The sequence below is a fragment of the Catharus ustulatus genome, chromosome 3 (assembly GCF_009819885.2).
Source record: "Catharus ustulatus isolate bCatUst1 chromosome 3, bCatUst1.pri.v2, whole genome shotgun sequence".
Lineage (NCBI taxonomy): Eukaryota > Metazoa > Chordata > Aves > Passeriformes > Turdidae > Catharus > Catharus ustulatus.
The window spans coordinates 109,976,745-110,120,923 of NC_046223.1; the positions used below are offsets into that span (position 1 = coordinate 109,976,745).

The 144,179-nt window shown below is 39.4% G+C and overlaps 1 protein-coding gene across 1 annotated transcript; it reads right to left on the bottom strand.

Moving 5' to 3' along the window:
• Positions 1-7,126: 7,126 nt before the first annotated feature.
• On the bottom strand, positions 7,127-118,259 carry LOC116994460 (lipid droplet-associated hydrolase). The gene is made up of 7 exons (XM_033056173.1): positions 118,159-118,259; positions 105,398-105,556; positions 86,830-86,964; positions 71,061-71,230; positions 46,604-46,844; positions 22,623-22,705; positions 7,127-10,258 (listed from the first exon to the last, which is right to left on the bottom strand). Exons 2-7 carry the CDS (start codon positions 105,549-105,551, stop codon positions 10,067-10,069), a joined length of 975 nt encoding a protein of 324 aa, XP_032912064.1. The 5' UTR covers positions 105,552-105,556; positions 118,159-118,259; the 3' UTR covers positions 7,127-10,066.
• Positions 118,260-144,179: the final 25,920 nt, after the last annotated feature.

Genomic DNA, 144,179 nt, shown 5'->3' on the forward strand with positions numbered 1-144,179 from the left:
CAGGGATGTGTCTGTAGAGGGCAAGGAGCAGTGAATCCTGCCCTTGGAGAGAGGTTGGTGGGGCACTGGCTGCAGAATGGTGGTAGCCCAGCCCAGCCCCCATCCCTGGAGCTGCTCCTCTGCAGAACATCATCCTCTAAATGCCAAAGGAAAGGCCCAGAAAAAATGTATTTCTGATCAGTTGCCTCTTGCCTGAGCTGATTTTTGGGAACATGTAAACTTTATAAATATGAGACTAAAGGTTGAACATGGACAAATATTAATTCAGCAGTCTCAGAGTGATTTTAATGGATAATTATAGGTTCTCAGTCTGCAGTATTTATACAACCTTTCCAGTTAAAAAAAAAACCCCAAAAACAAACAACAAACCCAAACAGTTTCCATGCAGTGTGTATTCTCCTGGAGGATTTGTTTGACCTTGAGCACCATTTTTATCTGCAGGATATAATTACTAGTGAAACTAGAAATATTGAACATTTGAAAAGGACTGTGTGTCCATGCTTAACTGGCTCCCTCCTCTCTGACAGGGAATGTAATTGCACAGGAGTAGGCAAACTTGCAGAGTGGTCTCATTTGACTTGGAAGCGCTGGGGCTGGGACTTGGGGAAGCCTGCCCAGCTGGGACAGGGACTAACTGGTGTGTGTGCCTTGTCTGGGGGTTCTTTAAGCTTGTGCTCAAGCCACTGCCTTCAGGAGCAGTCAGAAGCAAAATTACTTTATGCCCTGTTTAACCCTGGTCACCAGGGGTGCTTCTGGCCTAGAAATACTTCTCAAGAATCACAGATTTTGTTTTTTTTTAAAAAGGAATGATTGCTTTTTAATTCTTCTTCATCCTGGCACAGCTACACTGATCCCAGTGGCCTGACTTCTGATCAGCACTGGCAGATGGAGCCACGTCCTCTTTGCCTGTTGGCTGATGGTTGGCGTACCCATGAGGAAAAGGCTGCAAAGGCACAGTTCTGATAAAAAGGAAGCCCCTTGAGCCTTCTGCTCAACTTTGAGTGCCAGCTACTCCTGTGTGTCTTTGCACCCCTGGGTTTTAACCCTTGGCTGCACAGCTCTTGCTGCAGTGATTTTTCCATCACACTCCCCTTGCAAAACAAACAGCTCCTTTTACAGTTTTAAACCCTTATCCCACATGCACAAAAGTGGTATTTAGGGAGAGTCACCTGTGGTGGCCCCCAGGAGCAGCAAACACACACACACACCCCTCTCTGGCAGGGGAGAGACAAGAGAGGCTGGGCCATCACTCAGGACCCCCTGGGAATGCAGGTCCCAAGGGCTACAGCTGGGCCAATGGAGCAGAGCACCTTGGATACTGAGGGGATGCCATGGCTTTGCTCATCAGCCTTAACAGAAGTTGTGCCTTGAGTTTCTGCTTGTGGTGATTGTATTAACAGCAGCGTTTATAGTTACATCAGAACCCATGAGAGCCATACTAACCTGGCAGATACATCATAAACACCAGCCCAGCTCACCAGTGCTGGACTGAAACCGCTGGGAAATGCCGTGGTTTCCTGCTGAGCATGGAGGGAGTCTGAAATCCAAGTGCCTTCTCTTTTGTCTGTGCCAGGGAGAAAAATCCTCTGTGGGGCAATGCAATGAGAGCCTGGGTAGTGCACAGAGGCTGTCACCTGAAATGGGGCTGTGTGGCACTGTGCTTGGCAGATGATCAGAACAAAGGGCTGTCTCATGGACCCTGGCTGGGCAGTTCCCTCAGATCACTTGCTGTGTCCTCTGTCCTGGGTGCACCTAGAGTTGTGGGGTGAGTTTTTCTTTCTTCACATCATGCTCTGGGTAGGTGAGTGGATGGGAAAAGCAGTGTGGGAAAAAGCAAGGTCTTTGAGAGCAGTGTGACTCTGTTTTTTTAAGTCTTCGTGACCAGCAGATCATGTGTGTCCCACTGGCCTCAGAGCAGCTCCCTTGGCGTCAGGATCCCTTTATGTGGGCTCAGAATGGAGATACAGGGTGGCAGGAGCAGAGTGTAGCTGTGTCCCCACTGTGGGAGTGTGTCCTCCATGAAAACACAATGAGGAAAGGAGTTGGGAGTACCAGTTCCTGGTGGTCAGGAACCTGTGACTTTTTGTGGGAGGGGGAGAGTTTTTCTGTCTTTCCTATCTTTGAATTAATGGCTGGTAAAAGAGCGAGATTTCCACCAGGCTGGTGTGTGTGACACCTTCAATTTTGTCATAAGCAGGTTTATATCTTCCAAGACAAAACCAGCTGCATTCAGTCCTTCTAAGCTCTTTGTTCCTACTACAATGTGTTGTGAAGTACATGGAGGCGCAAAGATGTCTCTGGAAATCACTTCTGTCCTATCAGCCAATGATCTGGGTCTTCAGAAAATGACAAAAATTTGGAATTCATGCTGGTGTAACCCACTGACCATGGAACCCACTCTGTATCTTAAAGGATGATTTTTGCATCTTCACACCTCAAGAAACAAATAGCCCTGTGTCTGCTTTTCCCTGGCTGCAGTGCTCAGACAACCCCTGAATTTTCCATGTTGGAGAGGAGCAGGAGTAGGTGGGAGGGGAGGGAGCACTGGCAGGCTGATGGATGCACCATGTTTGACTCTTGCTCAATGGATGCACTAGGGTAGGAAGCTTTGGCAGCAGAGCATTTGCATGGAACCAGTATTGAGAAATCTTAAACCAAAGCCTGATCCATTCCCATTCATTGCATGGATGAAACCAGAACACACGTTTTCAATGGTTTTTCAGCAGGTTTTGCTCTCCATTTTTCTGTCATCACCACTTAATATTTCAGTGGTACGTTTTGTGGGCTCATTTTTCTGCTTTGATACTTGTGCTCATGCTTTGGGTTTTCAGGATGGGGAATGCAGAGACTTGCTGTGGTGTTTGGTGGGGGAAGGAGGGGAAGGCTGAGAGCAACAAGAGGACGTGGTGCAGTCTGTGCCTTTGGGAAGGGGACAAAGAGGGGACAGTCTGGCAGGGGTGACCCCAGTGTGAGGAGGGGACCTGCTGGGTCACACACTCAGGTGCCTTTCTGAGGGAAGGTGGGAGTGTTTGGGTCTCCCCTCTCCTTCTCTTTGTCACAACCTGTGTTGGTGCCACCACCAGAGGAATGAGACCCAGAGGCTGGGCCAAGCCTGGCCTCCCTGGGAGCTGTGGCGTTGGCGTTGACCCCAGTTTTTGGGGAGATGGTGGTGTTCCCTGTGGTGTTTCATTCATTTCCTCCATCCTGCTGTGGTGAAGAGAGGGGGAAGAAGAGTAGGGAATAAACAGGAGGCAAAGTTTAGGGCTGCTTTGCTCCCAAGCTGGTCATCCCGGGGAGCTGAGCCAGGACTGCTGAGCACCAAGGGGCTCTTAGGCGCTCAGCCAGCAGCAGCAGCAGTGTGAAACAGCATCCACAGGCCAGGAAAAGGGATGGTCACACAGGAAGGGGCCAGGCTTTGGTCCTTGAAGGTGCCAGAGTTTAGTGGGTATGTAGGAAGGGATCAGCTGGGATGGGGCATTTAGTAGGAGCAGCTCATCCTCTCCTTGCCCAGGGAGGGGGTGATCATCCTGCTTACATTGATCCCACCTGCTGTGAGTGATTAACCTTTTAGAGAAAGCTCTGAGTGCCTGAGGTGCTTCTGCAGTGCCTTTGCCAATGGAGCTCACAGCCTGAGGAGCAGACAGGGGCTGTGCCCACCTGGAGTCACCAGCTGTGTGTTGCTGTGCAGCTCCCACTGGAAAAGCTGGTGGAGATGCTGCCCCAAGGAAATGGGCACTTGTCTGTGCAGCACAGACCTGCCCTGTTCCTGGTGCTCCCTGTCTCAGCTGAAGCAGGGAGCAATGCTGATCCAGTTTGCTCAGTCCCTTTGTGTCCCACCACTGTGTGCTCTGTTTCTAGAGTCAAGTCAACACTTTCTGGAGTTCCTTTGACAAACCGAGCCTCTCTGCTGGTCAGTCGTGGTTTTATTTATATGTTCTTTTCTTTGATTAGAAAGGAAAATATCAAAAAATGAAAAAGTTTCCAATAGCTGTATTTCTAGTAGTTATGATTTTTGAAGCAATACTCATATCCCTGTGTGTGCCTCTGAACTATCCATGTATTTGTTCAGCTTTTTCAGGTCTGGGTGTGTGAAATCTCTCTAAAGAAGATAGCTCTGTACGTGATGGTGTAAATGCATTGTTTGTATGTATCTAAAGTTTAAATAGATTGTACATATGGGATTGTAAATGAACTGTAAACAGCAATCTATATTTTCTTGAATATATTATATAGCAGTATATATTTGTTAAATAAATATTCTTGTATACTCTTCAATAACCTTTTTAATATTTTGTACAGATAAGTTTATTAAATATTTTATTGATAAATAGACCTCTGCAAGACTTTCTTTTGATGACTTGTGCCTGTGTCCTAAAACTAGAGGAGCCTTTGTAAACCACCTTTATTGCCTGGGCTACTGAAGGTCTTAAACCAAAAATGAAATACCCATTCATTTTAAACTGCCTTCCAGGGCAGCCATAGGTATTTTCCAATAAATAAAGTCACAGAACAGTGAGTGTTTGTGATGGATTTATCATCAAAATGCATGTCCTTTTTCTTCCCTGTCTTTCTAAGTAGTGTTCACCTGCCAGGGTGAGAAGCTACCCAGCTCCTGCCAGCCAAACAGGATTCCTTTCACTGATTCCATCAGGACAAGAGAAGGCTCCATGGAGAGCTCATTGTGGACTTCAGTGCTTAAAGGGGGGCTTATAAAAAAAGAGGGAGAGCAACTTTTTACACAGGCAGATAGTGATAGGACAAGGGGGAATGGTTTTAAACTAAGAGAGGAGTGATCTAGATTGGATATTAGGAAGAAATTCCGTTCAGTCAGGGTGGTGCGGCACTGTAACAGGCTGTCCACAGCAGCTGTGGATGCCCATCCCTGGAAGTGTTCAAGGGCAGACTGGACTCAGTGAGGTGCTTTAGCAGAGCTCCTGCAATGGACATCACCCAAGTGCCTTGGAGACAGAGTGAAGGTAATAAGGATTATGACTCTCTCCTACAGCCCTAAGCACACAGTACTGTGAGCAGGCAGTGTGGAGTAAAGCACATTTGGAGGCATGGAGGAAGTCCTCAGGCATCAGGTATGTGCTTTAGACATAACAAACTCAGCTTTCAAGACCCAGAAGAAAGGTGGAGAACTGAACTGGAGTGAGGCATGGTCATTTCTATTCCCAGTGCACACTGAGCCCCAGACCAGGCAGGACTCACCTTTTGGTTGGCATCCTGCATCCCCACAGGTGGGGATCCTTTGGTAAAGGTTCTCTGGGGAGGGAGGCAGGAAAGGATTTCACCCCTTGCCCCCTGGCCCACTCTGTGAGCAGTTTTATAGGAATGTGCAGAACATTGAAGGGTGAGAGCAAATGATTATTCATAGGCATTGCACCAGTGTCTTCTGAAACCAGTGGGAGTGCCATTGTGTTCAATGGACGTGGGTTTTTACTCCACAGTACTGCAGACTGCTCATGTGATTGACAACATAAATAGTTAATTTATAACTGAAGAGAAATCAAAGGCACAGCAAGGACAGAGGATATGTTCAGTGTCACATGTGAATACAACAGAAGAAAATGTAAAACACTGGTAAAACAGGACATGATCTGAATTGGGGCTGGACCACTCTGATGCTTAAAATGCCGTGGGTTTACTTTGAGGGTGAAAGTACAAGTTCTTTCCTATAAGCACCAATGAGTTGCAGTACTCCCTACACGATGAGAGCATGGTAGCACTTCAAACCATTTATGTTCTGTCAATGGTCTTCCTGTGTCCTACAAGTTAGACTGGAACAGCTGAATACTTATCAAATTTTAAGGGTGTCTGTTAGGGAAGAGGAGTAGATGAGTCTTGGCGTTGGGAAAGCCTGTTTTCCCTAATTCTAAGTTATCTCATCTCATGGATTGCTCTCAATAGATGAAGCACAGTATTTCAGAGTCTTGGGGCTTTGTTGAAGATGTTCACAAAGGGGGAGAGTGGGACCCCCTCCCCCCCATTTCCTCCTTCAGTGTGAATTGCTTCAAACAGGAGGGGAAGGATCTTTGAGTGTCTGACCCTGCAGTCAGGTGCAGTCAGATGTTTTAAAACCACCCTGTATTTTATTTGCTGCAGACTGCTTTCTGCAACCCAGCTATTCTCCTGCAAGCACATTGCTGCAATAGGCAAACCCGAGGCCACTGACTATCAGCTCAAGCACTCTGGAAGAGTTTTTAATTAAATCCCTCCCTGCCTGTCCCATCTGAGCACGAATGTTAGGCTGTTCCATAACTTCTGCGTGATGCTACTGAGAGCAACGATCGCTCCTGGCAGCTGCTTGTGCTGTTACTGCTGGATCTGCTGCCTGTGCTCAACCCCCATCAGCTGCTCCAGAAATATATGCTGTTTTAATAGTTCCTGGTCACTCACAAACGCTCTCTGCATTCTTATTTTGTAAATGTGCCAGGAAAGAGAACATTTGCCTGCAAGTGAAGAGCCTCAGCAACTTATTGTGGTTGGGAGTCTGAGCATGACCTGTGACACAGAGTTAAAACAAGTCTCTTGGGTCTAGTGAGTTTATCCAAACCCAGTAATAGTTTGAGTGACTTTAAAATGATAACATTGAACATCTTGTTTAAAGTCTTTGCTGGCAATTAGCTAGACCGAAGAAAGGGATGGGGGGTGGATGCACATGTAAACCCATTTTCTGTAAAATAAATACATAAATGACCTCAGCTGCAGAGAAGAGATTATCTGCTGTGGCTCATGTATGCAATCTGTCTCCATGAGTCAAGAATCTGGTGTTTAGCTTGGAGTCCAACTCCAAATTCTTCACCATAAACACTGGGCAAGCACTCATCCAGCTTCCTGAAGGGACAAACCTCACTGATCCACACACTCTATAGCTCATTCAGAGCAGCAAACATGGAGCTGGAGGCAGCAAGGGGAAAGAGATTGATTATTTTGGAGGGGCTCTGGATAAAAATGCTTAAGCGAGTCAGGTGCCTACCACCCACGGATTTTCTGTGCACTTGGCAGATGTCTGCATCGCATGTGAAATTTGGGGTTTGGCAAGTATTTTTGTAGATTTTGTATGCATGAAGTAATAAAGGAGCTGAACTAAGGACTAAACAAGTTACCAAAACAAAGAATCAAATTACATTTTACCATAAATTTCTTTATTTTTGTTATTGGAGTTGTGTACTTTTAATAAAAGGTATCGATCTAGCAAAACACTTGCACATGAATCAAAGTCACTGCACTAGCAGGGTTACTTGTGTGGTGAGAATCAAGCACAGATGTGAATGACAGTGAGTAGGTGCTACAGCTTACAGTCAATATATTTGTGATAGGTTTTCCAAGAATTCTTAAATAGTCTAAAATAGGCAAAACCACACTGTGTTTTCATGGCAAATTGGCACATTTGGACCACAAGCACTTTTGACACTCTGCCTGGGGTGACAGTGAACACCACGGGCTTCTGAGGAGCTGGATTCTCACTGTGTGGGATCTGCTCCTCCTAGGAAATACAGCTGTGGAATCTAGGCCCGTGTGTTTTAGCAATGAATAGAGTAGCAAATTTTCAGATCTTAGCCTTACAGTAACAGCTTCTAGGAGAAAGGTAACAATTGAATCAATATGGTTTTGATAGTACTAGAGAAAATTCTTTTAAGAAAATTGTAAGGCATTCTTCTGCAGTAGATCTGGCCATCCTGACCAGACCTAATCTCAGTTTAGGTCTTAATGCAATTAGGATTTAGTATAATGGATTAACTTTTGTATAAAAGGCATACACAAGTCAAGTACAAGTATTGCTAAATTAATTCCTCATACAAAGTATACGCATAATGCACTGTAAACAACTTCATCTTGTAGGTGCTTCAGTTTCCAGGTTGTAGTAGCTGCTTGTCATCTTTGGTTAATGCAGGATTCCATCTGGTCTCAGGAGATCCAGTACAACAGCTGAACTCCCACAAAGTCTTTGTCCATTCCCTGACTCCACAAACTTCGAGGAACAAATGTTTTGTCCAACCAGATCAATGTGCAAACCAAAACATCCAAGTGAACTGTAGTTTTTATGCTGCTGACATACAAACAGGTGCACAGGTACATATATGTGTACATTAATGAATCTCCACGTACGTGCACGTCCTCCCTGGCTCTGCCCCAGGGAGCACCGCAGCCAACAGATGCAGGGAGCATCTGCCACAAGGCCATCCAACTGGGCTGATGCCAACATCTGGGGGCTATCACAGACACACACAACTATGGATTTCTACAGTGAGCACAAGGAATGTTTTGATCATGACTGAATATGGACCTGTAAAAAGATGGAAAGTCCCGTGACTCTCCAATGAGCAGAATCAGTTGCATGGGCACAGTCCCCTCACTGTGAACGTGTCTGGTTCCTCCCCATGCTGCTGAAGCTGTGTTCCCAACATTCCTGCCCCACTCATCAGTACCATTTCATTACGTGGCAGTGTAATTGGAAAATCCACTGGCTAGTCTCAAAAGCTAAACCAGTTTCTGATACAGAGAAGGTCACTTAAATCCAGTCTGCAGGTTTGAAAACTAGTCCAGAATATCCAGGAACTGAACTCTATTACAAGTTGCTCTAAATATTAGTGAAAGGTTCAAGGGGGGTTTAGAGAGCAGTGGAAGGGGTGTGTATAATCATGTAAGAAAACCAAGCAATTAATTGATCTTTCTGCATCCCAGAGAACACTCTCCAATATCATTCTCACACGTATCAAAACTGGTAATAAATCATGTAAGTTAGATACTCAATGCATCATCTAAATTCATCTGTTTGCAAGGGCAGGACCTCCCCTGACTATACTCTGTAGTGTTTTGCTTATTTATAAATGTCTTTATGAACTCCACAGGGAGACTATTTCACAGGTTCATGGCTAGAAAGCTTTTCCTGATTACACTTGGCTCCATTCCACTTACTTGCAATATTTTCATTTCTAGCTATTCCCTCTAACTTCTTTTGTTATCACAACTGGTGGGATGCTTTTTTCTATTTTTTTTTTCCATCTGTAAAGGAAAGGGTTCACCAAATGTGAGGAACAGGAACATGTCAGCACCATGCAAGGGTCTGGTTCTCAACAGTAACGTTCATGCCATGTCACGGTGCAGCCGTGGCACAGTAACAGATGTTTTCTGATGGTGAACTTACCTAATTTGTGGCTTGGCAGAAAATTTCATACTTCAGTCCTTAGAGCAAAGAACTGAAATTTAGACATGCATCAAAAGTGGTTTAATTCTTTAGAGCTGCTGAGCAAGCACTGTTTTCATGGACTTCATTAGGAGGGCTAGGCCACCTAGAAGTTGTTACACATGGATTCTGCAATCCATTTTAACTTTTAAATACTGGCATTTTTGACCAGTGTTCTTTCCCTTCTCTACAGTTGATTGAAAAATGAAACACTTGGCCACGTTCCAGGTAAGAGATCCTTATGTATTCCCTTGCTGAGCAGCCACAGATACCTTACAGCATTTCTAATACCCTGTGGAGCCCTGGCAGTGCCCCAAACCCCTGGTGAGACTTGGAGAAACTGCACACCTGATCTAAACATCTTCCCTGAACTCATCCCAAACTCAGCCTGACCACCAAGCCCCTCTGACCCAGAGGAGACAAGGTCAGGGCTGTGCAGGGCCTTGGGCTGCTCTGGCTGCCCTGCACCTGGCTAACAGGGATGGGTGAGACACGAGGAGAGGGCCAGGCCTTTCACAGCGTGCCAGGATCCACTGCCAGGATCCAACCACATCCCAACACTTCTCCAGCAGAGAGTGGGGTGGTAGTAGCTCAGGTACAGTTGTATCAGAGTGCCAGCAGACAATAAATATTCCACCCTTGCCAAGTCTTCCCGAGTCCTGAAGACTCAGGATGAAACTACATAAGCACTGAGTCAATAAAACTATACTTTGGACCAGCCAGACTCTCTTTAACTTTCTCTAAAACATCTCAATAGAAAACAAGCCATAATCTATAGTAAACAGAAAAAAAAAATAAGACAGATTCTCTCACAATAAAAATTTACACGTTCACAAAATAATTACATCGTTTTCTTGTTGGTGAGTGAATTAGTGTTTATAATTTGGTCAGATCATCCTGTAGCCAGTCTGTGATCATGGCAGCCATCTCCTTGCTGGCGTCGAGCACGAAGGCGTGGCGCAGCCCCTTCTCACACAGCCGAATGTCCCCGTCTGGAAAATCCATTTTGATCTCATCGTAGTAGTGCTGGGGGCACCAGCGGTCTCCAGTTCCATAGTAAAAAATCAGCTAGAAAGAACAGCATATCAAATAATCAGTGTGGAAAGTTACTGGTGGAGCAACCAATACAAACATTTGGAATTAAGTAAGGTATGTGGGGAATAGCAGATTGGTATTTCTTATTTGTTTCCAGGTCTGCAGGTGCGATGAAGACAATTAAATGCTCTGCACCTCAGTTTCTGCACCTGCAAAACTGTAGAACACAATATAGGCTTAACTCTGAAAACAGAAATCTGCTGTGAAAGCCTGGCTGACTTAGTAAATTTCTTATTATGGCTAAAAACATCGAGTTGTCCATGGAGCCCAGCCCCAGGCACATTTTCACTTACATCACTTAGCTCAAACTCCCATCCAGCCTGACCTTAAACGTTTTCAGGGATGGGGCATCCACCACCTCTCTGGGCAGTGCCAGTGTCTCACCACCCCCATTGTAAAAACACTTCCCCCTTATGGCTAGTCTGAAGTGATCCTCTTTCAGTTTAAAACTACTGTCCCTTGTCCTATTGCAACAGGCCTTGATAAAAATTTTGTCTCGTTTCTCTCACAGGCGCCCTTTAGGTACTGGAAGGTGCTCTGAAGTATCCCTGGAGCCTTCCCTTCTCCAGGTTGAACTGTCCCAACTCTCCATCTTATCCTTGTGAAGTGCTGCCTGTGTGGACTGCAGGCACTTCCCAGAGACCAACAAACAACTTTGTTTTGGGTTGTAACATGGAGCTGAAATTCTGCAAAAGTCCATTTTGTTTTGATCTTGTCCAAATACCCTCGGCTGATGACATACATGAAACAGGTGGTGCCTGCTCTAGAGCCCACCTAAACACTGAAGTAGTAAATTCCAAGAAAATACCATATTCAGGGAAGTGTCTTTTCTCTCGGTTAGAAATAGTGAATGTCATGTTTCCCCAAGTCATTTTCATAATTTGTCCCCATTTTCATCTCGACTTTGCATGCTATAGCTATGCTTTTCAATTTCTATAAAGTATATGAGGGGAAAGTATTTTTCTGGGAGAGAGTAAAAGCCTATGGATTTCAGACTGTACAAGAACAAGATTAATGAGGAGCACTCTTCATACTAAAATGTTTGAATGCAGGTACCAGAAGGATGCTGACTGCTCAACACATCACACACACAGCTTGGCCCAATTCCATCATTTGCATTTGTTTCATATTTCATTTCTGTACTTCAGTGAATAATTGAGCAATGCTAACATAAATTAGGGGACAAGAAGTTTTCCTTTCATCACAAGTATCTTCAATTCCATCATTTTTGTAGCCATGTGGAATATAAATAAATGGACCCACTGGGGTAGAGGTGGGCTAAGAGCCCAGTCTGCATTTCACAAACTATTGCACGTTTTTGTCTAACTCACTTTTGTCTTGTTGAAGTTTCCCCAAATCTTGTACATGATTGACTATTGGCTGTATCCAAAATACAATATCTCAGTTGCACAGACACCAATCCCAGTTATATTTATATTTATATTTATGTGCAAAACATAGAACATAAACCATCCCATGTTAACAAACATTATTGGTTTCCTTTGTCACTCATTACTTGCTGAAAACAAGGTGTGTTGTTCGCTTCTAGCCTTCAATTCATCAGTCACAAGATATCACACTAGCAAAAGTTCTTCAGAAAAGCCAATGTAAAATGTCCAGATGCATTCAGGACTTTTGGAAGCAATGAACAAATTATGTTTAACCCTGGCTCCATTACCAACAGATACAGAAATAAAGTTTACAAAACTGAGGGGGGGAAAGCAATGGAGCAGCTCCAGTTTAATGGAGTAGTCCTTGAAATGGTTAGATTTTTCAAAAGGCAAGTCACAGAGACTCATCACATGATCATCTAGAAAAAGATGAAAAGCCATTTACACTTAGAAAGGTGGATAAAATACTTGGCTTAGTCTGCATGGACTGTGAAATGGGCTGTTCTCCAGGTAGGGTTGTAAACTTGAGAACTCACAGATTTGAAAATGCCTAAATAGAAGATTTATGTGCATTCTTAGCTTACCCCTGGTATATTTGCATTACAGTTTAATCTTTCACTGCATGATCCAAAGGATCCTTGACTCAATGCACTGACAGGATGACATTCAGCTGATGAGCTGCTATTTGAGAGTACTTTTCATTTTAAATTCTGTGTGCGGTCTGAGGATTTATTTACTACATATTTCATGGTTTACAGACAGGATTTATTTTCTTTATGCTTTGCATTCCTCTGGCATGCACTACTACGGGATTCACATACTCACATTTATTAATTTAGTTTTGAAACACCTTAGTGGCAATTTCTATCTTCATTTTGCAGGTGGGGAGCACAGAAATTAATGTCAAACTACATTTATTAATTTGAAAGCAGTGTAGAGTGAAACACCTCGAGCTGGTTTTCCAGCGTGTGCAGCATTACACAGTATTGACTATACTCAAAGGACAGCACTCCTGGACTGCACTTGCAGGTGTTCTGAAACACTGTTTATCTGTCTGTAATACACATTTCAAGGTCTTACATCAGATATTCAGAAAAATGAGAACAAACTTTGACTATCTATGAAAAATATTGATGATTTCACGAGGAGCCCATTCTCTTTAAAGTTTAGATACCTTTACCATGAACTTATTCACTTTTATTTCAATAGGTATTTTACCCCTTCTGCCACAGATGAGGTAGGACTTCTGCATGCTGCTGCCTCCTTCATTATACAGCTCTTTTGATTAACAAAAGAAGAAAACGGAAAAGGGATGTTTTGATGAAAGATCAGTGCTGAATACTTACACAAAAGGTGTCTGAATTGAGGCCAGTGCTCCTCAACTGTGAAATGTTTGGTAATGCAACTGGTTTTAGCAGAACTTGTGTGTACAGTCTGGTGGGCTTTGAGGAGGTAAACCAAACCCCAGGTATTTCACAAGTAGCACCTACAAGCACTGCCAACAGTGTCAACACCTCTGAATTTGCTGCTTTAGGCCTCTGCTCCTTAAGGTCATGGTGCAATTAAAAGAAGCAGCACTGTCAGCTTCTGGCCAGAGGAATATGGGACACCTTCCTGCTGGTGTCACACTGGAGGGGTCCAGCACAGAAATTAATGATTTAGTTTGAAAATCTATGGTGTGTTTTTGAAGCAAATCTCCAGTTTGTCCATATTTATCATACTTTGGTTACCATACTTTGGACCACAGGGAGTTCTTGCAACTGAAACTAAAGCAGAGTCTCTTCAGGATCACACTTAAAAAGCTCCAGTCACCAATGGACCAGATTGGTCCATGGGACCAGACAACTGTTGGCCAAAGTGATAACCCTCTCAGGTACCTCCACTGGGAACATCAGGTCCTCACCACTTACTATCCATCTCTGCAAATTCCCTTCTATTGTTCTGCTTTGGTTCTTAAGGTAAACACAGTAAATAGCATCTGCTAAGAACAGGAACAATAGTATTTTGGAAATTTAGATTGCAATCCAAGCAGAAGAGGACAGAACTTTTACCAGCTACTGGTCTTGTTTTCCAGTCATGTGTCCACTCTTTAAAGGTATGACTTCTTTTATCTTGTCCCTTTCTGGTCTCAAGACTGCCCTACATCCCCTTTGGTTCTTTATTTCAGTTCTATTCTCCTTATCTCATTATTTAAAATTCCTACTACTTCTGTTTCTTGTTCTAGTCCCACATTCTTGCCCTCAAAAGTCCAAATGTTAGTCTCCTGGGTCATCCATCTTGTCTTGAGTCTCAATTCCAGCTCTGCTCCCAGAGCTGTTCCTCAAGCATCTCTGAGAGTATCAGCGGTTCCTGTGAGCAGGGCTGGCTTCAGTTCAGCATAAAAACATCCACACACAGGTCACTGTATTGTGGTGTTTACCTGTGTACCAGGCATCCCCATTTCCACCACACATTCAGAAAGATGGCCTTGCTTGGGTAGCTCCAATCCAGCATCTCATATAGCACCACAAGCCTTCCTCTGGCCAAACAAACAGAGCCTTTGGTTCTTCCTGACTCTTCCTCCTCCTCTCTGTCTGCTGCTCCCTCACTAGTTCTTTACCAGCTCAGCACCTGTCTCCTCTACACTGGAATGAGAAGCCACCTTCTCCAAGCTAGGAACTGCTACCATGAGAAAACAATGCACTTCCCCTCAGCTTTATTTCTGTAGACATTGTAAAGTCCTTCTGATTGAAATAAAACCAGTCAAGGTAGGACAGACACCTGTGTCGTATGTGCAACTAAATAAGGTTTGGCTCTGTTATAACCAACTAAGAACAGTTTTTAAACAGAAGATTTGGGGATGCTGAAGTCGTTTTGCCTGCTTATTTCATGTGCAGGTGTCGGTGTGTGCGTTGTGTCCATGTGCCCATGCCTGCACATCCAAAATTTCAACAGAAGTGCTTTTTTAATTGCAGAAATGTTTTCAAAATGCTTCTTTATTACTGGATTATGAGAAAGAGCAAGACTGCAATCAAGGTGTAAATTTTCCAGATGTTGGTACAGGGCCTAGGAAACCTGACAGCTACTTGACTGCTATTTGTGAAACTGAGGATCTCCTTTTGAGTAACAAAATGTACCTGCTCTTTGCTTGTGTCACACACAGACATGATATATACAGACTTTAAAATGTCACCCTCTTTCCTAATACATAAGCAGTATAATTTTAGATATATTTAAAGAAAATTTTCCAGAATCCATCTTCCCATCTTAATTTTAACATCAGGAGGTTTGCTATTGCAGCAGGCAGGCAGGAATAATTAACAAACCATGTGTAACCAGAGGCACATGGGATCTCCATTAATGTAGGGAACACTGGCATGCACTGTATGGCCTGCATGGATCTGTAAAATGCATATTTTCCTGTGGATGGTGGATGGCTGTAAAGACATCCTGAGTCAGCACAACCACTGCACCAGCAATGGAAAGCTGCTGCCAATCCAAGCATTCAGAAATAATGAGTCAGGCCCCCAAAATAATTAGCCTAGCTTAAAGATAAACAGATTTGCAAAACAATAAATAGGAAGTTCTTTCTGCTTTTGCTCTGGGCTTAAACTTTCCAATATTTGCATTTTTTTAAACTTTTCTGCCACGAGGGTGAGAGTATTATCTTTTATTCTTTTGCAATATTGAATGGTGAAACTTCCAGGTATTCCTGACTCAGAAGGGAAATGGCAGCTACCACTGGACAAGACAAAGACTTTATGATTCCTGATGCAATATCCTGCTTGCTCTTAGTGACTAAAACGTGTCCTCCTTCGGGATCTGCTGTTGAGGGCACAGTGAAGGGACATGGGCTGTCTTTGCCAGCCATTTCAATGCTGCATTTGAAATAGTTATGCAATTTCTAAACTTCAAGTAGCTTTAAAGTAACAGCAGTATTCTTAGATGATGATTTACCATTAAATGGCTCAGAAGCATTTTCAGCCTTAGCTTCTGTAAAATAAAACACAAGTGCAAATAGGGTTCTGTCAGCCTTGTACCCTGTAATATGGTGTGTGTACTCTGACACTGCACAATGATGGCAGCTGCTAAGTAAACATCAGCACAATCTGAGATTTGTATCAACAGGATGTTTACATTTTAAAGAGTTTCTAAGAAAATAATAAAGATTTCCTGCAGTTGACTCCATTGGCACTTGTTATAGTATGTATGACAGTTCACAGAAGTAATTACAGAGAGATTTCTTTTCTGCTGCTTCTGCAACTGTCATAGACCATCACTGAAAAACAAATAAAAAAGGTTAAAATATATTAATTGATTTTTTTTTCTATCTCTCAGGAATTTGGTGCATGTTACAATAACTTTAGGATCTTACTACATAGGCAGGCACCACTCCAGCTGATGGCCAAGAGTGAAGGACTGATCTCTGTGGATATAAAGGACTGGCACACATGCAATAGCAGGACTGCACCAGTGTCCTTGCTGAAATCCTTGTCTCTGATACATTCACATTTTATCAGAATTACTCCCCCACGCCTTCACTGGCTGCCCCAGCAGCTTCTCTCTGGGTGGCATCTCTTGACAGTAACCAGCCAGCAGTTTTATTTGCTTCTGGATGAAAATTAGTTTAAAAGGCATTATCCCAGAATTAATTTTAGTTTCAACCAAGGTTTATAGAAAATTACTTAGCTTCTTTGGAATTATGAAAGTGTCTCCACCTTATCCTGCCAAAAGAATAGGATAAATGACACGGGAACAGACTGTTTTGGGACATACTTTAAAAAAATTTGCTTCAGTTATACTCTGGCTTCTAGGAATTCAAAGAGCTGGCATTGCCCTAGGAAGCCCTAAATGCTTTGGGATATGGTTCTCTGAGATACCATCTCATTCCCTCATGATCCTGCCATGGTTGAGACCAGACAGTTTGATGGTAAGGTCCTGGGAACTTGCTTCTCAGCTTGTTTTACCAGAACTGGGTTTTCTCAGCTTTCCAAGGGCAGTGTGAAACCAAATGTTCTCAGCTGGACAGTTCTGAGAAGAGGCAGCTGACAATCTGGGGTCCAGGATGCTCTTTTTAAATGCCACCCCATAGGACTTGTACCAAAGGTGTAATGGGTGCTTCAAGTGCTTGTGAGGAGTTTATCTAACATAATGGTGGCCAGTGTTGTAAAACCAGCATAAATAAAACCAGCTTCTCTGTCTGAAAAGAGGTGGAGAAACATTTTACTATCAGAAGAATTAGGATACAATGGGCCTGATGTAGTGGCTACTTTGCCTGTAACTCCAGATGTGTGAGTGCTCTCTCTCCCCAGCGTCAGGTACGGTGATGTACACAGTTTTCATGCCTTTATCAGTGTCGAGACTTGGTAAACTGAGAAAAGGAAAAGGGCTTCTCTTTAACTCTGGTGCAGTTTATTATCAATGCTGCTCTGCACAAAGACCCATGAGATCCAGAGAGGCCACTTTTATTTCCACTTTCTCACAGATAATGATGGGTCAAACTCAATGCCAAGTAAAACTGTGCTTTTAAAAAGGATGCAGAGGATATATCAACAAATCAGGGTGATTAACTTATTTATATTATCTATGTTACTTTTAAAGACTTAAAAGCATTTTGAGGGTACATTTTTAGATGTGTCAGGAACATGAATATTTCAGAAGTCAAGTCTGTGTAAATACCAAAATAAAAACAAACAGACCTGAAACCACTATTTAAGCAATACTACTGCTGGGACAGAGCCTTCCAACTGTATTTACTGCAAACAGTTTTCCTCTCTGAGTATCAGCCTGACACTATCCACATTCAGTGGGACTTTATGTAAGGTAAATCAGTCAAATCTCTCTTGTAACAGCAGGATAAGCATCTGGCTGTAAAAGGCAACGTTTCCCAGTGGTATACACAGTAGGAGGTAAGAAATAAAGGGGTAGTAAGGGGTCAGTGGTAACTTTTAAATTTCCTCAGAAGGCTGGGGAAATATTGGTCTCTTTGCTCATTGTGTGCAGCACACACCTTACACCCACCCCAAGAATTTTGGAAATTCTTGTCATCACTTCTTTACTAGAATACCACACAGCAAAAATGATGGTAACAGGCGCTCAGTTACAGAGTGAATGAAATATCACAGGTAAGTATATTGTGGTACATGGACTTTTTAAAATGCTCACTGGGATCCTTTTCCACCAAGGAGAGAAGCTGCTGATCCCTGATTAGGCATTCTGGGCACTTCAAAGAGAAGGTGGTTCTTGTGGTTAAATGACACAGGCACCAAAATCCCCAAGCACATGTGCAACTTCCCTGGCTTCAACTCTGCACCTCCAGGGAGCACAGGCCAAAAAGGATGTGAGACCAGCCAAAAAAAGAGGTGTTCTTGGCTAGAGAGAACACTTTGCACCTATTTAAAAAGAGTGTTTGGAAGGTTTTTCACAAATGTAGGCAAGCACCTCACTCAGGCTGTGGGCAGGCGAAGTATTTGTAGCATTCTTTTAAGCACGTATCTTCAGATCATGCTCCTGTCACTGGGAATAATTACTAACCCCGTGGATGTCTACAGAGACTCAAATGAAAACACTGGGCAACATCAAAACAGCTGCTTCAGGGAATCAAAATAACTCTTGGTTGCTTAGTTGTAAAAAATTTCTCCAGCAAGGACAATTTTGCAAAAGAAAAGTCTAGCACTTCTCTGTGGAAAGGAAATGCTTCACTCTTCAGCCTTTTTTCTAAATCTCTGCATGTCACTGTTTAGGTGATGCTGTAGGAGAACACATTATCTATGATATCATTGGTGTGATATAAACTTGCACTGCTTTAAATTCTAAATACACCATTGGAATAAGCACAAAGTAGTAAACATAGACTTCATTAATTCATTAATTGTATTTCTTCCCTACTTAACCATCTATACATGGGTGGTTTAAGCCACCTACAATACAAACTTCTACAGTTTGAATGAAAACAGGTTAATGCATTGATAAGTCTCCAGTTTATACCTTTCTTCTCAGACAACAGGTTGTTGCTTTTTTCATCTTTATATCTCTACTTCAGATGTTTCCTGTCCTTTTCCTTAGGCAATCAATGCAACTGCTACACCAGCCCACTGGCAAAAAACTCAAGGAATGTATGAATGTATTTGGTTTAACAGTTGGAGGAGATGGTTTATGATCTTTAAAAATTACGAACCACTACAAAAGTTCACTGATTCAAGAATTCCTGAAGCCTGTGGAAGCTCTTCAATGGATTTAAAAGGGCTTTGGAACATTTCAAAATAGGACTACTGCGTATTGCACATGGACTAATGAACCAGATACCTCTCAATAAATACAAAATCTGAGGAGTGATTATTTTAAGACAATTTCCTCCATAAGCAACCCAGTTTTACCCTTTCATGTAATTATCTTCTTGATTTATATAAGGTTATATTTATTATAACAGGTTTATAATGCTTAGGAAAAAAGTCAATAAGGCTAAGTCTTAAAAGAGAGCAATGAACAGGGCATGATGCAAACTTAAAAAGCTGAGTGCTGTAGAGAATCTCTATAAGGAAATATCATTGTCCATTACAGGCATGCCACTGAATGCCCAACATATCCATTTTCCTGTGTCTTTTAACTTTTTCTAAAATGCTGTTTGTAAAAGCTCCATGATGGTCAGTGCTGATCCACCTTTTAAGAACATGGAATTACACCCACTTCCTTTTGTGCAGGAATTACAATAAACTTCCTCTAGTTCAGTAGTATCTTTGCCTCCAGCTTCTGTTAGGAAAGGGAGTTGGTGTTATTACAGTGAAAGAACGTAGGTAGCTCAGCAGCTTTAGACATGATCAGCTAATAATTAACCTCCAGAGCTGAGGAAATCTTTTATCAGTATCCCTTACCTTATTTGTTTGGATTTTCTGTTTTATCACAACCCCCCATGTCACTGCAACATGAAGCTCAAATTCCTGGACATCCATGTACTGCTTGATCTCCACAAACAGTTTTACACAATATTTCAAAGGCTCTATCATGTATTACTTCGTTAGAAGACAGGTCTCCATCCTCCTCATACAGTTCCACTGCTATTTCATGTGCACAACTGCTGACTTTAAAAGAGTTTAAGTGAAAAACCTCACTTAATTATCCAAACAATATTCCAGCTTCCATTCTTTCAACATAAATCCAAGCAATTAACTTTGTTAGACTAAGAATCTGCAGTCTGGTGATAAAATTTCTCCTAGCTAGTATTAATTATAGTTAAACCTGGACATGGAAAGATTGGAATAATTTTTTGTCTCTTCTTTCAGATCAAAGAATGCAAATAAGATCCAGAAATAACTTTTCTATTCCACAGCAGCTGGCAAAGTCAGGTGTTAAGATTGGCTTTTACCATATGATCACAGCGACTACTAAACAGTATAAATTTTTTGAAGTAACAGCTTGCCAGTTCTATAGCAACTTGGACTATAGTTCCTGTTTTTATAAACTTCCAACCTTTATAAGTTAAGCCCATTTTTATTGTCAATACTCTTCAAATTTAACATAATGCCAACTGAAAATTTTTCCCTTAATTCTTACATTCCCAGAAGTTACTAGAAGATTGAAAAAAGAGAAGCATTTAGCTTCACTTTTAGACCTGTTTTTTCTTCAGTTTGCTAATGCTTATAAGCTTGGTTTAGTTTTTTGTTTTCTTGAGTGTGTTTGCCACAAATGTATGAGGACATAGAAGAATCAATAAAAGAAAGTTAACACAGGTTTAAAACAGCTCCTGCCTGCCAAGGCCATGCTTAGATTGACAGAGTCAACAAAAGCACAGATTGAGCAGACTAGGACACCTGCAAACTCTTACTGTTGGCTATGGCCTTCACTCAGTACAAGAAACCAGATTTTTTGTAATGTGAAGCATCTGAGAGACCACCTGAAGTCACTGGAGCTGCAGCTGATTGTCACCACCACCATCCCACCCAACAAAGCATTTCTGCTTAACTGGAAGCATGTGCTTGTGATTAACATTTCCACAAGCACCTGGAGTCCTGCTCCTGCACTCTTCACTTTGTACCCTGGCCAACACAGGGACCTGCAGTCCCACCCTTCAGGGCACTGGCAGCTCTCACCAGCCTTGCCTGGCCCCCAGCCCACACTCCCTGCACGGGGCTCCAAGGTCTCCAGCTCTGTCCTTCTTTATTCTCAGCCTCCCAAGCTACACTGTGGAGTGGCTCCAGCCCTGGCCCCGTGTCCCAGACCAACATCAGATCTACACTGCACACAGCTTGACACCTGGATGGCTCCCACCCTGCAGCTTCCCTTCTGCCATGCCTTTGGCAATCACTCCCGGATAGACTTTGCACCCACATGGTAGCCTTGTCTCCACTCCTGTCTCTGCCCTGTCCTCTTCTGCTCCTGACTGGATTCTCTGGAGGGATGCAGAACCTGTTTCATTGCTTTCCCTTGTTTGGGACAATCAGTAGACCATGCTCTGCTCAGACCGTGCTCTCCTGCTTGGAGAGGGCACTACCCGTGTGGGTTCAGCCTTGGCTCGTGGTTTAGGGAACAGGCAGACCCTCCAGCTCCCTGACACTTGGAGGAGTGATTCAGTCAATAAAATCAACCATTTTCCTTGAATTCACTGGGCTTTGGATCAACCCATGGAAAATTTTGTTTAAGACAATGGGAGTATTTGCAGTCTGCAAGATAAACCCTTCAGTCTCTTCACTGAGATTCCCCACCAACCACAGAACCTTGAGTGCCCTGCAACAAAAATGAGAAAACCCAGGCATGCCAGGTACAGTGCAGGGATCCCTGTTAACATGTGCTACTTCAGCTCCTTTAAAATATGAACATACCTTTCAAAGTGCCGAGAAGGCAAATGGGCTAAATAAAAAATAAGTCTATTTTCAGCCACAGAAAGAAAGACGGCTTTGTGAAATGAACTTTGAACTTTATACCATTTCTATTTAAAAGGCACAGAGTAATTTTACAGAGATCTAGGACCTCTGTCCTAGAAAACTCCATTCTTTGAGGAAAATCTCTTCCAGTGCAAAGGGCTAGAATCGTTTTTCCAGCAAAAAGACAGGGATGATACAAAAAAATGGACAGAGGGAAGGGGATACAGTAGAATATGATATACTGATTATCTACTCCCACAGAGGCTATCTCAATAGAAGTTTATTAAATGTGACAGTTTTCTGGCTCATAAGCCATCTGGAATTGTCTGGCCATGGTCACTCTATTAAAATATCTCAGTCTCCAAAACATGGTGACCACAGGGTGACCACACCAGAACTCCAATTAGAACAGTTCCTGGCCTGTGCCAACCCTTGAGCCGTGACTGGGAAAATGCGATTGGTCCAGATAAGAACTTTACAGAATCTCTTTCAACAATAAATCCGTACAGACAAGAAAGCTCAGTGCGAGAAAGGTTCCTGAAATGAATTAATGCACCTGTAGAGCAGTAGCTCCAGCCTCTGAGGAATTTCTCTTACACTACAGTCCAATGACTGAAATGATGGAGCCCTAATTTTGCTGACTCTTCTCTGTTCCATTTTGAAGCCTTGGAGGACTGAGCCTGCAGAATCCCATCATAATAATGACACTCCACAGCCCAGAGGATAAATAATATTCTTGAACCGTCCAGCAGCAAAGCCAGAGTATTTGGTTCATCAGTCCCTCTGATCAGAACCCAGGTAACTACAGACCCCACTGGGAGCCACACCTCATGCCCAGCCAGAACACAGACTGCTTCTCTTCCACAAGGAAAACAAATCAGATGGATTGGCACATCTCATAGTGACCAATGCCACATCTGCAAAGGTGTGCATCAACACACTTTAAGGATGAGTGACTCCTTTAATGGCTTCTCCAAAGGTAACGGAATGACACTCATAAAAAAGCAGAATCGGGACTGCTGAAATTCTGGTTTTGCACAAATATAACTGGGTGTAACATCTCATGCATGTGGGCTTCCTTCCTTTGAAAACTGAGGATTAAACAGTTACCTTCTTTAAATTTTGCTTTATGGTTGTACTGTCTCTTTCCACCACCTTCATCATTTCTTGGCTTGCCATGTACAAGATGTTGGCTGCAGAAAAAGAAACAGGCAATAATGTCAATCATAGCAAAACTGTTAGAAACAACAATACAGGCACAACTCCACAAAAAAGCAGAGCAGCTAGAGCAGTCATCACCTTGATAATCCCATGAAAAGAATGCCACTGACAGAAAGAGTAGAGTTTACCTCACCTAAGCAAATGATTAAAAAGGCATACAGACTGAACTAAGTCACCTCCTATTAATTAATTCTATAATTAATGGAAAGGGAAAGGATCTTTGGATTGTAACTCTATCCATCTATCCTACAGCCTTCCAGATCAGCCTGTGGTGATGACTCTCTCTGTCCTGACCAGAGAAAGAACTCTAAGCTTACATTACATGCTTTTAGAAAGGTAAAGGTCAGTATGAAAATCCCCTATGGGTTTTCAAGACTGGGCTTTAAATACAAAGCATACATTACAAGGCATAAATAATCAGTAAATGATTAAATTATTGACATCTCAATATGCAAGTCATTCAAACATTCAACACAACAAACAATAAAAACAATGGCAACTAGAAATATGTGGCTGTCCTCCATGAAACTGATGGTACCTGTCCAGTCAGGACTGGACTGGACACCAAATGTCTAAGCCTTAGCTTTCTGGAATGTAAAATATTAAAAATAGTTTAGTGAAATTAATTTTGAGTTGATCTGCAAGATACTGTCTCAGAAACATAAATGATTGAGTTTAACATTTGAACAGCTAACTAATTTTATGAAGTCTTGAGTTCAGGCATGTCCCTTGTATGTTAAACAGCAATGGGAACTAAGCACTTCTGAGAAGTGGGTTGGTTTGTCTGGATGCCTAAATATTCACCAATTTAAACATTCTGACACAGAAGGATCACACTGTGTCCACCTAGCCTGACTTCTCATACAACAGAACCTACAGAAGCTCAACATACAGTCCGAAACCTGGCTTTGAACAAGCACTGTAGATTATGAATTCTGCTGCCAGAATAAACCTCATGTATTCAAATGCAGAATCAAGAGTTACTCCATGCATTATGTTACCAGAATATGAGAGGATCTTCAAAGGGTGTTTTAATAAGGGCTATCAATTTCTGTCATCATCATGCTGTACTGAAGAAATGTGAAGCTAGCCAAAGAATTAGCACTTCTTTTATCTCTTTTTTGGACCAGTCAGCTTAGCAGGCTAATAAAATGGCCAAGCCTCCCCTGACCTCTGATCACAGAGACATTCATAACCTATATGTGGAAATAAATGACAATATTCTACTTTCTCATCAGTTTGCAAAACCAATGTGGCTAAATTATACAAAAGCACTTCAATTTCTAGGTCTCAGAATGACTGAAAGTATTTTAAGATACTAAATCCTCTCCTGAAAAACAGGAGAAAATTGAAAGATTCTGATAATTTTTAAAATCTAAACCAATGAAGTTTTGTGCGCAAGTAGTTAATGACAGTGTTGGATCTGATGCTGCTTTGAGACAGGAGTAAAACATTCTCACACTGTGAGATAGGGGAGGAAATGGCAATCACACAGGTCTTTGGTGGTGACCAAAACATGGAGCTGGCTGAATTCCAGCAGTGCTCTAAGGAAACAGAATGCCACCAGAGAGATGAGTGATGGCACTGGAGATCAAATGTTAATAGACAAAGCCAGTGCTCCTAAATGAAAAGAAAGTAAAATCCTAGAAAGTAATATCTACTTCTGAGCCAGCCAAAGCAGATGCAGTTCAGTTATAGGCCTGCAGAGCTCTGCCTTCTTCAATCAAACACTGAATGCAGCTCGTGCAAGTTCTTCCTTTCCTTGACAAGATGAAAGGGCTGTCATAGACAATCCAACAAATTTCCTGGTCCCATCCTGCTCTGCTGTGAAAAGGAGTCTCTGTGCAGTTTCATGTCTAGCAATCCAGTCATCCAAGCCTGTGGTGCAGCTGGTCTGTGCATTTACACACTGCTGAGTTCATGTCCTGACACTGGTTGTTGCCTTCTCAAGCCAGCTCCAAACTGATGAATCACACATCTTGTTTTTAGAAAGACAAGCATCTTTGAATGCATCTTCAAAAATCATCTAGGAAAAACTTAAATAAGAGATAGGAAAGACAACTGGAACAAGTCCAGAGGAGAGTCACTAAACTGACCACAGGGCTGGAGCACCTCTCCCATGAGGACAGGCTGACAGACTTGGGGCTGCTCAGCCTAAATGAGACAAAGATTTGGGGAGGCTTTATAGCACTTTCCAGTATCCAAGGGTCTGCAAGAGAGACGGAGAGAATTCTCAGAAGGGCATGGAGTAACAGGACAAGAGGCAATGGCCTTAAGCTCAAAGAGAGCAGGTTTAGATTGGATATTAGGAAGAAATTCTTTATTGTTAGGGTGGTGAGGCCCAAGCACAGGCTGCCCAGAGAAGCTGTGGTTGCCCCCTTCCTGGAAGTGTTCAAGGCCAGGTTGGATAGGGCTTTGAACAACCAAGTCTAGTGAAAGGTGTCCCTATCCATGGCAGGGGAGTTAGAACTGGATGATCTTTAAGGTTCTTTCCAACCAAAACCAATCTGTGAGTCCATAATGAGGAATTCCACAGGCATGTAATTAATTTCAGATCGAGTCCCGTTTCTATCATGTAACTCCATGACTAGGGCTCAGAATTATTACCTACAACTGAAGGTGTTTGCCAAAAGCCCTGCTCTGTGTCAGAAGGCAAGATGTGGAGAGCAGCCCTTGCTACTCTGAGTGCTGGTGCTTCAGGTGACCAAGGTGGCTCACTGGATTTAGAAGATTTCACAAAGCACCTGACAGATTCAACACTCCTGGGACTCTGCAGGCAGCTCTCCACCCCCGGTTCAGTCCCACAGTGGGAACAGTAAGCACTGCCTGCTGCCCTTCTCCCACCTTCCTGGTTCCTCTGTCCTACCTCCTGTTCTCAGTGTGGTCTGCTCCTAGTTCTGGGTGGCCTGTGTGATTTTTTCAAAAAATTATAACAATTGAATTGGAGTTCACACACCTAGTAAACTGAGATTAGTCACAGATACTAAAAGTAAAAACGTAAGACAGCAAAGGCAATAAGGGTAGTACTTCAAAAGGAAATGTCTCTGCAGGTTTGGGTACTGTGCAAGAAAGGGTACCAGGAAGGCAGGATTAAGCTAAACCGGATGAACAGCAAGGTTCAAGAGTCTATTTCAACCAAACAGGAATCCTTCAAATTTTGGAAACATGATCCTAGGGAAACCAATAAACAGGAACTTAAACTTCAGCAGGCATTAAGTAAGAGGAAATTGCAAAGAGCAGAAGTAGGTTTCCAAGAACAAACATTAAAGGATTTAAAAATAAACAATAAAATATTCCTTAGGTTTATCAGAAACAAGAGGCCTACAACAGAATTTGTACAGGCTAAGGGAGCAACTAAAGAAGATAATGATGCCATTTGGAAGATAAACGACTTTCCTTTATGGCATCCAACTTTCTTGTTCAATTCATTAAGGTTTCTGCTCTCTATATTCTTTTTCTGGCAAGTAATATCTCTTTGGGTAGTGAGATATTGAAAAGCAGCAACAGTAGAGAGAGAACATAATACATCAGGGCTAGAAGGTTTGTTTAAGGGTTTGAAAGAACTCTAAATAGAGAATTGCTGAGTTAATAACAATATTGCTACACAAGAATCACCCTATCCTGTGACTTTGCGAGTAGAAAATGCCACCTAATTGCTACTGATTTTACAAAGAAAAATAGGATTTTGCTTTACTTTATCTGAAAATTCTTCAGTATGCATAACCAGATGACAAAAACTGCAGGTTTTTAAAAACTCTCTCACACAGGACATAACAAACTTTGGCTGGAATTAAACATCTGTAAAATTAAAAGCTGTAATATGATAAGGAGTTTGGAAGCAAATAAAAGAAATAGGCTTAGATAATCTGTTCCACATAACAATAAAGAAGGCCTAGATTAAGCACAATTTTCAAAATAATACATTTATAATAATAAAATTTAAATAAATAACAATAAAATAATACAATTTGAAATTTTTGTTTTAAAATCTCTAAATAATCACTGAACACACCTGGCAAATTGATAATTTTTGCTATGGATTAAATAACTTCTCAAGATTACTCTACTTTCAGATAAAACCTTTAGACCTTAATCTGAATTAAATTCCTAAACTGAGGTGGAATGAATCCTGGCATAAGCTTCTAGTCCAACTTGATATTAAAACAAATGGGTGCCTTATTTCTTAACGATCTGGTAAATGGATAAGTACTTTATTGACAGCATTTATACAGGACACAATCTTAATCAGTTTGTGAGGAGCAAGCAGTGAGAATGTGAGAGATCCAATGAGAAGAGAGAAAAAGAATCAATGCACTAATGAAGTTCAAATTAAAGAAATCAAGATACATGCAGAAAAAACCCAAACTATTTCTTTCCATTACAAGCTTATAAATCAAAGCAAAGAATGTAACTGGCATCCAGGGAGCCCCAAGAAGACTGGTGTTCACTATCTGCATTAACTCAAAAGACCAATCAGAAGTTTTCCAAGTTTCATAAATAGTAGGAGGAGGATGATACAGGATTCTGGAGTACCACTACAGAAACCACACCTGAACTGTGCATTCTGTTTGCTGACTGCCACAACCCCTGAGGGACACTGCAAAACTGAGAATGGTGGGGAAAACAATCAAAGAAGTACAATTAAAGATCTGTTGCCATCACGTTCGTGATACTTCATGGCACACTGGTTTTGGCATGGCATCCTCTCTTAGAGCATAACACATTTAAATATGAAACAATAAAAGGAAATACTTTTAAAGGCCATATGCAATTAATTATGGACCTTGCTGCCACAGGAAACCTATCCATACACATATTTGACGCATTCACTTTAAGTGTGTTGTCCTGAGCTTTCTAATTGTAAACACAGCTAATACAATTAATTTTAGGGCAAATCTCAACAAAGAGCAGATACCTTATATTAATATTAACCTCACCTTTTAGGTACCATTCTCTATATCTGCTACTATTCTTTATTGGTTTCCTGTGGATATGTCCAGTGGTTCATCTCTCTCTTGAATTTTACTGACGAAGAATTTCAGCTCATGACAGTGTGTCTCTCTCTCTTCAACAGCAGAGCTGCACTTCTTTCAGCCCTTGTATGAGAGTCATGCCTCATTTTACAACACGTTAACCCACAGGAACTTGTGACCCACAATATTCCCATGATATTTTCTTGTGGAATTATTCCTTAATTCCAGTAATTTACCATCCTTGTAAGAAATTTAAGTACAGAACAACTTGGCTCTTTAACAAATGACAGCATTCTCCTTTCCTTGCCTCCCAACATTTCTCTTAGCTTGTGAAGGTCACTTTGATCCTGTCCCTCTCCAGCAAATCTGCAGCATACTCCAGCACGGTGCTTTCTGTAACTTCAGCAAACACACATACTGTATTCTGCTGGTCATATCCCCAACAGCTACTGAATACTAAAGGAAGAAGGTAAGACTATTACAAAACCCTACTAGATATATCTTTACAGTTTCAAAATTCTTCCCGACTCCCATTTTCCAGGCATACATCTGTCTAGTAGGTGCTTCAGGTATGTCATATTTCCCAAACTTTGTTAGAAGAAAATAATGAGAGACACTGTGAACATTTTTATTAAGGTCCAAATGTCCTAAATTCCCTCTAATCCACATTACTGTAAGATGTTTAATGTCTGTGGAAAGCTATATTTAAAGATATACCATTATAAAGCAGGAACAGTAACCTTTGCTCTTGCTGCTATGGAATGTCAATCTGGGCTTCTCCAGAAAAGCTATTTTTCTCAAAAGCTAAGTCACAAGTTCAGGGAGAAATCTCTCTGCTATTTCCTAATGCTATATTCTGCTAACCTTGGCATTTTTTGAATATTTAGTTCTTTCCTTTTCAAAAAAACTTGTTCTGTTTCCTTATTTCATGAATACCAAGCGGCTTTTTCTAAGGAAATAACTCAGAACTTACTTTTTTGTGTGCAATTAGAAAGCCATCTCAAAAGGCTCTCAAGGACTTTTACTTTGAGCTTTTCAGCAGCTGGGAAAATCAGGTTGTGAACTGGGCACAACCAGAAGCTGATACTTAAAAAATGAATGAGGTCTGAAATCTTTCACCAGGTTTGAAGAGGAAGGTTGTTCTGTGAGATCACCGTGTCAGTGTCTGCTACCTGGTGCTACAGTCTCTGGAAAGATTTCCAACCTGTGCCAATGCTCACTTTAGCAGGAAATCGCTACAGACTCCCAGATTCATTACCAAGAAAAAATATTTATTGGGTTTTATTGTCATGATTTCAAGTAGAATACTTAAGATGCAATGTAGAGCCCACACACTGAACTTCTTGTGTGAAACTGTTTCACCCAAACCTGCAGAACCAGCCACTGCACAAATCCAGCAAACTGCAGGACTGTGGCTCAAAATGCAAATGCAGGAAATGCACTTAACGGGCTGTGTGGAAGCTGTGCTGGAGCTGTGACCTCAGTGTCCATGCTGGATTAGGGTGAGTGTGTAGCTTCAATCTGTTTGGCATCCACCACTGTCTTTCACTACCCATCAAAGAGAGAAATATCCAGGATTCAGTAAAGGTAAAAGAAGACAAATTAGTATTCTGAAAAATCATTACATGTGAAAGACAAGACTGTGGGATGAAAGGTCAAGAGGTCTGGAATTTTTCTGAACTATCACTGAAATCCTCTGAGACCCTGTGCAAATTACAAAATCTCTATGTCTCAGTTTCCTCATTTTAAAAACACGCTTCAGGCTGTTATGTCAATGAAGTGTGTTTTGTAGACTGCCTTAAAAATACTTGCAATTGAAAAACATTGTGTAAAAATGTCTATTAATTAGTCCTTGAAAAATATATTTCTTTATCAATAATGAAATTTACAGAGCCAAATTTACCATGTTCCATTAGAATTCTCAGCACTACCTTGAACGTTTCATTTTACAGTGATCAAATGACAAAATCTTCACAGCTATCTGATGAAGAAAACCTCAAAAACAGAACCAAGGGTTAGTCTGTAAGTACCTGAAGTCAAACATGTCTCTGTGAGAAAACTGTGCCTGTTGAAGTTAAAATCTTTCTCTGAACTGACTTAGTGAAGCCAACACCAAAGGCTTGGAGGATCTAATACTGTACCCACACACTTCTGTATATTATGTGCTGCCTCTTTTAGCAGGAATGTTTGAAATGACAGTGTTAAATATCTGAAAAATAAGAACTCTTCTGTAGCTTGAAATTTGTGTGTCTTCCATCAGTCCCTAACTGATATTTAGTTCAACTAAAAGAAGCTCATCCTGCTATAAAATGAAGGTGAACCCAGTGGTTGCCTGAGTGTTATGAGAAGTTCTGCACTTGTAGAGCTTCCTCTCAAAAACAAGCCAGTTCTTCCCTGCTGAAGGAGAGACTTCACCAGTGATAAACCATGAGAACATTCAGTGTCTGAAGAACCACAGCACAGCTATGATGGGATGTGTAAATGAGATGAACACCACTTACAATGGTTTTTTTGGTAACTTGGATGTTCAGACTCTGAAATGAGGAGGGTGTTCTCACGGACAGGAGTGTGAGTGCTCCACAACTCCAGTCACAGACACACACAGTGGCCTGAAAGCTCTTTACTGGGCAAGGATGGTGTGCAGTACCAAGGCTGGAGTGAAATCCTAAATCCTGTCTTTCAAGGATATAACTTATGAAGCCATCTCTCTACCCACTGAGCATACATAAACTGCAGTTCTCTCCTGAAAAGACTTCTGAAGAAAGGAACAAAAATTATTTTTTCTTATCCTTCGCCTGGAAGGTAAAAGTTCAGTGCCCCTACACTCTCAATTTCTATCTAGGAAACAAGCTCCTAACAATTTGGCTTTGAACCAGCTGAGGATTTCTAGGAAAAGAACATATAGAAGCTCTTTAGCTTTTGCAGTAAATATCTTTTTGCTTATTCAATATGTCAATCTGGTTTAACAGTCTAAAGCAAATTTGAGTGGGCTTTGTTCCTAATTTTCATGGTATAATCCCATTGCTTCAAATTTGTATATGCAAACCTACTTTCTACTTTTCTATACTGGACTGATGCATGATGAGTCAGCCTGAGTCAGTGGGATAAGCCAAAGCACAGAAAGTGAAGTTTCTAACATGAATTTTTCCATGTATCATGGCTTTTGTAAATATTCCTTCATGTGGGTTTATTTCTCACAAAACAAGCAGAAAAAGGTGGTTGCAAACCTACAGAAACTGGCCGAGGTACCTGGTGGCAGCTGCAGAACCCCAAAGTGTTTTTATTATGTTTTACTCCATCTCAAGTTGCTGATACCCCTTGTAACTCATAACCAGGTTAAGATTTAATGACAAAAAAATCTAGCGTTAGTTAACCATCATAAACAATAAGGTCTTAGAGCTTAAAAGGGAATCAAAGTTTAACAGACATAGCAGGTTTATTGTGTTTTTAACACATCAATACCTTCTTAAAATGCTGTAACTTTTTATATGCAGATCTTTTATATACACAGATTGAAAATGGAAGCTTCTCATTTGTTCCCAGGTCAGGCTTATGAAATTTACTGCCAACTTAGCTTCTCCCCATGATCTTGCCAGTGACCTTTTTCCTGCCCTGGTAGGATCATTCCTTCTCCATGGATTAAAGGTGATTAAGGATCAGTGTCAGTTCAGTCTCATACATTTTCTAAGCAAAGACGACAAACTGTGCCAAAATGTGTTTGATTTATTTGCAGGGGTTTTGTGATAGAGGAACCCTGATTGGACTCAAATCAAGGATCCAGAAAAGAATAGAGTGCTTTACATCATTGGTAGCTCTTTAACCCAAAGTGTCACAGCAAGGACTTAATATCCTTCAGCTAAATTATTAGTTTTCACGAACAATAATGACTGAAATCAATCAAGCTTTTCAGTGCTTCGGGTTACTTAATCACCAGTTCAAGCAGCCAGTTGTTAGATGGATACCTGTATCTATTGAGCTGAACTTCAAACACACTGATACAGCACAGTGTAGCCAAGCAAACCATGTGTGAAATAGAAAATTTCCTGACTTTTAAGAAATGCATGCCTAGCATTATTATTGCTTTCTAAATATTTTAGAACAATACTCTAAATCAATTTCTTGTCCATTGACTCTCTGGGTATCAAGAGATCTATGCTAGAACTTGGGAAGTTGTGCAAATTTCAGGGAAGAAACACATTTCTAACTCTGGACAGATAAACCTTATACTTGATTCTTGAAGCAATACAGGGATTTCATGTACTTGGACTGAAATATGTGTTTTTCCTCAAGTCTTTAAAATTCTTGCTTGATTATTGAATATCCAAAGAAGATTTGCCTGCTTATTTGCAAGAAAAAGATTAGATTAGGGCTAAATTAATCATAAACTCACACTAAAAACTGAGGGGTCACAATATATTGTCTGAGACAATTCAAGATGATTTGGAATTATATCTTTCTGGAAAGAACTCTTGAAAAAATTAGTTATGGTGCACATATCCATAAAATATAAAAGGTTATGTATTTCTGACTTAATCCTGAATACAAAAGGTTATGTATTTCTGACTTAATCCTGATGAACTTCCAGCGATATACATGGCCTTGATTAATTTAAAAATAGCTCTGTGTAGTAGTGTTGTGACTAGAGCTCATTCTGTGTGGTTTGTTCTGTAACCTGTACATTAATTACATAAAAATGATACAGTATTCTTTGCTGAGCTAAGGAAATGAATTTACTGTGACAGAAAGAATAGACAGAAAGAGATGCCATACTAATGAAACAAGGGACAATAACAAAGGAAAAAAAAAACCCTTTTCAACTTCATTGGCCAATGATTTTCAGGAAATCATCAAAATAGTTCCTTTTCCAACAAAAATGAGTGGTTGTGAAGATAGCCCCAATCTAGACAATTTAATGGATGCACACACACATTCTTTAATAGCTTGTTCATCAAACAAACATAAGACTACAAAGGGTTACCCAAGCTCACTTCATTTCCCTACTGATGCGGGCTTTAGATTATGTTGACTCTATCAACAAGATTGTGGCTGTAGGTGTAAATTTATTAAGTCCTACACATCAAAATATTGTTCTATTTTATAAGTTAGTAGGAGCTATGCTCTGGAAAGGATACAGGGAGAAACACAAAGCCAGATTTTTACTTCAAGGTCCAGATAGTACAGTTTCAGCAGCATCAACCTTGGAAGAACATACTGTAACAGTTTCTAGAGTGGGCAAATTCAGAGGAAAAGAAAACCATGGCCCTGCCTTCATGATGCTTCCCAAATGCAAATCTGGTGCCACTACTCAGATTAACCAACCCCTCAAGCAGATGAACACAGAGAGTGGAGAGACGCCTTACACTGTTTTGTGAAGGTCACACAAATGAAGATACTGCCTTTTTCACCAAGAAATGAATAAACTTTCTTTGGCTAGAACTGGAGGGGTTTGCAAGAGATCAGTGATTCCCCTTGTGACTGGTGGAGGCTGCAGGTATTCTCAGTATTCCTGCAGGGTATTCTGAGACTCTGCAGCACAACACAGGTTTTCCTGGCCACTCTCACCCACTACTTCTGGCTCCCTCAATTCTGTTCCCCATCTACAGAGAACCTATGCTTTATGTATTTCAAAAAACCTTCTTGTGTACTCCATTAGCTTTATTTTTTCAGGGTGAATGTCACTCAGTTACTTCATTTATTCTTCAGTAAAACAACACTTTGCAGCTGGTCTCTGTCCTCCCTTGTGTTTAAGGCTGTCTTTTAATGCAAGACAGCTCACTATTGATTAAAAGCCACAAACCTGAAGTGCAACCAGACCCAGAAGAGAACTCTTGAGTTATTAAAAATTCTTTAGCAAATAGTTTGTAAAATAAAGGAATATTAAGAAGTAGAACAACATGTGAAAGGAAAGTGATTTTACACCACACAGGATACAAAACATTACAGTAAAAAATGCTGAGGGCCAAGAAATTAGCAAGAGAGGACAAAGACATTGAAAATAAAGAAATATTTATAATTCTCTTAACAAACTATAATTTAGAGCTACATACTGTAGCTACAAAAGCTCAGGTCTTTAAGCCTTTACCTCAAAGAACAATGTCTTTACTAACTGGCAGATTTTCTACTGCAGAGTTTTTGCCCATTTTTTGGAAGCCTTTTGTTCTGACTATTGTTGGAAATGAGAGACCAGGCAAGATGGACTTTGGACCTCATTTCCAGCTATTATTTCCTGTGCAAGTCAATAGTATATCTCAATATGATGGTGTTTACATTCATCCAATTTTGAACTAATTTTTCAGCAATATTTGTCACCATCTCTTAAAAAACTAAGCTTCTTGTTTAGTACTCTATTATTACAAGTATGCTGAACATCAGTTGTGCTAGACACAATATAACAAATTGAGGAGTGGCTACAACTTACATAGTTATTCCACATTTCTTACATAAAAGTCTGACAAAAGCTCTTAATTAGTTTTCCCTTCACTGACATTAGAGACTTACAGGTTTGTTCTTAAACCCAGTTCATAGTTTAATTCTCCCAGACATGGCTTGATGGTTTGGAAAATGATGGTGCCTTTCATTGTACCTTCATCAAGTACTCACTGGTTATAGAAAATCTACTCAATTGTTCCATAAATGCCAGGCTGTAAAGCATGTATTTCCACACTGGCTTGCTTCTGATAGTCCTTTGTCTCTTCACTGATCAACAGCTTTGTGAAAAGCCTTTCCTGGTCAATCTTACTCTTCTGCCAACACAAAATGCACCGTCTCAGCTTCTGCTTTGACAACTGTGAAGTCAAACTTCCCCTGTTTGTTTTCAACAGTCAAACTGTTGTTGCTTTTGCAGGTACAAATATAGGCTATATCTGCAGCACTGTATGAAATGGAGCCAGGAACTATTCTGAGGCCCTGAGACCAAGTGGAATAGAATGACCTGTTTCACAGAATTCGATTCTTCCCCTACCCAAACTGCTTATAGGAACAATGCATAGCAGTGCTAACTCAACTGTGCCTGAATACTAGGAGAATGCTAATTGGAGAAGGCTGAAACCATACCAGAATTCATTAATAATTTAGCAGCATGGATGATCATAGTCCAGTGCTACCATTAGTCCTATACTCAGCTGATTTCTAGAAGGATTCTATCTATGATTGCAGGTCCTTTCATAACATTTCTGCATCCTGCATTCACTCTGCAGAATGCAGATTCATTTGGATACTCAATCAGACCACATTTTATAAACTTTCAGATTTGCTTTTAACTAATGTCTGATATTAGGCATGTTTTACCTGTTTTTGGGTTTCCTCTATCATTCTGTGTTGCATCTGTTCACCTGTTTTGCTTGGTTCTTCTATGGTAAACTGTCCCTCATTAAGGGTTCTGAAATTCTCGAGGCTACTCTTGGATATTTAATCAGTGTGAATGACATTACAGGGCTGGAAGGGATCTCTGTTGGTCTCTTTTTCTTAAGGTGAATCAATTCTATATTATTTTCAGCAGATATGCATCCTGTCATTAGGAAGCACACATCATGAAAGTTTCATTGTCTTCATAGGAAATCCTATTTAGAATTCTGCTCATATCAGTAACTAAAATCTGATCAGAATCACTTTTGTTGGAATATACTCCATTATGTATTACCTCATCTACCACGGACATGTAAGTTAAATTACTGTCCTTGAAAACTCTTTCTGCGTTCTTCAGCTGTCTCCTGTTCAGTCTAAACACCTCTATTTTATACCTGTCATAGGATTCACCTGATTAAATGTGGGTATCTAAAGCTTAATTTTTCTTTCTTCACAGTCAGACGAAAGTACAGGGTTCATCTCACCCTTAAGTACTGACCTAGATAGATTAGACAAGTGTTACCTATTTCTCCATTGACTATGGCAGGATTTTAAGGGGATTAGAGAATGAATAGAGTTTTATGTTGTGTGTGCGTTAAGTATTTCTGTTCTAGCACAGGTGTTACCCTTTTGTGAAAATACGCAGCCAATCTGCCTCGTCTTCAAATGCTCTGTATCAAACTGCCATATATTCTTTGCTAATTGCTTTTCTTGCTCTATTACATATAAATTTTATATATATATATGTCAAGCAATGCACACTGTTCAGAAGTAGCTGAACAGTCTATGTTGTGGATTCCCTCTTCTACAACCATCAAGCACATTACATACTGCACTTCAGATAGCTCCAAATTTTCTTAGAAGTGCCTTAAATCCATCTGTCGTGCTCTGGTGGACATAATACTCAACAGGTCTCTTGTCTTTAATATGTGAAGGCAAAGACAAGTCCATCCATCCTCCTCCTTTCTCCCTGTTCTTCCATCCCAAGAGTGTTAGGCCCCTTCAGATCGATATTCCAGCTCTGTCAGTTCTCTCACCTGTGTCTGTTAAGACAACTAAGTAATAATTTTGATGATTTTTAAAGGTTTGCAGTGCTATTTTATTTTCCATACTTTAGAAATTCACATCACCTGCACATCACCTGCCACATCTACCACCTTCCAGTAGTACTTTTGTTCCTTATGATTTTCTTTCTCCACCATCATTTCAGACCATTCATGAGCACAGATTTGCTCATAGTGATACAGAGGGTTTTTTTATCTTTTTCCCTTGAATTCACCATCAAGCCTCCTTTACTAAATGTTTCAATGTTAATCACCTTTTCATGGCTAAGGAAGCCAAAGCTCCCATGATACTAGTCTGATTGAAAGTGCTCCAACCTCTGTGCATATTTGAAAATATTCAGAGTGGTTGTAATAGCCAAGTCTTATGCCCTGTGCAAAACAAGCAACCTCATTACCCTGTCATTAGTCTCCCACTCTCTATAGTTTGTTTCCATATATCTTTCTTTCTCATATTGACACTGCAGCTTCCCAGGACACTTCTGATGCTCTGCCTCACAAAACTATCATTTACTGTCAATTTTTTTCACAGAATGAATCTGCTATTTCACCATTTGCCATTTAATTTCTATTACTGCTATTACTTCAGACTCTTGTTTGTGTTGGCTAAGGACCACAGCAGAGACTGGGGACATCTTTTGTCAGGTGCTGGCAGTACTGACATGGAAAAGCCTGAAGTGATGCTGTCTTCTGTCACACAAGAGACTCCCAGAAAACCTCCACAAATTCTTAGTCTCTTTCTTCCAGAACATTTCACTGATGCTTCCCTTAGCAATTCTGCCTCACAGCAGGATAATTTCACAGTAATCCTTTATTACAAAATGCTTCAGAAATATTTTTAAATATGCAAAATGACAACTTTAAATTCCCACTCCTGGCCTCTGTAAAGGTAAATTGGACAATATAAAATTAAACTGATAATTTGCCAGTAATTGTAGCCAAAGGAAAGAGTCCTGAGTGCCTGATTGCATGGGGGTTTTTTTTGCACCTAAGAAAGAGTTACACCTCATGGGAGAGCTAGAGGTCCCAATCTAGTTGACTTCAGCATCTCAGAGGCTACTTAGGCTATCAGGAAAAATAACATTTCTACTCCACAGATTTTACAGTTTATTTTTAAATGTGTTACTGCTGAACATCGAGTTGCAGATATGCACACAGAATTTTGCTTGTCTTTCTGAGAGACAACAAGCAGAGAGTACAACAATAAAATAATTTGACTTCAATGGGATGATTACTGCCAAAGATTCTCCTATGAAGATAAGCTGAGAGAGTTGGGACTGTTTAGACTGGAGAAGAAAATGCTCTGAGAGACCTTACGCACTTTCCAATACCTAATGGGACTATAAGAAAGCTGAGAGGGACTTTACAGGGGCATGGAGTGGCAGGACAAGACTGAATGGTTTCAAACTGACAGACAGAAAATCTAGATTAGATATTAGGAACAAATTCTTTACTGTGAGGGTGGTGAGACACTGGAATGGGTTGCCCAGGGAAGCTGTGGGTGCCCCATCTCTGGAAGCGTTCAAGGACAGGCTGGATGGGGCTTTGAGCAGCCTTTTCTAGCAGAAGGTCCCTGGCCATGGCAGGAGGGTGGAACTGGATCATCCTTAAACTGTCCTGTGAGTGTGTCATTTCCATGTGCTGCAGAGCTCACCTGTACTTTGATATCCTGCAATACAACTCTGAAAAGTTCTCTAAACTAAAGCAAAGCTGCTTAAATTGCAAAGAATAAATGCGACATTTGCATCAAAATGACCTGCAAAAAGTTGACTGAATCTTTGAAAATAAGTTTACCTCAAGAAACACACTACTGTCTGACCACATTTTTCTCCTGGTAAATTGCCTGCCTAATATTAAGTTTCGTTTCCATTTCAGTTCCATTTCATTTATCCTTTGCTCTTGAGGAAGCAATCTCTGTCATTCCTTAGGAGGAGTGAGAAAACAGTGGTAAGAACTAATAATACCAAACAGCACTGTAATTTCCTATGGGGAAAACATATTTTCTACCGGTAATTATTGCCAACAGCAATCTTGGAAATATCGTATAACTTATTGTTTAAAACATCAAACAGAAGGAACTGCTTTGTATCAAGGATGACTAATGCAGGAACATGTGCTTCCACACATGCACAGACACATTAGATAAAATGATGTTTAGAGGTTTACAAGATATAAACATTGACTTTGGGGTCTGCTTAAGTTTACACTTGAATTTAGAATGCAAACACAGCAGTTAATGTATAACCATGATGGACATGAATAGGAAGAAACAGCTGCAATTGTTAGGGATGGGCTTCTTCAATCTGCTTGGTACTACAGTTGCAGGAAGATCAGAACTATACAAGAAAATCAGTCAGCTGTGCTTGAGAAAGCAGAGTAGAGGCTAAAGGCAAAAATAAAATTTATTCAACAATTATACCCAGGTGCTTTACAAACAATAGATGCTTTGTTGGGGAGTGCGAAAAACACTCATTTACTTTGTGTGATGAAGCATGTGCAGATGAAGTGGCGTGTGGGATGGAAAACTGAAATGTCCACAGGCTTAATCCTGCTCAAAGTTACTTTGGAACAACTCCCACCATCTTCAAATGACAGAACTGTCCCTTAGGTAGAAAAATTCATCTCCAGCTTAAGCTCTCACATACCGTAGCAGATGGCTGTGATGCTGGGATTTCTGCCAGCGTCCAGACTTTGGTCATGGAAAGTGTCTGCTCTTAGCCTGCAAGAGGGGCACAGAAGGGTCTGCTGTAGGTGGTGCTCAGTCCATTCCATAGGGAATGGCCAGGACAGGCACTGTCTGCAGCAATTCAGCATCTCCACCCTGTGGCTCCTGCCTGAGCTCTATGACATTACCCTGCTATGCTAAATAGGGTGCAGTTTAAGTGCCCTTCTGGACTGGGACCTGGTGTTGACTCTTTCTTGAGGAAGCCTCATGAAATTCAACATCTGGACCACCCATCTTTTAAAAAAGGTGAACCTTCTTTTAACTGGAGTGGCTTTGATTCATAAGAAAGGTGAACTTTATACCACTTCATACTTCATAAACATAATCCACTAATTTTAAAGCTAATTTTAAATAGACATGACCTTTGAACTAAGCAGCAAGCAATCTCTGGTGCCACTGCATTTTCTTAAGAAAAGTCAGCATTTCCTTCCAAGATCCATGAAGATTCTGTAGGAATTTTCTCCTTGTCAATTTTGTCACATTAAAGAACTACGGGGTGCTGGTGGACATCTTCATGACAAGGAGCAGCAGCAAAGTGGATTGCCAAATTATTTTAGCTACTTGATATTTAGCTATTTATATTTAGCTATTCCTGTTTGATCACAGTAATTACATCCAAAGGGTGTCTCCTTCAGTCATCTGGAATAACAGGTACTACATTAATTACCAATTAATTATTCCAAGATACAAATGTCTAGAGTTTACCCATGGGTATGGATTTAGCATGTGTTTAACTGCTTTGCTGGTACTGTATGATGAAGGAGTGTGATGAATCAAGCTAAATTTCTAACCAGTAAACACAAGTTATGACAGAGCCAGGAGTTCTACTTCAGATACTCCTTGGGGGATTTTCAGCAGACAACTGTTTCAAAAGGCATGAGCCTACTGCAGAAGGCTCATGAATTCAGGGGGGTTTGTATTGGCCCAGGAAAAATAAAGTGCCAATTTGCAGATGACTGTCTGGCATAGTTTAACAAAAAGGAACTGTAGCTGGTAGCACTTGACTGGCATATATTTATTTTCAACATCCTTTCTGCTTTGTTGATGTTACCTCTTCCCTTTTCATGCCATTTGCAACACATAATTAGACTCACTGCGAATTTGTGGGTGTAAATCATCTCCCTGGGGATGAAACCTCACCAGGGGTGAATAAACAATCTCCCCTTCCCCAACCAAATCCCAGCTCTACCTCACATTTCATGGAAATGATCAGCAGTTCCACTATCAAAACATTCACGCCTTATGAATAATATTTATGATGGGAGTTTTTTATGTTGGATTTTCCCCCCAAAAAGAAAAAGAGGAATAATTAACAGAAATAGACCAAATGAGAAATTTCCACATTATTACCATTATTTTCATAAGGCTTTCACAGGAAAGTAAAAGCTTTTGCAAGCAATAAAAGTCCTCATTAAACATCTTTCTTTCTTTTGGAAATGGGGTAAATTATGAAGCAGATTGACTTCAATAAATAAATAGAACTATAAATACATAAAAGTCATTGCCTTCCTCCAGTAATTTAATATGAGCATCCTACTCTGAAATAAGGAAAAGTTTATTCACTCACAGAAAGAATAGAGCAGATGTGAGGTTTTTCCATCAGCTTAAGTGCTGCCTTGGTAAGGTGAGTTGTCCGACTACATTAAACAAACATTTTAGTCAGGCATCACACAGGAAAATAAACAGTAGCAAAGGAAACATGAAAATATTAAAGACTGTTATTCTTTGGCCCCTTTTCCTGCGAAGCAAGTGATAAAATATTACTGTGTTTCCACAGGTAAGGAAACACGCTCTTAAACACTTTGCAGAAATACATATTACGATCATCACTTAAAATGTCAGAAGTGGATAGGACTCAACTGTGACAGCACACAGGAGGCTGCTGAGAAATGCTGCAGGGCCAGAGGATTTCACACACTGGGCCAGGCTGCTGGGCTACCTAAAGCAGCCTTCTAGCAGAGCAAATTCAGAGAGGAAAAAAACATTTTGCAGGAGACAGCTGTAAAGTTACCTGATTCAGGACAGACTTCTCTTAAAGCCTGATTAATCAGATGTTAGTGAGAGGGAGAGACTATCTACTGTATCATTTTTGACCTCTTTCTGTCCCACTGAGCACCAAAGAATGCACACAGGAAGAGAGGAGAGCTGCTGGGTTCCATTGTTTTTGCCCACCTGTGATATACTGCACTATGCTGCACAGATGTAACATGGTTTAGTTTATGTAGATGGAATTTATGTACCATGTCAGTAATTTCTGTTCACCATGAAATTTTGTCTGGCTATCCGTCATGTCTGAAATGCTATACATATTTAAATATAAAACATCCTTGAAATGGTTTTTGCATTGTAGCCAGAAGTTATCTAAAACATACATTCACCAGAAGAAACAAAGCAATCACTTTTTATTACAGGGCTTGGATTTCCAGCAGCCTGGAAAACCAACTTCAAAATGTCCTGGTCTGGGTTCAAGGATCTGCACAGCTACCCAGTGCCCAGAGTGTAGGGGAAACTTTTATTCTCCTGCCCAGTATGTAAGAGGTAGGTGTGAAACTGCCACCTGAAATCCTTTGTAGTATCAGTTTCTGTCTCTATTTTAAAACGTACTGCATGCACCAGCCTGTCAGGCCTGTGATTTGGGGAAGCTGCTCATGACTAACATACATATATACTATATCTATATATATATATCTACACTTTTAGGTTAAACTAGTGGTTAGGCAGGTTCAGTAGATCAACTGCTGCCCTGGGATGCAGGTGCATGCACAGATCTGCTGCTGACCAGCTATGTGACACTGGCCAATTAGCTCATCCCTCATCTTGAACACTGGGTTCTTTTTTAAACATGCTGGTACAGCATTGAAATAATAAAACCTAGATAAGTATATAATGTGCATATCCTCCTTGGCTGTGCATGGCCTCAGTGTGCTGAATTTACATCTGCTCATTGAAACTTCTATTGCATTTTAATTTACAAAGCAAAGCAAGCAAGAAAATTAAACTAAATTTTAGCTGTGCAATTATACAGCTTTTAAAAATATTTTTTCAGGGGTAAAACCTCTATTTCACCACTTCATGTGAAGATTTTTATCAAGTGCTTACTTAATACCTTAAGCACTGTTTTTTATCTCTGAAAAACACAAGCAGAATAGATGCAGGTGCTACTGAGTTCCACAAACACAATGCAATGCACTGGCCTTACCCAAGTAATTTGGTTAGATGGGTATTTCCACAGCACTTCAGTCTCAGAAAAAGAACTCCAGAAATTCCCCTTCTTACTTGTCAGGAAATTGAGGTGGAAAAGTAAATGAGTTTTCAAAGAAGGCAGGAAACAAACAGGACTCTCACTAGAAATCAGCAGCTGTAAATTCTAATGCAGCCCAAGTATGAGCTATCTGACTGTCCCAGCAGCAAGGGTAAAAGCTGCATAGAAAATCTGGAACACATTGTTTTCTGATATCTGAAGCAAAAAGAGCAGTCAGTAGATTCTGAGTGGCATTTATCTCCTCTGTTTTTGGTTTCTAGTAGAGAGAGTCCCTCTGTGATCAATAAAATGCATCAGTCATTTCAAGGCATGATTCACCTTTCCTGCTTTAATGCCACCTATTCAGACAGCATGATGTCCATAGTGATCAGATGAAGACCACCCATAAAATCTGTCTGATAAATAAAAAAAATTGGAATAAAAACAGATCTCAAGCCATGATAACTCCTGAGGCTGGGATAATTCAAACCCAGAATGCAATCTCCCAGTTGGCTTCCTGGAGACAAACTTCCAAAATAACTTGAGTCAATGTAAAAGCTTCTGTTCCATTTTCACAGCAACTGGTAGCTTACATTTCACTGGCTTTTGATGTAAATTTATCTCCCAGATGCTATTTGATAGTTGTACAAAATTTATCTCACAATAAAACCTTTTCTCTCTGGCACCTCAGGGATTTAATTTTGTCACCCTGTACATCTGACAGGGAGAAGCAGTTACTGCTGGGAGACAAGCCTCACTACCTCAGCTGGGACTCACTTCCCATACAGTCCCGTGGAGTGCCTGAAACTGCTGTAGCCCCTTTTTCCCCTGTAAAACAAGGGAAATGGAAACACTCCACAAGGAATCTGAATGTCTCCACACTTGGAACAAGATAAAATTTGAATCACAACTCTGGACTTTTAACTTAATTCTTTGTTTTACAACTTCTGTTGGATGCTTAAATTAACTAAGCATCTCGTTTCCAGCTTTTGCTCATGTGACAGCCTAAATGAATGTGAAAGCCTTGTTTCAGGCTTCTGAGTCCCTTCCTTCCCAACCTGCTCCAACAGTACAAAGCAGACCTCCCCCTGCCCCAGGCTGCAGTGCTCCCCTGCTCCCCGACCAGGTTAAACAAACAGGGAGATTCCTCCAGGGAAGTCACAGGTTCAAGATCACAAAGGACCCACCTCATTTGGGCCAGTTGGAGGTTTTTCTTGCTATTGTGCTTATCTGTATCTTCCCTGTCATCCAGACATTAACCTCTGACCTGTGAGCCCGCCTCTCGAAAAAGCTGTGCAGTGTTTACCCATTATGTAATGTCTGTGCTTTTGTGGAAATTTTACAGAAACAAATGGAGGAAGTTTGCCAGTCAAACGGCTGGACAATAAATCCTGTTCCATGTAGATAGAATGGTTTACTGTCACTGTAAGCCTGCTACTGGCATCTGTCACCGAAGAAATGTTTACAAATTTCAGGGCACTGGAGTGCCAAAGTATTCCAGCACTGCAGGACTGTACATGATTTGTAGAACCACCATCACTGTGCTAGATAGGGACAGCCTTGTTTTGCTAGCCTGAATAAACAGAGTGACAATGTTTCAGATAAGTCAGGGTCACTAATGTTCAATATTTCTGTCTATTCATCTTCAAAGTTCATAAATACAAGTTCCCAAATGGTTGTTTGTTCATTGTAATGCTTTTTCTGCCCTAAGATATTTTTTCTAGAAGTTAACCCAGGTAAGCAAAATCCTTTCATCCCCTTTTGCTTATTTCTTATAGGTCCTTTATTATTTATACAGAGTATGTTCCCATCCATCCTTGCAATCCATCTTCTCTACATACCCTGCTGTCTCTTCTCCTTCTGTACTGTTCCCTCTTTGGGACAAGACATTCTAATATGTTCCCTTTCTGGACAGTCATCACAATCCCTCTTGCTGTGTAGCTGGGGCTTCTATATATCATCAACTATGAAGTCAGGACAACAGAAAGATGTGTTTGGATAAGAAGCAGGAACAAACATAATTTGGAACACGGGACACACAGGTAATGTAATTCTTCCTTCACTGATTCTTTCAGCTAAGGGCCTGATGCTGTGACAACTGAATGGAGCTTTGCACTCTGTGTCAATGGGAGAAGCACTTGATCTTAGAGTTCTGCTCTAATTAAGTTTTCAAATCTCATTTCCTTTCAGAGGAGAGAAAACATTGTTGTGACTAAGCTTTGGATGTGGTAACAAATCCCTGGCAGATTGGTTTGTTTTAACGGACGTATTAGATTTAAGGAAACTTTTACCATCTTTTCTGCCCTTCATCACAGCTTTTATTACAATTACAGTAATGCAACAGAGGTACATGCCAAAGGCAATATGTATATTTTTAATGAGTTGACATGTAACCTTTCAGGAGAGAAGAAACAACTTCATTTGCTGAACATTTCTGAACCGTATCTAGCAATTTATTAAGGGAAAAGGAAATGTTCAGAAAAGCATCTACCACAAATTCAGAGGTTTCAGCAATTCACAGATGAGCAGTCTCATAAGGCAGACTCAGTTGTTGTGCTAGATTTAGCAAATTTTTTGCTGAATGGTAACATTTTCTATTGTCCTCAAACAATAAAAGAGAAGGTTAACAGGCAATATCCGGATGCTCAAATATTATTAATCCATGCATGTGGTCCTGAGTCACTGGGCTGTAAAACATCATCAGTTTCCAAAGATGCAAACCAAAGGGGAATTCTGCTTGAGAGAGATGCTATCTCAAGCCCAAAGGAACTAGTTGCATCAATAAGGCCTATTTATGCAAGTTTTACAAGACTTTGGCTCCCAGGGGTTTTCATTCTGGTAGAATTAATTCAGGCAACAAACTGAACATAGGCAGAGAACACATCCTATGAGTGAAAAGCCTTCAGCCTGGTTTCATGCCTCAATTTACCTTGCAGCTAGGACACAGGTCAGACACTGGTACACACAGGATATCACAACAAGCTGACAGGCACACATCAACCAGGCTCCTTCACCTGAGGACTGGGGAGCTCAGAGGGTCAGCCTCCGACAGCAGCACACACAATCTGTTCTGTTAAATTATTCCTGTGGCTGCTGTGGTCTGGGCCAAACAACACATACAAACAATGGCTGGCCATGCTTTTTTGGAGGTTAACACAGGCCAAGGACCATTTCCAATACAACCCTGGCTGTGTACAACCTGTTTTTTAGAGGTAAAAGTTTATCTGTGGGGACCAGAGAAGGATTCCTGGCTTGTGGAGCTGTGACCTCAGGGACCTCCACATACCTTTTTCTGAGACAAAACTATCAAAGGAAGACACTTGAACACCTCGTGTAGGTATGACTGCATGCTTGCTTTCTCCTTGGTCACCAGGAAACTGACTGCAATTACCAGGAACTCAAGCAACAAACTAAAGGAGGTCAATCAGAAATGTGTATTAGGAACCAGGAGCCTGATTTTGTCAGGCACAGGGCACTGTAAAGCAGGGACTGTCATTATGCCTGGTTTGTACAACAGAAGTGTACAAACAGAAGTGTCCAGGCTGGCAGCAAAAACCCCACTGCTCATCCAGCTTTTGGTCTGTGTACAGTCCTACAGAGACCCTCCCAAGAGACAGCACACGCACAGATCCATGGAGGGTACAGCCCCTCACTGCAATCCCAGTTACTCTGGCACATCTGTTTGGATGATTAGTAAGTAAAATTTAACTGATAGAAGACAGAGCCCAACTGGAAATGTAGGAATGTGTTTTTACTACTATTAATGCAATCAAAACTTCCTTCTTGCTATTATTACTGCGTTAGCATGTCAATTCCATTCCAAATTGTTTTAAACTGTTAACTTACCAAAATACCTGGAGTATAGCACAATTCACGTTCTGGTTTTCATTCTACACTTCACATAATTTATCTGAAATTATTCTGCTTCTTAAAGTTGTTTCTCTTGCTAGAATGTGCAAAATATATATACAAAATACACTGGAGGAACGTTAATCTTTCTCTTTATGCCCACAAGAGCTGAAATTCAGTGCATAAAATAACTTCTATGTGTCTTTGTAGGCTGAAGGTCCTTTTCTGAATTTACCAATATTCCAATTCAGATGACAGAGTCTATTCAGCTAGTTAAGACAGCTTAAAAAAAAAACAAATGCAAAGAACTCTTTGTGAAACTGATTACTGATTTACAGTCACCATCCAATATGAATGAAATGCAAAAAGTAAGCAGACATAAGTCACATTAAGTAGATTGTAAAAAGAGTGTTTTAATCACATGAGAAATCACGTCAGTAGTGTAGGTCAGTTTTCTTAAGAAATATATATTCTTTGGGAATATATTTTGTTGTTTTGCCTTTGTTTTTTTTCGTTAAATTTACTCATATGAGACTTTACTGTACCCATGGTCTTAACTTTAGAAAAGACCAGACTTGTTATTCTTCAAAACTCATGCTTTAATATTAAAAAACTAAATCAACCCTTACTAAAGGAGAAAAACGCAAAAGATGGTTTAACACAGAAAAGGTGCTCACCAATGCAGTCGACACTGAAGAGATTTATGGAGGTTGTTATTGAAGACTCATCACAGGTCTTCATCCCCCGCAGCGCAAACCTCACCAGGGAGGCCTTGAGTCCCTCGGGGAGGAAGGACAGCAGGTACACGGGCATGTAGAGAGCGTAGCGGAGCTTGCACAGCAGCGGGGTCATCAGCTTGCCCTGCGGGGACTGAGCCATGCGCTCGATGGTCGGGAACAGCAGCACGGAGCGCAGCACCTGCCGGAGCACAGCAACCAGGGTCAGCCAGGGCAGCGCCACAGCCCAGCCTGGCACACCCAGCCCTCACATCAGCCTCCAGAGCAATGCCATGAGCTCCCAGGCACTGCCCCTCAGGCTGTGTGCTCTGCCCAGGGTCGGTGCTTTAAAACATGGGGCAAATAAGGACATGGTCACGAAATTGTGTTTTATGCTAAGACAGGGATGAAGAATTCAAGAGGTGAGTGGCCTTTGGAGATGATGAGGAACCGGGAAGCACCAGCTGGAGTAACCCCAGCAGAGGGCAGCAGGCAGGAGCCCTCCGCTCTATCCCCGCGGGTTCTTATGTCAGGAAAAGTACACTGCTTTCCATTTCACCTGGTAAACTACCTTCTCTAAGTAAAACAACCAAATTTAAGAACATCAGCTGCTGTGATGGTAACTTTAAAAACTGACAACACAAGGGGTTTCAATTTGCAGCTCAATGCAGGCAAACTTGGTCAGAACAAGAAGCACACAGCCTTTTCACTACAGTGTGTCCACAGGCATAAGATATTGCTTTTTATATCTTATAACCAAATGGAAATTCTGAAAGTGGTATTTAGTTTATGTTATAATAATACGCTAAAGCCTTAAAATACAAAGAAATTAATTAAAATCACACCCTCCCATACTAATCAAAAGTGAGTTAATACACCAACTCTTCGTTATATTTCAATGCTAATATCAATGCAACTTTTTTCTGGAAGTAGAAATATGTTGCAATAAATCATACAGGAATAACTCTCAAGGAGACATAGCCCTAGCTAACAGAAGTATCAATAAAAAAAAGTAAGAGGATCTGGATATTGCATTGGCAGATAATAAGGTATAAAAGCTGGGCTTTCTTGGTGACTCAATAGCAATAAATGTAGTTACACATCTGCTTAGTGCACATCACTATATGTTGTGCAAATTAGATTATTATTTTTGTAAAATATATTTAATGAGAATTTTCTTTACTCCCAGATGAGACGCAGCTAATGTATGTCACTACACCTGGGTGCAGCACTCCTGGTCCCAGCAGCCCTCCAATGGAAGGCAGGGAATGCCACCAAGAGATGCCTACAAAATCTGGGCATTGTAACAGAACAAACATTCAGAAAATATAATTAAATCATAGAATTATTTAGGTTGAAGAAGGTCTTTAAGATCACTGAGTCCAACTGTTAACCTAGCACTGCCACATCCACAAATAAACCATGTTCCCAAGTGCCACATCTACACAGCATTTAAATATCTCCAGGGATGGTGCATCAACCACTTCCCTTAGGTAGCCTATCCAGTGTTTGGCAACCCTTGCTGTGAAGGAATTTTTCCTAATATCCAATCTAAACCTCCCCTGGCACAACTTTAAGCTGTTTCCTCTTGTCTTATCACTTGTTCCTTGGAAGAAGGGACTGATCCCCATCTGGCTACAACCTTCTTCAGGTAGTTGTAGAGCAATATTGTCCCCTGAAACTCTCCACTCATCTCCCTCAGCTGCTCCTCATCCGTCTTGAACCCTTCCCAGCTCTCTTGTCCTTCTCTGGACACACTCCAGCACTTTAATGTCTTTCTTGGCATGAGGGGCCCAAAACTGAACACAGCACTCGAGGCATGGCCCAGTACAGGGTGACAATCACTGCCCTTGTCCTGCTGGCCACTGACAGCCATGTGTCTGTGCTGTGCAGCAGGTCACCAACCATTTCCCCTCAGATTATGGGGACTTCACTCTGCTCACTGTCCATGTCTGGATACTCAGAGAACAACTGGTCAGAGTCAGGTACTGATCTGCTGGCTGTTCCTTCCCTGCAGCTCGAAGGACAGAGAACACTATCTGCACTTTTGATTCTTTAACCAGCTGTCCCAAGGCCCTCAAGTCTCTCTTGATTGTCATTGGGCTGTGTGTTCCAATTTCATTGCTGTCTACCTGAAGAATCAGTAATGGGTAATCCAAGAGCTGTACCAGGGTAGGAAGATGGGAAGCCTTCTCTTCACATCTTTAACCCAGCTCAGGGAAGCAGCAGGCTTCCATAAGAAGTGTGTCCTTCTGTTCCCTTCAGAAGGAGTCTCATATGAAAATGACTGATTTATTTTTTTTGTGGAAGCAGTTTTTATGGAGGCAGGTTGTAGACAACTTCAGCAACACCTCCAGCCAGGTAGGCCATTGTTCTGGTTACTGTTCTTGCAGAGCCTCACACCTGTCACTCTGGGGCACCAGAGAGGTGAAGTCCCAGAGGAGACACAGCAGGACCTTGTCACCATTACCCCCTGTCCCTTAAGTCCCTGTGTTCAGCCAGGAGAGAGGGCACAGAAACCTCAGTGTCATGCATCCATCATCAGAAACTGTACTTCTTACAAAATTTTAAAAGCAGATTTTGAAAGAGTTATTTATACAAAACACAGAACAATTTTAAGAAATCCTTCTACTTTCCAGCTGATACTACTTTGGTTTGAGACAAAGAAAAATACCTTCTCAGAGAAATCAATCCTGGGCCTCTTTTTATTAAAGGCAACCAGCAGCTGAAGCATAGGAATGCAAAACTTTTACTAAATTACATGGTAGTTTTGTGATATTTCAGCTAGGAGTTGAACCCAAACTGTTGTGATCTAAAGCAGATTTGACCTGCGTTCCCAGGCACACTTTAATCCTTTGACATTGCAGTTTATAGATATAGGATTAGTTGCTTGGATGGCTGCGCTAACCACGGGGAAAGCTGCTAAACCTTGGCAGAAAAAGGACAAACTAAGAAAGCTGTTACCCCAACCTGTACATTCCTGCATTTTGTAATGGCCCACAAATTTAAAAGATGGAGGATAATTTTATTTAATTTCTTTTTAAAATCTTTTGCAGATAATAACAGAGAAACATAAAATTTGTATTTTTCAAACATTTATCTGCTATTTCTTAACTTACTGCTGGATGCCCAAGCCAGGATCTTGAAATGTGCATTAGGCTGCAGAATTGCTTAAAAGACTTAGTTCAACTTCTTTGCAACAGAAGTGTAGATACAACAGATTTAACCCACTTTGTTATTATGACACATATAATGATAAAAAAGTATGTAATATTTGTTCTTGAAATAAGTGAAGTAGAAATAGTCAGGTAAAATTAAGGAAATTAATAAGAATCAAGGGCTCAATATCAGTTAATATTTTTAAAAAAACTCTTCGAATGTCTGGATCTTATTTACACACAGTTTATACTAACTGAAATCAGGTAGATGGTACAGGATTATATTAAAGTTAAAATTTTCAGAATTATTATAAGACCAATTCTGAAAATGGAGGATACTGCTTGTCATAAGCACCAGGTATTCTCACAACTATGAATGACACATAAATACCATTAAATAATATGCAAAGGTTAATGATCCTCTTATTTATGGAAACCCTTCCCATAATTAATGAAGTTTCTTGAGATAACCATCAGTCTAAATACAAAAAGTATAAAAAATATTTATTTATATAAAAATAAAATATATCAATACATGTATGTAAGTTTAGATATAATGCAAAAATATTAAAAATATTAGAGAGCAAAATTCAGATTCACCTAGTTTAAACTACCCCCAATTCAAAGTCCAGTAATATTTATCCATTAAGCACATGGAAAGGCAGAGAGCTGAGCAAGCAGAGACACTGGAAACAGTGACTCCAGTGGATCCAGGGACTACAAAAAGTTGGCTGGTGACTGCACTGAAAGAAAACACACCTCATTGCTGAGAGCTGTACCACCTAACTCTGCTTTGGCCAACCCACTGAAAACAGTACAAGTACTCTTAAATTATACTGGAATTGTCACTATTGATGATTGTGACAATCAACAGTATTTGTACAACTGTAGGTCAATTTATTTACTGGTTATTCGCTTATCATGCCATTGAACTGTGAGATTTCAACACTCAGGATGGTACATACACTAAAGCTCACGATTCAAGACATAGATGCTCTTTCAGTTAGTCACCAAGGCAGCTGCTTCTATTTCATTAACATTTAACTGTACATTTCACAGGGCTCAAGCCCCGAATGGTTTAAGAGCCTACAATCTAATGCAGTGTCTCAGAAGTTCCACATTTTGTTAAGAACCAAAAACTAACATTACCTGCAAACTCTTCACATAACTCATGTAGGTGCCAAGGCAGCTCCTACTCCCTCGTCTACCAGCGTATATATATCACAGAGGAAAGGAAATGGAGCATGGCCCGAGCATGCATCCAGAGAACAAACCAGCCCAGAATGTTCTGCCCTTGATTCTTTCAACACACACCACAGGAGGAAGGTGTGGGGACTTCGGGAGTTTCCCTTTTGACACTGTTTATATATTTTGCTATCTAGAGCAATCAGTCCATTGACTTCAGGAATGTATGACCTGCATAGTAAAGTTTAGAACACAGAGGGAAAGAGAAACTACTTATTTTACAGGAAAAGTGAGCTCCCAGAGCAAAGAATATTAAATACCCTTTCTGTAAAAGCATGGTATTGACCAAGGTGCTTTGTTTAGGAAGGATCCCAAAAGAATATGATTCACTTCCCATGATCACCAGTCCATATAAATATTAAAGAATAAAGCAAAGGCTTCCAGCAAGCTACCTACACAGAGAACACACACATTTCTGTACATCCAGGCTTTTGATTGACCTTTTACCTAAATCTACCCAGAGAAAGATGACAAAATGATGAGTACCTTCACAGCTTCACTGCATAATGGTATGTCAACTTGGGTTTGGATTTCCAGCAAAAGCTGGAAGTTGTTTTGTTTTGATTATAATGAGAACAGAGTACAAAAAGCCAAATCATTAAATTTACAACAAGTTGCTGTTTAACACTGCACAATTTAATAGTCTCAACCACATCAGCAAAGGATTTTTGTAAAATGTTTAAATGGTTTCCTTATAGAAGCACAAGTATGCAAATTGGATAAGGTTAAAAACACCTCCACAGTAATATTTTCCACTAGTGCCTTCTACTGAATGAGTTGAAATATATTCTTCAACTACAATTTGAAGTTTGAGTGGGAATACTGCTTGTTTAAGGGACTGGTAAATGAGGATGCAAAATCATGCTTAAAACCTGGATGCCACTTACAACCAGTACTCAAAGAAATGATTCAATTTTCAGAGCAGTTAAGTCCTTCAATGCCAACAACAGGAGGTCAGTGCTTTTGAAATCAGCCAGTTTTGATTACACAAGAAGTGCTGGTTTCAGACTCAGGCCCCTAGGTGTGTGCCTTCTGAGATCACACAGCCAAGGGCTTGCAGAGGGCTGTCACACTGCGCCATCTGCTCTAATACAGAGATATTTTGCTAAGAGAAATAGAGTGGGAGAGAAAAGCAGTCAGGGTGTGAAAAGGCAGACACTGACCAACAGAAAGGAGCAGGAGCCATTTTAAAGATTTTTTTTTTCAGAGGAGACTCCAAGTAGGTGAATACAGTAATTACAGCCAGGCTTTCTCAGTCCTGTCCCTCAGCTCTCAATGAACAGACCTGCCCATGACAGACCTCAGGTATGCTCAGGTATCTCTATCAGAGCCATGAAATAAAGACTCTGGTCCACTAAAGGAAATACCAGAAAGTGAAACTTCCTAAGGAATAAACCACTGGTTCACTCTGCTTTAATGGCAGAAGCAGTGGTCACTGGAGGCTCTCATTGGCTTTTGAGCAGGCAAGATTTTGGAAGGCACTTGCTCCTGCTGCATAACCTGTTCTTGATCACCATCACAGCAGAAATGGTTAATACAATAACCACCACCAAAAAGATCACAAGGCTCAGATCCCACACCAGTTAAGCATTTCAGAGCCCACAGGGAACTCAGACTTCAGTCATGGGGCAGAAGCAAGGAAACAACTGATGTGTTACATTGCAGCCATTGCACCATCCGGGGCTCAGTAATGGAGTGCCCGAGCATGGCACTGCACTTGGACAGAAAACAAATGAGGAAGTTTAATTTGAAATTCCTTCAAAAAACTGCTTCTTTGTCAAAAGCAGCACTTCTTTCGACATGTATTAGGTCACTCCATGTATTAGTTTGTTATTTGCCTCTGTGCTGGCAGAGGAAAAGGTATCATCTGTCAGGTGAAGCCCAGTAACTTTCTCAAAGATAACATAATGATGCACTTAACCATAATCTACAGTCTACCCTTGACACAGAATGCCACATTAATCACACAATTTCTTCTACTCAGTATGCACAAACCTGCAGGCAAAACAAGGAGGATCAGGGAAGTATTCTGTGCTTTATTGCCACAGCTGTGCAGAGCAGATTTCCAAGAAAACGCACAGGAGAAACCAGACAGTGTTGGCTTGGGCTGTCCTCTCCTCACAGCAGGACTTACTGGGCTTGCCTGCTCACTTTGCTCTTGAATTAATTACATATAATACAATGTAATACGTAAAATATAGAGTTCTGCTTTAAAATCTTAAATAATTTCTTCTTCATCTGTTTAAGATGTCATTTAGTTTTTGTACCAGTGAACTCTGTCACAGCTCAATATCAACAAATTGACAGGACTTCATGACACCAAAAGAGCTACAGAATGGACACAAGTGACAAAACACTGTTTTTCCCCTGAAGTCAAAACACATTGTATGCATTTTCTTCTCTACCCTAAGGATCTCCTGTAATTTTAAACAAATGTTTGGCATTTTAAAGAGGCAACAAAACAAATATCTCAAACACAGTTAACAGAAGATCTTATAACTGTTCATTTCAAAGTGCTCTGTCAGAATTAAGCCCCACAGAGAAGTCTTAGCATGCTTTTTATGGACAAATAAATGGAAATTTGTGAAGTTAGATGACTCCACATGAAAATATACATTGCAAAAGTAGGAATATTTTAAATAACTGTATGGCAAATTACAATTCTCTGCTCTAACCAAAGGTTACTTTTCTGGGCAACAAAACTGTTTCTGTAAAACAAAATGGTATAAATTTGTAAATTTGAACATTTTTTAGAAAAGTTTGAATTTTTTCTTACAATTAATGTCATGGTGGCTTAGTTCACTAGTGGTTGCTTAGTGCAAGAGACTCTCCTGTTAACATCTTCTATGGACCCCTCCCAACATATGGGTCTATAGAACAGGGCAGAGGTATGTGCACTTGATTTCAAAACTCTATTTAAATTTTCTAAATTTCTTATTTCTTAGTGCCCAAATTTTCCCTTTGGCATTGGATGCATTCTATTTATTCCTGTTTCTTTCTTTCCAGACCTCTGTGAGAATAAGCAACAGAAGGAAAGATTTTTAAATTTTCTGCAAAAAGACTTTTTCTATGAGGAGCGTAACATGCTCCCTGAAGAGCTGAATCTGGTAGAATTTCCATACCCATACTGAGGATCTAGCTAGGGATTGAGTTCTTTAAGGGAATAAACACACAGAGAGCTGTGAAGGCACATGGAGGATGCACAGACACTCACACAGACATTCTCTCACAGTGTCTGAAGAAATTACTGTTCAGCAGAACTACCTGATGTCATCTTTAAACATACAATGAACCAGTTAATGTTTTCATGTAGGTGAGAGCACAGCAGCATAAATGCAACAGCATTATGGACAACAGCAGAGAGCAAGGATCTAAGGATGAACACAATTTACAAGGTCAGGATGCCATTTTCCTTTTATATAGACACATATGCACCCAAACAATAGCACCAAAGGTATAATACATGAGCATTATAAAAATAAAATCAAATTCACTTTTAAGGACTGAGCATAAAAGCATGCAAGCAGTCCACAGATCCATTTACCACATAAACTTTGGATAGAATTTTGCTTGACAACTTCAGTGCCTTTACCTCTAAGGCATTAGACTTTGGCATTGCCTTGGGCATGTGCCAAGTCCAACACATCCACACACACACGTGCACATACCCAGGTACATGCTCCTAATTCTTCACTGAATAAATATAGCAATACCTAGAGATCCCCATCCAGCACGCTGGTTACATGAATATTTATGACATCTTACACTAAAAGAGCAAATTCATAAATACAGTAAGGTATGCATACATGCACAGAGCTGAGCTGTGCCACAACAGCAGTATGACAAACAGTTCTCTTTGTCAGTACAGCAATAACCTAAGCTTTGTCATAGCAGAAGCACTCATTATTGACTATCCAGCATGTTTTGCTTCCTTTGGATGTCTTCTGTAAATAGAAAGAGGTGAAAGCAGTACAAAGAATGTTATCTCCTAATATGTGATAAAACTCATGTCTGCATCATAACCTCAGTACTGTTAAGTGAAACTAGGCTAGGGCCCAGGCTCCAAGACCAACACCTTTTAGTATGTTCTCTGGCAGGGTTTTGGCAAAGCCAGCTGGACATCTGGGCACAGGTTAGAAAACAGTGTAGACCAGGGATTCTCCTAAATACAGGACATCTGTGAAGCAATCAAATTTGAGTCTCAAAAGGCTTCATGCCTGGAATCTAAGCTGTGTTTTGCCACTTGCTGTCAGGAGCATAGTATGTTTTATACAAAAAAAAGAATTTAAATACAATTCTTAGCATATTTACCTAAATCAATCAGACATACATTGACCTGTTCAGTGATATTTAAAAATCGGTTTTGTCTATATGAGATTCTAAACACACTGTGGGTCAACCTTGGCAAATATATACACATCCCCCCTCTGTTATCAAGGGATCATTCATCAGATGTTCAGCAAGAAAACAACAGCCCATCACTAACATGGATGTGTTTACATAATGTGGTGGTTTGTAAAGATTTCCTGAAATCAATTGAACAGACTGAAATTGGTTGAACCAAAACCGCGATATCTTTATAGATGTTAAAGGTATCTGCTGAAACAGTTGGAAAATAACTGAAAATAAACCTTTGCCCTTTTCAGAGTCCAGCTTGGCTCAGTGTTATCCAAGTTCACTACTGATTCGAAACTGAGGTGCCTGAGTATGGGGTTAAATCACCCAAGACTCCCAACTGAAGTCAGTCATGGACAGATCTTCAGAAAATATCACGTGATCTAAACCAACTTTCTAGTAAAATTATCTGCTACCCACTAATTACAGAGGACCTACAACTTCTAACTAGGAGATTCATCATATGCTACAAAATGAGACCCCTCCTCCATGGGAAAAGCAGCAGGTCATACCTCTAAACAGTATTTTGAAGGAAACAAATGCTACTATTAAGCAGTATTTGAGCAAGTGTTCTCTAAAGAGGTCCATCCACAGCAATGTATGATCTCCAGCACTGAAAACACTCTAAATACACTGGTGCCCCTTAACACAGCAATGTAACAAGACCAGAATGTATTATTTATTTCTGCAAAAACTGAAAATATGCAGAAGTTATGATATTAGGTGAAAGTTTGAAGATTTGATCTTCAATTTTCAGGTAGGCAGTATAAGACAAGAAGGTAGAGATATTTCATGCTGACTGTCACTACCTCTTTTGTAGCTAGACTGCAGCTTCCATGGACATGTTGCTTCAGTACATGCCAAACCACCTTTCTGAGATTCAACTTAAGTGCCTGCTTTATGACATTTAAGGTAATTTTCCTAAGTAGAAGTTCAGAAAATACCTGCCTACCAAAAAAACCCCCAAAACAACACCCACCTTAATCCCACTCCTGAACTGGAAAGTGATAGTATAATAATGAAGTTAAGTTAAATTTGGTATTTTAATTATTCAGCTCAGAGAACAAACTCAGTAGCTCCTGCTATTTTGAAATATGACACATGAAAATAATCTAAAGCATGAACGAGTAGCAAAAAATCCTGGCTCATAACACAGTGGTGAAGACACGTGGGAGATGCAAGTTAGCAATATGATATGGTGCAGAAAACAAACAAGAGAGAAGCTCTGCAGCTTCACATTACACACAGTGAGGAAACACATCCCAAATGCCAGAGGAAGCTCTGCCTCTGGGAGACAACGCAGATTGCATCCTGTGCTCTACATCCTAAATGGTAAGATTTCAACCAAGAGTGAGCCACAAATACAGCCTAAAATTAACAAGGGGGTTGGATGCTAAAATTTCTGCAGGAAGTTATATATAGAGGAGAAAAAATTAATTGTTGGCAAAATGGGAGCAAAAAGGTAATGGGGGTGGAGAATCATAGCTACACAATTTTTTAAGGGCTGTAAATGCAAACGACAGTAATATTCTGGGTGGTGCAAGTGACATAAGTAAATGTGATGGAAAGAAATGAAAAATTTTAAATGCTAAAGCAGGTATCAGGAGTCTGTATTGACACAAATTTTTATGCTGCACCAAGGTATATTGTCCGTGTAGAACTGTTACCAGCAGGAATGGTGCAAGAAAGAGAAATGTCACCTTACATGGACATACAGACAGCCCTGACTTCCCAAACCAGAACATTGTGTCAGGGAGCTGTAAAAAACTAATTAATATAAAGTCTGATGATGTTACTTATAAATCCAACTTTTCTCATTAAGTATTTCTCTGCGTATTACAGATGTTGACTAAATGAATGATGAAAAGGAAATGCATTGACTTAAAAAGTGAGGGTTTTTTCCCCCTCTATTCCTTCTTTTGTGTAAATGTCTAACACACTCAAAATTAAAAATGTATTTATGCTTCAGTTATACAGCAAGCTGGCAAAATATCTGCAGATATTTTGGTTATGGTCACAAAATAAATATACCCTTTCAGAAGGAGAAAACCAATCACACATTATTCCCAAAGCTTTTACCCTTCTCCACCAAAAAAAAAACCAACCAACCAACCAACCAACAAAACCAACATCAGAAGAAAAGTGAAGTTGACAACACCATGGAAAAAATACTTATAATTCAAAGTATTCTGTTAATAAGATGAACTTTTCAACACTCCAGCACAAGATTGATCATTAAACCCAGTACACAACCATTCTGCATTTCCTTCCCATCATGCTGTTAGAAATCCTCCAGCACCCAATGACATGTTTTATGCTGTTTTGGAAAAAGATCCAAACCACCAAAACTGATGATACAGCACAGGATGAGAAGATGGCAGACTCACAACACTATCACTCTCATGGGCCCCCTCTTCTGTAATGGAACTCATTAAATTAAAGTAATTTTAAAAGCCCAGGAACAGATTTTTTTTTTCAGCCAACAGAAAATGCTACTGAAACAAACCACAGAGATCAGTGTTGATGGAGAATTCCTTTGTGATTTCAAATACTTGATGAATTTTACTGTGAGCATGTAAACAAGGTTTACAGTGTTATGGGGAACTCTGCATATGCTCTCTACCTGTGGTCATTTTTTACTGCTTCCAAGGAAGGCAAATGAGGGCACAGAAGTTATACTTCACATCAGGAAAAAAAAAAATTGATGGACTATGGAAAAGTCCATAAACAGGAGCTTAGGTATTACAAAAATAATTAAATTTCATAAATATATATATATATATATGCACACACATGACATTTACAATATTTACATGGTGCAAAAACTACAGCAACCATAACAGATGTACTCTTTTGGCTTTCTTTACAGTCCTTTCCATCAACTACTCACATCCCAAGCTCAGGCTGGCTGTGTGACAAGGGCTGTTTCCTGTCCAAGTGCTGTTTCCATTTACCTTTGATGTCAAGGATGTCTCTGCCTTTTGGTGTCTGATGCACTCTCCCTTTTTCATAGCTAACTTTATGTCTTAATAGTTAAAACTACTTATAGCATACTCTAATAGATTGGGATGTTCAATTCAGTCTGAGGAGGAGAACACTCTTGTTTCTCTGTCATCATAGGTGCAGCCCATGCAGAAACCTCTCAGAAACTTCATCACTATTACTGACTTAAGGGAGCTTAGACAGGTCTCCATCATTCTGATTTATAAAAGAGACTACAGAGACTATAACAGGCTGGCTTCAGGACAACACAAATTCAAATAACCACATATCCCATGCTTTTAGCTTTTTAGCTATTCCTATCTAGATCTATGCATGAAGTATCAGCTATATCAGCTATTCTGGAAACAGTGTGTGTCTGTGTACATATATATATATATATATACACACTTACTGGAAGGTTTCTCTAAGAAACAATACACATATAAATCTTCCTGAAAACCTCAGAAATGTGTTGTTTCCAAACATTTCAAAAGCATTAGCTTCCTTCCACATACAAGGTAATGAAAGATACAGGGCACACTGAGACTCATCTTGTAAAGCTGGGCATAATCCTCACAACTTCACAATGTTCTGTAACAGCACCAACTGTTGCAAAATATAAGGTCATACTTGGATTTTTTTTTTAAGGGAATTAAGTTGTATGGGAAATGCTGACCTCAGTCATATCAGACAAGTCATTATTTGTAAACAGCACAAATGTAAGCCAAACAACAGTTAAATAAATCTAAGGTAAATTCCTTTTTGTGTAAGCTAGTTCATATTTCCTGACCATAAGTTTTTTTTGTATCTTCCTTTTGTAGTGGTCAAATGTAATACAATGGATCACAACAAACAGAATTTTTATAAGTTATTTAACTTACTGTTTCTTACGCTCAATACATCCAATATTATCATATAAATGATACCTCCTCCAACATCTGAATTTGACCAACTATTTTCAAATATATAATCCACACATTTTTTCAAATGGATTAAAACTTTTGCTTACTTTCTTACTATTTTCTTTCAGCCTCTACCTGATGATATATATAGCAGGCAAAATTTGCATCTGTTTAAAATACTCTACAGTGATCATACGTTTTTTCCATGTCCTGGCACCTTCTTTATTTAACATACATTATCCAATTTTATTTGAAGTACACCTATAAGACCCCAAGCCTCCAGTGCTTCCTGGCAGTTCCACTTGGATGGAAACAAAATTCAAGGACCAGCATTTTTGTTAATGTATTTGTATTTCAAACTGTGATCTCCAATGTAATGACAAATACAGTACTGGGTACAATGATTACATCCTTAGGTATGTGGACCTGAGTGTCATTTGCACCAAGGTGAGGTGTGACTAAATTTATGTCTACTTTAAGGCCACTTTCCACTGACTTAGCATGAATTTGATTCTGAGCTTTATACTTTGGAGCCCTGCATCCAAACTCATTGGACTCTCCATATGAAGAGTCCTGTGAAAACATGAATCACCATCGGGCTTCTATGTTATTAACTTTGTGCTGTATTATTAGGAGAATACTAGAAGTTGCTCTGCAAAGTTTAATTACGAAAGAACTGAAATTGGATGAAGGTAACTGAGGATTTCAGCAGTATCCAGCTTCAGCTGCTGAGAGTAAGAAATCACCTTTGACACCTGTGATCACAAGCACAGTAAATGACCCTAATGAGACAGTGCCCAACGTCCTTTGAGTACTCCTGGTCCTCTGTGATTGTACCTGTGGTACAGATGGATGTGTGATACTGCTCCTGTTGAAACTAGTGGCTAAATTTTAATAAATTTAATATGTCTTAATTCTACCCCATGAATAAATTTTGATCAAAGGATTATTTCCCAGATATTAAATGTGACAGCCTACACTCCACATAGATATCACCAGACACAATATTCCTAGCTCTAGAAGCCAAGACCCTCTCATCTGTTCTTGGATAGACAGATGAAGACCATGGCTGCTATAAAACACTGACCATGGTAGTAAGAGACTAATCTCCTGGATTGACAAGTAAATTCAGACCTTTAACAATTTTCTTTGAAATCAATACATTTTCAATCACAGCTTTCAGCAGGTGTCAGTATTTTCTGTGTACTTGACTTCCAATACTGAAATCTGTTTAATAGCAATACGAGAGGGACTTTCCATACCTCACCCTACAACTGGGTCATGGCGCAGGAAAAAATTATCTGTTGTTTCACATTACTTGAAGTATTTTCCAGTAAGAAGTACTTCTAGAATTTTTCCAGCTGAAGCCCAGAATTCTGCTAAATATACAAAAGTCTCAGAAGTGTTCTCTTCAGACACTGCAAACTATTTTTCAACAGGTCAGCGTTACATACTGAACTATTTGCAAATTATTAAAAATGTAAAAAATATTAAACACACAGACTGTTCATTACATTTATAAGTCTCACAGGGCTGAAATGCAAATTACTCTGTACTACAAATATTTGGGTAACTGAAAACTTGTCCAAAATGTTTGAACTCAAAAAAAAAAAAAAAAAAGAGAAAAAAGTAGCCTTTTTATGGGTTAAGGTAATAATGAGAAAACTGTTCTCCCAAAAATCTGTATCTTATTGTTGGACTGAAAATAGTTTAATAGAGAAAATATTCATTGACAGGGCAGTATTTTACATAGAGAATTAAGCCCCATCAAAGTGGGCAATGTCATTCCATCTACAAGGGAAGTGCCAAAGGAGACGGCCAAAATTTGCAACGGTGTGATAATACCAGCAGGGATGGATTTGTTGCTATTATGATTAAAGCATATAAACAGAAGAAGATTAGGAGGGGTGAGAGTGAAAAGAGAGGAAGAATAGTTTATTGGTTGGAAGAAGGGCAGGGAGAAGCTTATGTTGGAATGCAGTGTCACAGTTACACACCATAAAGCTTTCAGTTGCTCCCATTACATGAATGTCAGAATGCAGCTGCCACTTTCCAGCAGAAATTCTTTCCGTTTTCATTTGGAAGTACAGGGTGGGTTTTTTTTTTCAGTGTAGCACTCCCATGAGATCACCATATTGCATCTGCAGGTACCCTCATGGCACAGGGACTGGCAAATTTTGTACACATGCTCTGGGACATTTACCACTCAGGATGAACCAGCAATACACCCTTGAAGTGGAGAAGTGGCTCAACCAAAAGAAAGCATTAAGAATCAGACTTTGTGCTGTCTTGAACCAACTGCTTTCACAGCCATCAATGTACAGCCATACCTACCAATAAATCTCAATGACAATCCATTCACTGTAAGGAAATGGGGCTGAACAGAGTAAATGAGAAACCAGCTTTACAATTATAATCTCATTCTGCTGATGAAAAGGAAAGGCCAAGATTTTCCATCAGTGCCTTGAGATCCCTGGACTTCTATTTTTAAGTGCTCCACTCAAGACATTTGGAAGGGGTTTATTTTACCACTCACTTAAATCTGCCCTCAAAAAGGCATCCAGTCAAACCAGACCCATAGCCCTTCTCAGCTCAAAGGGCTAGGAGTTAGACAAGCTAAGCTGCCATTGAATAGGAAGGAGTTCAGGCCCATATCATTTTAACTAATTAAAGTGGCTTAGTGATTTACCCTGGAGAAAGAAAAACAGTAAGATTCTGCCTTGTGATACCAGTGAAAAACAGGATGAGTGAGTCAGGAAGTATACACTGAACAGAACTTCGTATTTTTGTCAAAGAATGCAAAGAAACCATGAATATTTGAGGTCTGAGTGAGAACTTATGTCCCAAATTCTTGTCAGGATATCAGAAGAAGGTAAAAAGAGAGAAAAGGGAGTTAGGAATTCTCTCAGTCTGCTTGTTTTTCCATCCTTGCTTTCATCTTTCCAGAACTGTAAGCAGTAAAGGGAAAATAGAAAATTCCTTCCTTTGCAATACTACAGACTACTGCTAACCTTAATTTTTATGAAAAATTGAATATATGCAGGAATCTGATAAGAGAGAAAAATTATCATATCTAATTTATTACACAAATAAAATTGGTTATCAGGTAAATAAGGTTTTTATTGCAATTTACAGAATATCTTTCAATTGCCAGTGCCAGGTAAAAAATCTGAACCATGCCATCTGCCATTAAATGTCTTAATTCAAATTGTATTTATTGAGAACTGGGGTTTTTTACTTTCCATCTTAGTAAAATACACTTGCAGTAGTTATCCTACTATTTTAAAACAGAGGAGCAGAAATTCAGTATTTTCAAGAACAATTAGGACTCAGTGAATTCTGGTCCTTATACAAAACTATGCTTTGTTTTGGAATTTGAAATGGAGCAGAATGTTCTTACAATTTTCCAGTGACTAGAAATGCTGTAACAAAGTTATTAAAAGCATACTTTCATCAACATCAATTGAACTTCCTTACAGGACTTCAAAGGTAATAAGTTCATTAAATACATTGTCCTTCCTGGACTTCAGCTCAAATGTATACTTAACACTCAATTCTACATGAAAGAGCAAACTCCAATGAGCATTTTTCACAAACTGCACCAGTTAAGCAGACTTGCATCCAAACACCAGAAATCAAGTATTTTAAACACTTACACATTGACACAAACAGAAAAGGAAACAGACTTCTATTACATACAATTTTGAAGATAACCTCAGTCATAAGAGAACAGATGAGGATTCCTGAAAAAAAAACTAGGGCTTGATTTAGTTCCCTAAACACAGGCTTATAATCACTGAATCCATCCTCAAGTATCTGAAAAGATCAATGATGGCATTTGCAAAAACTCCCTTAAAATAATCATCAAAGAAATACTAAAAAGATAGTGAAAAAAAATTCTGCAGTATTTGCCTGAACTTAATTCAACAGGGTATTAGAAATGCCCCTCACGTAGTGGATGTGCTATCTAAGCTCAGAGATGTTATAACTGTTTTGTATACAGTCTGTGTCTTTTTCTGATTCCTTTCACTCCTGCAGTGAACTCTTCAAACAAGACAAACCAATCTTGGGTAGAAACCACTGGAGCAGAAGCACCCACAGACACCAAAGTGAATCATGTGGAATGAACAAATGAACAATACGGAAGAGTAGGAAATATTTGCAATTAAAACTCTACCATCCTCAGTAACCTCTTTTATAAAGTTTCAAGCCCAGTCCTTCCTCATTGCTTGAGCACCTGTACCACATGTAACACAAGGCAAGAGCAGACAGAGTACCTCAGCTTCTTTGCTGAGGGCTCTGGATTGGCAGTGAAATTCCATTTTAATACAGAGCTTCTAGGAACAGATATTGCTAAAGCTGAGCTCAAAGTGTAACTATATTTGTAAAGTCTTTGTTCAAAAACTCCACGATGTCCTGCACCTTTCATGAACAACTCTTTAATGTCCTAACTGGCTGTGTTCTCCTTCACCTACTATTAAAACAGCATGAGAACTGCTACATTTTTGGCTCTGTTGTCTTCTGTGAAAGCACATTAACTGCAGTATAAAAACATAAAAAATTTTCAAGCTATGTGCAACATATACTGAATTCCAATAGTTTGGTCCAATTCTCCAAAGAGATGGCTCTCTGATTTTCAAGAGCTATGCACACACATCTGCAGAATTTCAAAAGATCTCACCTCCCAGCATAAAATGTTCTTTGGGAAATCTGGCTTCCAGAAGGGTGTTGAGTTGAGCTCTTCTTAAAACATATGTCATAAATCCTAATTGTTTTTGAAACTCACTTCTTGCTTTCAATTCCCTCATTTTTATACAATCATTTCAGTTAGTTATTATAATATGAATCTAAACTTCTGGAGATTCAAAGTAACAAGATTTTATTAACAAATCTGTAAAAATTCACAGTACTTAGTAAATCCTGTTATTCTACCATTTAGCATTTTCATCTTTTTATTTTTAGTCCTTCATTTCCGCCTCATTCTCATGTTTTACTTTGGATTCCTGATGAATGATCACAGATTCCACTTTTCAGTTTATTTTTCTTTCTTTTCTGTTTGTACATTTGGCTACTATAATGTCTTTTAACTTCCTAGAAAAAATAATTTTTATAGGTGTATTAGAATTTTGACTACATACATTTGAAATCAATGTTTCATTAGCAGTGAAATAAACATATTATGAAAAAAATCAAGTCTCTAAATCAAAATGATTGCTCATAAGTTTTACTTCTTTGAATCATCACAGATCAAAATCTTGCTTTTCATATTGTTTCTACATTTAGCTGAGCAGTAAACCAGTGTATTAGACAAGGTGAGAGAAGTTGCAGTTTCAGTGAACATTATGAATAAACCACAATTTTTCCCAGAAAATTTTGGAAATCAAGCTTTTTCTCAGACCTTCTGATCACAGACTTATGATCCAAAAAAGAAATCTTAGGGCAAAGCAGTTACTAATTTTGAATCCTCACTCCTAAAAATGTGATTAATGTTAAAACCAGAAATTGTTTATCTGCTTGGTAATTGCAAACTGACTGATACAGTGTGCTGATTTTGTCAAGCCTGTCTTTTAATTGCAAAAATTGTCACTCTGATATTTACCAATCTCAACACTTTTGGACTGCAAATTTTCTTGACTCAGGAGAGTACTGAACTATATGTAATCCATTATTCCCCATAAAGATCTAGGTCTGAGCAGGTGATACCCACTTCAAAAACCCCATTAAGGTACACTATGGATACACATGGCAAACTGTTCAAAATTTAAACTTCCCTCAGCCATGTCACATCTTAAGTTGTATCACAGGGTTCATCTCATTTCAATTTAAGTTTCTTAAACTTATTTTATTTTTGCATCGTTGAGACACTTCACATTCTTTTGTTTGCTATGTTACAAGGTGGGGTTGTTTGCCTGTGAAGTAATTTCTGGCAGACCTACACAGCACATGGCAATGGACAGTGCCTGTTCCTACTGACAAAGGCAGTGTCCATTGAGGGTTATACAAAAGAGTCCATCTGCCTGCTGACTGCTGCATTTTCTTACAGTTTAAAGCTTTTTTCTGAAGGGGAAAGGTAGAAGAGAATATAACTGAATCCCTCAGGGTTAGGATCTGTCAGCAAGGCAGTGAAAAGAATGGTTGCTAGCAGTCTCTTGGGTGAGCTGACACTTTCAACCTCATTCCGCTGTTACCGGCCTTTCACTAATGGTGTTTTCAAGGTTTGTTGAAATTTTAAATCCAAGTTTTATTAGTGTCTCAGACAAAAGTTAGTATTTCCCTTAAACACCTTTGATTGCCATGAACCCATCTCTTCACTTTGCAGACTTCCACCTGAATAGAGAGACTATTTTATATCTGCCTTAGGTTTTCATGTGAAGGCTTTTTCATATTTTCTTTTTTAGGGAAAAAAAAAGAAATCTTTCTACAGATCTCTGTAGCAATTTCTTGCTGCTTTACTGCCTGTTCCATCAGAATTACTGACAGTGCCTAAAGCATCATCCAGGTTGCAAGGTGGATTTTGCACTCTGTAATATGTAAGCTGTCAACTAAAGCAAATTTTATTTCAATTGCTGTCTCAGACTACCTGGGCTTCCTTGCATATGCTTCCAAAGACTTGATATACCAAGAAATGATACAACTGCCAAATCTCTCTCTCAATCTCATAAAAATAATCCAACTCAGAGACCAAATTAAAACATCTATAAAGTTAAATTAACACACTCATCTTATTGAAGGCAGCTGAACTTAGATTCATGTTTAAATCTGTGCAAAATTGTGTCAGAGTATGTCTTTTCTTCCTTCCTCAACATGTAAAGGGGGTGTAGACGAGCCCAATGCTGTTTGCTTGTTCTTTTAATATGTATTTCATTTATATGAATGGATGGACTGAAGAAGAAAACACCAGACTCAGTTCAGTTTTATATCATGACCTAGAAATTCATAGCTCTCTTCACAAGATATGCATTTATCTGAAATGTGCACCATTTCCCATGTGAAGTCTGCTAAGCATAGCCATCTAGTTTTATCCCTGCGTAATAATTTTACAAATATTGTCACTGAGTTTGTGTTATTGCCTTTTACCCATTTTAATGTTGATATTTGCACTTTTTCATTTAAGCCTGCAACTAAGAAGAAAATCATGTATTTCTTACTCCCCCCTCTCTTTCAGCATATATTTCTATAATATTTCTCTATTTTATGCAGTCTTACTGCATTTTTCAAAATATCTGAGATAGGCTTACTTTTGAAAAGGAGCATTCAAGGTGGTCAAAAATATGCTTTTCTAAGCATATTTTATAATGGACAGCAAAACCATCAGAAGTTAATTTACCTAGGCAACAGCTATATAAACTGACTTTGTTTGAAGTACCATGACATCTAATTTAGGTAATCAACACTGGAATTAGATGCTATTATATCAAATGAAACTTTCAAATATAGAATAAAAATTTATATTCCTTTTCATCTCATGAATGGTTATATTTTCATCTTTTCTCTCTTTCCAAAAAGCACCAGAACTTCTAGTCAGAACCTACCACATTGCCGTCCTTCCAGAAGATGTTTTTTGTAATGGTGACACCATTGAGTATTGCATTACATATTTAGGTTCTAATCTCAGCAAAAGAGAAACTGAGTGAGTGTCACTGCTTTCATATATTCTTTCCCTCTTCTTTTAATCCTGCTGAAAAATTCCCTATTATCTCAAAGGTCACACATGCTTAGTATTCCCTGTACTATTAAAAAAATATCCCTCTTTTAGTCTGTGGATTTCCAGCAGTTCCAGAGTAAGAACTTTGTTTTCTTGTAGAAAAACCCGTATTTTAAAACACTTTATTTTTCTCTTGTCTAAAATTATGAAAGTGCTTCCCATACTCACAATCAAGTGTTCAACTACTGAAACAAAATAATCAGTATATGCACAGAAATGATGTGTCAGGGTTTCCAAGTTAGGAATGTGTTTTATGTACAACTATTCCAAATTCTGTGTTTATAGCTATCATTCATGAAATCAACAAATTCCAGCAATGCCCAATATTCCTTCACACCACTGAGACATAGTAGCAATGCATAGGTTTGATTTACACATTACAGAAATTTTATTTGCTTAAACTGATCCTACTCAGAAGCTTTAAATTATTCCTCTTCAATGAGTTTCACAGGAAGAGCAATACTTATACTGTACTCATTAACAAGAGTTAATTTACAGTTAATTTACTCAAATGCTAGCACAAATGTGCATTTCAAAAGCATCACTGCAAATGAAAGACTAATGCTGTAAGAGATTGTATTTCACTAGCACGGAAACTTGTCAATCTCTGATTAAATTAATGATCAAATGGCTTGTTTTAGGAAACACTCAATAGTGTTGCCAGTGAAGTACAGTGAAATCTTCCAAGTAAGGATTTGCATTTTAGAAGAAAATGTCTGGAGGATGTAGCATATTTATGAGTCAGATGCATATTCCAACAACTGAGAAAATAATTTTGTCACTGAGCCTCATTTTTCAGTTCTGTTGTCTGAATAAAGAGTGAAGAAGATTACGAGGTTAAGAGCAAGTATCAAGGAAGCTGTATATTATTGCAGTTTTCCATCTTCACAAAGTGAGGCTGATTTTTTTACTTCCCAGTGCCAAAATTTTTTTAGCAGTCTGGCAAAATCTGGATGCTCTACTTCCCACGAAGAGGTGAATGTTAAGACTTGAAGCCCACCATGACAACTGGAAAGTGTTTGTGGTTATTCATGAGCCAGAAAACAGACCAGCCAGGAATTATTCTGCAGCTTTGTCACTGAACATGGCATGGTCTGTGCTCTCATGGATGAATCTCCTCCTGCCTCTGAACTGGATGTCAGCATCCAAACTAACTACTGGGAATGGTCCTGGACCTCAGCCAAGCCCAGAACCATGCAAGGGTGCTGCTGGGAATTGCTGGTTCCTTGGAGCCAGAAAGTCACTTAAAGACAAGTTTAAAACATCACTGTCCCAGTGCTAAAATCTGTGCCATAGCCCCAATCAGTTACAAGTATGGATGTAACCTGTGTGCCCTTCCCTACTGGTTAAAGGCATCAACCTAAGACTGAGGTTGGGTAAATGGGTCTCCTGAAGGAACCCTCAGTGGAAGCCTCCCTGAGAGTCAATGGGAAAATAGGGATGGACTCCAAAACTGAAATAATGCTGGAATAAACTGGCAATTCCCCTTTCATTTGTCTTAATTAAAGCGGTAAGCATTATCTCACACAAGTTTAAGGAAAAAATACAGCACCCCATTTACTTGTAGAGCACAGTTGAGCTAGATAGCAGCAGCATTTGGGTCCAAAGAAAGGCAATAAAGCTGGTAAAGGGTCTAGATAACAAGTCTTATGAGGAGTGGCTGAGGGAGCTGGGGTTTTTAGTATGGAGAACTAGAGGCTCAGGGGAGACCTCTACAACTGAAAGGGTGCTGCAGTGATGTGGGAGTCAGTCTCTTTTGCCCTGTCTTAAGTGAAAACACAAGAGGAAATGGCCTAAAATTGCACCAAGGGAGATTCAGATTAGTTATTAGAAATCTTTTTTTTCACTGAATGAGTGGTCAGGCATTGAATAGGTTTCCCTGGGAGGTGTGGAGGCACTGCCTATGGAAGTGCTGAAAAGGCATACTGGATAAGGCACCTGGGGATATGGGTTAGGGGTTAAGAGGGTGATCCTGGGTGGATGACTGGACTGGATGATCTTGAAGGTCTCTTCCAACCTCGATGATTCTATGATTCTGTGAAAACTGGTAGCTGAAGAGGAACCAAAAAGGAGAAAGAAGGGGATGCACTTTCTCCTTTCCATGCATGCTAGGGGAAGGACAATCTAGTCTGTATGTGGTTGGACTATGGAAGAGCTTTAATTTGTGAAACAAAAATTTCTTCAGTGAAGCAGGCATTGGAACAGACTGCACAGAGAAGTGGCTGAATCACCATCCCTGGAAGTGCTCAAGAAACTTGTGGATGTGGCACTGGGGGGACATGGTTTAGTGCTGAACACAGCAGTGCTGCATTAACAATTGGACTCAATGACCCTAGAGATTCTTCCCAAACTTAACAATTCTATGTCTCTGTGATTCTAAAAATCAAATCTGTTAAACATACATTCCAAATATAAATGTTTACTGGATTATTTGAATAAAAAATACAACAAATTAACCTCTAGCTCAGAATAATAAAATGAAACAATGAAAAGCTCTTAAAGCAGAGAATTTTAAGACCAAACCCAAAATTCATATAATGAAAAAATATCACCAAGAACTACACAAATATAAAATCAAATGCTCTAGCTACTAAAATACACATATGTGCTCAAAATCTTGTGGGAATCAAATATTCCAGTAAAAATAAAGGAAGAGATGGAAACACAAGTTTCTTATTATCACACTTCATATGTTATAAAACCTAAGAGTTAACTTATTTTTGGCAAAGGGACAAAGATTGCACAATACCCTGGCTTACACAAATATTTTCTATTGTTGAATGCATCTTAAATGTAGCTTGTCATACATTAACTTTATGCACACAGTGCACCATAAGGTCTAAGAGCGTCCCAAAGATCCCTACATTTTAAAATACTGACAAAAAGCTGCCAGCATCCGGTGAGCCAGGTGTAAAAATGTTATCAACAATTTATAGTTTAATTGAAAGCAGATAAAACCATTTGAGTAATAAAGACTACAGATTTTGACCCAAAAAATTTGGCAATTTTGGAAAAATTAATGCACGTATTTTCTAGAATGCTCCTTTCTGAAAATAAATAAGATTTCTCTCAAAAAATGCTCTTGTTTATAATCACAAAGTGAAATATGCCTGTAGAAATATATCAGGTTATCCTCAAGTTCCACATTTTAGTTCCTTTTTCCTTTAAAAGAAGAAGAAGCTAGATGTGCAGTGGAAATGGTTATGAAGCAGGGGATATGCATATATTAACCACATACATTACATCAATTAACCACATGCATATATTAACCCCAGACTTCATGTCACCATTAACATGGCACTTCCTCCCATTGAAGGTTTTATAAAGTAAAGGAAGAAGCAATGATTTAGTAAGAGTGAATGTTAAAGAATAAAAATGTCCTATTCTCCATTTATCAGCCACTAACAGACTGAGCACAGTTTGTCATTTACAGAGGCAAGGATATAGTCCTGCTTCAGCCTTCTTAGTGCCTCACAATGACAAAGAAAAAAGTTCAGATATACATAACATGTAGTAACAGCTCTCACTCTTATTGAGTTACACAAACCAAGACTGAGATGTAGAAGCAGTGATATTTGTATTAAATTTTAAAATAAATGTCTTTCATAGTAGTACTCACAATTTATATTACTATTCATTCCATACATTTTCCCATGTCTAAGCAGCAATCTGTTTGCCTCAAGATAAGAAACCAATATAAAAATCATAACCAGTCTTAAGTTTTGGTGTAACACATAATGCAATTGCCAAATATCCAGCGATTTCCTTATAAATTATTTAAAGATGAGAACAAGGAAGTAATAAATATATTTCTCACCATTATCAATTTTTTATATTCCAAGGGTATTAAAGATCCAAATTCAGACTCAGAATGACATCAATCTGCTTTGTTACATGTTACTAGGATCAAGTCATTTTTTTTGTGTATAACAGAATAGAGTTTCCACAGGAAATACATGGCATTACCCATAGGCTGAGCACGTGCACTGCTTTACTAATAAAGCAGCTCCCATTCAAGAAGGTTCATGTACCTGAAGTTCTGATGCTCGTTTCATCATCTCCAGGGTGATGTAGCAACCAATAGAATGAGCAATCAGCACCAGCTTTATGTCTTTTGATACATTCTTTTTGAGGAAGTTCAGCTTATGCTCTACTTGTCCGTTAAGTCCAAAAACATCTTCTAGCTCCTTAATATCTGTGTCTGAAACATAAAAGAAAACAAATCCTTTGGTTCAGTGAAAGAAATTTCAGGCATGGTTTTTTTTCCCCCACTTCTTTGTAGAACACTGAAATAAAAACATGTATTAATTAAAAAAAAACCCGAACACAAAAAAAAAAACCCTCATCAGACTTCAAAAATTAATTTTCAGTTACCACCACTGGAAAATCCTGACACAGGAGGTAAAATCACATGCACAGGAGGTAAAGCTTATGTGTAGCTTGGGTATCAGCACAAGATATGTAAACATATGGAGATTTCATAGCACATCATCCACTATTTTGATCTTCATTCAGAACAAGACCAAACTCAGGATATTGGATCAGCTTAAATCAATCCAACTTTACACTGAGAGATCAGGACCTTCAACAACAATACTGCCCAGAATGAGTCCCTTGTCACAGAAGACATGTCATCATGCACTAGCAACCTTCAGATATTCAAAATCTCCTGTCTTTAAGATGCAAAAAAATGTCCCATGGAATGAGGAAAAACAGGAAATGCCTATGTGTCAACACAAAACACTAGCACCTATATAAAATATCCCTATTAATGCAGGTTTTTACCATTGTCAATTCAGCTGCAAAGAGGAAAACCAAGTTACATTTCATTCCTGTTTTGCCAGGGACCTTCTAAAGGAGCCTGGGCAATCCCTCATGATGAGGACTTGACTTCTTGCTTCCTAGCCAGTCAACAAGACAAACTGAACTGGTGTCTATAAGAATATACAGCAATTCAGGCATCTTTAACTTGCTTATTACAAGGGTGACACGTATCTTAAGCTCACCAGACTAAGGGGTTCTGAGCTCTTTCATCTGCTAGAAAAGTGCTTCACTAAACTAAACACTAAGTTAAGGATACACCACTGCAGTTTATGCTGGACTACTCCACTGGCATGACTGTAAGAAGAAATACTAAAAAGAAGAATAAAAGAAAAGAAACAGAAAGAATGAAGGAATGCATGCCCCTAGCCCCTAGACGAGATGGAGTGGTACTAATATAATTTAATCTCTTAAATCTGTGGCATTATCTCAGGATCCACTTTCATATTACAGATTAAAGCCCTGATCATTTATGCTCCTTACAGAATGACTTGCCGTGCAGTTTTAGCCTGAAGTAAGCAAAGCCTCCTGGCAGCACAGTTTGGACACACAATGGGGACCAGCTCATTACTGAGCCACAGTCCTGCAGATGGCTCCTAGGTTCCTGGCAAAATCCACCCACCTCTAACAACTCAGAGCAGCCAACAGAGTGCACACACAGCCCTAACTGGCCCAGAAAAGTGTTTAACTTCCCACTTGGTGTCTTTTAATGTGCTCTGCAACAATCCCTTGTGTGAAAAATAGATGTGGAATAAAGTATCCATAAGGCAAAGACACTGTAAAGATAAATACATTAAATGGACTGAAAGGCATTGAAAAACTACTGTATGAGAAAGTCAGCATCAGAGCTCTGTTTCAGATTGTTCTGCACCTGCTTGAGGAAAGAGGTAACTATGAGTTAACTGCCTAAGACTGTGAACAGCATTTATCAAATTATGGCTGTCAGTGCTTTAATTTGTACACAGTAAATTTCATGACAACTGAACAGTAACCTCAAATACTAAAGATTACTGCATTGCTGTAGTGAAGTTTCTGGGAGGTTGATAGTGACAGAACTAATTGGTAGCCCAAGTGGGCTGGCACTACATCAACTTTTTGATCATTTGTGTGAAACATAATCTTTAGAAGCAAAATAATTGCTGAAGATGGATCTTTTCTGAGTTTAAATAATTACCACCAAAGTCCCAACAAAGTTGTTCTTCAGTTAAACTAGTATTTCTGCTAAAACTACTGATGATCATATCCCAGCATAATTTAGAGCAATTTATCAAAACAAAAAAGGATTTACCAAAACACATCCAATGAATGCAAAATGAGATGAGAAGTGATATTTTTTTATTTGACTTTCTACATGTAATAGAAAACAAAGAGTTTTTTCTGTTTTCCAAAATCCTAAGTAAAAGCCTAAGGCAAACACATTGTTTTAAAATTTAGTTTCTACTTTTAGCAAAAGCTGCCTTTCCTACATTAAATTACACAACAGCCTCCTGTAGGAATAAGCTGTCTACATCCCAAGTCTAATTACAAAAAAAATGTAACAAAAAAAATGCCAGCATAGTAGAAATAGATGGCCCATTGGATACAGCAACAAGTGAAAGAGTAAGTTTTATTGAGTATATATGTATTACAACATATATTGTAATATAGATGTGTTGTTAACAAACACAGTGTTGGGTTGTGTGAGTCAATTGTCCCTTGTAAAGATTTGCTATCATATCTGTACTGTTTCACTCAGGGACTGACATCTCAGTAGTTTATCAGCACATCTTTTAATGTTTTACATTTCATTTCAATTCTTGAAAACAGTGTTTTCAGCCTATTTTCCATTTAGGGCAAGGGAAAAGGAGACAAAGTAGATGTATAAATCTTCTAGAGAACTTTTCATGGTTCACAAGACCCCAGAAACCAAGCAGGAAACAAGACAAATTTTTATTATTCAGTCTCATGAGGTTAATGGCTTTTCCGTACATGAATTCAGCATCTGCTAAAAGAGCTGCTCAAGACTGCTGGCATGAAATTAATAAATAGCACAGCAGAGGCCATCTAGGCCCATCTCAATATTTTCCAAGTTTAGAAAACTATGTTGGACAAATACAGTTAATTAGTTAAGATATTGCATATCTAATTTAATGTTTATTTACCTAATAAATAGCAGTGTAGACATTTTGGCCAACATAACCAAAGCTACTGACTTCAGTAGAAATGTGCCTGTTCAGAATCAGCAGTGCTGCCAGAGCAAGAACCCTGAGGAAGGACATGGCTGGGGATTGAGAATAAAGTGAAAACAATGGCACCTTCCTCCTTGCATTTGGCCAGACTTGAGAACACTCAACTCACGCCTGTGCACCAGTGTTTCCTTAAGGGAGCCAGGGAGAGTTGAGCCTGCAGAAGTGATTTTTAATTGGATGGGTCAGTTGTGATTGATGATGACCATGGACACTCATCCTACTGTGGGCCAAATCCTCCTCAGCACAGCCCTGCTCACACACTCAGAGCAAGGATGCTGATTTCCTCGGCTCCTGGCCTGTGCTGCACACACACACAGAACCTCTCTGAGGCTGCAAGTGAGTCCTGACAGCCAAGGCTGACCCCAGAGAATTGTTTCAGCTGTTTAATCCAACTTTTCCTTTTCTTCTGAAATTGTGGTTTATTGCCAAACCCAATCACCTTGGCACTATTCCCAGAGAAGCCACACAGGGGAATGAGGATGCAGTGTGGGGTCTGGTAATCCCCATGCAAAACTCTCATCATGGACCAGCCCCACACTGCTCAGGTGAAGCTCCAGCATCACATAACCCTGTACTGAAATAGGCATCCTATTTGACATCTGGACAAATATAAAATTGCCCACGCCTCGTGTCACTTCATGTTTCCCCAACACAAATGCTACACTTCTAATAGCTCAAAATGTGCGAGAGCTGGGCTGCATCACAAGTCTGAAAGATTTATTTATTTATTTTACAGAATAAAATCGCCCAGGGATTATCCAAAATCAACATGAATTTCTTGGGTGGAGAAGCTTAAATGGGTTCTTTGTATAAGCAAACAGACTTGCACAAACACACTGGCAGTCAGCACTCCAATGGCTCTACATCAAAGAAGGGACCAGAGTGACTTCACCTCAGGTGTGGAATACATCCCATGGCTGAAGGAGACCTCATTTAAGCAGTTTTCAGATACTAGAAATTATACAACTTGGACCTTATGCTACAAACACCCCATCTGGGCCAAGACATGATTTTAAGACTTTATTTAACTGGTGTATTGAAAGAAATACTGGATTGCTTTATTTTTATTGGCAAAGTATTAATTTTCTGATGTGCTTTTGGAAAAACAAATGCACCATCGCTTTAATGAATCTCTTTTTCTAACCTCCGCTAAAACTACAGGCAGAAAACAATGATAGATTAAAATAAAGTATTTGCTCTAAGATTAGTTGACAAGCTAATCTTGCTAGGAAAGAGGACTTTGGTTTTCAGGGAAATAACAGAGAATTGTGTTTGTTTGTTTTTCTGCTGTGTATGCAAAGGAAATTCTTATGCAGAAAAAAAGCACAGCAGTTACATAAGGAGACTGCCAATTCATAAAAGTTAGCCTTTCATAAAAAAGTCTGCTGAATCATAGACATCTTTTTACTGGAAGATTCAAAAGATACCAGAGGTCTGACTTTCTAACAGGACCTTCAAATTTCTGCACACTTTTGTACTTCCCAAATTTCACAGTTTTACATGTCCAAACTCCAAACTGCTCTGGTTACAACAGGCGACTGAGTATTTGAGCCCAGTACCTATGAACACTTGCCCACTTGTTATGGAGTGAATCTGAAGATCAGCTCATAAATAAGGCCTCCAAATTACTCATGAACAAGTAAGGCACCATGAGGAAAGGTGACCTGCAATTACATATAATGAAGGAAAGGGAGGTAAAAGCCACTGGTCTACTTGCAATGTATCTTCCTCTTTCACGGACCACTGACTCTAAGAAGTGGCAGCAGGATATGAAAGGACAAACTTCCATCGATCACTTCTACAAACTCACGTTGTCAAGAATTTTCAGAACTGGACCTTTAGCAGGGTAAGGACAATAAAGTATCTGGAGATGAACTAGTGGGGTAGCTCAGGGACACATAAATTCCACTGGATCTCTACTAAATACCCCAAGTGAAACCAACATCCTGGGCCAAGTGTTTTAGACTTTACATACCACCTCCTTTTTCCACCACAAACACATACACAGACACTGGTGGAAGGAGCAATAGTTTTGACTGAATAACTTATGTTTAGATTAACCAAACCTGGAAAGTTGTTATCTTTTCCTTCATGTAGTGACAGGCAGAAGTTACAATGGAATTACTTAGATTAGCTGTTAAAGTGGTGTGCATAATATGAACTCTAATTCTGGAAATTAAATAAATTGATTTTTTTGTTCTCATAGCAAAAGACAATAATTCCTCAAAACTGAACCATGCCATTTGAAAGTGTTTAAAAAGAACTGTAAGCTTAAAAATTGAGACTTAAGGTTGGTGGGTCTAGTATGAACATCCCCAAAAGATATATTGCTCAAAGCCTGAATGTTTCACTCAATCTTCCATTTGATTAGTGATCTATGGATAATTTGCATTAGCAAGCAATAAAATGCCAAAGAAATAGGAGGGAAACCCTGAAAGAATGTTAAATAAATACTGAAGAACTCCTCCTGACACCAAGAACCAGGTCTTAAAGCATTGTGTTTTAGATTAACCCTTAGACCTTAGTCTGGCCTTAGCACCCTCAGGAACTGTTCATGCAACTTTTAAGATAAACACAGCACTCATTAATGCTTATTGGAGCAATTACTTTTTGTAAAGGTATCCTCCACAAATAAATTACCATTTACTCAAGATACTGAAGTGATCATATGTATTATTTTCTTTACTAGAAAAATAACAAGGTCTTATTTTACAAATTGAACTACTGATTTCCTCTGCTTTCTCCACACCTATTGCTGGGACACTTGTTTAACACCTAATATGTTTTTCGAAGGAAGCTGTATTCTAATTAAATTAGTATGAGTGTAGCCTGACAGAATGAACTAATAAACATGACAAGTATTAAACCCCAGATTTTTATTAAAAGCATACTGGAGCACCCTGAACTTTTAAAATTATCTCTTAGAAGCTTATTTTATTTTACATATCCAGTCTTGCTTCCCTCTTTTCAGAGTAACTATTATCAAGTAATAGTAACGGTACAAACTTTGAAGCAGAATTTTGTTGGTTGTCTCCAATTTTGGCAAGGCAAACACCATCAAAAACTGTTTTATTATGCAGTTCTACACCAATCAATGTCTCCATTCCAAGCACTTTATGGGCATAAAGCAAATGCTATATGGGTGTTTTACATAATGTATATGACAAGTTTTCTGTATTTCAATGACTGCATTTTGCAGTCAGTAAGTTGAATAACTGCAGGAAGTGCGATCTGTCAGAATTCTCGGCATCGTATTACAAAGAGAGAAAACAAACAGCAAAACAAACTTACAAAAAAACTCCACACTTTGCAGGGTACAGGCTAGCAACCCATCAAAGTATAGGAGCAGCATTTCCAATATTAAATGACCTCAAGGAGCAAAAGGCAAAGGTGGGAAGGTGATTGTCCATGCTATGTTTCTTGTTTCTGGACACACTGAGGTCAAGTGTAAGGTAAGGTTGTGTCAGTGCCCCTCTGCCCCCCCACCCCCTCCCCACAACCAAAACTGCACACTTCAACAAAACTTGCTTTTATACAGATTAATGATGGAAGAAAATCAGAATAATGATGTTCTGCACATCACCAGGAATGGGTAGATGTAGCAGAGATGGTAAAGAAAGGACAGTAGAAATTGTGGGAGTATTGGAGGGAACAAAAATAGATGAGTATCACTTCACAGGCATTGATTCCATTGGTTATGACTAATGAGGTGCTGCACCACAGTAGGCAAATCCAACAGTCACACCTATTGAAAACACCACTTCAAAACTTTGGGAAGTTTAAACAGATACAAATAGAGAAAGAAGGACTGAGAGCAAACAAGGGAGAGCCAGAGTTTGGAGCAGAGTAAGACAGCTGGCCAAGGAAGACAAGCCATGTTATTTCAGAGAGAGGAAACAAAAAGAATTATTTTCAAAGTAGGAGAAAATGAGAAGGTGCACACCATGATGAAGAGAAGGAAAAGGGAAAAAGCAGGGAGTTGGGAGGGGCAGTTATACAACAGCACAAGTTACAATACAGAATCTGTACTGCACAGTGATTGGACAGATTGATGGGTGACATTTTCTCAAGTGTTTCATACTTCTACTGAATTCAAGCTGTAATTTTTAATTTGCCAGGCCATTCCCAACTTTTCCTGAAAATCCATCCCAAAATTTTATTCAGTACTGTGATATGAATCAAGTTAATTAACTGATATCAATTAATACTGAATATCAATTCAGTACTGTAATATAATTTTCAATTATGTATGACTCTTCATAAGTATACCAAAATAACACTAATCCACTTCCTGTTTCACCAGCTCCTATATTGGGCATTAGGATGGCATACAGTAAACATAGTCCTTTTTCTTTGCCCTTGTGTATATTTATCTTGGATGACAATGTTTCAATAGAAGTATAAAGAGAAGTGTAGGTTTCTATGTTCACTTGTCCATAGAAACATTAATTTTAATACCCAGATCCAAATTATGTAACAACAGCATCCTTTTCAAGAAAATGATCCACTTAGGCAAGCATAACATTTTCCCATCTTTCATCTGTATCCCTCAAAACTGATGGATTATAAGAAGCCCTCAAAATTATTATCTTGTATTTCCTGCTGCTGTAAACTGGTGGCACAGTACAGACTGCAAAGAGTTACATCAGTTTATGCCAGCAGAGAACACAACCCCTGCTAGCACTGCTGAGGGCTGTAGCACAGCATGTCTGCAAAATATTCTGCAATGCAGTGCTACTCACAGGACCCAGTCAACAATCCCAATGCTACCTGCCTTGAAAAGCCTCGTAATCCCTGCCTGGGCTCCTCTTCACACAGGGAGTGTGACCTGACAGCAAAGGGAACCAACCTCGGCTCAGTGACTCCCAGCACTGATCCCTGCTGGCAAAAGAGAAACGGACAAAACAGCATGTGCAAAGTCTCCATTTATGAAAATCAGTGGTAAAACTGAGGACAGCAAACCGAATTTCACCTTGTACTTTGTATAAATGTAGCAGGTTTCTTTATCAGTTGCTGATGCTTTAAGTAACCATTTGCATATGCTGTGCAGTGCAAATTTTGTATCTTTGGGGAGAAAACACATTTTTGTGAAATGACTACTTGAAATTCTGATTTATATCTTTTCTTCTCCAGTGTTCTGTTACACTGTTTAAAAATTAATTCTCTGTTACCAAGATAGCAGTTTCCTTTTTAATCTTCCTGAAGAAAATGCTGAGTTTCTTTCTTAGCCCCCCATCTGAATGCCCAGCCTACAACTATGGCAACCTGCCCATGGTACTACTGTGATGGGTTTATTCTACTTGGACTTTTACCTGATAGGTGAAATAGAGACTGAAGTGCCACCACTACAAAACTGAGTACTTAAAGGGGCTACAATCAAGCTGGAGAGACTTTTACAAGGGCATGGAGTGATAGAACAAAGGGAAATGGCTTTAAACTGGAAGAGGGCAGGTTCAGTTTAGGTATAAGGAAGAAATTCTTTGCTGTGAGGGTGGTGAGACACTAGAGAGGTTGCCTCAAGAAGTTGTGGATGCCTCATCCCTCAAGGACAGGATGGATTTGGCTTTGAGCAGCATTATCTCATGGAAGGTGTCTCTGCCCATTGAAAGGGATGAACAAGAGATTTTTGGTCTTCGTTTTGCACATGTGAGAGGTCCTACATGGAAAGTAAATCAGTTCACCACAAGCAGTTCTAGAGTAATGGTTGTAAAAAGTTTTGTTTCCTCACTCATTTATATTAGCAGACATCGAAGCAACAACTCAATACAAACATTTTGAAACTGCCTGAGGCTTTACAGTATAATTTATATAAAGACATCAACTGAGTCTTACCTGAACTCTAAAAATAAAAAGCTCCAAATATGATCAAATATGATCTGCATACAGAAGTGGATTCAGGAACACTAATATTGCCCTCTTTGTGATTAACTGAAAAATCCCCCAAATCCATAGTACAGAAGTCAGTGGAGTCTCTGACAGCAGACTCAGTAGTAATATGCTTGAAACCACAGTTCTGTTCTAAAAAACAAGTGACACTACAATGACAATCCCTGAGCATTTTAATTATCTGCTACAACATTTAACCCAACAGGGAATTATTTGGCAACTAAGTAGTCAGCCTGGCCACACCACTAATTCAGTAACTGTAGTAAATTAGATAATAAATGAATATATGTTTTAATAAAAAAAACCAAACCTCAAATTCAGCCTTTAGAAAGGTAAGAATATCTTACCTTCGTCTGTCTTAAATAAGTCAATAGTGCCACGTGGTACCAAAACTAGAAAAAAGAAAAACTTCATCCAGCAAGTGGCAGTGAGACTCCCTCATTCAACCTGAATCCACAGTACCACATCATTTTGTCCTTTATCATTTCTCCAAGCACCCTGCCTCAGATCTTACAGATTTAAGATACACTAGAGGTAATAGCAATTCATTACTGATTATTTAAGAATGAGGCCATTTGCAGTTACTTCTTCTGCACACTCTGCATTACAGTTTCCTGTATTTGCCTCAAATGCCTACATTGCTCCTCAAAGGAAGGGAAATTCCTAAAACTGAAACAAAACCAGAAAGGGCCCATGTTCCAAATCTGATAATTTTTAGAATCTGGAATGATGTGCATTACTGATAGTTTCTCACTCTTACATCTATAGATCACTATCAATTAAAAATAAAAATCTCATTAAACACTGGATTGATCCCATCAAGATCTCCACCATTTGTTGCAAGTTTTGTGGGTACCAAAATTAAATCAAAGGTCCCTATTATAAATTAGAAATGCTAAATGGAACTATTGATCAGCTTTCTTCCTGCAGTCAACCTGTGTAGTGAATAAACTTTTTGACTCAACTATAAAAACAAATCCAGACCACTTACACCATCAGACATGACAATTATTCCCTGCTCTGGGGTTATTACTTCATTGTCATTCTGTTAGCAGATGCAAGAATCTCTTTGAAATGGAGTTGTGTTACAATATTCCTAAGTGTTCTCCCTGGGGAAAATAACCTGATCTTCTCAAAGATGTTTTTTTCAAATTATGTTTTCACTTTCCCTTTAAGAGTATGGTAAACATTTAAACAAGCTACTCTAAAACATCATAGCACTGCTCATCCCAGGGAACTGTGACCTGCCTTCCAACAGACACCAGAAGATGCAACTGTTACCTATTCACCAGGTTCACATTCTTGAACACTTTCTTCCCCCCACTAAAAGACACTTTCATCTAAACAGAAATGGTGGTATCAGTTGGAGAACATACCTATCTCATGGGACAAAATGCAGAAAATAACCCATAAATAATTCCAAAACCTACATCCAAAGTTTCCTGGAATGCAGTAAAGACATTGTGCTCCCTAATGGATGAATTCTTGCTTTTTTTTTTTTAACATCTTGTTGTCTGGATAAAGATGCAGAAGATTGTTTCAGTTTTCAAAAATCTTTAAAAACAGAATTATATTACTCTTATTTGTAAGTATAGATGAAAAATTCTGGTTCTTTTAACCAAGGAATTAGATGAATAAAGTACTAGAATGGATTAAAAAGTTCTCCACATGGACATTTTAAAATAATATTCCAACAGATCAACAGACTCAGTGGAAAACTTTAAAAGAAACAGAGATTGCAGAGAACCTGTTTTTCATATAGGCATAAGAAATATAAAGACAAAGTCCTATTCCTTGTAATATCAGCAAAAATTACTCACTTCTACATCAAACTCTATGGGATAGGGAGATACATTAAGTGGTACCAAAACGAGCTTAATAGTGTTTAAGTGATCTTTACAAATAAATACATGGCTGCTAAGGAATGATAATATAAACACTTAAAAATGTTAACATCTTGAATGGTCAGAAAAGAAAACAACAGAACAACTTAAAAATACTTCATACATGGCAAAATTGTATTTTTCTTAGTTTTGATTTTGAATGGAACAAGACTTTTAAACACATGCTTAAAATTAAGCAGGACTGATAAAGTCAATGCCAAATGCCAGGATTTCACTCTAAGGATGTATTTGCATAATTATGGGCATGATTATGGGACCTCCATGAATAATTAACTGTATGTGGTTTAAAGGAAAGAAGTAAATGGAGTAGTGCAGCATCCCTAGGGCTGCTTACTTTTCACACATCTAGATTTCAAGCATTCCAGTGGGTTCATAACATGAAATGACCATTTGTTTCCTTAAAATAGACACTTAGCTTTAGAGCCATACAGTAAAATTCAGATCTTACCAGGCTAAGACAAAAACCTCAACATTTAAATGGCTCATAATAACTTTTACACATGCACACACACTTCGTTCCTTAGGCTGCCTTTTCCAAGACAAGGAAGGAATAATGTTCCTGGGCAGCAGCAGTTGCTGGATCAGGAGGGGCAGCAGGGCTGCACTGCAGGTCCTGTCCCATCCTGTGAAAAGAACCAGTCCCTCTGTGCACACCCCGACCTGGGATCTCTCCTTGCTGACAAACACCATGCAAGGAGCTCCACCTGATTATCAGTGCCAAGACCAGCTCCGTGAACAGGAACCTTCCCCTGTCTATACATTAAAAAAAACTACATTTAGTATGAAATAGTTGTGCAACCAGCACCATTCTACTGGGATGGCATGCTTGAAACTTGAGATTTTTTACTGTATCTACAGTGTGATACAGGGAGACATTGTGTCATACTAATAATTTTATTGTGTTCTGGGCCATAAACATGACTACAGAGTTGTCTGGGTCTGTAATACAGAAATATAAATGACTAAACCGCAAAGAAACTTACATTAAAGATAATTCATCTTTCAATGGCTCTCAGATATTTTAATTTATATGCCTAGAAAGCAGAAAATGTTGTTGAAATAGAAATTAATGTGAATTAAATGTGTGTAATGTGAATTAAATGTGTATATGCATAAGCCTGAAGTATGCCAGCCCAGTATGCCTGTATGCATGTGAGATGCCAGCACAGCTGCCTTCCTACTGCTTTTCTCCCTATGCATATATGTATATATAAATATGCAAGACAGAAATGCTTTTTAAACACAGCTATCACTGTGTACCTCAATGTGGCCAAATATCTGCTGTTATAACAGGGCTGAAGCACAGATAAGGATTTGCTGGTCAAAAAACTTTTGAGTATGACAGAGATTACTTCTGAGGTGTTTTTGTACTGACCAAACAGACTGCCAGTATCTCTGATCCACCTGATTCAGCAATGGAGGTATTTTCCATCATCAGCAATTGCTAAAAACATCTATTCTACTTAAAATAAATGAGTCACAAGCCAGCAAAAACTACCACATGCATATAGAGTCCCTGTGTCTGTGTAACTTCTGTCCCTAGAAATGTTTAAGGCCAGGCTGGATGGAGCTGTGAGCAACCTGGTCTAGTGGAAGGTGTCTGTGTCCACAGCAGAGGGGCTGGAACTAAATGATACATAAGCTGCCTTCCAACCCAGGTCATTCTGTAATTCTGTGATACACAACAACAAGGACAAGTCCCTATTTTTAGGAATCCAGTTCTTGGAACACCAAACTTCCATGACCTCCTCCTCTCCTGTTTGTAGCAGTGCAGACCACAATCCCACTCCTTGCCAGCACCACACGTTCATGGTGGCACAAGGGCACTGCAGCAAACACTTACACAGAGGTGTTACTGGAAAAGTATTCTGAGTTACTATTCATCCCTCTTAGGAAGTGGAAAGCAGTGAAGGTGCCAACTGCATCTGATCATCCAGATCAGACTTTGGGAATCACTGTCCTAAATAACTCATAACCCTCTTACTATAGAACACCACACTCTTTGTCTTGCTCAGGCTACTATTTTAGGCTCTTTCCTGTGAGCACAGCATATCATGATGGTAAAATCTTATGGCTCATATCTGCTAACCATGCCCACACTTCTGTCTGTCATTTGGTGGACATCTAGCCAGCAATTAACAAGATTATTAACCTGCTGAAGTGTAAATTAAATTTTACCCAAACAATTCCAGTGATTTTTTTCTGGATTTATATCACTTGAGCTATAGGCAGACTCTCACTCATAGCCAATTCTGCAGTTTCATTAGAAGCCAGAGGGCTGCAAAAGCAAACTCCATTCAGATGAATTGTAACAACAGCCAAGAAGCAATATATCAAATAAATTTAAGCTGCACACCACTTTCAAATTTTCCTGTAATGCTAGAATTTATTTTTTTTTATGCACAACTTAATTTCAGTTCAAAACTTCACACTGATGGCACATTAACATTTCGGGTTCACATAATCAGTGTCTTCACAGATAATTTATTATTCCTTCACCACTTCTCTGCTTTTCCCATACTGTTTCTTAGGATGTAATTCAGTTTCAAAATGGTGTGAAGGCCCTACTCCCCCTGTGTAAAGAGAAAGCAGTGGAAACACTCTTTTGATGGACTAGAAATCAATCATTACCTGTCTTTTTTCACCAAGAACCCTAAACTAAGGCTACTTTAGCAGATTTTAAAGACACACTAATGTCTTCTAAAATCCATGGAACATAAAAGATCAAACTAGGAATTAATTTTGTAAATTGACTATTAAGAATGTCACTCAAAATCTCCTGCCATTCAGAAAGAAAAACATGCCTTGCTGATTTGACTGTGTACAGCTCAATACTCCTCTGTACAATTTATAAATGTCTAGAGATTTATAATTCGATCAAATATTGTATCATTAAGTCATGAATGCTAACTAGCTACTTATTAGGTATATAATATTTTAATAATCAATTGTGTCTCTAGTTGATTAAGATACGAATCACAGGGTCCCATATTTCTGTAGCACTCAGCAAACAGACTATTAGGGCAAATATATCAATAATTCAATTCTGATCTAATTTTTCTTAACTCTCAGTCTTACTTTGCTACCAAAAGTAGTTTATTGGCAGCCCTAAGGACAAACAAAAGCAAGTCTTCAACCTTCTTGAAGGACATTGAGGTGCTGGAGTGTGTCCAGAAAAAGGCAACAAGTTGGGGAATGGTCTGGAGCACAAATTCAGTGAGGAGCAGCTTAGGGAGCTGAGGGTGTTCAGCTTGGAAAAAAGAAGTTCAGGGAGGACCTTACTGCTCTGTACAGCTACCTGAAAAGAGGCTGTAGCCAGGCAGGGGTTGGGCCCTTCCAGGTAACAAGAGATGCAATAAAAGACAGCGACCTCAAGTTATGCTAAGAAAGGCTCAGGTGGGAAACTAGGAAAAGTTTCTTCACTGAGAGTGGTTAAGCAATGGAAGAGGCTGCCCAAGGAAGTGGTGGAGTCCCAAGTGTTAAAAAAAAAGCAGACGTGGCACATGGTATGATTTAGTGGGTATGGTGGTATTTGGTTGCCTTGGACTGGATCTTGGTGGTCTTTTCCAAATGTAATGATTCCACAATTCTGCACTTATTTCTGCCTGAGATGTTCTATTTCTTATTTCTCATCAAGCCACAGAATTAAACCATTCTAAAACATGGTTACGTATGTACACCTGCTGTCTGTGCATATGTTTTATGCTATTTTAAAACAAAATAAGAACTAGAAAACTGTTCTCCTTTTTCTAATTTTGCCTGCACCTAAGGATTGATTGATGTGGCCTGTTTTACATTCACAGCAGTGTTCAAAACAAATGTCTTTTTAAAAGCTGAGGAGGAGGATAAGGACGTTGAAATTGAGACATAACTTTTGTATTGTATTCACTGAGTAAAATTAAGTTTCAAATAGTTTTGCACATTCCCAGATTGATTGCTGGGAGCAGAATTACAGCAGTGAAATGTTCAATTAATGGTGTGTGTCTCTGTGGAGCAGAGCTTGCAAGAGCTCTCTGAATAGAAGGATATGATACAGAAGTAGAAATGAAGGGTGTAGCTTTGTTCAGTTTCCAAATTGCTAAGTGATATCCCTCCAGTCAGTTAGGAAGTAGTCTGTGATTGATGGCTGCTGCTGGAAAACTTGTTTTAGTCTTTATGAGACTTTCAAAATCTACTTGAACTTAATGTAATCAGACATATTATTCCTATGTAGTTTGCTACATTTTAGAGCCCTTTACAGGCCATAAGTCAAGTGCACAATTTAAATGCTTGCACACTCTAAATCCGTGGTCTCCAAAGTGGGGTGCTTGCACAGTGTGATATAGGAATTAAATATCAGAAACGCTGATTTACTGCTAGATCATAGCAGCCTGACCAAGTCCAGAGGACTTCTAATATTAATCAGCATTCAGGAAAGGATTCACTGCTGGTTCCCCTCCATCTAATAACACTTGGAACACCATCTCTTGCTGGAGATCTGTAGTCAAAAGACTCTTAACAGATACAAAAGCAACCTCTCCCCTGCAAATATGACATACCCCCATCTCAGAAAGACAAACTTGCTTCCAGGAAATTTACTGATTTAGTACAGCTATTTTTAAATTCAGAGATAATTAAATCTCTCCTAACACACTCAATCTCCGAATTGGACACTTTATTTAAAAATGTACTTTTCTAGTCTACTCTTCTCAACATAAACACATTCTAGACCCTCTTCACTAACGTGTCTCTAATGACTGCCAACAGTAAATTCTCTTATTTTCTTAATGGCACATATTTGTCTGGCAAATCTAATTTACCTAAAATACTTCATTAACTTCTCATACAACTGTGAATATTTTTCTGTGGAAATATATTGGATAGATTTAAAACTCATGTATATCTGTTTCCAATAGGCACAAGTTTTGCCACTGAAATCAGAAAGGCACAAACAACATTATGCACAAGTTGCAGTATTGTACCTTCTATCATTTCCATCCCACTCGGAGGTTTACAGTGTCCAGCATGGCTCACAACCCAGACAGGATACTGCTGGTTCAGTCCACAATAAAGGGCCTGTATAAAGGTCCTGTAATAACCTGCCAGTCCAGGGTTACCTGTCAGAAAACAAAATATAGAAGCAGAGTCAGTAATAACCTTCCAACAGCAAGCATTCTGCTTCAAAACAAACTGAACAGCATTACACTGCAATTTGTTAATTTATTTTCTCTAGTACATTTCCAGTTTTTATTTTCCCCAGTGTTTGGGCTATGCTACTCAACTTGTTTAATTTCACTGACCAATGGCACTCATGGGAAGCATTTTAAAGAATTACTTCAAAATTTCAAAACCTAAAATTGAAGTCCAACACAGGTGAAAACGTCTTTTTCCATCAGAAGTCATCCACTTGCTTATCTATCCCATCCAGTTACAGAAATGTGAAATTAAAACATCACAAACTCTACAGTATGTATCACCTGATCCAGATGTCTGCTCTCCAAATATCTCAGTGTTACCACTTCAAAACAGGTATGTGGCATTGTTACTACACAAAAAGGTTGTCTTGACCCTAAAAGAAAGGATGATTTTATTTTAAACACATTGGATCAAATAAATATTTTTCTGCTTGCAACTTCATTTTGTCTCTGTCCCTTTCTACACCAGTGGAGAACCTCTTTCCTTTTCAACTCTTCTGCTCTAGAACCATGGGAGAAGCTATCCTCCCTCCTGGTGTCCCAGCAGCTTTTGAGGATTTGGACATGGTTTGCCCTGGGAATTCAGACCACACTGCTCTAACATACACTGTAAAACATGGAAAATATCAACTGTCACATACCATTGCTGAAGTGAAAACTGGTATAGTGTCCCAAAGATAAAAGTACATATATATGAAAGGGTTATCTGGATTGCCAAACAAAACTCTACATTTTGCTCCTCCTTTTTTCTTTTTCTTTTGGACATCACTAATGATGTAAATTGATGAGGAAATCCATATGAAGATGAAGCAGAACTTTCCTAATTTCCATATGATGTATAAATATTCCACATGGACATAAGAACATATAATTCCTATTTATTTATTCATTGATTTTCCAGAGTAGTTGCACTGATTTTTTTTATTATCATTTAGACACCAGCAAAGCTCACCATCATGGTTGGGATTGCTCAGTTATATGTCTTTCAACACCCACAACAGGCAATTCTTAGTTTGGATATCATCAATAGCAAAAGGCAGCAGGAGTAGTATTATGTAAAAAGGCTATCATTTTTTTAAGACAAAGAAATTCCAAAATAACACCAGTGTATTATGAAACAAAAAAGCCTTCATTCAAATTTTGTCAACTCCTCTATAACAGTATGACTGTAGTAACAGAGGTTGAGCTGTGTAAGTATTGATAGTGACAGAGAAGAAGAATTAGACTTATAATCAAATTAGTATCTGTGAAAACAGTGCATGAAAATAAAAACAAGGGGTATTCACTTCTTCTCGTTCTGTAGTTGGAAAATTTTCATGTTTTCTCCTTTTACTGCCACAATTTTGCTCTCCCAAGAGGTTCCCTGAGCCCAGTGCCACCGAAAGCCACGCGGAGCAGAGCCACGTGCGTGGGAGGGGATACCACAGTCACCCTGGCATGATGCATGAGCACAGGAAGGGAGCCTTTCCCTCTAGGTAATGCATCTCACACACTTCACCCCTCACTTACATGTAGTAAGTGTCTCTGGGGGGTTTTAAATCTTAATAAAACTAGAGATCTTAGAAAAACATTATTTTTACTGGACTACACAGATGTGGAGGAAAAAAAAAAATCCCCAAACCCGAAACATCACTATCAGTTATCAGGTACTTCTAAGCATCTCTTTGTAAGCTTGTCATTAAAGGAAACTTTGAAAAAAGAAACTTGTTTTGTAAAAGCTCCAGAGCACATGACCAAATTTGTGCAAGTTGATTTACAGGAAAACAATTTGAAATTCACAAGGTTCATACATCCATACAATTCCATCACACTTTCATATATCAAAAATATATAACATGAAGGGCCCCAGAGACAATAAAACATAATCTTGACATCATCTGTCAAGTTCCTTGGATTGATGTTACACAGAGGAAATCTGTCTTTCAGCAAGGCTGAAGAAAAAAGTAGCAGCAATCCAAAATCAGTTGTGTCTTTTGTAGTACAAATGATCATAATGTTTTGCATTATGTTTAATCCTGGAATATAGTACCATTAAGAGTTTTGAGGTCAAGTAATCACAAAATTAATCTCAATCACAACATTCTTTCTCTCCTTTAATAATGCAGAATGAGGACGGGGGAGAAACGACAGCAGCTTAGACATTTCCCATCATCAGCCAGGTGAACCTAACATGAAAAATCTGCTCAGGATTTGGTCATCAGGTGAAGAACAGTCAGGTAAGAACTGCTCAAGAACAGTGAGGCTTTGCATTAAATATAATTAATATAATATAATATATAATTAAATATAATCATACAAATACAATCATACAAAGCCTAAGAAACTCTAATACTTCTTACAGGGAAAGCGGACTTTTATCCCATGATAAATGTGGTGTAGGCAGGTAAAAATCTGTAAATGCAAAAGAAACCTCATTTCCCCAGTCCTCATAAGCATCTGCTCATGGTAAGAGATATTTTGAGAGGTCTGAGCTGTTAGAACTGCTACTGGCATTTCAAAATGAATGAGAACTGCTGGCACACAAGGGAATTAAAATTAACAAGAATTTTAACAGCAAAAATTTCTACAGAGAAATCACCATGTGTAAAGCACTGATAAATTTATTCTTTATTGAACTTGCAATTCCAATTGAGTTATTCCAGATTTGCACTGACCTAAGTAAATGCAGATTAATAGTCCCTGCTCTTGAAAGCTGGCATCTACAATATTTATGAGTGAAGAATGTTTATCTCACATGTCTTCAAAGTAATTTTGTATGTTTTTGATTGAGCTGCTATCTGTCAGAATACTTTATGGGGAGGGGGAAAAAAAAAAAAACCCTGGACTGATGAAGATTTTTTTCATACAAAAGAGTAATAGCAACAGCTAACAGAAAAAACTGGGACTTAATATGTACAGCAGCCTGTGATCAATAATGTTTTAGCTGATCTTCGCAACTGAAATGTGCTCAATTAAATTATTTTATTTTATAGATAAAGAAATACCAGGTTAATCACAAGGGCACCCAGGCAACACAGTGCTCATTTGTGCTTTTTAAGGATTTCCCAATACAGTAAAACCAGAACTGCCTAAGCTCGATCACTCAGCAACTAAGTGTCAAAAAATGGAAACCATAAGTAAATGCAGTGTTAACCTCCATGATTTGAAGGTTACTCCAGTTATTTGAATACCACATCAATCCTTAGACACCTCAGGGCAGCTGAATCATTCATGCATGCCAACGAATCTCAAATTGCAGTCATCTGAACCATGAAGCACATCTTAAGCAGTTACTCTCAACTGTGCTTAATTTTCAACAGCATTTATGTTGTTTCAGAAATCTTTTAAACAATAGCTGTAAATGGTGACCATAACAGAAAAAGACCCAAGACTGTAATACACTGTGGATTTGTTTAATTTGCAGAAGATTTATAAGCATTTCATAGAAAGAGTGTGTCAAATGGACAAATTTATACAGTGAATGAGAACAGCAGGACCACTCCATCTGATGTACCCATAAGCTACAACAACCAAAGGACTCCTGCCACACTCCCTATTTTTCTCTGGAACACATGACATTTCACCCAGCTATTCTAATTAAGCTCAGTCTTTCCATTTTTAATTTGAAGACGGGAATCCACTGCTTCCTTTTCTGATCTATTCCACCCACAGCTAACACAAAACGGTACAGAACGACTGAGAGTGCAGAGGTGGAACTTGGAGCTATTTTAGGAGGTAAATATTCTCCACTTCTATATACTGCAGGTACAGGCTTCCAAGAACTAGAACTACTACTCTTTAGTCGTTCATATAAGTAGAAATATGTACATTACTTAAAATGATGCATTTGCCTAACTTTAACTTTCAAACATTTTCCTGTTAATGCTTTTCCCATCAAATCAAGATTTTAAATGCCATCTGCTTCCTCAATAAGACACTTAGGCAGTGGAGAGAGAACAACTTGTACAAACAGAGTATTTACCTCCTAAAGAATTACCTTTATCCTGATTTCACATGATTTCCTATGCAATGCAACATAAAGTCAAACTTGGCCTGTCTTAAAATGAAATAGTAATATTTGAGATACAGCACTTCCACAAGAGAACTTATTTAGACTTGATAAATTTAAACTTATATACAGTGCAACTCAATCAGTTTAGTTATGAATGGAAAACAACAAACACATCACGCTCACTTAAAAAGGCACAGACCATAGCCATTCCTCACAAGCAATGACAGTTTTTATGGCTTAGAAATTGTCAAACATTTTGAATTCTTCAGCCACAGAACACATTCATCATTCATGGCAAATAGAAACCATAATTAAGAGAACACTAGCATTAGATAACCCCACGCAAAAAATGTTCAAGGTTAGAAATTAAGATATTCACCAAAACATGAAAGAAGTCTTCTGTCCAGAAAAATGTAAGTCAAAAATATATACAGCTTGCTCAAAAGAAATTGAGACTAAAACATAAAACTAGGTAATTTTTAGCAGTTCTGGAAGGGATAGCTGAATTGAGAAAGATTTATTTAAGAGTATATAGTAAAAGCCAAGAGTGGTGGAGAGTGAATAAAAAACTGACACATAACTAAGTCACCCCAAACAGCAACAAGGTTTCTTGCACCTTGCTTTGAAACAAGCGTTTGGGTTCCATGCACTGTCCTGTGAGACATTCCCCAGTGCTCCCAGCTGTGTCTCCAGGAGCCTGGCCATCCGTGGGAGCAGTAGCTGGCACTGAGCCCTGGTGCTTTATGCACTTCTCCAGCAGTTGCTTTTTGCTTGCTCTGGGACCTCAGTAGGATTATAAAGAATAAAAGGAGCTACACAGCCAGCAGTGGGTTTACAGAGAACTTTGAGGAACTGGAAAATATGTCGGCAATTACCATAAGTATAATTTTAGAAATAATCCACTGTTTCAGAATTAAGTGTATGCCGCAGTATTTACATTATAGTCTTCCGCAAGAAAAAACAAATGCAGCTTCTAAAAAGAAAAAAAAAAGTAAAGAGGAGCCATAAATCAAATGTGAAATCCAGGGGTGCACAGCAGGACACATAAAAATCATTTTTGTGGCGATGATTCTCACTGCCTCTTCACAGAGCTGCCAAAGCTCCCAGCTCCAGCTCGAAGAGCCTCAGTGACAAGTTCCTCGCTCAAGGAAACTCAATCTGCCTTTGGCGTCTGACCAGCCACCATGGAAGAAGATGCAACTCCCCTATGTTAATGAATGGAAAGCAGCCCACGCAGATGTCAGAAGAATTTAAATGGAGCATGCAAAAAACACAACGATGTTCTCACACCAGGGAGAAAACTGCAGAATCTGACACCGTGGCTGGTGATCAGGCCTTAAAAGGAAACACACAGGTCTCTCTCACATGCAAGGTCAAGGGATTTAATATAAAACATGTCAAAGAACATTTGAGTGACCATCATAAACTCACGTCAATGAAGCTTTCACCTGTTTGCACATCTTAGGGACTGGCATTCTTTGTCCTGCATCCCTTTATAGTCCCTGCTCTAGGGAAGCAGCATCAGCCAAGGAGCAAAACATTACAAGAACATTATACAGAAACACATGTGAAAACTCTGTTTGATCCTCTCTAACTCTGGAATCATGAATTTGGCTGGGAAGCACCTTAAGATATTTGCTTGGGTTGTGAAAACAGGGAATCTCAGAAGGATTCAGCCAGGTGTCTGTAACACAGCTTATTAGAGAAGTTTTTCAAGAACATTTCATATTTTTATTCCTATATATACATACACACATACACTGTTATTAGTTTGACACAGCTATAAAACTTATGTATAGGGTTTTATAATACACATTCTTTGTATATATTTTGTAAAGCCAACAAGCTTTTGTAATGCTGTTTCACCTTTAGGACAATGTAAGTTCATTCACCTCTAAAGAAATCCCACAGACAGTCTGATAAACCTGAATTAACCTAACACAGCTGTTTTCACCCAAGTGACAAGAGTGCCTGAAGCTTGGGAAATAAAATTACCAGCTAAAAATTGTGACAATAGATGCTGGTCTTCCCCTGGAAATAATTAACAGCATCTATCCAGGCAGATATGAAGTCCAAAATGCTGATTTCATCTACTGCAAACCTACTGGACTTTGTAATTAAGTAATATTGCAAGGGTTATGAAGTACACAGATGTATTTCAATAATTACTTCTGCCATCTCAACCAAAAGAGGTACATAAATACAAAAGAACCCTTGATTTTAATTTTTTTAATGTGTCTGTCAACTAATGTTACTTGGAAGGGGTTTAAGACTGAGACATAAAACTGAAAAAATTGAGTTCCCAATGAAACAGCCAATTTTTCACACTTTTCAATGGTAGAATCCAGGATTTTCTAGTGCTTATAATTAAATAATTTTTGTGATGTTTTCCCCATAGTAAATGAAAAAATGAAAACATTTAGTTAGATCTCCTAGCACACACCTACACTTACATAGTCTCGTAAGCAGATGAAAACAAATACACCACTTTTAATACCCCAGAGGAGTTTGGTCTGATCCAATCCACCTTCTACAACCAATGCTGGCAGAGAGGCTACTGCAAGTTCTGTGCTGGGTCTAGAATTCCCAGTGGGAATTTTTCAGCCAGCTTCGTGATCTGAAGCAGCATTGGACAAGAAGAAAACAAACCTCCTTCTGAAAGAAAGAGGGAGAACAAAGGAAGTGTGTGAAGAGGAACACGAGATTTGATGTCAAATGGGTTCACAAGAAAGCCTATGAAACATCTGAATAATACAACCCTGATGAGAAAACAGCAGCAGGGAAAAGACAAAGACAGAAAAATAAATAATTCAAACCCAAGATAACCACAAATTATTTGTTTTGTGCAGATACACAGCTCTGAAAATTTGATCATTTTTGAATTATATACAAGGAAAAAGCAAACAATACACCCAAAAGGCACCAGAAAGAATTTCCTATGCTGTACCACTGGTGAGAATTTAAAAAAAGAAGAAAAAAGCACAGGTTTAGGTGCTTTGGGGTTATTAGGTTTGGCTATTGAGTGTTTTGTTTTATCAAGATAGTAACAGACAGGAAACAAATATCAACAGAGAACACCAAGACAGTTAATGCCAGAAAAAAAAAGACTGAAAATGTATTTCTGCAATTTTTGTGTACTGAAACTTCCAGAATGTCGTATTTGAAACCAACAGTCTAAGGTGATTTTGCAAAGGAATTTTGCATTTGCATCTGCCATGAGTCTTGAAAAATGCAAGATAAAAACAGACTGTTCTGAACATGGATAAACCAAGATTTATCACTTCACATCCTCAGGGAAAGACTCTGTGCATTGACACCACTGTATTTCTGACTGAGGAAAAAGGCCTTGTAGCTGGGGTATTAATACTGGTCCTAAGTAGATGTTCCATGAAGACTTCAACTGAAACACTTTTTTCAGGAAAACACAAAACACAAGTCACTTCAAAAGCACATTTATTTACCATTCAAGATCTACAGCGAAGAGTCTCTGCCTCTTAAGAGAAGGCTGTGATAATGGACATAAAATATCTAAAACCTACAGATGGAAGGCAGTATTTACATCACTATATATTTACTTATTCCTGTGAGAGTTTTTTAATCCAACAGGGATAATCAAGGTTTGTTTTCAAAAGTGGAAATCAGGACAATGATCAAATTCTTCCATCATGCCTATAACAGGAAAATAAGAGCAAGAGTTATGACTGACTGAGTTTCTGGTTATACTGTTTTCCATAATCCAGATATTAAACATAATGGGTCATATTTATTTCTATTATAGATTCAGTGATCCGTAAGAGTTGCTATTGGATTGAAATAAGGTCATGTGTTAACTAGAATCTGAAAGAGGATTTTTATTTTTCATTCTTTTCAGATACAACTAAGTCAAAATGTTTTATATCAAGGCAAATTCATAGTAGCTCAGGTATTTCTTGTATCTTTTCCCATAAAGGAAGTACATTACACACTGCTGCTGCAGCTTTAAACATTTCAAGTGCTTTACTTGTACAAGATGCACATGGAAACACTGGATTTCCTTCATAGGTAGGTCCTTCACTAAGCAATTTCTTCTTCCCTCCTGCCTCAGACATCCCATGAAGAGAAACAGATCCTTTTTAAAAATTTCAAATCAAGCAAAATCCCCTAGAACACAACTTTTCCATAACTCTGGCCAACTCAAGCCACTGCATGCTGCAGGAGAGGGACCACTTCCTCCCCTGATGCTGCTCACACAGCCAGGCAGGAAGGATCCATGCTGAAAACGCCTCATTAGAAGGGAGAGGACACCAGAAGAAGACTGTGGATTGAGAAATTTCAGTAAGTCACTTCAGTAAGTCACATCTGCCACCCAGATTTAGTGGAGGGAAATACTGTCAAGCACAGTTGGACGTTCAACCATCCTGTCATTACTCTGCCTTCTCAAACTTAACAAGCTCAACTGTGCCAAGCCCCCATCCGAGGTACTTCTGGAGCACTGGGAGATTCAACAAAAATGGCATATTTCAAGCCTAGATCTGACATACAGGCTCCTCTCTGCATGAGAAAGTTTTTATTTTTAATGAAAGACTATGTTTTTTTCTGTTCTAAAGACAATGGAAGCTCGTGGGCTGACCCAGTAAACAAAGCTCAACTGTCAGCATATTTTAAAATATTAGTCACAAACAAGTAGTACATAAGCAGCAAAAAGAATGGAGAACAGTGTCTTAAGAATTTAATTTTTTAATATATAATGTGGGATAGAACACACACCTTGCCTTCAGGGGGTACTTTACCAGCTTGCATGTCTTCTAGCCAGGTTTTAATTTTGATATCCTTTGGTATTTACTATGTCTCAGGAAAAACCTGGGGAAAATGCACTGACATATGCAAAGTTTTTTGAAAACAGAAATCAAATAGGTACAGACAAACGAGTATTATCTGCTATAAATAATGTCCTCAGGAAGTCAAACTATTTACCTCAGTAAGTAAAGAGGAGGGTCATTTGAAATTTATTCACATTTTATAAATGAGAAACAGACCAAATAATCAGTGGCTAGTAATACTTTAATTTTCATGCACAAAGAACTCTAGCTTACAGTGCTTTACATCCATGACCACGTGAGGAAACAAGGCTGATCTTGTAATTAAATCATGAATATTTGTGCTAGAGATAAAGTAATGGCTAGAAAAGTTGTTAGGAGTGCCTTTGAAAACATCAGGAAGATATGGGTGGGTTGTTTCTTGATTTGTGTGCATGCTTTTGCTCCTGTTCAAAGGGCAAATACACAAAATATGGTGACACATTCCAAGCATAAGAATAAAAACTGTTTTGCAGTGTTTATGGCTCACTAAAATAGAAAACTGTGCTCTTACTTCCTTACCTGCTGGTAAGAAGACCAGTCAAGGGGAAAGGGAAAAATATTTTATCTTACTCTATGTACTTCTACCTGGATTTTAATGCTGCACAAACTTTTAATTCTACAGTCTAGCCCCTTCTCAATGATGACTTTTGCATCCCACATACCAGTTACTGGAGAGTAGGAAAGTCAATTTTTTAACTCAGGAAAAAAAAATTCATTACAATGTAAAATACAAATTCTCCATGTCAGAATCTGAGAACTCAGGGTAAAATGCAGAGTTGGCAGCTTCAGCTGGAGCTCCAGTGGAAACAAAAGCAGAAGCCTCAAGGGAGAGGCATTCTCAGCGAATCACTACCACCTGGAGAGGCTGGTGGAGCACCAGCTCCTGCCAAAAAAGTCTCCACAAAGAGCATGTGAGCTCATGTATGTGCTGAGTGCTGTGGACTGACACCATAATTTATCCGCAGAAAATTCTGCGGCAAATCCAGCTGAAGGAACTCCCACCTTCCCCCTTGACTATCATTCCCACCCCTGAGTTACACTGGCACAGTTCTGGGGGGGGCCCTGCTGTGAACCCAAACAGGGAACTGTTCCAGCTGTAAAAAGACCCCAGAAATAAATGTATGTACTTAGTTAATTCACAGCACGATCTCTCAAAGTATTGTTCTGGCATAACGGAGGGGTGGAATGGCACAGCATGATGGGAAAAGGAATACCTTATGCCAGTATTGTTGACAAACATTTTAAATTGTGAAATAATGCCCTTAGGAAGTTTTTAAAGTGCTCCAAGCGCTAATAGCTTAGATTTCCATTGTCTGGTGAGTCTTAATGAACACTCTACAAATATTTTCTAACTTCTACACTACTTTACACTCAGGAGCATGTGCTTTATACCTAACTTCATGGTTCTAATAGCTGTGTGAAGGCAAGAGCTCTGTGAATGGCCCAGTCTCTTCACTAGCTGCCCACATCCAAAGAGAGGTTCAATTACTTAAGTGCTACCTGCAGGTTATGGCAGAGACTTTCCAGGAAAACTCTGATTATGTTATGCTGATCCCATAAGATTATAACACAGAGAGGTGGAATTCAGGGAAAGACACTCTCGAAAATTTTAGCAACAGCAGGTAGTTTTCTCTGAGCTAGTGCAATAAACAGCCCAGCAGGCAAATAATCCATTCAGAGATCACATGGTTGCTTCAACCCTGATGCTGCAGGTGAGGCCACAATAAAAGAGTACACCATTTCTCTTCCTCTCTGCAGGAAAGGGCTGCAGATTCACAGCCACTCTCTCCACACAGTAAGGAACAATGTTTTATAGTAAATAATCCAGTCAAGTATAGTATCTGCAGAAGTAAGTTTAATTTCAACCACTGCAAATATCACAGAATAGATGAATGCTGCTGCTAGAATAAAATGTAAAAGAGAAATCATTCCTAAATAAATAGAGTATCTGTGCACATACACAAGGAATTCTGCTCAGCTGTTTGGATATGAACAGCATGTAATCAGGACACAAATCAGATGCAAAATTCAGACTTTTTTTGGTTCCTGCTGATTAGCCACATGTGACTCAAGTGTGCCAGCTGGACTAGATGCCATTCTAAGCTCCATAACCCTCCACAAGAGAGCCAAGACTTTATTCAAACAAGATTTTAAAGTTGATTCCCTGGACCAGATGTGTTAAATAACATCTTCACTTCTGAACACCTAAAATTTCCTTTTTCTCTGCTCCATTGTCTCAGCTGAGGATGGAAAACAGAAGCACTACTCTCCTTGGGATAGTATGATCAAAAGAAACAAAGGCAACAGGACTCATGAAACCCTCTATCTTATACTAGCAGAGGTAGGTAACGATAAACACACAATGCACAATGTTAATATGATGGAAAACATCCACATAGGAAACAACCTCAGCTTTAGGTCACCAGAACTACATGATCCAGGATTAAGAAAAGTAAAGTGTAAGCTAGTGTATGAACAGGCGACCTCTGTAGCTTTTTCCAACCTAAATACTAGTGTAGTTACATTTTCAGAATTTCACCTAAAAATTCTCACTGCATGTAAAAGCATTTCTTTATTCAACCCTCAAAATCCAAAGCTAAATCAATGATTCTTATAAAAAATACCTGAAGTACTTTTATGTGATGAGTTATTTTCCTTAATGTCCTTTGGGTATTTACTGCGGTACATTGGAAGGTGATACCTGCCCTGGCACAAGAATTTTTCACAGTGAGTGAGAGAGGAGCTGCCCATGGAGCTGGCCAATGACTTAAACATTCCAGGAGAAGAAGTATTTATTGTCTTACTCTATGTAGCTGTGCTTCTTTGTTAATTTATTTACTTAGTGTTAGCTGATTGTTAGTGAATAGCAGCTTAGAAGCTTAGGTTATTGTATAATTACAAATACTGTAAATGTCAGTGAAGATTTGTTTGGTGCTTTGGGACACAATTTGTGAGGATGACTGGCCATCTACGGAGAAGCAACCCAATGGAAAGGTGGGAACAGAAACCCCAGCACTTCCAACCTTACATTCTCTGCTCTAATTTGACTTGCTTTATTTCACTCCTCCTAACGCAAATAAAAGGCATTTGTATGACCCTCAACAACTAACACAACTGGTTAGTCACTGTCACATGGTCTACAAAACTAACTTTTTTTTTTCTGATAAGAATACAATAGAGAATCAATCAGCGTTTACTGTGCATTCAGAGGAGAGCCTGAAGCCTGCAGTATGGTATATCTGGCTATTATAGCAATAACTTGGTCAAAATACACTATTTTTTTTCTAATCTTTAAAACAGCTCCCTCTTCTGGCATACTCTGCTTATACTGTATTTAAGTAGCAGGCTTCATCCCTTACCAATTTTTAGTTCTATTTGATTCCCAACACTTAACCAACCCATTTTCATTGTTAAGGCTCTCCCTGTTCAGCACAGCTGTGAAGGCAAACTACAGCTTTTGAAAGGACGACTAATTATTATCAAGTGTATATCTAAGATTATCCATAGACTTTACTACCTTTTATCAACCAAGACCAGAATCCACACATGGACAAGGCGCCTGGATAGCCAGTTCAGGGCTCACATTTGCAGGATCACTGAGTTTGGAAGGGATCATCTGAGACCTCTGAGCCCAGCCCCTCCCTGCTCAGGCAGTCAGAGCAGGCTGCACACACAGCCAAGTCTTGATTACCTCCACAAGTGGAGATTCACATCTCAGGGCTCTCACTCATCTCCCCTCTCACTAGGGAGAAACGCTCATGGCAGTGCCAACCCTGCCTATTGTTTCTACAAACTACTCAGAAATTTATGCTCCTTCCTTCTGCATCTGAATTAGTTGTTTAATGGCAGGCTGGATGGAATTGGGCCTTAAGAATCCCTTTCTGAACCAGGTGCCATGTCATGGACCCAGCTTGACCACCACTCCCCACCCCGCCTCAAAAAAACCAAACCAAAAAACAACAACAAAAATCATCAAACCACCAAGCAAAAAGCAAGGAAACAAACAAACAAACAAAAAAACCAAAAAAACCCCCAAAAAAACCAAAAAACAAACCAAACCTCATAAGAGCTCTCATAATTCTGCTGATAGTGACAAAACTGCAGAGAGCACATGAGGACAGACTTTTTTTTCCTGGATGATGCTTTGGTACTATTCTGTCAAAAAAAAACAAAACCCAATAAATAAAAACAACCAACCACCAAATTAGAAAGAGGAAAATAATGCCTAATGCATTCAGACAGAACAGGTTCTCAACTTTGTTCACAGAATTGCTGCTGGAGCTCATTCAGTGATTGTAGGCACAAAACACACATGACCCAGAACTCCCCTTGCCCAGGAGGTAAGTAATCTGTTTTCCTCATAGTATGTCTGTCCATTGCCAGCAACATTCCCTTCCCTCCAGTTGGATTTCAAAGGCAAACCGTGAACACTGCTGTGTGTGGGAGGAGCAGACCCTGGCTGCTGAGTTGGAAAGTAGTCTGAGAAGATAAAGTACCTTCTCCAAGTAACTCAATGGTCTTGACTCCAAAATCAGATTTTGCTTCACACAAACATTTCTGATCCACCTACATGAGGTGCCAAGATTCCATACAGGATTCCAGATTATATCCTGGTTAGGGTTGCCAGAAACTACACACTACAACCTCATCTGCTGATACTGAGAGTCCTTACTAGATACAGATCATTTGTAGCAGACCAAGTTATAACAGAAAGATTATGTACCAACGAGGGCATTTAGTCACATAAATTCTGTATAAATCAACGCCCATTCTAAAACAAAACTGAAGAGAATTAAACATGCTTTACACAGCTTGCTGAATGAGGAAATAGATTCTTTTACCCTTGGTCTCAGTGGTGACAGTAGACCCTCTGAAGAGCAATTCATTCCAGTAACTGCTGAGCATATTGAATGATTAATAACTTTCAGAAAGCTGCTTTGGTGGGAGCCAAAAACCAAAATACAAAGGAACTAAGCTTCAGGGCTATACAATTTGTTTTATTGCAAAGTATTATAACAGAGTGATTCTTATTATAACTCTCCTAATGCAAATGTTGAGTGTGAAGATAAAGCCAGATAATGTACTGAAAGTACATTACTGAATTCAGTAATGCACTGAAGAGTCCCTGAGTTACAGTCAAAAATGGAACTTTAAAGACTTTAAAACTAACAGGAACTCTCATCTCAAGAGAGAATATACTAAAGACTTGTCATAATCCAGGCAAATTGTTTGCACTGTTTTCACTGCTGAAAAACAGTTCAGTAGTCTTCAAGTGAAAGTGTTGTTGATGTAAGTACATGTAACTACTCCTAGGAGAAGATGAGAATCCAAGTCCTCAATTTCTGTTGTGTATAAGCAATTATTGACTCAGACAATTAGCTCAGAAGAAAGATCTTTATATTTGAAAAAATGTCTGTTTAAGTCCTCATAGCCCTTAAACATCACCAAGTTAGAGTATGAAGTGGTAAAACAATAAGATGATCCAAAAAAACAGCAGTGATTCAACTGCAAACAGACAGATCCAGAAACTTGGCAAAGTATAGAGAGTACTCTGCACGCAGGCCAGAGAACTACATTCTGAAATTATTCCTGTATATTAATGAATGAAACTTGTGTAACGTGTTTCACCACCAAAAAAATGTTATTTACATTATATATGCTTCCCAAGTAAAAGATTGTAGATTCCAAAATTGCCTTCTTTCCAGCAGTGGTAATACAAATTATAGGAAGCCTAGAATAAAGGTATCCCAATGTACTCCTGCATGAAAAATTTTGATGAAAAGTAAAATGTCATGAGCTAAACAGAGTAGTGGTTTAAAAATCTGCATTTATTTATAAGACTAAGTGTCCCATAAATACAGAGGCCCAAATAGATACTATTAAAACAGAAAAAAATTCCATTATACTTTGTGGATTATGCTTTTCAATGAACACAACAGTGCCAAATATTGCTGTAATAGATTTTGTATTTCATTGCTAATTTTACACTAAACAAACATTGTAAAAGTGAAAACAGTCTTTAGGACACAAGAGGAAAAATTCCTGTCCTTTCCATAACACCTACATTTCCAGAAAATCATGGACTGATTCTTCAACTGTACACATTTAATGTTATTCTCATGAGCAAATCTCATCAATCTTAATAGAAAATAATTCATATTAAGAAAGTCAAACAAGTATAAGCATATATTCTGGGCTGAGGAAAAACTGGACTTCTACTTAGTAGTTACTTTAATGAACACATTATTATTCTGATTCAGAGGTTTTGTGGGCAGAAGAAAAAATGTTATGAAACAAAATGTGTGTATTAAACATTCCAATTAATACAGTAAAGCTTTAATAAAATTATAAGTTGACACATACTGCCACTACTTAAAAGCTTCTTCCAGCTAAATGAGATTAAACTCTGCTGCATGTTGTTTTTCAACTGCTTCAAGCACTGTGAGCTATCAGTTCTCAGGAGGCAGAATCCTGCCTCATTTTAAGTCAATGGGAATTTTGCCATTGATTTCAGAATACAAGAATGTTTTAGAGTTTTGTTGTTTTTTTGGTTTTTTTTTTAAGTGGAGAGAGGAAGAAAGTTAAAGTTGGACCTTAGAGGAACCTTCCTGTTCTGAAGCAACATGATTAAAACACAAAATGAAAATAAATATACAAGATTTATTCTCAAGTCTCCTGCAACAATTAAATTCCAGAAGAAGCCGAGAATTTTGTCATCTTTCTCAATACCCACGCACAATTCTGGTTTGAGCACGTGTTAACAAAATCATATGACTGAATTTTATTAGGACTGGAAAAGTATGTACCAGAGCAGTTTAACACACAGAACAGAGTAACACTTGCAGCAGGACTAACCACCTTCAGTTTGGGTCACTCAGCATTTGGTTGTGCATACTCTCTTTTTAAACCCAGAGCTGTCCTTGTCCGGGTATTGCTTTCCTTGACTTGTGTACCAAGCTGTCCTTTTGCCCTTTCCCTCATTCCATAAAGAATCTCAACCATGGATACATGCCTGTCAAGTGTGAAAATTGCTGGACTCCTGAAGGGCTCCACATTTCATCCCCAGGAAGTTACAAAAGCACAAGGGGAATGCTGTCTAATCCTGACTCTTTAGGTACACGAACACGTTGCCAGATGACCCAAATGTCTGGATCTCTCCTAAGGCTGTGTTTTTTTCACTGGCAGATAAGCCTTCCCTTGAAGGCTGAAAATGAGGCATGTAACAGTAGCAAAAACCTCCACTATTTGTTTTATGAGATGCAAAACTGCACTTTGTTATGCCAGGTCCCACCAAGCTCCCTGCCAACCACAGTAAGAATCTTGGGTAACCTAGTTCACTACTGAATTTGGGCAACCTATAGTGGTTGCTGAGGTTTTAAACTGTTTTTGCAGTGAGATAACTTTCAGCTTTCTACTAACATAATTCTGAAATAAGAGCAAAACCATAAATCAGCTGCTTGCAAAAGCCTAAAGACCATGACAGAAGCACACTGAATATTTCACTGATGTCTGATCCTGAACATCTAACTAGTAAGATGTTATTAAGGAGTCTTCATAGAACTGTTCCACAGGAAATCAGCTCCATGTAGCCCTGCCACTGCATTTTACTGCATTAAAAATTTCCTGTGATGAATATGGAGACCATGCAATGAATGTGACTTGGTACATTTTAAAAGGCATTACTTACATGCCTTGTAGAAATATCATGCCTTGAATGCTAATGTTTAACTTTTGTGCTCTTCCCCTACATATCTTTCTACTGCTATAATCCAGCTTTAGATTTATCCTTGTTACAGCCTCTATCACCCCAAACAGAAGGTATCAGCCTGAAGATAGATGAAAGCTCCAGAACTTGTGGGAAAAAGAATCTCTAAACCTAGCTGTTGAATTAAACCTTCCACAAATGCCTTAACTCAGAGAAAGCAGCAATTGAAAACCATGAAGTCAGGCTTGAACCCCCAGAGAGGTACTAAAGAGATTCTGCATAGTGTATTTGGTTCAAAAGATTTTTTCCCCACAAAGCAGGAACAAGATGTACTGATCCAATGCAGCTTCTTTTCGGTTAAGGAAAGAACTTAAACTTCACTATCACTGGCTTAGAAAGTTACTATTCAGCTTCTGGAGGCAAGGCATAAAACCATTGTGCCTAAGGAGACGAACATAAAATATTCCATGGACCTTCCAAAACACTGAAAGATAAAGCCTGAAAAATTGCACCTGAAAAATTCACCACTAAGACCAAGCCACACACAGTCCCATACACAGCAATTAGGTACACTAACAGTGACCCAAAGTTGTTGACACTCAGAAAAGTCATTATTTACACCACTCATTCTGGGGTAAATAACAATAGTATCCAGTACATTCAAATAAACTACAGAAAGCATTAGAAATCTGCAAACTGTCAGGCAGTGAAAGAGTCACAGTATCTGTGTTTGAGTGGCCTCAAGCTCTACTTTTGCTAAAGACAGACCTTCTACAGTTCATTGGTAGACTCCAACGAAATTAGGACTTCTGCATTCATTTTAACACACGCCAAACGCAAGTTTAGAGCTCTCATTTTAAGACAGCCACATTTAAATATAATGAAGAACTGTACAATACTCATTGAGTTCAAGAGGGTCAGCATAAAAATTCATGTGCCAAAATCTAAGTTAAAAAACATTTAGTATTTAAAAAACAAAGAAACAACTGGATCTAGATTTTTCCTCAAATACTGTAACTTGGATCTGTCAGTTGGCACATAGCTGGCATTGCAGTAACATTTCAAGGTGCAAGAGATAAATGGAAGAAGAGAAATGAAAACAAAAGCCCACAACACTCTCAGTAAAACCACAACCACAAAGTAAATGAGTAATCCTAATTTCTAAGTAGTGCCTTCTGGCACAGTTAAAAATAAAGGTAGCAGTAGTGATGCCTTGGGTTTTAGCTTTTATATCTTTCAGGGTCTCTGCTGCTTGTTGTGTAACTCTGAAACTTCGTATTAGGTGTTAGTAAGTTCTCTTCACAGGGCAGTTAGACAAAACAATCCTTTTCCAGCTAGAAAATCAAGGATACCTATTACCCAAAAAACATAAAAAATGTTGAAGGGATGGGGCAAGGCAGGGGGGCTGATACTTCATAGTCTGGGGCTGTGGTTGGACAATTGACCCCAACATGTCAACGAACCAAAACTTGTAAAATTGTAAAAACTCATGACTGGGATCTTGGATTTGATTTGGGCATAGCCCCATCCAGGGTCTTGCACTGCCCCTTTCAATAAATACCTGTTTTATTCCTTTTTCTCTTTCTAGTCTCTGTTCCAGGTCAGCCTTTCCAGCATCAGTTCTGGCACTCCAGACAGCACCCAGTCTCGAGTTTTACAATCAAATGTAACAAAGAAATTTCACCACTGCATTATTATTGATTTTTTGGCATGTGCATGAGCCAAAATCCACCACTTATGTAGTGACATTTTTGAAAATGAAACTGGACATACCCCTTTCAATCAACAAACTTTTAGACTCAAACAAAAAAAGACTCTTACCAGGAATAATCATGAACAAGAGCCTGGGAAGATTTTTACTTTCATCTTTAGAGAGGTCTTTCCAAGGCCCACACTTTAAGACATGGGTAGCAGCTCCACAGCAGTAGATAAATTCTTCATGTAAGGGGACTGGTTCTTCTGACCCCGACCTCATGTTTGCTGTTAAGCAGAATAAGATACTGTTATAGCAGGTCAATACTTAGAGTTGTCTCTTTGCTATTATGCCTTATCCCAGAATAACTGCAAAAAACCCGAAAAATCACCCCACTCCCAACAGCTGTCATATCCAGTAATCTGAGGCCCAGCTCAGTTTTTGATGTCTGAAGGGGCTATAGAAGCTGAAACATGTTACTATTGTATGAGAGAAAGCGTCTTTCAGTTTCTGTCACAGAAATACACAATGATGAACTGGACAATAAGTTCTACTCTGCCTTAAAGACAGAAATACACAATGATGAACTGGACAATAAGTTCTACTCTGCCTTAAAGGCAAATAATTTCAAATTTCTTGTTCAAACTGAAAAGATTAATTTCAAACCCATTTGAAGGCAAACAAATGAAAAACAACTAAACAGAACTAGTGCATGAATGTCTTTGCAAGTTTTCTGTATTGCAGGATAACCAGAAGCATAGTTAAAAATAACATTAGTGCTTTCAACTATTTCTGCTTAGTGAAAAAGGACCATTCATTTTTGAGTACAAGGACACAAATTCTATTTCCTAGTCAGTTTGTGAAATTTCAGGCATGTAAACCAAAGCCTGAAAGCTCTGCAAGGTCTGCTGCACTATTGAGTGGGGTGCACTCACCCTCACTAAGAGCCACCAGAAAATTCTCAGTGCTACACAACTCAAAAGGAACAGATCTGACTGAAATTTTTAGTAATGACACTTGACAACATTAGAAAAGTACGCTTGGAGAAACAACATTCCCTTACTTTCCCCAGTTTTAATCTGGGGTTTTGAAAGGTTTAAGGTAAAGAACAACCATGGCAGAAAAGACAGAAAATATTTTGTTTTGATTTTTAACTATTTTTTACTATTAGGTTTTATTATTTTTTTTAAACTATTGAAAGCTATTTTTAATGCATTATCCCTGCTTTTATTCATTCATGATCTACAGTTGAAAGAAGCCAAGAGCCATTTCAACAAAGAAATCCAGTTACCTCAACAACCACAGTAAACATAACTTGTTACCCCTTTTCTGACATGTTTATAGTCCAAGAAGCAAAAGTAACTAGTTCTTACACAAGAAAGTAGGTTTTGGACAAAGTTTCTCATCATGAGTCAATAAAATCTGCTGCATATTTTCATTCAGAATTGATTTCACCAACAAATCTAAATGGAAATGTCATTGATAACTCCTCATACAAAAGAAGTATTTGCAACATCAAGGTCAGAAATTAAGCAATGAGAACAGAGGATTCAGCAATCCATTTTGGACTGGCATGGGAGGGTTTTCAGGTTGTTGTAGCTTTGGTCCAGTCTTTACCTTCTAATTTCAGAAACAGTGTTGCAGTACCTGGAAGGAAGACTGCAACTAGAGAAGAAATGGTTATCTGAAAAACTGCCTGTCTGAGACAATCCCAAATGGTTTCTCTCTATGTAATAGCTGAGGGATTTTTATTCATTTATTGTTGTTGTTAGGTTTTTATTTTCCGACTTTATAGCCTTTGGTAATCAAAATGGACAGAAGAGAAAAACAGGGAAAAGATAGTGGATATACTCCCATAATACTATTCAGACCTGTTCAGGATGAAATCAGTAATAGCAAAAAATACCTCTTGATCTCCTTCCTTCTTCCCAAATGAAGCTTTGAAAAGTAGTATTTCTATTACAGGCATCTATCTTTGGCACAAATTGCCTGCATTTCCCCTAGAAATATCTTAAGATGGTCTATCAATTTCCAAACAGATTCAACAGGCAGAGGTCTCAAGAGATGAGGCTCCTGCTGGCTCTGTCAGCCCACAGAGAGAGCACAGTTTGTGCCACAACAGCTCCTAGATTATTGAGGAAGGACAAACTTGACTGGTGGGAGTTTCATGAGTTATCACGGAGAAAAGTAACAAGACTGAGAGAGATGCAAACACCTAGAAAATCAGACCTTATTACATCCCAAACAGTATTTTCTTCCTTCTCTTCAACCCCTGCACATAAATTCTCTAACTATATGCAGGAGAAGTCTTACAAGAAATTCAGCTTCTGTCAAGAGCGCTTAATCTAGTATCAACATGTCTGTTAGAATACTGAAATACAAGTTACAATTCATGGGGCTTTAGATGTAGATGAACACACCTTTAATGTAGGTGCCTACCAGAAAACAAACTCCTATTGCAGGATACAAAGCCTTATGTGTCAATACATGAACTGATTAGGGGAATAATTGTGGGATCAGCTTCTTGGTTGCCACCTCAGGATTAGAAAAATGCTCTCCTGGTTAGCAAAGCCTATAGCAAAAGCATATGAAGGCATACACTTGCACCTGCAAACCAACACATATTTTTAGGTATCTCATTACTGATCCAGAAGCCAACTACAGTCATTTTTTCAGACAGAAATATCTGGAAACAGTTATCCACGAAGGGCAGATTACCTCTGCCATAAGACCAATCCTTTTAATCTTTGGTTCAACTGACCACAAAGTAAAATGCACTAAGTCAACTTTGCAAACATCAGGCTAATTGTTGATGCATCTTTCCTGATGGAATATTTTAACAGCTCCATCCTACACTGTTACTTGGAATTGACATTTTATTTCAAAGATAAATTGGAAATAACAAAATTTCATCTACACTTAAAGAGTGTTCAATGAAAGAATTATCACATCACAAACTCAGATTAATGCAATCAGAGTACGTAAACTGATATCTGGCTGGTTCAGTCACAAGACAGGACAGGTTGGTGTAGCTAATTCTGAAGCATGATGCTGCAGTGAAAGATGCAATGCTAACCACAAGGGAAAAGGTAAATTGCACAAAACAATGGTGAAACCAAAATAAAGGAGAAAGGACCACTACAGCAGATTTGACATACAAGGTTCCACAAAATCATGAGACACACACCAAGGTGTCCATGGCCATGGCTACTGTGAGGCCACTCTCTCTCCTTTCTAGGCCAAGGAAATGCAGGCTGAATAAACTGACTTGCATAGTTTGAAAAGTAACTGAACAAGCTTAAAAGATAATCAGCTACTGTCTGCCAGCTGTCAAGTAATCTTGGGCCAATACTGGAGCCTATAAAACTCAGGATTTTCATCAGAAACATACTGAGCAGTTCTGTTCAACCCCACCACATCAAGAACACAAGGAAACTCGGGAGGGTCAACTAAATAACTAGGCTAGAGGAAAAGCTTAATGAATAGTGCTTTTTCAGGCTCCCATGTTGTAATTAAACAGCAATCTAGAGCCATTTGAAGGAGGCCTGCAAAAGCAGCATAGCCAAACGTTACTTTGCAATGGAAGATGGTAGAACAAGAGGCAATAGCTACAAGTTGTATCTTGACACTCCAAGGGATCATAAAAAGCGAGTTGCTAAGAAGGCAATGCATGACCGCTAGGAAGGCACCAAACCTCTCTTGGAGGTATTTAAGACTAGACAAAAAAGTAATTCTGACCTCAACAGAAAGATGGTCTAAGTTTTTCTCTTTTCCACAAATGAACAGTTTACAATTCTTATTGCCCTAAAACAGCAGAAAAAATAAAGCAGGAGGTACAACAGGATCTCAAACAAGTTTTCTAGTACCTTAGTAAATGCAGAGTTTCATGAACACGGTATATGACAACAACTAAATATTTAGGTCAGAGAAAAGGAAACTAAACTAGACCAGTCCCCCAAAAATATAGGAAACTGAAGCAGATATATTCTACTCATTAGCTGTAGCAGCTTAAATAAAAAAGAAACTCTGCCCTAATAGGTGATTTTATCTGACTGAATTCAACTTCAGAAAGCGAAAGAATAATGGGAAAAATCGCAAGATTCCTTCATCTGCCTTCTGCACTAAGGCTCTGACAATTTCTACAACGTTATTGCCACAAGAGAATCATCCAGACCTGATGTAAGCTCTTTGATCTGCACCCTGGAGCTTCTATGCTCATAGCTAGAGGAACTAGAAAGGGACAGACTGACCGTCCTGGTAAGAAAACTGCAGAGGAGCAGCGGAAAGGGGGGATTACATGATGTCAGAGTTGAGGTACGACATGACACACGATGCACAGATCTCATCAAAGATTTATCTGGACAAACAACAAACAATGGAGGCCAGATTTTCTCAGGGAAAACAGCAAGCACAAGCCAAAGACTTTGCAGGCTGTTGTGACATCAGTCACAAATCTTGACCAATTCTGTGTAACTAAAGCAGCACCAGCCAGTAGCACATAAAAATGAAACATTTCTTCAGTGTACTTTCCAGTACAATTCTCTGTCAAAGTCATATATGAGCCCCTTTCACACTAGCTCTGAGTTAGTGAATAAAGACTGTTGGGCATTATTTGTAAAAATGAACAAAGCTAAAAAATTAACACTATAGACACATCAAATGAAGCAACATTAGTTATACAAACCAACACTGCTTTCCTCTAAAACCCATGAAGTACAGTAAATTCACGAATACAAGCCGCACTGAGTATAAGCCGCATCTCTGAGTGTTGGCAAACATTTCGGTTTTTGTCCATAGATAAGCCGCACCCGAATATAAGCCGCTCTGTCGTTCGCAGCGAGGACCCGCGTGCAATTAGTAACAGAACCGCGGGAGGGCGGGGTTTACTGGCTGAGCTAAGGCTGTGCAGGCTCAGCCCGCTAGGGGCCGCTGACGGGGCCAGGTGGCCCAGCACGGTGCTGCAGTTCGGGGCCGGCCGCCGCTGCCACTGGGCTCGGTCACCCCGGGTCGGCGCTGCCCCGCGGTGGCAGGCAGGGACGGAGCTTCCCTTGCTCCTACGGCAGCGGCGGCGGGCGGGGACGGAGCTTTCCCGCGCCCGTGGCGCCGGCGGCGGGCAGGGACGGAGTTTCCCCGCTCCTGCCGCGGCGGCGGCGGGCGGGGACAAAGCACCCCGTGGGCTCCCCGAGCCGCGGCAATGGCTGCGCGGGGCTCCCGTCGGCTCCCCGGGCCACAGCAATGGCTTGCGCGGGGCTCCTGTCGGCTCCCCGAGCCGCAGCAACGGTGGCGCGCGCTTCCCCCCCCCCTCCCCGGGCCACGGCAATGGCGGCGCCGGCTTCCCCCCCCTCCCTGGGCCGCAGCAATGGCGGCGCGCGCTTCCCCCCGCCTCCCTGGGCCGCAGCAATGGCAGCGCGGGGCTCCCGTCGGCTCCCCGAGCCGCAGCAATGGCGGCGCGGGCTTCCCCCCACCTCCCCGGGCCGCGGTAGGGGCCGCCCGGGTCCCCCCTCTCCTCCCCGAGCCGCGGCAATGGCGGCGCCGGGCCCCCCCCGTCTCTCCCCTGGGCTGTGGCAGAGGAGGAAAGAGAGCTCTCCCGCCTCTCTCCCCGCCCCCCCGTGCTGCCTGCAGGGAGCCAGGCTCCACCCGCGGTGCAACAGAGTAGCGATTTGTAACAATCGCAAAACGCCGACTTTGCAGCTGCTCGGCTCAGCACTCTGGCAGGCACTTCTGAGGTTGTATTAGCCGCTCCTGATTATTAGCCGCATTTCCGGTTTAGGAGCAAAATCTTAGTCAAATTGGTGCGGCTTGTATTCGTGAAATTACTGTAATTAGGATGCCTTGTATTTAGTGATCACTTGATGAGCTAGCAATACAAAGCCTTCAATATGTTTTGTTCCTGTGTCATTCCCCCTATGCCCCTCCCTCAAGGAGTAAAACAGCTGGGAGGATTTCACTGATGACTGTATAAAGATATCAGTGACACGTGCAAGTGGGGTACAGCTTACTCATGTTTAGGGTTGTAATGATAAAAAGCTGAAGTGCAGAATGAAAACTATAATCACTCCTCAAGTCTGAACCGTGTTCAGAGACACCACATGGGGGACTGTGCAAAGACCTACGGAGGGAGAAACCCAGTTTTAAGAACTGGACCTACCTGCAAGACCTTGTAACATCATATTACCATTTATAATCTTGTAGCAACGATCAAGAAAGTAGGTACAGTCCCACTGTTAGGAATGCAGGGAAAATAACTTCTGGGTATCCCTTTTATACCACTCAAGTGGTCCCTTGTCACTACAAACATTATCTAAGCAATTACTGATCAAAGCAGGACAGGACTCACAAATAAAAAAATTGTTAGCTTGGAAAGGTTCATTTGAGGAGTCAAATCAGGAACAGATGGATTTCCCACCAACCTTATTCCAAAAAAGGTCCTTTGCTCTGAAATTAATAATATGAAAGAGTCTTGGAGTTAGGGAATCAAGAAATTGGAAAACATTTTCAGATCCCACAATGATACATTGGTCTGGCACAAAATGACTAAACAGATAGGATGATCAAAACTCTGGGGAAAAGGATTAGGAAGGCCCACCATAACTTTTAGCTAATCGCTATATGTCACTGCAAGTTGTAGCTTTGAGAAGTTCAGCTTCTAATGACTACCAAAAAAAACCCCAAAAACTATTATCATAATGGAACTACTACAGTACTCTTGGCCTTGTGGCCTTGCCTTCCCCACTACTCTCAAGAGGGTGAAAAAGCAAATGAAAAACTTCCATGGGGATCAGGCAAACTGGCAGCCTTTATGAAAGCAGCCACACCTCTGAAAGCATCAGCTGTTGGTCTACAGCACTTAAGAGTCAGCAAGCAGGTCTGATGTTTCACTAGAAAACGCTCCATCTTTGATGCCTGGACTCTTTCTCCTTCGGCAATCACAGACAGCAGTTTAACTGAGGTCACAAAACCCCAGTCATGCCTGCCCAGTGCTCCAAGAGCAGAGTCCATGTCCTTTGTACCCAGCTAGATTAAAGCACCTCTATTCGCTGTCCCAGTTTAACACTTGGTTAGAAACACAGAGCACTGAAGTGAGAGCAAACGTAAAGGAAACCCTGAGAAGTCACCCTGCTGTGGCAGAGGGTCCCTGAGGCCTCACACAATACCAGCCACTACGAAGGCATCCAAAAGAATAAAGACATGACATTCTAAAAGTGGAGCATGATTTATCAGACACATTTCAGGATGGAAAGAGGAAGATGCATATCACGTCCTGCCATTTTATCTAATCACACCAAGATGGTAACTTTCACTTTTTCAAAAGTGAACTGTTGAGAGCTACCAACATGAAAACGACCCCAAATGAGTATAAGTTTTTTTGTTTTGGCTTGTTTTTTCTTAAAGTAACTTCATAAGCATAATTAAGGTTGGGAATACCACAGATTACAAGAAAGTGGTAGCTATTCTCCCAGGAAATTCCCAATTTCCCAACCATATGCAGGCATGATGATAAAGCTAAGAATGTCCATGACCTAAAATGAAATGAGCAAAGAAAGCTGTTCCTTAAAGAAACAAATCTACTCAAATTCATTTGCATTAAAGCAAAGAGGATGGCTTAATTTGATGTAACATGAAGCATTTTCCAGAAAAGAAAGTGTGATTCTGGAAAACCCTTTAGTCTTAAAGGAAGAAAAAGTTGTTGATTTGTACACACTACTGAAATTTACTGGTGAAATAAAGTAACTTGCAAAGAAAGTTTTCCCTTCAAATACTGCATTAAAATACTGGATCCAGAGAAAAAAATGGGGCTTTTAAAACTGAAATCTTGCAGGGGAATAAACAGAAAGTTGTAGGCATGAATAACATGTGGGTATAATAAATACAGAGGGTATAATAAATACATATTCTGAGGCAAAACTGCAATGTTAGCAAAACCTCAGTCAAACAGAGTATCTATGTGAAAGAACACAAAAAGCTGCTACTGAAGTACAATGTCTACGTGGTAAGAAAGATTTCCAGGGGAAAAAACTATTTCAGGTCTCTTCTGACCAACACATTTCAAAGATACAGCAGACTCATGTCAAGAGAATCTTGTAAATAAACTTTCCCCAGCTGCCCATTTCATTATAAAGTCAAAGGGAGAATAAATCACTTGGAATCGATAGTATGAGAAAATTGTCACAAATACAGTAAAGTTTGCAAAGTATGCAATTTGTTTATTTGAATTATGTTGACCATCAGTATTTTGGGAGGCACTGGGCAAAACTGAACACCACGATTACAGACTGGGTTAAAATTTGGTTGAAGTTAAAGGTAGGAATGTTATATTCATGAACCAGAACCCATCATGCTTATGTTTGGATACAGAGAGAAGGAACTTCATGGTCTCTAAACTTCAGCACAAATCATCACACAAACCAAAGTACGTTCAAAAGTGAACAGTTATGTGAATTATGGGGGAGAAGACATGGCCTTTCACAGGGTATTGCTTCAATGAAGAGAGAAATACAAAAATATACCGCAAAAAAAAAAAAGACAGAGTGAAGGAACATGTTATCAAGGACATATGGACATGAAGAAATTGAAAATAACATTGAGAGAAAGGAAATATATACATGCAAATAAGCCTGTTTGTGGTCTAAGAGTTTGGAAAAAAGCCATTTGCTCACTAAACAAAGATGCTTCTTTATGGTTCCTACTATCCCTAGGGAAAATGAGACCTTTACAAAAGGAAAAAAAAAGCCAAAAATCTATTTGTCTCTTCAACCATATGTTCTATACTCTTATTTTTTTCTCGTGCATCAAAAGAAGTACAGGTCCCACATTTCTGTTGGACAGCTGTTTAAGCAATACAGGTAATCTGCCCAACATTCAGTGAAACATAATAATGCAACCATGTAAAGTAACAGCAACCTACATAATCACTTAAACCACAGAACCACAGCTTCCAGAAGTTAAGCATTTGAAGAAACGTCCATCTTTCAGCAGCAATAGTAACAGGCAAAATCAGAAAAAAGCAAATCTATTTCACCTTATGCTTCATAACATCTTTTCCACCTCCTATGAGAATAAGATTCACTACTTCACAGAGAGCACTATTCTTTCAAGTCAAGTAATGAGAAATCCAAAGAGCATAATGAATACTAGCAAGAAGCAGATAACAAATCTTTAAAAAAAAATTTAAAAAAGTCCACAAGTACAATTAGCATCACATTACCCTTGATTTGGCTTCCCCCATCCTTTCCTATGCTGTTCAGCATAAATCTCCTCACAGAACTATCCCTTATTTCTTTGTTTCTTCCACATTTCCACGTTAGTAGTTCTCCTTTAAACTAAATTAGGCTCCAAATTCAGCACACCTTTTTCTTCCCATTTTATTATTTCAACCTGCACATGTTCTTACAACAACTGTTTATCCCACCTTAAGCTTAGCTCTCCAGCTGCTGCTGGTTTTCTTGCTTTCTAACGAGGACATAAAAGAATTAGTCAAAATCATTAGTCAAAATCCCATCTACTCACAGTACACCAACTTACTAGTCACAGCTGCATTCTCCAGCAACCCCTCAACCTGTGCTTGCTGCTTACCACCTCCTCCTCATGTTTCCTGCAGCAGCTGTACATTCTGATACTCATCCACTCACCTAAACAGGTTAGGAAGCAAACTGAAGCAGACTGTATGGAGCTCTGTGCAAAGGACAAAGTCAAACAGGAGAATCAATGAACAGGAGACATGAATAACACTAGGTAGCATTAGATCCCTTTCTGAGTCACTACAACAATATAATTGTCTGTACTACTGATATGTGGCCTGCAGTCTGAGTCCTTCCCAGTAAGAAGCACTGGTTCTGCTCACCAGGAGGACAAGACAGGGAATTGAACAGCCAGGCTGGACACAGTGGTGCAGGAACCAGAGGGTTTCTCCAGAATCAGTGCTACAGGAAGGCCTGCACATGCCAGTGCTCTGACACACAAACCTACAGTTCTGGCCACAAGAGAACCCAAAGACAGTTCACCATGCTGGGAAAACTGCAGCTTGTTCTCACCACACCAGAAACCCCCAAAGTTACTCTATTACAGCATTTTGCACAGGGATCAGCTGCTCCCATCAAGATAATTCTGCTAAATCCTCATAACTCATTACTATGAACAAATGCATACAGGAACAAAGCCTATGCTCATCACAGCTTCAAATAAGGATCCAGTTATCATCTGATACTCATTCCCAGTTGGTACTACAATTTCTTTCAGGAGGTAAAATCTGAGGAGTCAGACTCCTGCAAAAAGTTTGTATCACAAGTGTTTTGGCTTTTCTTAAAATGAAAGATTTGAATAAAGAATTGGTCTAAACAAAAAAAAAAATTGAAACAGAAGCCAGAGATGAGATGGAAAAAGGAAAGAACCAAGTGAACAGCCAGGCAGCAGTAGGAAGAAGCAAAGAAAGAAAGAAGGATAACGATGAAAGAAACCCTGGCAAACTTGAAGTTGTAGCATCACTGATTAGACATTGTTTTGGCACATCAGGATTACCTAACATATAGTGACAAGGCACTCTCACACTACAAGAGGTGGTTGTGCAACTCCAGCGAGCCAAACAAGCAGTTCTCATTCATTCCACCAGTGACTGTGTAGTCAGGCTTGTACCCAGTGCAAAAACTTCAATTTGTTTCAGTTTAATTGTTCTTTAAGCTCAGACATTTCCTATTACACACTTTTCTTCCTATTAGGAATATTCTTCTACCAGAATAATTTACTTCCTCCAGTACAACCTGTTTACAAGCCTCACAAGACATCTAAATGTCACATGTAAGCTGGAATCCAATGTTGTCAAACATTTCACTGGGAATTCAATGCCTACACAATGATTTGTCAGGAGCAGAGAAAACAGAGCCACATTGCTATTAAGAGCATACCTGATTTAAGTAAGTGAAAATTACCTGTCCTTCATATTCTGCAAACATGTTTTCTGTACAAATGCATGCTTAGCATGCTCTAGAGATGACTGAAGTTGATTCTAGTACTCAGTAAAAATAACCTAGACATCACCCAAAATGGGGACCACTCCTTTTTCCAGACAAGGTGCCTCCATTATAATAAACCACAATAATGGAAAAAGTTTCATTTAAAAGAAATCAAAGTTATCAATCAAACAAAACAAAATTAAAAAAAAAAAAACCAAAACAAAATCAGCATTGAAAACAGTGCAATTAGAAAGCTTTAGAGTAAATGGCATGGCAGTCATATTGGAAATTTTGTTTTACCATTACCCATACACTATTTGTTGTAATTATCCTTGTGAATCAAACAAGGCAAATAAACAGGTAATAATCTATCACTGTCTAGTCTAATTTAAAAAGTAGGAAATACTACATAGAAGTAGCAGAAAGCGTGTTGAAAACCAACAGACGTCAGTGAGTTCGTGGATTTTTGACTAACAGAACTACTTGGGGCTGGATAGGTCAAAGGCAATGATGAGTTGATGGAGAAATCCACAGTGGATCCTTAAGACCTCACCACATCTGTTCCAGAAAGTTCCTGGACTGCACTTCGTTGCAAGCTGAGTGAACACTGACAGAGTGGGACTAGGTAAAGTACAATCAAACATGTTTGCCTTTTTCATAGGCATCTGCTTAGGGTACTGTCTAAGATTCATAGAAATCACTGACTTTGAGTGCTTTGATATAATCCTTGTAGTAATTCCAAGATGGAAAGTATAGTCTTAGTGTCGTTGCTTAGCCAGGTCTGCAAATGTGTGACCACTTCCCTCAATGACATCATAAGCAAGTGTCACAAGAAAATAGGAAGCTGCAATAATTACCATTAGTAATTGAAGGCTTTTAGCCTCTGAGACAAACAGGATACAGATTTATACCCAGATTCTGACACAGGCCCATGTGGATGGACTCTCAGACCTTAACTGGGTGTCATAAGGTCCCAGAGGGTAAGGAGTATACAACACCTAAAAAAACAAGAGTCTGCATCATTCAAGCCATTCAAGGCTTTAATATATTAATTTAAAGTTGCAAGAAAACAAGCTGCTTCTTCATTTTTGCAACACAACAAAAAGCTCTCAGCAACTGTCATGCCTCAAACAGCCCTTCATCATTATCCTGATTTCTTCCACTGCACATTTCCATGCCAGCCTTTACTTGTTTGCTGAACCTGCTGCTCCCCCGGCCTGGCACAGGCACCTCTTCCCCTGTGCAGTAAATGCAGGCGGGAAGGTGGGTGCTGGCAGCGACGATGCCCTGGCACCAGCAGTGACAGCAAACCTGACAGACTGCAGGCTCCCGAAGGAGGGTGTGAGCCTGCAGACTCCCTGCTCGTCCAAAACAGTAGCTCCTCTACTAAATCACGCCTCTTTCCACTTAAAAAAATCTCATCTCGCTCCTAACTTTTAAGAATTTATAATTTTATTTTCCTCTTTTCCTATTTATAGGCCTTTCAGGTCACAGACTTTTCCTCCGTTTCTTGTTTTATAACACGCCACCACGATAACAAGCATCACTCAGCTGCGAGAGATGCTTCACAGGAACAAACGCTAACACACAGAAAAAACACTACAAATAGCATCACCTCAGTTATTCTCTGGAAAAGGAGACACCACTTAGCATTCGTTTCATGAAGTCTCCTCCATGACAAAACAAGTCAAGGGAGCACGTTCGAAGCGTTTCTTTCTGCATGGGATGTCAGACCATCCTCCACCGCACGCCTATGGACCAGCAGCGTTATTTGGCCGAACAGGTCTGTACAGACCTGACACCCGGCACAGCCGGGCTGGCGGCACCTCCCTGCTGGGCGAGGCTCCGGGTCAGCCCCGCAGGGCGGCGGGGGGACGGCCCGCGGGCTCGGGGCGGCTCTGGGAGCCGGCACAGGGACAGGGGAGGGCAGGGCAGGCACGTACCTTCCCCTTTCGCAGGCTCCCCGTCTCCCGGCACGGCGGCGGCCGGCGCTGTCTCTGCCGACACCGGGCGGAAGCAGCCGGCGAGGAGGGGCGGGGGCGGCCGGGCCGCTCCTTCCGCCGGGGCCGCGGGGCGCGCTGAGGGCGGGCCCGGCCCGCCCCTCCTCGCCGTGAGGGCGGCGGGGGGACCCCCGACAGGGAGGGGTGCACCCTTCTACCCAGCCCTTCTTCCCTGCCCTGCCCACCCAGCGTCAGGCGTCCGCGACCCGCTTGGGAATGGCAGGAGCGTGGGGGAAGAGCATCCCGGGACGCGCGTCTTGGGGGTTTCCTTCTGCCTGTCATTCAGTCTTTCTCAAACTACGCAGTTTGTTTTGGACTTCTGGCAAAAGAGAAAAGGAATAGGTGGTTTTGAAAGGACAAAATGAGCTGAGCTGCCTAAAAAATGGCAGAGAAAGGGGTAGCATAGTGTAGGCTTATCCTTCAACATGTTTGAAGGCTCGAGTTGTAGAATCACCAAGCTTGAATCATTCGGTCCAACCATCAACCCAGCACTGCTGCTGCAACAACCCCAAAACCCCTAAACCACATCGACCCGGCACCGATCCAGACACTGTTGAACACCTCCAGCGATGGTGACTCCGCCACCTACCTGGGCAGCCCAATCCAATGCCTGGCCACTCTAACAGTGATTTTTTTCTAGTATATAATCTGAATCTCCCCAGTCTGTTTAGGGCCATTTGCTCTGGTCCTCTCACTGCAGGCTCGGTATAAAAGATCAGTCCCTTCCTCAGTACCACCTCCTGTCAGGTGGTTTTAGAGAACAAAGAGGTCCCTCGGCTGTTCCTTGTAAGACATACCTACCTCATAATGTTTTCTGGACCTTTCATGAGCCTCGTTGCCCTTTGCTGAAAACACTCCAGCACATCAGTGACCTTTTTAAAATCAGGGGCCCAAAACTGAGCACACTGCTGGAGGTGCAGCCTCACCAGGGCCTAGTCCTGCTGGCACTGCTGTTCTTGATACGGGCCAAGATACTCTTGGCCTTCTTGGCCACCTGTGCATGTTTCTGGCTCGTATTGAGCTGCCTGTCATCCAGCACCTCCAGGGATGTCTCCCTTAGCCGCATCTAAATGAGGAAACTGGACCACAGCACTGGACTGTAGCAACACACTGAAGCACACACATTGCTCCCCCCTCCAAAAAAAAAATGTTTTGAGGATCTACTTGCAAAAGAACACCATGCAATTAGCAACAGGACAGGAGGACGTAGCTGTGCCAGGGGAAGGTTAGGGTGGACATTAGGAAGAACTTCTTCACAGAAAGGTTGATGAGACCTTGGAATGGGCTGCCCAGGGTGGTGGTGGAGTCACTATCCCTGGCAGCATTTAAGGAGAGACTGGGCATGGTACTCTGTGCCATGGCCTAGTTGACATGCTGCTGTTAGGTCATAGGTCAGACTTAGTTAACACAGAGGTCCTTTCCAATCTAATTGATTCTCTGATTCTGTGAAGATTAAAAAAAGTAGCAGTAAATTTTTTTCCTAAGCACCAGGAACCTGACACAGAGTCCGTGTAAGGTAAGGTGTGAAAGGGAACTCAGGGAAGATATAAGGGATAAACTAAACCCTGTACTTATCAGACAGGTATGTTTCCAGCTGAAGCCAGGGTAGCAGGTAAAAAGAAATAATTTGAATAGCAGGAATTTGGCGAGATTGAATGTGGTTTATTCAGGAGCTACACAGGGATTTGGGCATGAAGCAGCTGAACTGTGTAATCACCTGCTACAGGAGGTACTGGAGGACTGGGGAGTACTGCCTCCGGCCAAAACCTGAGCAGCTTCAAAAGGAGTTCCTAAGGTTGGTATGCATATTGATTAAATCAGTGGGAAGAATAACAAACACAAGAGGAAGTGGAATAGGAATAGATATGATGCACTTGAGAACCATCAGCTTTATTTTCTGTGGAGGGACATGGTGGCTCAGAAATCTGTGGGGCTCTTTGGAGGACCCAAGTGACCTCACCTGCCAAGGTAAGCCAGGCCAATGAACACAGAATCACAGAATCAAAGAGTCATAGAATATCCTGAGTTGGAAGGGACACATCTGTACATCACATCCAATTCCTGGCTCTGGACAGGACACTTCTTGACCAGTGTCAGGCTGCTGCTGTGAGCACTGCCCTGAGGAGTCTGTTCCAGTGCCCAACCATCCTCTGAGTGAAGAACCTTTTCCTAACATCCAACCTAAACCTGCCATGACACAGCTTCCTGCCCTTCCCTCAGGTTCTGTCACTGGTCAAAAGAGAAAGGAAGATTGCTGCCTGCCCCTTGGCTTTCCCTCGTGATGATGTGGAAGACTGCAGTGAGGTTTCCCCTCAGTCTCTTCTCCACACTGAACAAGCCCAGTGACCTCAGTTGCTCTCATAAGGCTTTCCCTCTAGACCTTCACCATATTTGTAACTCTCCTTTGGACACTTTCTAATACCTTTATATCTTTTTTATATTGTGGTATCCAAAACTGCACAGAGGTCTCAAGATGCAGAGCAGGACGATCACCTCCCTTGACTGGCTGGCGATACTTGGGATGCACCAGGCATGGTTGGCCCTCCTGCTTTGGGCAACAATTTTCATTAAAGTTTTTCAGAAGATTCAGCAGTCATGTTTTATTGAGCCACTCAAGATTTGAGCCCCTCAGGATTTGACTCAAACTGCAGCTTGTTTAGTTGTTAATCAGTAGCTATGATTAGACAGTTATGATTAAGCAATTGCATTGTGAACATTGCATGCTTAGCTAATCTGTTATTTTAAGGAAAAGAGAAGAAAATCCCAAGATGAACGAGCTGTCTGGATGACAGCCACCAGGAGTGAAGTCAGCAGAAATGAACACTAACTGAGGAAGGGTAAGTCCTGCAGTAGGATATCATGACCATCAACTCATTGACCACCTACTCTAAACAGACCCCCAGCTCAAATGGAGGAAAGAACTGTGCATGTGGACTACTTATCATGAGAGAGTTACAACTAGCACACAGGGGGCTTGAGCACTAATTAATGAAAAAATTGTGTAATGCTAATGGCATTGTTGGCTAAAACATATAAATAAAGTTTTGATGACTGGGGAGTATGTTAGGACCAAGCTCCCTAATTTGCACAAACTCAAAACAAAAATTGGAAGACTTCACTTCAGTGTGTGAATTGATGGTGTGCACTGGTGAACAAGCTCAATGAGATAAAGATTAAAACCTTCTGATGGGTGGATACCTCATAAAAAGGGCCGAAAAGAAAGGTTAGGAATTGATTATTTTTTCAATGGGTTGTGTAACATGTAGAACTTAAAAGGAGTTTGTCTTAAGGTCATTACTGTTCAACACAGGCATAAATAGTCTGGAAAAAGGGCGGACAGTGCAGTAGTAAAATCTGTTGTTCACACTGAATTATTTAGATTAAAAAAAAATTGTCAGGTTGCAGAAGGACCTCTTGATTCCTACTGAGCAATAAAAGGATGGACATGTTGGCATGTGAGATAAAGCTGAGTATTTAAATGGAATATAAAGCCTTGTGCTTCCAAAATCAGGTAATATTTAGTAGCCATTGGGAAGTGAATGCCATGATTCTTACTCTGTGTGATGGTGGCGTGCTCTCTGCTTGGATGGGGACTGCGGAAAGGGTACAGTAAATCTACAAAAAATATAGAAAATTTTTTACAGTTCTGAAATTCCTCCAGATAGTAAGTAGAAGGTAAAATGGAAGTTGGAAGACAAGCCAATGAGAAAAGTAGCTTGGGGAAATAATGACAATGGTTTGTGAAACCAAGTTGAATGGACAGTGATTCCTCATTGTAATTTCTAGTGCAAAACCTTTGGAAAACGAATTAAGCTAACAGGCAGCAGTTTCAAAAAAAAGAGTATTTTAAGTAGGCTTAACATTTATTGGAAATGTCACAGATTCCTAAAATTTCACAGGAATTTGTAGAAAGATAAGGCAGATTATGGAAAGAAAATCTATGAGAGACTGTTAAATGTGAGAATACTCTGTAGAGGTTCAGGTAGCCCTGGGAGCTGACCCTCTGCCAGAGCTTGTACCAGGGAAGTAACCCAGTGTACTTGCCCTTTCCTTGGCACAACTGTCAGAGGCTGTCAAAAACAGAATGGACTTTTGGCCAGATCTGATACAGTTTTCATGTTCCTATTTGCAACTAACATTGCTTTTTTCCCCTGAGTTTCACATGAAATCCTTCAAGTCATTTCTTATTCCAGAACTCAGTTTGTCTAATGTGCTCTGAATATATACAAAAAAACCCCTAGGTGCTTGATGCGCTGTTGATCAGAGTATATTTTATTAAACTGTTTAGAAAATTGATTTGTCAGCAGCAGGTTATCTCATGTGTGATATTAAAATAATGAATGCATGTATTTCATTTGATATGAACTGGAGTTGGTAAGTTACTGTAGTGAAGTCACAAAAAGCTCTTTCACTTTGTAGAAGAGGCACTTTGCCCTGGTCTGGGGACAAAGGGAAACTTTAAGTAGGAAAATGTCATTATTCCACATCTTGGAAAAAAATGAACTTGACATAGTGTTGATTGTCTCATTGTGCCCCATTCCATGAGTACATGCAGACCTTGTACCTTTGAGTTATGTTCCAATCATAAATGGCAGCAATAAAATTTTAGTAGGTATTCCTGTATTATAAGACTGAAAAAAAGACAACTGCAAGGTTTTGGAATCGGAAGTTGGTTGGAGGTTGTATATTTTATCTATCACATATACATATGTGGTATTGCTCTCATGTGCTTCTTTTTAAAAATATATAAACGCACAGTACAACAAACACAAAACTTTGAGCATGTGAATGATCTAACATAGAGAAATAGTCCCAGAGTTTCTGGACATGCATAGGCTTGCTTAAACAAACAACATCCTGGAAAACAGTGATCTTAAAGTGGCTCACATGCATAAAAATTTTGCTAGATCAGGGTGGAATACAATAAATACATTTAAGAGCTTGTTTCATTCAGGCATAGGGAAAAAATAAAATTTATATTATGAAAGCTGGAGGTGATGCTTTATAAGGTTGGATTTTCATGAGTATTTGGCATTGCTTCTCTGGTTGTTTTTACTGCTCCATGGAACAGGACCAGTGAGTGTCCTTCAGTGCTGAACCACTGGTTGATGAGATTGGTCAAGCAATGCCCTGTTCTGGGCCTGTGACCTCTCTGGTGAACAGTCCTGGGTGCGTTCCAGGGCATGGACTTGCACCAGAAGCCATGCTCTGTAGTCAGGATGAAAAAGCCTCCACCAAATATAATATTCTCTGCCCCATGTGGTCTTCCAGAGCTGTCCGAGCAGCCTTTGTGCTCTCACCCAGCCCATAGCATCACACTGCATCCAGCCCATGTTTTGTGAAATGGAGAAGCCTCCCTGGAGGGCTGCAGTACAGTCTTTGTGTTTTTCAGTCACTTATGAATGAAAGAAACCCTACACAATACAACAGTTTTGTCTAATGGCCACAGTGGTACCATGCAGATCCAAAAGGAAAACTGAGCCAAATCCTAACAAGTGTAGATGGGGCCAGGGTGCACCCCTTGGCTGAGTAAGGGTCTCTGGTGCTACTTTATTTAACTGCAGGGACATGGCTTCTGACAAGGTCCAAGTAGGAACATTTTATATAGCCAGGTACCAGGAAGGCCTTGAGGAATATTGGTGCTGAAACAGACAAGCCTGGAATATTTTTGCTGGCATCAAATGAGAGGCACAATGGCATTCAAGCAGGTTTGAGCAGTTAGTTGGTAGTATCTCAAAGCACCAAATAAATCTGCAGGAGATAGATTCTTCTGGCCAGAGCCCTGGAGGCCATCTGCTGAAGACTTGTTTAGCAATATAAATAACACAATAATTGCTATGACCTATATATTTAAAGCTGTTTCATAGTTCAATTTTAAATGCTTAATCCAAAGAAAGCACAACTAATGTCCAATCAAAATAGAAAATGCCCTTTGCATGTCAACAGTTACAGGATACCAAATCCTTTAGAGGAACAGATGGAAGTATCTTTGTTAGTGTTGCCCCACAGATGAGTGGAAATTAGTTTTAAGGCAGCAGAGACAGAAAAAACTGCATGTATGTGGAAAGTAACATACAGAATTTGCTGGGACTGCAAACGCACTTGAAAAAAAGTTGCTGGTAAAACTTCCTGAAGAGGCATTTGGTTCTTGAAAGTACTCACTAGTGTAAAATGTGTTTGTAGCTAGCTCTTACTGCAGCTGTGTGTACTGGAACAACTCACACAGCAACTGCCTCATATTTAATAGCTGCAAACTGTAAATGAAATAAAACATTGAATTTCAAGAAAGTAAATTCCATTTATAAGTACATTTGAGAACCGGTTGAATAATTTGTGGTATCTTTTTTCTCTTGCCTTCCCCTGTTGCTATCTAAAACTGACCATGAGAACTGTTAGTCATGAATCACAGCCGTGTTTAGCTAAGAATCTTCATCAGGGATTTTCTGGTGTTCCGGAGGGTGCAGGCTTCAGCTCAGGTAGAGAAATTAGTCTCTAGTAAAAAGTCAGTTCTAGCCCTACTTTTTGCCTCCACCACATGGATCACAATTTTGCTTAGCCTTTGCAGAATATTGAATTTTATTCTGAGCTGTTGTTTATGTTTGCTTGTATGTGGTCTCCCTTTAAGCAATCATAGACACATATACAGAGTTAAAGGGCAACAATGAAATTCAAACCACAAGAAAGTGGTGAACTTTCCAAACACCTTTCTACACTATTTCCTTCTTGTTAGTGATGAGACCAACTACTTTGCCCTTGGGGTCAATATGCAGCAAAAACCTGCTGTGGTAATGTTTTGGTTTTAGTCTCAATGCAGATAGTAAATTAAAATTATTTGTGCTTCAGCCATTTTAGATGTATCAAATTGTTCTTTTTTGCAACACTTTTGCATAAGTTTAGCTACATTAAATCCCCTAAAATGTCATGTGCATTTTGTATCTTTGATGCAATATGCATCAAATGCAATTGATACTGCAATATTCTTTATACTTTAAAACTGTATAGTTGGTGAAGTAAAATCTGTGACTTAATTTTAAAGATGTATTACAATTTTCATTTAATTTATGTCAGTGTTAACATGAAAGAAAGTTTTCACATTTTAGAAGCCTTGTTCTCCTTTCCCTACCACCATTATGTTGTTACAGTACTTTATAGGGCAGAGTGGATGACTTTGATTTTCTATTCCCTTGTTTAATTTTGGAAAGAGGTGTAGTTCCAAAACAAACAGGAGGTTTAGACATAAAATGAAAGGGAGGTCAACTCATCTGCTCCTGAGTCTAGCACAAATGGCGAACAGAGTTCATGGACAAGTGTAACTATGGAGTTATAATTTCACTCTAGAAGTTAAACATAAGAAAGACAAACCAAAATGTTATTTTTCTGCCTTTTCATCTACCCTTTTAAACTACAGTTACAGATACACAGACTCACAGGAAGGATAACATAGGAAGGGACTCTGGAGATTTTCTAGATCAATTTCCCTGCTCAAAGCATGGTCAGCTGCAGCAGGTTGCTCAGAGTTCTGTGACCATTTGAGTTTGAATCTCTCCAGGGACTGAGACTCCACAAGTTTTCTGGGCAACCTCTTCCAGTGTTTGACCAGTCTCACCATAAGAAAGATGGTTTGGGGTATTTTATTTTTTAATTTTATTTCCTGTATTTCTGTTTGTGCCCACTTCTAAAGAAGTGGCTCCCACTTTTTACTATATTAGGTATCTTTATTCCCCTAAACACTGATAGGAGCTCCCTGATATTTCTCCAGGTTGAACAATCCCAGCTCTCTAAGCCTTCTCTTACTTCTGTCCCTCAGTCATCTTTGTGGCTGTTTGCTAGACTTGCCCATGTAAGTCCATGTCTCTCCTACATTGGGATCCCACGACTGGACAAAGCACTCCAGGTGAGGTCTCACCACTGCTGGGTGGAAGACAAGGATCAGTGCTGTGATCAGCCTCCTAGCAATGCTCCTGCTGCCACAGCCCCAGAATACTGCTGGCCTTCCTTATTGCAAGGACTCATTGCTGACTGTTGTCCACCAGGACCCCTAGGACTCTGCAGAGTTTTTTTCCAGCTAGCTGGTTCCCAGCTTGCTTGGGTGTGTGGGATAATTCCTTTTCGTGGTGCAGAGCTTCATACTTTCCTTTGTGGAACTGTGTGATGTTCCTCTATGGCCATCTCTGCAGCCCACTGAGGTTACTCTGCACGGCAGTACTTTCATCCCACTCCTCCCAGTTTTGCTGAGGGTCTGGCCCATTGTCCAGGTCATGAATGCAGAGGTTAAACTGTACTGGTCCTGCTATTGACCCCTGGCTATGCTGTTAGTGAGTGGCCTTCAACTGAACTTGGGGCCACTGATTACAGCCCTTTGAACCCAGCAGTTGTTGATATTTTGCCATGATTTCTGGCAGTTTCCCAATTTGCAGCACATCAGATTTTCTTACGTTTTCCATGAAAGCACCTATAATGGCTCATCCATTATTCTCTGATAAATTCTTCTGCCTTTTCATCTTGTGGTTGTGTTTCTGACTTCACAGGACATCATTTTCCCCTGCAAAGAAGGGAACATCATTCTGGCTTATTATATTTTTGATCAGTAAGCATTAGTGAAGAAGCTTTACCGTGTGCCTCTCCAGAATGCTGCATAAGCACAGACTGTGCAGAGAGTTTCCATCTTTCTTTCTGTAACATTACTACACTTTTTTCTCTGCAGGCTTCTAAAAGATGGCAGACTTTTCTCCTGGATTGTAGACAGACATCCCTCCAGTTCCTACTGGTTTTATCATTTGGGCCCAAGGCTGGTGCAATTACTAGATAATTGGGGGAGAGAGTGAGGAGGAGCCCAGAGGTTGTGGTCTTTGTTGCTCTGAAGTACTTACCTGTTTAAAAATATAAAAATTTATCAATGATACAAATATTACACTGCGGCTTGCTGGCACATGACAAAAACCAAGAGGGTAGATTACATTTAAGGGCAAAATTATTGATAAGCTTGGCAAAATACTTGAGCAGGTTGCTGAAAGAGGTGCTGGATGCTCCATCCCTGGAAACATTCTAGGTCAGGTTGGACGGGGCTCTGAGCAACCTGATCTAGTTGAAAGTGTCCCTGTGCATTGCAGAGGGGTTGGACTAGATGACGTTTAAAGGATCTTTCAACCCACATTACTCTAGGTTTTGGTGATCAAACTCCTGTTAACTTATAAGGTATGTTGAAATAATAAACCCAGACAATTTCATTTGAGAAACATTCTGTAATGTTCTATGGCTATTTTCCATTACAGCCTATGAGAACCTATTATTTTGGGTTGTTGGTTTATTTGGGGTTTGGTTTGAGGGGGTAACATTTCATGCAGTTGCTGTTTTCCATACAACTATTTTTGAATAGCACAAAGGTGGCATTAGGCTGTTCCTGGAGTTACTGAGCTCAGCTGTTTTACTATTGTGGCCAGTTTTGCTATTCACTCTACTTAGAAAGCCACTGGAAACTGGATTCAGCTGCCTAAACATAGCAATCTAGTGGTGTTTGACGTGTTCTTATGCACCTATGTAGGGGTCTGGCACAGGAGAGACAGGACCTGTCAGGCACTTTCTGGTCAGGCAGCTGATGTCTGAACATCTCAGCAACGTCTTGGCTGGGATTTCAGGTGTTTGTGCAACCCAGTCCTGTCCTGGCAGTCAGCCATCATTGAGTGAATTCCAGTGAGCAGCACCACCTTACCAGTTATATTTTAAAAGCCTCTGAAATTAGCAACATTTCCAAGTTTACCAATAAATTCATAGTTACTGTGCCTGAAAGAGAGCAGAGGAAACACGTATGCATACTGATACCTGTGCATGTGTAATGTGATTATATATGCAGTGGATTGATGGGAAGACTATAAAAAGGTCTTTAAAAAACATGTGTATTGCCCAGATACAAAATAAAAAAGAGTATTTAATTAAGAAGACAATTCCATTTGCAAACAGGGAAGCACACACACTTAGAGAGGAATATATTTAATGTATTTTTAGAAGTTCTTAACACTCTATGTTACAAAAGTGACATTCTTGCACTGAGTTTCAAAGTGTTAACTGGCCTCAGAATAAATGTGCATTAAAGCTGCTCTTGTTACACATGAACTGGAGCTAGGGGCATTGTACTCTTGTAAGTGCTGAACTTTCTCCACTAGTTTCTGGGCAGGAGCCCTGTAATCCTCTGGGAAGACGTTTTGACAGTTCTTTTCATTGCTAAAAGCAGTGCTGAAAGGAATTTCCTGCCTTAGATTTCAGAGGTCTATTGGAATTGCTTTACTGGGAGACTGACTCTTCAGCAGGCAGGAGGGAGGTGGCTATGGTAGGGCAAGGCTTGCTCCATAAAACTTGGCCTCGCTATGCCTTCCAAGAAAAAGAATGGAAATTGGTCACTTTTTCTTCAGACTCAGAAGTCAGCAGCTTGAGATCCCGTAGCATTTTTGAACCTTCTCCCCTTCCTTTCTTGTGCTGTCTGTATAATTTAAGTAGAACAAGTGTGTTCAAGAATTTGCTATCGGCTTTTTCTAGGTCATATTTCTGAAGACCTCACAAGCATCATGCTGCCATTTGCCAAAAAATTAACATAAGGTGAAGTGAAATTCCAGCATATGGCTGGAAGAAATCCAAGTGAATGCAATATGTAAATAATCAGACTTTCAGCTTCTACCCTTTACTAAAGGTGTTTCCTTTGTTACAATCAGTTCTTTATTATTTGAATATCTCATGCCATTATTCTAATCAACAAATTCTCCTCCATTTCTAATTTCTTCCTTTCTCAAATAAAATAGAAAATTTGTATGTTTTGCTAAAAAATATTGAGTTTAATATTAGATTTTTTTTCATAGTGCTTCAAATTAAATAAGCTTGGAGTATCTCTTTATTTTAACTCTTAAATTGCTAAAAATGGCAGAGGAAGTTAGGATAAAAAGTAACACTGTTTTGAACTGCTGAAATTCAAATTCAACTAAATATAAACTTTTTTTTCTCCTTGAAACTGAGATCAGAAGCAGACAGCCAAATCTTTCCCAACTTCAACTGACTAAATCTAGTTGGAGATTTATTTTAAGCACATAATGCCATTGCTGATGAATCTTTTATATGTTTATCTTCACAATATCCCTGGTAATGTAGGAACTGCTGTTGTCTCTCCTTAGAAAACAAACACATCATTGCATTAGGTATTAAAACAATTTAAAATCTAGCCTAACTAGAAGGAGATTTTCATGTGTAGCTGGCTTCTTGCATGAGTTTTCAGAGATGTATTTGAATTACTTGTTAAAATCAAAATTCTATAATATTCATACATACAAAGCAAAGTCTCTGAATTCACATTGTTATGCAGTGGTTAATTGTTCCATCTGAAGCAGAACAATAGAGTGAAACAATTATTTCCCTCTAGCACTGAAGGAAAGTTCTCAGAACAAAATTTTCCTGGTTTGGGGGACATATTCCTGTGAACATGAGAAGGGAAGCCTCTCTTACCAAGCAACCATGTTCTCTGGGTACTCAAGATGAGTTTTGCTTGGCTACAGCTATCTCTGATTTCTTTTCCTATCTGTTCTGGTCTGGCACATGATGAGCCCCTGCAAATTACCCAGCTGCAGTCCTTCCTTTGCTCAGTTAACCCCTGCACTGCCATGTGTCAGTCACAGGAGCAAATGGGTGTGATTTACATGGAGTTTGTTGTAGCTCACAGGTAATGAGCATTAGCAAGTTTTGAATCAGCACCATAAACCTACCATTGCTTATGTTAACATTGCTCACTTTGGATGCTGAGAACATAAATTAGCAAAACTGAGTTTCAGATGGTTTGGGGGAGTTTTCTGTTTCAGAGGTTTCCTTTTCTTTCTCTGTTTTTTAGAAAAAATTAATTAAGCTTTAATATTCTGGGTACATTTTAAAAAGTATAGTCTATGTTTATATTATTTGTCTAATACTATTTGTATGAAGTGGTCACCACCTGCATTTAATTTATCTTGTGACAGGTCTTTCCTGCCTTGATCTAAAATTCTTTAGAACACAGAAGAAGTGACTATTTTCTTCTTGGACTTTACTGGCTAGCTCCAGTTTGATTGTTGTGGGCCTCTTCGAGCCTAAACAGATAACATACATCCAGCACACAGGTTTTTAACTAATTACTAATGTTCTTAAAGCACTTTGAAGAGTAAAAGCACAATACATGTGTTAATTATTATTAAGAACTTAGCTTTGAACATCATGTTCTGATATGAAAAATGTTTAGTGAGTCCTCACCAAATTGTAGCATTATAAATGTATTTCATTAAGAGGTCATTAAGACATTAAAAGGCATCATTACTAATCTATACATGATCTAAGCTTGGCAAACCTCTGTAATCCAGACTCATTATATTAGCATGAATCCCTTTCCGGCCAAAAAAGTGCTGAGATTTTGCATGGTAGCGTTTCCATTTATCAACGATATTACAGATGAAATAAAAACTCTGATTTTTGGAAAATCTCCCTTTCTAGTCCCATTACTTTTTCCTGGGCTTGATATGGTGCAGTTGTTGTTTCTGGCATTAATGCCTCTTAGGTTCAGCGTTGCACACATTATTTGAATTGAGTAGTCTTATACATTAAGTGCAAAAGATCTTCAGCAGGCTCTGTCCAGGGGTTTCTTGGATGTTCATCAGTGGATTTTGTGGGAGAAAAAATCTTTTTGGTTCCTAAGAGTTATACATGTTCTTTGATAATATGTTCTAGAGAAACTGATAATTTTTCTAAATTACCAGTTGTGATGTATAGTACAATAAATAGACTGTTGAAAATCATGGTGATTTTCTTTAAAGTATGTATGATGAAAAAACAGATTTAGTGATGAACTTCCAAAATGAAAAATCTTCAAAGAAATCTGCTAAGAAAAATCCAAGAAACCCAGTGGGCTGCCTTATCAGTTTTCCTGCAAACCTTTATCTGTCTTTTAACGTAAAAGTGCACAGTTGTTTCTTAATTAGAGCTTTTCTGCTTTGAAATCTAAAAGTGTGGCCAGCCATTGACATATGAAGAAGAATCCCAGTATTCTTCTTATTGTGATAAGAAAATGTGATAAGAAAAATGAAATATTATATTAGAATGTAAAACCAGTTTTTTAAAAAAAATTTCATGCTTTGAAATCTGAATGTGTCTTTTCTGGGATAATTTAATGTACTATAAAAATTGTTAATAAATGTTTATAAAGTTGTTAAATCAATCTCAGGATAAATGTGACAATTTAATATAATGACTGAGATTCACAAACCCTGTTTTGCATGTAATTGCAGTATTGTAATGGTACAGTGCAATCATCATGTCAGTATTCTTGGTTATGAATTGTGAACTATTTCACCAAAACCATCTACTGTGGCCAATGTATTTACTTTACTGTAAAATTCATTTTATTCGGAAGAATACAGAAGATTTTTTTAAGTCCTGTGCTTGCAAACATATCAGGTCATTTAATGGTCACTTAATATACTGAAGTGCATAGATATGCAGCACTGGAATTTGCAAAGCTTCTAAATGTCTAGTTCTATGTATATAGTTAAAAATTAGGAATTTTACCCCTGACTTCCTTTAAGCTTTCCATAATAGAATTCCAGTCAATATGCTGACTTAGAAAATACTTTCTTCCCAGTTATGGAAATTTATGCTTGCCAGGTCAAAACTCTGTTTGGGATTTAGATTCAGATTCAGATGCAGGCGTGGAAATTGGTTTTTCTACAGTACAACCATCTATGAATTACGTAGATAAGTGAACTATATGGCCTTGATCCCGTTGTCCAGACTTGGGTCTCTGATGCCACCTGAGATGCCCCGTGGCTTTTGAGACAGCTGCTTCTTATGCAGATGTGATGGAGGATGTGTGGGAGCTCCTTGCTGGCTGGGGAGGTGGCAGTAATGATGAGTCCTGCCTGAAGGGAGCTACATTGAGATCCTCAGGACAGTTGTGATGATACCATTTAGACTGTGACATTAGACTGCTGTACTGGAAGCTATGAAATTCCACTGTTTCTCCAGGAGAATAACGGGGCTCTCAGCCACAGAATTCTCTATTTGCAGTACAGTTTTGCAATGTAAAAAAAATAAAAATCAAAATCTCACCAACCGAGTGAGTTTAGTCCTATTTTCAAAGGTGACATAACACTTCTAGGTTGAGGGTTATGCCATTGTTACACAGTGCCCTAGAGATTCTTGAGTGGTTTCCAAAAAATCTGGGAGGCCAGTCCAACAGAGCTGTTTTGGAAACTGATACCCAGGGTCTTGTGACTATAGCCAGACACTTTTTGACAAATATTCTTGAATAAGGAAGAGTTAACAACCAGGAAAGGTAAATATTTTCTGAAAAATGTTATGCAAGAAGACTACTAGTGATTCCTGCAAAATAGAAATTGGAAAATGGAATATTCCATTTATTTTACTTTCCTTTTTGTAAATAATATTAAGTGCACTCTGCAAATATGACCAAAATAATACCCTTTAATATTATTAGAATTGGTTTATGATGCAATGTTAACATTTTTTATCAGAACTTTAAAGCTTTGTACAGAAGACCTGCTGAGTATAAGTAAGTTGAATATATAAGAGCTGCACTTTTCTCATCACAAACTGACTGGTAGTTCCAATCAGATCAGTTGAGTTGTAGTTCAGTGTTACAGGGCACACTCTTAGGTTGAGTATCAGATAGCAGACTAATATACTGCAGATTGCATTAATCTTTATTGTTAGCTTTTCCTCTCTACCCTTTCTTTCCTATTTTTGGTGGTTTTGATTCTATGTTTGTTTTCATTGTTCCATAAGAAAGGTTATCTTTACAGGACATAAACTATAATTATGTATACACATGCCTCCTATATCTCATTTACCTATGACTGGTGTTTGAACTTTTAATTTCTTTGCTGGATTATATACACATGAAGAATAGTTTAAAAAAACCCCCAACCTTAACTGATTTATAAGCTTTTGTGCTTATCAGAACAAAGCTCAAGAGCACTTGGCTATGATATTAAACATGTAGTCATGGTTGAATAAAGACTTCCTTAGTCGGCACACAATTAGGTTTTAACATCTTAAGCCCCTGTGCATTAACCCACAGAGAAGCAGCAATGTCTTTTGTACAGAAGTTTCACAGTTTCATAGTTAAGATATGTACCTAACAAATAAGATTGGGACTTAAAAGTTATGTTATAGTCTAAGGAAGTTTGCTAGCCATGAAACTGTCTGTTAGCTGAAGAGATAAAAACAACAGTAAGATGGTTAATACTTTACCTTTCTTCTTGAAGTTAAAATATTGTGTATCAATGAATGAGAAAGTAATGGTGTCTGGAAACACGAGGAACCCTGATTTTGAAATTTACTCAGTTTTCACTGATAACAATATGGAAACTGGTTTTACATTTTCCAGTGACTGAGATAAACAGCAATCCCAGTGTCAGCATCTGTTATCCCAGCAGAGTTCTCTTTCCTCTTTCCTCTTTGCTTTTGGGCTTCATTATCAATCTTTCTTGTTAGAGTGACTCCAGTTTTTAAGATGACCAAATGTTCTACTGCTATAGTTTTTGAAAGTCATCTGTCCACATCCTAGATGGATATTTCAGTGTCAGCAGTGAAGGGTTAGGTTTCATAGTCATCCACTCACTGTGCAGATGAGGTTGTCCAAAATCTTTGGAGGTTCCTTAGTCCAATCCACCTGCTGAAAGTAGGGTGGATTAGAGCCACTTGCACAAGGCTTTGTGTCCAGTTGGATTTTGAGCATCTCCCAGGATGGAGTCTCTGCAAGCTTTCTTGACCACTGCTCCAGTGTTTATGTTCACAGTAAAAAAAAACAAAAAACAAAAAACAAAAAACAAAAAACAAAAAACAAAACAAAAAACAAAACAAAAAAACAAAACAAAAAAAACCAAAAAAAAACCAAGGAGAAGAAAATGGCATTTTTTGTGTTTCAATGCATCTCTGATGACAATGTAAGGAGTCTTCTGACTTAGTCTTTTTCATTCCTTCCCGTTTGAACTTTTTGAACTAGAAAATGTCAGAAGCCTTTAGTACTGTAGACTGTACAGCACACTTAGATAATGTTTGTTAAAAATTATTGTAGTTCTGCTCAAATACAGTCATCTTTTCAAAAAGGCACAGCCAAAAACTTTTGAAAAATCTTAAGCAGTCTTACAAAAAGTCATACCTTGTCTCAAAAGTGAGTAAAAAAAGATGAAGGATCCTAGAACAAAAAGAACAAAAAGTATCACCGAGAATACCACTCTACTAATAGACCTTAGTGTTTTTAACTGTATGCTCTAATGTCAGGCCATGCAAGTAAGCTGCATTTTTAATGCACTATAAAGAGAGGTGGTATCTATCAGTATTACATGTCCAAAGTCACAATGAGAAGCCTGTACCCTCAGTTCTTTCCAGAGACAAAAAACCCCTGAATATTCAGGGGAAGAAAAATTGAAATAATTTTCCCTTGAGTAAATGGACTCTCCAAAGCAAAACATATTCATGAGTGCAGAAGAAATACATGGATATTTCCACTAAAATCCACTGACACGAAGATGGTAAGTATCCCCAGGGCACAGAGAACCAGAAAGTCATAGAAGAAAGAAACTGCCTGACTTGCTTGAAACACTATGTTTCAAGTTACATGTGTTTATGAAAAATACACACAATTTGGAACACAGTCATAGTAATAAGATGAGAAAGTGATCAATTACAGGACAATCTAAGTAGATTGCTTGGAAAAGGGTGCTATTGTTTTCTCTATCTGCATTAAGAGAATGATTACCAAAGAGTAAAAAAAGAGTTAGTTAAACTAGAGAAAAATCCCATTGAAAACTGAAGTAAATCAAATATTATGTAGCAAATACAAAACCTAACTCTTTTTTTGCAGCAGAACATTGTTATTTCTGCTCTCATAGTGTCATCTGAAAGCTTAATAGTCATGTTCTGTCTCTGATTATTTAGGTCATTAATGAAAGTGTACAGTGAGGGGTACAAGCTACTCATGTACTTAAAATTAATTGGACCCATAAATGTTTGCAAGACAGATTCCTTTGTGGTGCATCAGTCACAGAGGTTTTGGCAATTTTATACTTTTTAAAACAGTAAGCTTTTGGGGTTGTTTTTTAGTTTGGGGTTTTTGTTTTTTTGTTTTTCTGTTTTTTCTTTCAGTAAAGCCAAAAATTGCAAAACAGGCTCTTTAAACTTTTCTGATATTCTCTTTTTCTGACCTTTTTGAAAGTGTATATAAATCTTATCTGCAAAGTTTGGAATTTCCCATTAATAATAATGAAGAAAAAGAAAAGAACAATAAATTGTTGAGAAGAGCCTGGAATTTTTCACTGAGAGTTATTCAATAGAGTAGAAAACTGAACAAAGACATAAACCTCAAACAAATGAAATTTTGATTGTCATTTATGAGGAGAAAACATCTGTAATGGATAGAACAAGCAATCTTGAATCTTAATATTCAGACTTTAATGAGTAAACAGATATTTCACCATCTTGTAAAACAATAGTATTATGAGCTCAGTCTGGTTAGAACTACTCGGGTGCTTGAAGACAGCCTTAAGTGTTTTTCTGGATCAGGCCAGAATGGTCAGCACCCTGCCAGATTAATTCTTGGAAGAGTTTACGAAAGATAGTGAGAAAACTTCTTGTGCATAGCAAGAAATCCAAAACAGTGACCAAACAATGTGTATTGACAACAGGATAAGCCAAGTTCTTGAAGAGAATGATCTGAGGTACAGAGTGTCAAAGAAAAAATGATTTTTGTCTTTTTTTTAAACCAGAATTTTTTTTCTCCTCAGTTACAGTTGGATTCCAGGCCAAGTCAGACTTCCAAAACTTTTTTTTTTTTTTTTTTTTGGTGTAAAACAGCAGGTTTGAAAACCCACTTCCATTTGCACAAGCGGGTGAGTAAGCTCACTTGTGGTTGGGTTTGTGGAAATGCTAATGTAAAGAAAATCACCACTTTCTATAATGAAACAGTGCAAAAAGCAGGGACTGTGCCTAGATGTATGGAAACTCCTCAGAACTGGAAGAACTTTGAAATAACTTGCCTGACTTGTTTACTTGATAACCCCTTTCCATCAGAAGAAAGAATTTGCGCATACTGTTCACATTGCAGTGTTTTCAAGAAAATGTTTTAGACTTCTACTCATGCTTTTTGCATTACATCCCCTCCTTTTGTCCTCACAGGATAGGTGTTATGCTGGTTCTGTAATACTGCATGAGGGTGAGATCCTCCACCTTTATGAAACGTTTTGCTTTCTGCTCATCGCCCTTTGTGTGGGATCACTGAAGCTCTTGCAAATCGTTCGAGGCCAGGTTGGATGGGATTCTGAGAGGCTTGGTCTAGTGGAAGGTGCCCTTGCCCGTGGCAAGGAGGCGGGATGAAACTGGATGGTCTTTAAGATCCTTTCCAACACAAGCTTTTCTATCATTCTATGTGGTTTTAAGGACAATGGGATCCTTGGTCAAGTCCCTATTTGCTAATAGTTGTTGACTCTTCTGTATGGCTTCTTCCATCCACAATTCATTAACCCAGTTATGCTTTAATTAGTCTTTATTATGTATTTACTATCCAGCCACTCAAATTCTAATTTCCCTTTGGCTCTGCTTGGGATGGAGTTAACTGTCATCACAGCAGCTAATTGTCATCACAGCAGCCTGTGTGAGGTGCTCTGCCTTAGATTTGTTTGGCTTGTGCTGAATAGTGCTTCCACAGCAACAAGGTTTTCTCCCCCCTTGCTTACCCCCAGTAAGAAGGCTGGAGTAGGGCAAAATATTACAGGAAGACAGCAGATCCCCACTGACCAGAGGGATATCCCACACTCTATGTCATATTGCCCAGAAATAAAAACTGGTAGAAAGAAGAGGAAGGGGAAGTTATGGCACTTGCCTTGCCAAGTAACTATTGTGTGTGCAGGGACCCTGCTGCCCAGGAAGAGGCTGGATATCTGCTGGCCTATAGGAAATAATGAATTCATTACTTACTTTGTTTTTCTTGCAGGTGGAACCTTTGTTTTCTCTGTTAAACTGTTATCAACTCAGTCTGTGAGTCTTCTCACCTTCTTTCTGCTTTCTTGCTGTCCCAGGGGAGAGAGAAGTTGTGAGTGGGTGGGTGGGTGGGTGTTTGGGAGCTAGCCAGGGCCAGCCCACCGTCTTGGCTAATTAATTGCTTGAATTGAGTAGAAACCCTTTCATTGTATAATAATAATCTAGGAAATGTATCATTTGCATTGATCCTAAGAATATAATTCACCATAAAGTGTGTAAAATCTGGAATTTTTTTTATTCATTTTATCCATCTTTGTTATATAATGTTTAAGTTTCTTATGTGTTTCCAAGTGTGTAGGAGAATATTATGTTGGCAAAACCACAGCAATTTTACAGGCTCCAACCTCAGACACATATTTCAGGTTTTCAGAGTTCTTTCACTATGTACAGCACATCTGAAGGCCTTGTCAGTTTGTATCCAATTTTACACATTTTTGCACTCTCTGGCTAGACTTTGGCCTATTTTACAAGAGGAGTTAGCTGATCTTGCCTTTGAAGTCTGGAAGCACTGCTGCAGAGATTGGCTGTTTAAGGAAAGAAGGCACTGTGCCTGCTGTAAGGGGATTTCAGTCCTCATTGATCTCTAATATATCCAGAGAGCAAATAATTCTGATAACATGGCTGATCAGTTCAGGGTTGTCTTTCAAGCAAATCCATACTGATAAAAGCAGAGAAGTAAACTCAGTGAATTGGGTATGCATCCTGTATTTACTCAGCTCTGAATATTTCACTGGTTATTTGTGAGGTTAATCAATAATGAGACATTTGATAGATAAGCCTCCAACACTTAATTAGAGTTCCTTGTCGGAACTTGAATTACATGTCAATTGAGAAGCCAAAAAGAATGGGAATATCTGTAATTTTCTGACTTCCCTGAATTCAGTGGTTACCTGAAAAGCCAAATATTTAGAACATTGTTGCGTGGTATTGTAAAAGGCACTGGAACTGTCCATTTCAACTGTCAAAATGCAGAAATAACTACTCTACCTGTGATATTTCTGTTGTTGCAAGCACCCATCAGTAATCAAGGAAACATCAATAGCAAATTCTCATTAATAGAGCAATAATTCTGACCCCAGCAAGGTCAGTGATTTATTTATTTAAATAATTTAATAAATTAAATATTTAGTTTAAATAATTAAAAAATTTAAATAATTTAATCAATTTAACTATCATGAGATTAATTTAAGAGCATAACATAAGCAATTCTTCCTTTTGGCTACTAGCTTTGGATCAAATACAGTATTATTAATTCTTTGGTCAAGCATTGTGTGATGCAATTAAACCAATTTGCTCCCTGTACAAAAGCCAGTGTAAATAAGAAAAGGTGATGGGTTGCAGAAGTTGGTAACTCCCTTCTGGGAGGTGCAGGAGCACCCATTTGCTGGCCTGATGTGCTCTCTACTGAGGTGTGCTGCTTACTGGGGGCTGGTTCTGGGGATGTCACCGAGACACTGCCAAGCCTTGTACAGTCCACAAAGCATTATCTGCTGCTGCTGTTTTGCATGGGCACCAGTGGTACAGGGAGGAGCAGGCTGAGGAGGACCAGGAAGGATTACAGAGCCCTCAGGGTAACAGTAAGGAACTTTGCAGAGCTGGTATTTTTTCATCAGTCGTCTTAGTCACAAGGAAGTGGTTTGAAAGGGCCAGTCAAATCTGGTTGATTGACAAATGGGCTGGGGTTCAACTTCCTCACTACAGGCATTTGAGATCTATGGGGTGGCAAGGAGGGCACACAGCAAACTCACTACCCTGGACTTCAGAGGAACAGACTTTGTCCTCGTCAGGGATCTGCATGTTAATGTACCATGGGATAGACCCCTCAAGGGAAGAAGGACACAAGAAAGCTGGTCAGTATTTGAGGATCACCTCCCCCAAGCTCAGGAGCAATGCATTCCAACAAAGTGGAGGTCAGGCAAAGGCTTTAGAAGGCCTGCATGAATGAACAAGGAGCTTCTGGACAAACTCAGACACAAAAAGGAAGTCTACAAGAAGGAGGAAGCGAGGACAAGTAGGCTGTGAGGAATGTAGAGATTTTCTGAGGACCAGGGATCAGGTTAGGAAAGCTGATAGAATTAAACCTGCCCAGGGACAATGAGGGCAACAAGGAAAGCTTCTGTAGGTACCTCAGCAATAAAAGAAAGACCAGGACAAATGTGAACCCTCTCTGGAAGGAAATGAGAGACGTGGTCATCCAGGATATGGAGAAGGTTGAGATACTCAACAACTTTTTTGCCTTGTCTTCTCCACCAGGTGTCCCAACCACACTGCCTGAGTTGCAGAAGACAAAGGCAGGGACTGGGAGAAGAGGCATCTGCTATAGGAAACCATCAGGTCTGAGACCATCTAAGAAACCTAAAGGTGCACAAGTCCATAGAACAGATGAAATTCATTTACAGGCCCTGAGGGAACTGGTGGATGAAATCTCTTAAGCCTCTACCCAGCATATTTGAGAAGTTGTGGCATTATGGTGAAGTTCCCTGACTGGAAAAGGAGAAACATAACCCCCATTTTAAAAAAAGGTAAAAAAGTAAAACCTGGGAATTGCAAACCAGTCAGTCTCACCACTGTGCCTGACAAGGTCATGGAGCTATACTGAGGTAGTGGAAATCAAGGAGTTCATTTGTGACAGCCAGCTGTGTGGTGTAAGCACTGGAGGATAACACGAAGAGTAGAATTAATCTTCTGTAATTTGAGGGGTAGAATTCAAATTGCTTTAAATTCAGAATTAATTTCAAATTCAGAGCCTAAACCTAAATAACTGTCAATATTTGTGCATCTGCACATGAGCTGGGTGTCTAAGATTCCTTTTCTGATGATATGACAACTGTAGGATTGCCAAACTATAAATTCCTGATGCCTGTGACATAGAGTACCCGAGATGTCCCCCTGGAGCAAGCAATGTACAATAGACCCATCTGGAGGCCAGAGAAGATTCTATAAGGCATATTAAATGGCATGGGACTCCTTTGAATTAACAACTGCCATATGCCATAGAGCTAGATGAGACAAATCATTTTCTATGGAAAGAGTATTTAGCACAAAAGGAATTTTTATGGCCTGCAGTCCTAAGGAGGTGACTAAGACTGCTTTGCTTTTTTACACAGCCTATAGAGATACTGTTAAATGGCAACAACCAGTAGCAAAAATTACCTTAGTTCCCAGGTATCCCTAGCTCTTGTGAAATGGTCCTGTGTGGGGATTTCTCTTTTTCAAAGGAATGTTACATTTAATTATATACTGGTTTTTCATAATAACTCCTCCCATTACCGTTATGATCGTACAGTCCCTTCAGGATTTGATTTCTTCAGCGAAACTTTCTGTTGCAGCAGCAAGTGGATGGGTTGCATTATTTTGCCTTTTGACTGCTGACCCAATTTATTTGCTGTTGATCATTGTGTGCTTGATAATTGCCATAACAATCATAAATATAGTAGGTCTGCATTCTTAGGAACTTCCAGTATGCAAGACTAAGGCCATAGAAAGAAGAATTTGTGGCTTCTCAATTTAGCAAGTACAGCTGTAGGTAGTTCATCTAAAGAAATTCAACAAGTTGCCCTGGAAAACAGGACATACTGCTTTATGGTGCCGAACTTTACTTGGAAGCCTTTTTTTTTTTTTTCCTTTTTTAGAAAAGAAAAGACAATAGTGTAACTTCAAAAAAATCCCTGTAAAATTATAATACAGCTACATTCTCTGACTCCATTAATCTTGATAGTTTTGCTCATTACACGCTGTGGAAGTACCCATAAGCATCTTAAAACACAAGATCCATCATAGTGTGCATCTCTGAGGAGGAATGTAATCTTGTTATGTTCAAATCTGTAATATCCTAAGACTTTTTTTCATTTTTCACAAATATGGGAAGAGATTGGAAACTCAGGTATGGGAACAAAGCATCTGTATGCTGTTTCTAACCTCTCTAATGGCAGCCAAGTGCAGAAACAGCCTTTGCTGAGTAGGAACAAGTAGCATTGACTCTTCACTGTATTCACTGTACATTCTGCTTTTGACTTTGTAGGTATCTATAATATATTGCTTTTTACCTTTTAAGAATATATTATGGAAAGATTCTGCTCTGAATCATTAATTTATCCCAATATGTGTAATATCCTTCTAATAGTCTGCAGCTTCCTTTAAGGAGACTGAGTGCTTACCTGCTTAAAAAAAAAAAAAAAAGTTATGAAGAAGATCTTTATGTTTTTGTGTTTTTAAAAAATATTGATGTTTGACATAAATGTTACAGCGTTTTGTGAAATAACAAATTAAAAAAAAAAATTAAAGAAGCCATAGATACTTCCAGCTGAGTGCTGGGGCATCCTGACCGCAGATTTGAAACTACAAAAAACAAGTCATAAACCTCTGGACCTTGGAATGAAGAAATCTGGCTCAAAAAGGCAAAACCTATCTGTTCATCCATAGTTAACAGTTATGCCTTTTTCACAACTGTATATGCAGAAGAAAAAGCACATTTTATTGAATAAACAATGCTTACCTCAAGCAAAAACAACTGATGCTGTTGGAAAAGTGTGAAGGACATTGAGGAATAAAATGATCATCAAGCTTGAGGCAAATGCAGAAAAAGCAGAAGAGAAATGCAATAAAAGAAATGTGTAAGAGACTACCAGACCTCTGATGCTTTCCTCAGCTGACTTTGTTCCATTTTTTTTCCTTTTTTCGTACTTTCTCATTTCTCTCTCATTTTCATTTCACTCTCATTTTTTCAATGTCAGTGTGTATACAACAGAAACTGAGGTACAACAGAGAACCTGGGGAGAGAAAAAGACAAGAAAGAAAAAGGAAAATAAGAGAAACTAGACAAAACTGGACATGAAGTGAAAGAAAATGGTATAGATAGCACTAATAGAAAAAGAAGACAAACAGGAATTGGAACAGATGGAAAATGATTCACACAGAATTATGCATAAGGGTAAGGAAGATGGTGGAAAGTAGATCAAATCTGCCAAAGGAAAAGATGAAACTAGTTACTGACAAAGTGGGCAAATTTTAATTTTCTAGGTGTAAGGGAGAAAAAACAACCCAAAACAAAAGAAAAGTAGGTAGGGTACCATTAAAAAGGAAATGAAATAGGAAAATAGAAAAGAGTAAAGAATAATTGAGCAGAAGCATTAGAACCTTCTTGAAGACCTGCAAGTAGATGGAAATTGTGAATAGACAATTGTATCAAATTGCCAAAGTATCTGCAGGGGACCACACTTGCTAAGTGCAGTTCCTTCTGATGATGCAGTCTCCTTTCTCCTACACAAGAAGTGTGTTTTGTGAAACCAGGTTTCCAATGTACTACCTCTCAATGCCTCCTCCTCATCACCAGAAGCTTTATTCAAATTAATTGCCTTTGTATTGTCATGCCAATAAGACAGTCAGTTTTCTGTAAACTTGCCAGGTGGTCTTTTTTTTCAAATTCTCTGTGTCTAAGGCAGAGAGCTGATGAACTGGGGAAGACTAACAAAGGGGAAAAAAATGGCAGTTCTAATTTCATTGCATATACTTCCCACCTCACCTCCTAGGAGGCTGGCTTAGATCTGAAATGTGATGTTGGGGCCTTGTTGATGTTTTATGCCAAAAAACAAACCCCGAGTGGTAATTAATATCAGGCTGCAGTAGGCAAGTGATAAAACAGATCAGTAGGTAGAAAGAGCAAAAATCAATTCTAGTGTGGAAAGCAATTCCTCTAAACAGGATATCCTGTGGAGAGAAGTACCATTGTTCATAAATTGTTTCTCTTTCTTAGCTAATTAAAAAACAGCTTTTGTAGTGCGGTTAGGTCTCCACTGGTTGGGTTACAAAATCCAGTCATGTGAGGCTTAATGAATTAAAATCACAGTTTTCGTGTCTATTTGACATGCAAAATTTCCCCCATGTTTCTCTTGTTAAAAAGAAAAAAAGCAAAAAAAAAACCCCTTGTTTTTCTGTAATATTTTGTTTTATGTTGATAGCAATGAAATGTTTTGGTGAGTCTCTATGCTGTCTTTTATCACTGAGTCCAGCCAATAAACTATGTATGACTTCAACAGCTGTTTCTTCTGCTGCGGTCAATAAGATGTTTTGAAGTCCTCAGAAGCAAATTAAAGTAAGAAGGAGAAGTTGTATGGAAATGAGAGACATTTTTCCATGAAGATTTAAAAAAAACAACAAACCTTTGATGTCCTACTTAGGCTAATAATAAAAAGCAGAAAGATGTTCAGGTAAAGACATAACTCTGCGTAGGAAGAAACATCTACAGCATTCACAATTAGTCACAGTTAATGTTAAATCTGGATTTTAGATGCATCATGCCAGATTTTCCTTTCGTGTGACTGTAACTACTTTGACTTTGATAAAGCTGGATGGACTGTTTTATATCAGGTAGGATCTGCCCTTCTGAGTCATATTGTGAAGAAGAAAAGAAGGAACAAAACTTGAAGAAGGATTAGAAGATGCCTGGTTTGTATCTTGTTTAAATTCCTGTTGGTTTTCCAAAGCATCATGAAGGCTTTTGTGTTTTGTGATGCTATATGCAGCATTATTAAAAGTATCTGTAATGTAATTCTTCTTTAAGTAGGAATTATTTTGATGCAGATATTAGATACATATTCAGATGTAGAAAAAATACTCATAGTATTTTCTTCTCTTTTCCTCTCTGGGCTAAGCCCAAAGATTTGCTATCTTTACCCATTTCTGTAACATTTTTGGCCTTGGAATGGTGCTTGATTTTCTTACATAAAAATGTTGAAGCCTCGGAAATGTAGGAAAAAGAACGACAAAATCAAATCCTGGACTCAGTTTTTATGGGACTTAGAGGTGAAACTGATGCCTTTGGTTCTCAAGGCATCAAAACTACACAAAATGAATGCATTTCAAGCAGCATTACTTGTAAGGTCTTGTCCATAAGGGAACAATACTGCAGAATG

Coding starts and splice junctions, on each gene's coding strand:
- LOC116994460 (XM_033056173.1), bottom strand. CDS start 105,551: ATGAGGTCGGGGTCAGAAGAACCAGTCCCCTTACATGAAGAATTTATC. Junction 71,231..86,829: donor TGGGATGGAAATGATAGAAG/GTACAATACTGC, acceptor TTTATGTTTCAG/ACACAGATATTAAGGAGCTA. Junction 22,706..46,603: donor CTTCAGTGTCGACTGCATTG/GTGAGCACCTTT, acceptor CTTTTTCTGCAG/CCAACATCTTGTACATGGCA.